This window comes from Vitis vinifera, chromosome 6, assembly GCF_030704535.1.
Source record: "Vitis vinifera cultivar Pinot Noir 40024 chromosome 6, ASM3070453v1".
NCBI classification, from domain to species: Eukaryota; Viridiplantae; Streptophyta; class Magnoliopsida; order Vitales; family Vitaceae; genus Vitis; species Vitis vinifera.
The window spans coordinates 3,025,129-3,168,966 of NC_081810.1; the positions used below are offsets into that span (position 1 = coordinate 3,025,129).

The following is a 143,838-nucleotide window of genomic DNA, read 5'->3' on the forward strand; positions in this document are numbered from 1 at the left end:
TCTTTTTTGCCTTTTCCTTTTTGTTCCTTAATACTTTCCTATCCCAAGTGAATACTAAAGATTTTAAGATTTTTTTATGTCTATTTTAATAATTTAGCCATGTAAATTTCGTGCTCATGAATGGCACTTTATGGTTATTCAATTTATTATTGTCAAGACAAATAAAATACAAAGTTAATGGGCATTTAATAAAACTTAATATTAATTATTTAATAATTTAAGTTAACTTTAAGTTAAATTGTTAACTTAAAACTTATTATTTATTTTTTTACTTTAAGTATTAAGATTGTTCAATAAAATTAACTTAAAAAATTATTCTAAATTATCGAATTGACATATTTACCTTCTAATTTTAATTGATATTTCTCATTGATTTTTACTCATATTTATTTTCATTAATTTTAAGACATAAGTTTGTTTATAAAACATTTGCATAAATCTCCTAACTAATGAGGGCTAGTCCAAGATACCAAAAAGTAACTTTTTGATGTTGGGAGATGGTTCAATACCCTATTAGGGATAACATAAGTGAAAGGATGGTTGAACACTTGTAGTTGTAGGGATGGTTGAAAGTTGAACACTTCTAGGAATAGTTTATCATGATGAGTAAAACCATTGTTTTAAATGGGATCAGACCTGTTTTCTAGTTCGATTTGGTGGAATTAACCATTCTAAGCTTGAACCGTCATCAAATCATTCAACCTGGCAGTGAGACTAAACCAGCTCCGCGTGAACCGGTCAACGTATAATTTGACTAAAATTGCTTATATGGCTATTTATAGAGCTCATTTCCCTTGTGCTTTTTTGATGTGGGATGTAGTGGTGAGGATTTGAACAGTAGAGCTGAGGTTGTCAAAACAGAAAGAGAATCATTGTGCTACATGGTTCTTTTGTTAAACATGTTTGTGTATATATATATATATATATATATATATATACACACATCTAAAAAAATAAATATAAATATCTATATTCAGGTTTATTCTTATAATAATTATCAACAATAAATATGAAAATAATATCAATTAATTAACATAATAATTTTTAAAATTTTAAAATAATAAAATACATAAATGCTTAGATAAAATTAAATACTATAATTTTCTTTTCATATTTAAATATTATACATATAGTATTTAATAAAATTTGATATATTAATATATATATATATATATATATATAGCATTTAATTGACATATCAAATATAAAAAAATGAAATGTTGTTAAAAATTTTAATTTTATATATATTTTTAATTTTTAAAAATTATTTTTAATTTAAATAAAATATAAAGTATATATTTATGACATTACTAATTCGACCTGCTTCGACTATTAGTCTTACTAATAAACCATGTATTAGTAACTTTTTCGGTTTAATAACCGATCTAATTATAAAAATATTAAGTAAAACACCGGAATTTCACCCAAGCCAAAATTTTCCACAACAACAACCCAATGATAAAAGCTCAACAAATAATATCCACAACAAAACATTAACAAAATGGATATAAAAAAATATAACATAGAAAAACTTTTAGAGAAAATTTCTTCAATTATCAAATAAATAATGAGAATATAATGGTCTCACCAGGACTTCTATGACATCAAGCTAGCAGAAAACATGATAAAAATTTGACATCTCATTCCAGCAATGCATAAGAGTAATATTCAATTCTTAATACACAGAACTTATCTTAAATCACTAAGATATTGTGAAACCAAGGTTTGGTTAATCTCGATTTTAATGATAATAAAACAAGGTTTAGAACTAATAATTATATTTCAAGTGTAATTAAACAAGACGATTTTCAAAGTGGCAATCATAAAGACAAATTAAGTCAAAGAAAAATCATAAAGAAGAAGACCACATCTAAGAAAAGCGTTTTTCAAGACCCAAGCTTCATAAGATTTCTTTGTAAGGTTGTTGGTGCACTAGAATTTTCATGCATTACATTTTTTACTTATGCACCGAAATCATCCAAGAGTTATTTTGCTTTAAATATTTTTAAAATAAGATGATTTCATGTTTTTAACTAAAACCTTGTGTCAAATGTTTTTCAAACTTGTTTAAAAGGTTTTAAGTTAAAAAAGTTGGTTTTTTGAGCCAAAAACGTCTCAACCGGGTGAACCGGATGAAGAACCGATCAATTGCTAGCTCAACCAATCGAAGTCCGAGTCGACTCCCAGCTTAACCGGTCAATGGTATGAACAGTACCCGGTTGACCCCTAGCTCAACCGATCGAGGGTGCAAAAAAACTTTTTCTTTCTTGCAGAACGGTTGTTCAACCGATCAAGGTTAAACCTCAACCGGTTGAGGTCCAACGGTCACTTGCCAAGCATGAAATACTAATGGCTAATCAACCGGTCGACCCCCAACTCGATCGATCGAACTCCCAACGACTAGTTTGACTTTTTTCTTCTATAAAAAGGCTCCAATCTTTATTGTTTCAGAAGCTTAACCTTCCCAAACCTTTTTTGAATATATTTGAGCATTGGAAGAGTGTTTTTTAGTGCACTATTGTTCTAAAACCTACATATCTTTAGTGCACCTTTCAATCTTAATTTTATTGTATCATTTGAGCTTAAAGTTTTTGTACTAGAATTTTGTGAGATAAATTATTTGTATATTTTTTAGAGGAAGATTCTCAAGTGTGGGGTATCACTTGAGTAATTGTTTAAGAGTAGGGTATCTCTTGAGAAGTGTAAAGGGTGTTTGGATCCAAAAGTTTAAGAGGGTAGATTGAAACCATAATCCAATTGTATTGTTTGAAGGCTTAGTTTGAAAGCCTTAAATTAATGGAACCTCAAGCTTGGGATTGAAGTTAGAGGAGAGTGGATGTAAGTCGGGTTGCGCCGAACCATTATAAAATCTTGTGTTTACATTCTCTTTTCCATACTCTTTTAATTTATATGCAATTGTCTTTATATTGTTTATTATATACTTGTATACAATTAATTGTCTCTTACATTCATATAATTTAAATTTGCAAAAAATAGACCATCACCCTATTCATCCCCCCTTTAGAGTGATTACCATAAGTTGGATTAGCTGAATTTTTCTAACAGATATAATATGCGACAAGATAAGAAATGAAATAAGATAAATTGTAACAATCCACTTTTAATCATGTAGATATTATCCGCTTTAGGTCTAAAGGGACCTTCATTATTTTAAAACACGTCTATAAGCTTAAGAAATACCCGTACTTATTATAAAAAACTTTATCCCTTATCCAATGTAGGATATCACATTTCATTTGGATATATTTTTTGTTTTCAATTTTTAAAAACAAAAATGATTGAAACTTTCATATAAAATGTAGAAAATCTTTAGGACTTTTTATTAAAAACATAATTATTTTTTAAAAATTAAAAAAATTGAAGTATTAATTTTTTTTTAACTATCTCAACTTTTAAAAACAAAATTCAAGGATATAAAATAAGTCCATATCTTTTATATTAATATTATTATATCATATATAAAAAATATTACTATTTTCTATTTAAAAAACCACAAAGTATATAAAAAACACTAAATTAATGATTTCCAATAATAAAACTAAATATTATATTAAATTATCAATTCCACATGAAAGTTAAGATTTTCTACAAGCTAAGATTTTTTATTTTTAAAATAAAAAATAATAAATTTTATATAAAATACAATAACTTTGAAAAGTTTTAAAAAATATTCAAAAAAATCGAGATATAACAAATTTTACTACATTAAATTTAATTTTTTTTAAAAAAAGAATTGAAAATGATTTTTAAAAATCTATACTTTCTATAAATTTACGTTTATATTTTTAAAAATAAAAAATATATCCAAATGTATAATTAGTTAAAACATGAATTTAATATTAGATGAATGTCGCTTTAGACAAGTATATTGCTTGTATAACCTTTTTATTTATACGACGACATTTTGGGTATGACGACAAGAAGACAAATCCAGACCGTTGGAAAATGATTAAGAGGGCGCAAATTTCGAAAATGATCCAGTGGTGGAATGAAATCAAGGAGTTGTCAAACCACCTCGCTATACCCCTCTCTCTTCCCCCTGCTTCGCCCACTCTTCCTCCCCGCCATTTCTTCTTTCCCCCTACTTCGTCAAACCCTAGGGCTTCGTTTGGTTCTTCCAGAAACCATTCTTGCGAGGAATTTTTTTTTTTTTGGAATTCCTTGTCGAGTTATTTTCTGTCATTTTCCTTTCCTTTTCTTTCCATCATTTATTTTCGATTACTAAACAGAGCCTAAAACTCTCCACATTGTCTTAATTCTCAGTTTTCTGATAAAATAATAGTATATTTTTGAAATGTATCAGCTGTTGCGTGAGTCAAAAAGAATCTAAAATTCCAGGATCAACATGAGCAATGCGAATCCCGCTTTGTGTGTTTTTATGATAATTGCAGTTGCATGGAGTATTCCAAAGAGCGTAATTTGCCAAGATGAAAGCGAACTAAGTAATACTCCTGCTGGTGTTAATCTCTTCACCAGTACCATTTTCAACCGATTTTCCAATTTCACAACTGTTTTCAGAGATGAGATTAAAAAGCATTTGAAATTCTGCATCAAGAATGTGTGAGTAAGATGCCATTCAAATTTGTGCTCAAATTTATGGAAACCATAAAATTTGAGAACCATATGTTATATTGGCATGCAGGGATGCTGATTGGGATTCGGCATTTAATTTCACATCAGACACCACGTTTTTGTCCAATTGCATTCGAAAAACAAAAGGTACTATCTGAATCTGCTTCCATATCTTTGATATTATTAGGCCAGGAGAAGATTTAGATTTACTTTAACAGCATAGAAGAAAAAAAAATTGTTATTAGAAGTGTTGGTTGATACCATTAAAAGAAGTCAAGCAATCCATTTTCTCTCAATGTCAAGAATTTCTCGATTCTGATGTTTTTTTTCTTGATAATTCTATTGTTGTTAAGAGATTCTTTTTTAATAATTTTATTATTGTTAATAGATGTTTGATATCACCTGGTTGGTTTGAATCTGGTCAGCCTTAGACAGCTTGCATACAGCCAACATCTCATTTGTTCCTCTTCCCATTTAACAATAATATCTCAAAAATATTTGCATGATTGTCTCTACCCTTCAACTAATATATCCTTCCATTTGAAAGAATAGGAAACATAGGATAGAAATGCCAACTAAAGTTCGGAACAAGGTGGGAATGTGCAAGCTAGCTCTAGGAGATCCTGAGATCTGTTCTGTTTTGAACAAGTGACGGCCTCCCCTATTTTATAAGCATATGAAGGCTCCAAGTATGCAGTTGTTTTTTATTTGGGATTATGAATCCTATTATATTAATATTGTCCTAGAGTATTCTAATGCTTGGTTTTCACACAATTCCAAAATGTTTATACCATTCCAAAGAATTCCAAGCTGATTCAGAGCATTGCAAACTATTCTCGAAACTGTATGCAAAACTCTAGCAAGTGGCATCTTGGCGGTTTTGTGAAAATTTGGGGCAAACCTGATAAAATGCGTTGCAATTCTTGCGGCAAGAAATATTGTCCAAGAAAAGACAAAAGCTAACGGTAACTAAAACAGAAAGTGAAAACAAGAAAGTTTCAATTGTTCTTGGATTTAGAAGTCCTAACCGTCTTCTCATAGATTCTTGGAAGTAGGGTGATAGTGAGCTCATTCTGAAACTAAAAGGTCTTTGATCTCATTCTGTTGGACTAATCAAGTACCTTTCTTTGTTCCTCTCATTATTTGTTTTTTTTTTTTTTTTTTTTGTTCAATTTTGCTGCTTTCTTTCATGTAATTTACAAATTCAGAAGCGAAGTATATATTCTCTCTAATGATGGCATTTGCGGATCAATAGGAGATATCATGCAGCGATTATGTACTGCAGCAGAAATAAAGCTCTATTTCAATAGTTTCTATAGTGGCGAGTCCAGGAGCACAAACTACTTGAAGCTTAACAAGAACTGTAATTTGACCTCATGGGTTTCAGGATGTGAGCCAGGATGGGCTTGCAGTGTTGGTCCAAATAAGAAAGTTGACCTAAAAAATGTGCAGGACTTGCCTGATAGAACCACTGACTGCACGACTTGTTGCGAGGGTTTCTTCTGTCCTCATGGCCTTACCTGCATGATTCGTATGTATTCGAAAATCCATCAGTTAATCATGTTGTGATCAGAACTTGCTTCTTTACATCTGTTTCATTAAAGTCATCATGGACCAATTGCATGCTTTATCACTAAGCTCATGTGTTCATGTGCTGCACTTTCATCACACCTCATGTGTTAATAGAAAAAGAAATAACAAGATTTGGAATACTTTAAGAAGAAACACTACATAGAAGAACTAATTGATACATTTACAAGAGTTACAATTTTAATCAGGAACAACAAATGCATTGCGGTGCATTAGTAACTAAGCACAAGATTACATTTAAAAGGACATTGACTGAAATTAGATACCATAAGGGAAAGAGCAGAGCATAGTGAAGCTACAGCAATAAGATGAACCTATTGAATTGATAACTGAACATAAAAGTCTCCATACTGACAATTGAACTGTTAACAATGTTTATAGCTGATTTGATTCATAGAAAAGTACTGATTTTTGTCTATTCGAAGAGAGCAAAGAACAAAAAGTGACAGTTCTTATGTGACTCCATTTGTTGTATCTTAGAAGTAATATAAATGAATGAACACCAACAAATCTCCTTTGTATTCTTGGGGGACACTGATAGTCTTCACACTTCAATTTCTTCTTGACAATCAAAATAGATAAGTAAATAAATAAACTATTCAACTTAGATGTCCACCTTTAATCCTTTACTAACTCAGGATCTCTTGGATAGTAGGTAGTAAGGTAAATTTTTTATGTGTAGGAATTAGGAATGATGTTTGGTTGAAAGAGGGGATTAGACCTGCTTTCTTTACCTCAAAGGTAACCATATACTTGGTTCAAAGACAGAATAGGATCCTTACCTAGAATTTAGAACTTTTCTTGCTCAACTCAGGTTTAGTAGGTCATGTAGAATTTGAAATTGGCAACCTATTTGACTATCTTTCTAAGAGCAGTTTCCAAATTAACATTTAGACCATTGCAAATTAGGATTTTGGTATCCTAGTCAACTATTTATTTGAAAAAACAAAAATGCTTTATCAATGGGACATTCTGGCTAAGGTTCATAAAATTCTTAAATTCTTTCCACATCCATCTGGGACCTGTCAAATACGATATCAAGGATTTGTCATCCTTATGGATGAATCAATCTTTTGAGAAAAGCTAGTTAAAGAGCTTCATTTTACACTCATGATATTTCTTTTTTCTTTTTCTTTTTCATTTTGTGATTCTTATTCTTCTTATTCCTATTTCAATCCCACTAGAAGTTTTAATCATATGCATCTTTGAAGAAGATCAGAATTTAACTCAGGAAATAAGTTTTGAGATAACTCCTTGTGATGAGCACTCATGAGCTACCTCTCCCTGTCATTACTTTCTGGCATATATTTCAAGGCACATGCCTCTTTATTTTGTGGTGGATAAATGTGGATGCTATCACCTAAGTTCAGCTCCAAACTCATTAAAAGCACTCCATGGCATCCATTCAAAGTTTCTTCTCACTCTTCAAAATTTGTTAGCTAATATTACTTCCTGAACTTTTATTGTCATGTCTGGCCAATTATTAAGAGCTTTTGAGCCCAAATTGTAGCCTGTGGGATTGCTTTTGGTGCTCAATATGATGAGATAGTATGTCTTGGAATTTGCACCAAAAAGGTGCGAATGGAAAAAAGAGAACTTATAGCAATACAATGAGCAACACCCTCTGATAACACTAACTTTTAATTATAGGAATCCATAAGTACTGGTGAAACTTGATATGTTCACAGATAAGCATCACTGTCGATAATGAAAAAAGTTGTGGTTGTCCTATCCCAATGTTCAAATTTGAGAATAGTAATCCATTGTTTTGGGATATTGGAATGTTGAAATTTACTATTCTCTTCCTTGTATTAATTGCAAGACAAAGCAAAAGTGTCATTTTGGGAAATTAAAGAGACCATACCAAGATCCCCACTTCCATTTATACAACAATTTAGCCAAACATGAAGAATGTAAAATCCTCATTACATTTTTCCACAAAATATTATATTTCAACATGACAAAACAACATTTTCTTCTCTCACTTTTTGTAAATATCCTCTGACAGGCACCATAGGTAGCATGTTAGCCATAAAAGATGTTCAATCTGGAATTCTACCTTTTATATTGCTATCCTTGTGAGTGAGAAATTACTCTACAGACTATGAGGGAATGCACTATGGGTGTTCAATAAAAGACAGTATTTGAGACTTAGGAAATGAAGTTTCCATTGAACTATAGTTAAAAGTGAGGCCCAGTAGGCACTGAAGGGGAAGCCTAGAAATGGAACTCAAATAAAAGAATATAGGAGTATATGGGGGTTGAACTAGAAATAAATCTTGCAATATTGACTTTCCTGCTTTCTGTTCATTCTTTTTGAAGGATGCTCTTCTTCTGGTCAATAGAGCACATTGCTTTCACTTCTGTAATAGGCATGCATGCATCATTTCATCTACATAGTAGAACTGATAAAGTTTCAGAATACATGAAAGATCCCTTTTTGACTTTCTCTTTAGCCATATATCTCTTATCACAAGGTCTTCCTCCACTAGCCTGGTTTGTTAAGAGAACTGAATTTTTCTAGTATAGGAGATAGTTTCTCAAGAACGTGTTCTTGTTATATGAAACCACCTAAAGTGAAGAGAAGAATAAGTAGTCTTTGAATACTATGAATGTAATGTAGTTTTCTATTCTAATAGTTATTCAAATAATCCCATATTCAAATATAGTATCATAATTCAGTAAACAAGCTCAAAGAATACATAAATCACAAGAGACGCTAAGCTTAATGTTGGAACCCCCTCAAAAGACATAGCTTTCTTCAGGGTAAAACCAAAGGCTTTATGCCAGAAAGATGATTGACTAATTCATTAAGGGTTACAAAGTTTTACTGGATTTGCAATGCTCAAAATTTTATAGGACTTGCAATGCTCATGCCTTACATGGGACTTACTCCTATACGCATAGATCAGTTCTTCACGTTCTCAGTGCAACAACTCGGTTTCCTTTTAGTGTATTATCACTTTGAAGCATGCGATCCTACAAGCCAATCTTCAACTAATCTCCAATTCATTGGTTTTAGGGTCACTAGTGTACTCAGGATAGTATAAAAGTTCTCTCTAATTTTTTCTTAGTGGTTGGGGTTTTTGTCTTTTTAAATATCCTTTTTGCACCAAAGAAAACTCTAACATGATCAAAAGTCGGAACCTATCATCTTATGCTTTTTAGCTAATAAAAAAAAAAGTCAAAAATTCAATTTCATATACAAAAAATCACAAACCACTCAATCATCCAAGGGGCCAATCGATCAATCATCAATTTGAAAAACCTAAGTTTCTATCTAGTGGATGATTGATTGTCCATAGAGGTGATCAATTATTATGCTACCAACTTTTCCTAAAAGCTTAAGCTGTTAGAATATGAGTTCACAATGTATATCACTGATAAATGGATGGGACAATGGAAAATCAACAACAACAATAGAAAATAAATAGATGGGGATAGTTGTGATAGGAGAGACTCAAACCTATAACCTCTAGCTCTAATACCATCTTAAGCTACCAACTTTTTTAAAGAGCTTAAGCTATTAGAAAAGAAGTTGACAATGTATACTAGGCAACACTAGAACAAAAATGCTTATGATCAATTGTCCCCTAAGGGGTGATCTGAGGGCAATTGATTGGTCCTCTAGTAGTCTTATTTATTTTTGCAATTTTTGAAATGACTTTGACCATACTATGCATATAAATGTCCTCCTGCCGATACATGCCTGATATATCCTATGGAAACGGTGGCTTGACACCTGATTTTGAAATTTTTTTATTCTTGAACAGCTCAGGTACATCCCAAGGTAGATAGTGTTAGGCTTCACCATACACATGATTCCCACCCTGATGATGGTGGGATAAAATTCCAGTTCCTAATGATTTTATAAACAGACTAGCTGGCACCTTTTCAGTCACTTTTTTTTCACTAAATATAATTTCTAGGATTGACATAGAGTTCATACGATGCTCAAATAGATTTGAGCATAATATAATACCAGGAGTTGATAAAAAGATCATATAAATAGTCCTGTTTGCACATTGAATATGAGAACAGTTAGAAAGCCATTTTGTTATGCTAATTCCCCTTTTAACTCTTTTGAAAAGCCTGCTTTCATCTATATGAAAATTTATCACCTTTAAGTGTTTAGGATGTGACATGGCATATTTGCGAGTCCATATTTTTTTTTTTTGAAGAATATGTGGAAATAATTGTCTTATGTTCTTGATGAGGTTGAATGTTCCTAATTTTATTTTATTTTTTTGTTTCCATTTTCTTATCAATGAAGCTTGCCCATTGGGCTCTTACTGCCCACTTGCAAAACTCAATAAAGCAACTGGTATCTGTGAACCGTAAGTTTAGATTCTTGATTGGAATTATTTCTTTTATGTTTAATTTCTTGTGTTTAGCATAATATAATTAACAGAAAATGTATGCAGTTACAATTACCAACTACCTCCAGGGCAGCAAAATAGAAGTTGTGGTGGAGCTGATATTTGGGCTGATATTGGGAGTAGTAGCGAGATATTCTGTTCAGCAGGATCTTACTGTCCATCAACTATCAAAAAAATTCCTTGCAGTAGTGGGTATTTATTATTATCCCATAACTTCTTGTACTTGTCCATTTTTTTTCTTTGAGTTTCTTATTTCATATTCATTTGTGTTTTAATCATAAGAATCTCCGGTATCACTCTCTTCTCTCATAATGCTATTATTTCCTTTTTTTTTTTTTTTCAGATATTACTGCAGGATTGGCTCTACATCTCAAAAGCGTGAGTCTCTTTTTTATTTGTAACTAGTTGTATTTTTCTGTTTCTCCTTAAAGTCCTATTTCATCTCATTATGCACCAGAATTCAACAAAATGGATCAAAGAGACTCTAAGAAACAAGAACACACATATATAAATACTAGATTTCTAACTTTGTGACTGTTGATACCATTCAACCTAAAGGGATGATTTTTTAACATTTTTATGGAGTACAATGTTATCCAAATTGTAAGTGGCAAGTCCAAAAGAAAAAATTAAAAAGTGCAAATAATCATACAACATTTTGTAGGTTACTTTAGTTTTAATTTTCATGTAGTAGTTTCCTGTAAGATGTTAAAGCACGTCTCTCATAAATTCTGCATATGTCATGAGTGTTTCCACTAAGTGCTTATTAGTTTCTGTGTCATTTAAACTTTGAAGTTTGTTTTATTTTCACTATACTGTTCAGAAAGCATATAACCTCTATGGATGATATTACAGGGTGCTTCCGGATGACAACTTGTGATAAAAATTCAGCAAATCAAAATATCACTGCATATGGAGTCTTGCTTTTTGTGAGTAATCTGTTTATTTTCAAAGGACAAGTATGATGATAGGTTTAAACCTTCATCACAATCTGTATCTATGGGATTATGTATTTTGGCCAATTTTGGATGATAGTGTCACGTTGTGTCTTTTGATTATTTCTTCGATGCACTGATCAAAATCCAATTTTTGTAAGTTATCACGAGTTTACTTTGTGAAGGAACAGAGCCAGGGTGTAATAGCAGTATCCATAAGTGAAGTTAAACATGTTTCACCATTTTATTAACCTTTTGGCTTCAGGGTGTTGCCCCAGCCATATCATGTTCAAGGTAGAATGCGTTTTTGTGGTCCTTGACTCCCCACACTGATCACTGGGGGGGTGGGTGGGGATTGTGGGGGTGTTGGGCGGGGATTGTGGTTGTGGCAGTTGATTTGAAGATATCCTTTATGACTTCTTTTTTTCTTGTTTGGTTAAGACACAACAGCTATGCTTGCCCATTTTCATATGCAAATTCTTGTTTATCTTCTAAAAAGTTCTATAAATTTATTGTAACACTTTTCATATGGCCACAGCTCATAGACTATATTTTTGCTAGGAACATCAAATATATTTCATGATTTCATTGTGCAATTATGATTTCTCTTATAGACACCACAATTGGAACTGACCCTTCACTTGTCAATGTAGGTCGGATTATGTATTATACTTATCTGTGTGTATAACTGTTCTGACCAAGTTCTCACCACTAGAGAAAGAAAACAAGCACAATCCAGGGAAGCTGCAGCAAGAAGTGCAAGAGAAACTGCACAAGCACGGGAAAAATGGAAATCTGCAAAGGATGTGGCTAAGAAGCATGCCATTGGATTGCAAGCACAGTTATCACGTACATTTTCTCGTGTAAAATCTTCCAGGCAACCAGATAAGATGAAAATTTCAGGGCCACTACCTGGAACTGATGCTGCCTTACCACCTATGCCACTAGATACTTCAAGTGCATCTGCAGCATCAGAAGGCAAGAAAAAGGGGAAAAGCAATCTAGCAAAGATGGTGCATGCACTTGAGGAGGACCCTGAGAGTCATGAAGGCTTCAATCTGGAGATTGGGGATAAAAATTTAAAAAAGAATATGCCAAAGGCTAAGCAATTGCATACACACAGCCAAATTTTCAAGTATGCGTATGGCCAAATTGAGAAAGAAAAAGCCCTGCAGGAGCAGCAGATGAACTTGACCTTCTCAGGAGTAGTTTCAATGGCTAATGATATTGAAGTCAGACCCAGGCCTATGATTGAGGTCGCTTTCAAAGATTTAACCCTTACTTTGAAGGGGAAACACAAACATCTGATGAGGTGTGTGACTGGGAAAATTATGCCTGGCCGTGTTTCTGCTGTCATGGGCCCATCTGGAGCTGGAAAAACAACGTTTCTTTCTGCTCTGGCTGGAAAACCAACCGGATGCACCATGACTGGTTCAATTTTAATAAATGGCAAGGTTGAATCAATGCACTCGTACAAGAAAATTATTGGTTTTGTGCCACAAGATGATATTGTGCATGGAAACTTGACAGTTCAGGAGAATCTATGGTTCAGTGCAAGGTGCAGGTATGTCACATTTAATTCCATTGGGTAGACCAACTTTAGACTGATTATCTTACTTCAAATTACATCATTCCCAAAAAATAATGACCTAAGAATTTATTAATATGCATTATATAATCATTATATGTTGGTGGCTATTGGTTGCATATTTCACCTTATGTTGCTTCTAGAATTACAGCCCCAATTTCATCGACCATCTACCTTATTGTCTTCATTCAGATGCCATGAAAAAAATACTCTTGGCAATTAATGGATGTATCTTTTTATATTTCAATGTTATTCAACTGTAGAATCTACCTTTTCTATTCTGAATGTCAGTTATTTTAACCAGCCTTATAACTAACAAATTTTTTAAGCTCAGGTTTTCAAAATCTGGCACAATGACTTGAACTAGAGTATGAATTTTGAATTAATCCATGAATGTATTGTTGCTGTGATTTTATTTTTTATTTATTTTTATTTTTTAGTTCAGCTTTTCACCAAATATATCACATCTTTTCTTCTGCTACTAATGATAATTGACTGCCTAAATCTTGTTATGAATCAATTTGCAAAACTTAAAGCGGTATCTTTCTTTTGGTCTGCAAATTTTTTAGGCCCCTACCTTCATGCAATTTCAAATTCTGAAGGATGCCACCAAAGATTCATTTAGATAAAAAGAAATTTGATATTACAGAAATCAATAACATTGTAATTAATTGTTCAAGTGCTACACTGTGTTCTTATGTATGGGCAATTTCTTTAAAGAAATACTCAAGAGATACTTCTCTTTCTGCTTTCTCCTTGTTTTTGGTCCTAGTTCTACCTTCTGTTGTCACATAATCTTTCTTCTGTGTTGACCTGTGCTATATTTATCATTTTCCATGTATTTTTATTATTGTAGATTATCTGCTGGGCTGCCAAAACAAGAGAAGGTTCTGGTTGTCGAAAGAGTCATAGAATCCTTGGGGCTACAGCCAGTGCGGGATTCCCTGGTTGGCACAGTAGAGAAGCGAGGGATCTCTGGAGGCCAAAGGAAGCGAGTAAATGTTGGGTTAGAAATGGTGATGGAACCTTCACTATTGATCTTAGATGAACCCACTTCTGGTTTGGACAGTTCATCTTCTCAGTTACTACTTAGAGCACTTCGTCGGGAAGCTCTTGAAGGAGTAAATGTTTGCATGGTGGTTCACCAACCAAGGTTAGTTAAAGGTTTGAAAATTACAAAAGTACACATTTTTAAGAAGTGTAGTTTCTTTCATCCTCCTTCGTTTATTTTTCTAGGTATAGCTTTTTCGTCCCTCTTTTATTTCTTTTGTATCCCATCTTCAATTGCTGGCATAAGGTTCTTTTGGAGTTTAGCAGAATCCTGGCTATCAAGCCTTCCTTTAGTTCATTGTTATCTCATTACCAGTCTTTTTTATTTGAAGAAATTAGGAGCTGTTATTCTTTTCAGCTTTTTTGCTCAAAAGCATTTCGATAAAAAGTGGCTGAAAATAAAGGAATAGTTAGAGGGCACAAGGGGACACTTTTTCCATCATAGTTGTTAGCGTCCAGGGGAGTACTCCTTTGACTTCTCTTTCCTCTTTTCTTCCTTTTTTGTGCCATTCTAGTATTCTACTACTTTTTCTTTATAAATTCCATTTCCTTCAAAAATAAGTACACTATTTATTTGGTGTGTTAACTTGCTAAAGTAAAAAAGAACATCGTTGAAGTGGTAATAAAAGAACTTATGGATCAGATTAGCAGAAGACAGGGATCTACATAAAGTAGAATGGATCAACTAGTTTGTGTAGCTGGCCCTAGTTGCTTGGATGACAATATCTTGTGTTGAAAGAGTCGGGATTCTGCAACTCCTGAACTGTTGACAAAGCAATTTTAGTTTTATTTATTTTGGGTGCAAAATTGAAGTGTAATATATAAAAGTAAATAAACTAGAGATCTTTTTTTTTTTTTTTGAATAACTAGAGATCTTCTAGTTTCTATATATGTAACTGAACTTCCTTTATGAGCAAAGGGTGATGAGTAATTTTTCTGCTTCAGCTACACCTTGTTCAGGATGTTTGATGATCTGATACTTCTAGCTAAAGGTGGTCTTACAGTGTATCATGGATCAGTGAAAAAAGTAGAAGAGTATTTTGCAGAACTTGGGATCAAGGTTCCTGACCGTGTTAATCCTCCTGACCATTTTATTGATATTCTAGAGGGCATAGTAAAACCAAGCTCAAGCACAGCAGTGGATCAAAAACAACTTCCTGTTAGATGGATGCTCCATAACGGGTACCCAGTACCCCTGGATATGCAACAGGCAGCTGGATTGACAGCATTCACAAATGCTGGAAGCTCAGATGTTGCTCATTCTGAGAAGCAATCTTTTGTTGGAGAAATTTGGCAGGATGTGGTGTCTGATGTCGCCTTGAAGAAGGATTATATACAAAATAACTTTTTCAAGTCAAAGGACTTATCAAACCGAGTAACTGCTGGTGTACTCCAGCAATACAAATACTTCCTTGGAAGGTGAATTAATGGTTCTCCTTTTCTTTTCTTTTTTTCATATTTTTAGCTGCATGAAACATTCTAGTTTTGTTGAGTATCAATTTGTTCAATTGCTTTTTATATGATATTATCTTTCAAACACATCATTTGATACACAAGTCCAAAGTTCATTCTTAGACAAATAAGTATTTAAAGTTGAACTCAGTAAGAAATATGGGGTGTCATAATTTTAGAATGCACAGTTCTGTCTGCATAATTCTTGTATGATCTCATTATTTCTTTCTGTAATTTCCCCCCTGTTGAAGGGTTATCTCTGTTACATGTATGAATATTATGAGGAAAAAATTCCAAATTCTGAAGAAAATATTAGAATGTTGAGAAGATAATTTTATAAAAGCTTAAGCTATTAGGATTTATGTATATCACATTCTATAGCCCTCTCTCATATGAAGTGACAGAAGTCAAATATTTGTGAGCAGTGATGATGGTTGAGAGCACTTGAACTTGAGAACCAGAGCTCTGATACCATATTGAGTTATCAATTTTCCCAAAACTTATTAGAATTTATACACACAATGTATATGATGCTCACATGGATATATTTATCAGCCATATCATAAACCATTGACATGAGTTTGTCTCAACAAGCATAGTGTGTTCATGTAAAAGTGTTAGTGAAGAAAAAATGGCAATGAAGGAATGACTAATTTCTCACTTTTGATTCTCAAAAAGGATGAGTACAACTTGTAATACAAGGTTGACTAAGCTGTATCTAATTTAAGACTAAATAAAGGAACCTAATTACAAGCAGATTTCTAGCGAAGAAATAAAATATATAACCATACAAATCAATTAAAATATTTATAAACAAATTATAGTCATTCAAATCTACATAATTTGTCAAATCTTCCAACAGTTAGGAGGAAGAAAGAAAAAATAGTAAGTTAATTTAGGAGATTCTAATGTAACATTCTCCAGAAGAAACAAGATGGTTTTATCCATTTGGCTACTCGGTTTAATCAAGTTTGTTGTCTTTTTAATGATTGATACTCGGTTTTTATGTTCCTATGGCTTCTTTAGGGTTGGTAAGCAACGGCTACGGGAAGCCAGGATACTAGCTGTTGATTATTTGATTTTATTGCTAGCTGGAATCTGCTTAGGAACACTTGCGAAAGTGAGCGATGCAACTTTTGGGGCACTTGGTTATAATTACACCGTCATAGCAGTTTGTAAGTAAAATGACTTATTGTGTTCTTACTGATGTATGGCTCCCTTAAATTTAACTTGCTTGCTTGACCATGGACTTATCATATTCCAAATTGGGTTGTCATGACATAGTTTGGCCTGCTTGAGGCATTACATAGCTTTGAGTGCCACTTGGTCACCTCCCATGTACAGCATGACATGCCCTTGGGAGAAAAAATTATCTGCAATATCATTTTACAATTAGCTATTCATTTGGAACCTGTTTTAGGATTGATTTTACAGATTTCTTATGGAGTCTTCTTCCACACCATGAGTTATTTCTCATCCATCCAAATTTTGGCTGCTAACTTTCAGCTCTCCTCTGCAAGATTGGGGCATTGAGATCATTTTCTCTGGATAAATTACACTACTGGAGAGAGAGGGCTTCGGGAATGAGCAGCTTGGCATACTTTCTCTCGAAGGATACAGTTGACCATTTAAATACAATCATCAAGCCTTTGGTTTATCTCTCCATGTTCTATTTCTTCAACAACCCCAGATCTTCCTTCCCTGATAATTACTTTATTTTGCTCTGCCTGGTGTACTGCGTGACTGGTATAGCTTATTTATTTGCCATCGTTTTTGAACCCGGTCCTGCCCAACTGGTGCGCAACTTGAACTTCAAGAGTCCACCTTGCTAAATTCCTTTGTTTATCAACAATAATATGCATTCCCTCCCAGTTTAATGCTACTTCTGTTCCGTGCAGTGGTCAGTTCTTCTTCCAGTTGTTTTGACTCTCATTGCAACCCAACAAAACCAAAGTGGATTTATCAAAAAATTATCTGACCTGTGCTACACCAAGTGGGCTTTGGAGGCATTTGTCATAGCAAATACTAAAAGGTTGGACATTAGCTCTCTCCATCAATAGCATTCTTTTCTGTCTGTATATTTTGGTTATGCTCTGCATTCCTTTCCTTTCTTGAATTTGTTTCAGGTATTCTGGTGTATGGCTGATTACACGGTGCGGATCACTTATGAAGAGTGGCTACGATCTGAACAACTGGGCTCTTTGTTTATCAAATCTCATCATTGCTGGTATAATCAGTCGTGTCTTAGCCTTCTTTCTTATGGTCTTGTTCCATAAAAAGTGAATTCATTCCACCAATTTTTCTTCAGTCCATTCTGTTCCCCACAATTTGTACAAATGCAAAGTTTCAATGCTAAGACACTTCCATTATAGTAACTCACATAGCCCCTAGAAGGAGTTAGGTTCTCTTGAAAACTATCATATGCTGAACTTTCAATGACAGCCTGTGATCTATGCCACATGTTTGTAAATGATAGAGAAAGCCTTTCCTACGAGAGTTTTGTTCTTCTTATATATACTTGTGGTTGAGAAAATTTACAAATAAATAAATAAAAGAAAAAAGGGTCTATTAAGGTTTAAGGATTAGTACTGCTGTAATCAGCATGAAGAAAAATGGATTTGGATATTGGGAAGAAAGTCCAGAAGAAATAGAGGAAACATGAATGTTAGGGTTCAAACATTGTGCCTATTATGCATTTAATCCATTTTGGATTGTCATGTTCACCTAAAACAGATGGCCAACATCTTCCAATTTCAGTTATCAAATTTGTGGTATTGTGTTTGATTTCTGCTTTTTTCCTTTCCCCTTTCATTTATCTTATCTGGCATACAAAATTTCAGCTGCACAGTTTAGATTTTTCTGGATCCTTCTTGGGGTACTGAGGTATGAAAATTTTAACAGAAGCTTAATTATTTTTGTGCTTTGTAGGATATATTTGTCCTCGCTCAAACATCATATATGTTTGCTAGTTCCACAACTTTCATAGTTGCTACTAGTAGTTTGGCGTTAGGGAGCAAAACATAAGGATCAGTAACTTACAAGATAAATCCAGTAATCCTCACTAATGAAGCGAAGCCACTATACTGAATTTTTGCATCCTCCACACCCAATCATGTTTGTCCCACAGTATTTAATCACTTGAATGAAATTAAATAAACCGACATCATTATCACAGTAGTAATGTCTCATGACGCTATTGCCATGGGATCTAATTTCCATTTAAAGCACACTCCATTTAATTGTTGGAGAAAAATGAAGAACAGGAAAGAAAAATTCCAAAAAGGGATTCAGAAATGAAGCCAAGTCTAAGCTAGTTCAAATAATTCGTACATGTGTAACAGCAACTTCATTCATATGCCCTACCTTAAGTTCTTCAGGTTTTCTCATATTCTGCAACCCACATAATTCATTCCTCAGTTTCACCAGCTTGAACGACTCATTTTAATGTTACAATTCCAAACTCAACAAAAAGCTCCACTGCACCAGGGCATGGGAGCAAATCATACAAAACTGGCAACTACACTCCTGGAATTCACACAGTGAAAAGCAAAAAGGTGAGTTCCATTCTCATGGATTTGTGGTCGTCAAGCAAACTATTGCATTCTGCAAACAGTACCCAAGGGGGGGACCCGTAAATCCCTTTTTTCATAATTTTAAAATGTGTATTCATTTCCTCTTCTTACTAGGCCCTCCATTTGTAAATAGTTAAGCGGAAATTTCATTAGCAAAACATGACTTGAGGAGTTCACAGAGAGAATCATGGTTTTGTCAGAGAAGATTGGTTACCTAATTATGCTGTCTCCAGAAATTGAAGCTTCATCTCCAAACCATATCCCCCATGAATTTAAGAGCTGGGACACCCCTGATCTCTACATCAACTAGGGGTGCCTGGATTAATCTCAAACGGGAAAGTTCTGGATCGTTCTGGATCATATTTAGACCCCGCATCTGATCCTGTGATATTCAGACATACCATTAAATCTGTTAAACATTTTGAGTTTGAAGAAAAATGGCAAGTTTCTTCTTCCTAGCATGTTTTGTTTTAACAAGATTTGAGAAGTGAGAAGTATCTCATAGCATGGTTGAGCAACTTCTATGTCACAATATTACTACCTTTCCAATCAAAGTAGTAAATGCAGTTTCTTATTATTATAATTATTAGTTTTTGAGAGAGTGCCCTTTTCCCCTAAGCAAAATTCACAACACAACTTCCATCCAATATATTAAAAGACTAAAGGTAGTCTTGAGGCATTTTAGCCAAATGAGGCAAAACAAGGAATAAGCCTCGAGACAGAACAAGGCGTAAGCCTCAAGGCAAAATGAGATGTAAGCTTTAACTTAAACAAATGAATAATAAAAAAATAAAAAATACATATCAAAAATTAAAAAAAAAAAACAAAAACCATAAAGTCACAAGAAAATTGAATAATAAAAAAAAACATAAATTTCATAATGATAAAATTAATTATTTGTCATTGTTAATAGCTTCTAATTTAGTTCCTTTTTCTCTCTTCTAACAATTAACCCTCTCATAGTTTCATCAAATAATTTTCAACATTACTATCACTATCACTAGTTGGATCCTCCAAAGGATACAATCATATCTAATTGTTATATTATCCTCCCTATAAGTGTTAATTTCCACCCAGTTTTCTTCTTCGTTATTTTTTCTTATCTATCGATAATAAACTAATAAATCTACACATATATAAGATCAGCCACTAGGACAGTTAATAATTCTGCCATTCTGTTTATCTACTCTTTCTTCTCAAACTCTCTCTCCCTTCCATTTAAAAGGTTAATTGGAAGTCAACTAAGTCCTTATTTTGTAAAAGGTTTAACCAAATTGAAAACCAATACAAAACTCATGAAATCTATATATCACAAGCCCACAAAATCATAGATGATAATAAAACCTATTAAAACTCATTGAATATTGAGGCATAAGCCTCTTATAAATATAATCAAAAGCCCACAAAGACCAAAAACCCTTTGGATATTTGAGGCTTAGGTCTTAATAGCCTTGAGGCTTAGGCCTCAATAGTCTCAAGGCTGTAAGCCTCGACAGGGTGAGGCTTAAAACTCAATTACCTTAACTGAGGCTATAGCCTTAAGGCTAATTCACAAAGCCTCACCTTGAGGCAAACCTCAAAGCATAAGCCTAAATAGCCTTTAAAAACACTACTTCCATTCATCGACACAATATCATCTATAATTGTTTGAACAGTCATTGTGAATCTTATTTTTCCTTAATAAAGAATTAGTATGATCTATAAGAGGATTAGGCTGAATTCCAACAGAGGTCCCTCCAACGACAAAATTTAAGCCCCACGCCCATCACATGGAAGAAGAAATGATATCTCATCTCTCCATGCTACATGGACCAATATCTAAGCACCACATACACCAGCATGACAGTCAGGTCTAAAACACCAAAAAACCATTGTACCACAGATTATTTAGCTCTATGGCCTTGAGGACACCAAAATGATAATACATCTCTCTAGCTTCATTGGTAGAGGGTGGTACCATATAGCCTAAATGCCCACCCATTGGATGGAAGCTTGAGATGTTTACTTTCTGGATGGAAGCTTGAGATCTTCTCACCTGCCAAAAAATGTGGATGCCAGACCTGGATGGGCTCCAAGGAAAAGATCTGTCTACTTTCTGGATGGAATAGACTGATTATGTGACACACTCCTACGGCGTCAAAGTAGAAGGAGATCCTCCCCTTAGATACCCTCTATTGGTGAGACAATAAAGTAAAGTGAGGCTTATTTCTCATCTACCAATGCCCCAAATTAGAAGAGTTGGTTTTATCTCCATGGATTATCTTTGAATGTGATCAATATCCAACTGGCTGTATCTCCATGCATCATCCTCAAAAATTATCTCAGCACAGCACCTTGATATTGACATGCCTACATGAACCAGAAGCACAGCTTGGGCATGTTATACGAACTTGTTATACCTCTTTGGTGACCAAGCTTTCAACTCAAGTAGATGGAAACTGAGTACTTGGAATTGGTTGGAGGATCTTGTTTTGGGGGCTTGAAACTGAGGTCTGTCAAAGCAGGAATAAATTATGCATAAGTTAAAATTATCCTGGCTTATTGAGCGGAAAGGCGGACCCAACAGTGTCAAAGGGACACATGTTAACACCAGCAGATTTATTCCCCAGGAAGGGATTCTGTTCATTATTCTATTTACTACTGTCATTTAAAGAAATCATTAGAGAGAATTTCAAACTCCTAGCAAAATTCTGTTTAGCATCACCTATAAAAAATATATAAAAAAATAAAAAATACGATTCCCCTTAGGATTGTTAAGATACCAATTAACCTAAAAACTTAAGTTCTAAGGCAATTGGCGAACTATGCTTATCATGACAGCTTACACTGGAGCTAATACTTCACCTCACAGGCAGTCTTTTGTAAAATTTGCTGATAAACTCAATAAAGAGGGGGAAATAAATATTGGTGATGTTTGATTACATGACCTCCCATAAACCAAGGTTTTGATATCATATTAAGTTACCAATTAGCCAAAAGCTTAGGTTGGTTAGCTAATATGCCAATTACATATATCATGCCAACTTACCCTTGGGTAAAGTCCTAAAAAGGATCATCACTATATTCTCCAACCCCATCTCTCCTTTCAAGTTGCCCCACTCTCCCTAGGAGTCAAATGTATCCTCATGATTCACATAATTGATCTCTCCTACTTAAAACCGTACCATCAACAAAGAAGAAAACCCGTGTGCCATGCATCATGAAAACCATTGATCCCAAGAGCTTTTCCATCTAATGCAATGCAGCACTACCTTCCAAAGGCCAGCAACCCACAGAGTGTCATAAAGCATGTCAGTGCACACGATAAAAGCCTACCCAGGTTTGGAATGAAGTTGACGGAACTTTGGATGATTTCAGGTGTTGATACAATTTCCTAACCCCATTGTCTAATCTGAATCCGGAGATGCCAACAGTAACATGAGTCAAAATCTTGTTATGCATGATGAAAGTCATAGGATTCAGGCAATCCAAATTCTAGTAACCGTGTATAAAAAAGAAAGATATGTTCTAACTCATGCTCTCAAGAGCTTTTGTTCTCATTACAGTTAAAGAAAAGAGAAGTTTGCGACGGTACCTTCCTTTTCATTTCACAAAACTTGCACTCTGATGCAGATGGAGGTAGAACCTGATTAACAACAAGTCTCTGAACTGGAACATGTTCCTTCTTCAAGGATGCAAGCAACCTCGTTGACTCACTAACCGCCATGACCTTAAAATAAAATCAAATAGCCAAAAAGTGATACTTGAAGCAATTATGCAGACACCCAATTGAAGCCCAAGAACTTAAAAAACCATATTTGCAGAATAAAGTTGCTCAATAACACGCACTGGTGATTATAAAGTTACTTCCAGTTAATAAGACTGTATGTGGGAATTCTTTTTCAAATAGCTTTAGCTGAAATAAAGGAAAACCAAGTACTTTGGAGAATCTTGCAAATAATAACATGAAAAATGTGAAAGAAGCTTCCCCTTTGAGAAACCCATCTAAAATTACAAATCCCAAGTCAATAAATGACTGCCAACATAATGTCTTGCTATAATTATTGCAGCTCCAGTTATTCTAAGAAAATATTTTCGTTCCAAGATGAGGGAAATAGTCAGCAAATGAAGAAATTCTGAATGTTTATTGACTGGAAGCAGTGGTTGTATCTCAACTAATCACTTCCTAAATCCACACAAGCCTGCAGACAGTGGCTCTGACATGGAGACTGATGACACACAGAAAACTGCCAACCTCCAAACAAAATGAATTGTATCATTGTCTCAATGACATAAATAGTGCTCCTATGCATGTGTGTGTTTGACATAGTAAAGAATGCTAAATAGGAGCTCCAAGTGCCCTTGTTACACAAGAATAGGGTTTCAATCATTCACAAGAGATTCTAAAAAGTTTCAATAATTCATTCATAATTTGTCATCTGAAAGGTTAATCATTTTGACCTTTTTCCATACTAAGTATCTAGTAATAAAGCTGAAACTTCAAAATAAATTCGGAGTTTTAGAAATCAAATTCCAGTTCCAAATGGAAATGGCGTTGAAAACCAGCTGATAACTTATGCGGAAGGAACTTGAGCTAAAGAAGTTCATTAGACCAAAACAATTGGGATCACTTTAAAAGAACACAATACAACAAAATGCACATAAACTTTCAATACTGACACTTGCTTATAATTGATGGCTTGACTTATAGCAGTGAATACTTACATTTCATTTATTACTTCCACTTATATAGTCAATAATAAGAGTAGGGTCATTACCGTTGGAATTGTTACTATAACAAACTCTGTCGTGTTTGAGTTATGGAAAAGATCTCGCACTTTTGCCATCCTCTCCCTTAGTTGCTCCAGTTTGTCAGACTAAGAAAACAAACACAAAATGCTTAGTATTCAAATGATGCAGGAATCCCATTACAAAAAGGTTCCATGCTTACAGCATCTTGCCGTGTCTCTTCCTTTCCAAAGACTGATTTGATTGCTGATGTTGCTGAAGCTAGCTTCTTCTTTAACTGAATTGGATGATCAATAGAAAAATAAAATCATCCATAAACATGAAAAAAAAAATTATAAATATCTAAATACTACCCACAAAGCTACAAGAAGATGAGAAAGGAAAACGGTTCATCAGTCCCATAATCAATCGTAGTTTTCAAAACCAGGTTGAAAATATGGAGTTTCTAACAGCAAAGAATGATAGAATAACAAGCCATTGAGTAAAAAATTCATAAAATCAGATGCTTATGTTTAGAGCCTAATGCAACTCTGCCATATTCTTCATTGATCCAGCAAATTGATTTAAACAATATGCTCAGATAGTCACAACTCACAAGCTCAAATTCAAATTTCAGATTCTCACCTTCATCATCTTGCCTATTGATGCATCCAAGAAGTCTGGCAGGGACAAAAGCCTGAGTGTATGACCCTATGAAACCGATTCACAAATGAATATTTTACCAACCAAAAGTAACTTATAAATCACATTTTTTCTTTTTTACTTACTGTTGGTGCAGTATCAAAAACTATCCGAGTAAACATACTATATTCAGGTGACTCAACAAATTGCATTACCTGGAAAGCAACTGCATAGTTAGGAAGAGCACTGAAAGGATGATACCACTAACTACAATTTAATTAAATAAATTCAGAAATTATAGGAAGCCATACATGCCTTGGAAATTGCAATAGCTTCGTCCATACCAGGCGGAGGAGTGTCCAACAACTCTCCTAACTTTAGTTCTCCTAACTATAACAACGGGGAAAATATTCAATATAAGGGAGCATAAATAAAAGTCCAACCAAAATCTATAAATTAGAATATTTTCATGGAGTGAACAGGTACTAGGCACTAGAACTCGAATTCAGACAAAAATGAAGTCAGAGGAGCTCTGAATTTAAAATCTTGGTTCTTAGAAGCTTTGGTTCTCATAGTGATGATAATCAATACCTTTAATTAGGCTTCCTGTCAAAAGGGGCTAAACTAGAAAGCAAAGAATCAGGACTATAATCTCATGGTCCAGAATTGCTCTGTGACAGAATACGACTTCTTTCATCAACTATTCAACCTAAGCCACAGTTAACAGTTTGGGAAGAGGGTATGGGAGACAGCATGGGAGATGGACATGGGAAAAGTAACCTTAAAATTCTGGGAAAAGCAATGAGATAATTAGAAACATGTGCAATTTCACTTCATTGTTGTGCAAACATTGGGAAACCCAATCAATGTTGCATGTGCACAAAGGCAGAGGAGAATTTGGTTTGCCTAGACTAAAGCATCCCTGTTTTAGCAATTTTGGCTGCTGGACGACTGCTGCTGGTGGCAGCATGACTGTCTCTTTGAAAATTTAATTAGATAATACCATGTTGCTAAGGGGTCTCTTTTTTTGTTCTCTTTATCTTTGCAGAGAAGCCTTGTATATTCCATGTGTACTTGGATTGCATCCCATTTTTTGGCACTCCTATAGGATCTGTTCACTTAGAAATTTTCTCCCACCAGTTGTATTCAGACCCAGAGGACAAACAATGTAGCTTATGAGTTGGTTTCAAGTAGTTAGATGAGGAGAATAGTAGGGTACAGAAAGTGAAGAGGAGGCTTTCAAGGCACTCATAGACTTAGGAGGGACAAAGCCCTTGGCCCATATGGTTTCACACTGTCTTTTTGGTAATATTGCTTGGCTGTAGTAAGAAATGAGGTGATGAGATTTTTTTCATAGACTGCATAGTTCCAGTTTGTTCCAGAAAAACCTTAATATCACTTTCTTGCTCTTGGTCCAAAAATGAGGGGTGGAGTATATAAAGGACTCAGTTTATTAGTGGGGCATACAAGCTTCTGGTTAAGTCTTTTTTTTTCTTTTAGGTTAAGCTTCTGGCTAAGTCTTGACAATAGGTTGAAAAGATTATTGGCAAGATTGCATCTGAGTCCCAAAATGTCTGTGTTGAGGATGGGCTGACATTATATATAGTATTGATTGCTAATGAGCTCATTAATTGCAGAATCAAAAGCTTGCAAGGAGTGGCTTGCAAATTGACTATAGAAAGGGCTTTTATGATAATGAGAATAGAGCTTCCTATATTCGGTGATGAATAGTATGTGTTTTTGCCTAACATGGATTGATTGGATAAAACTCTGCAACTCTATAGTTTGCTTTTCAGTTTTAGTAAATGGGACACCAACTGGATTCCTCCATGTTCACGAGGCTTGAAGCAAAACGATCCCATCTCCCTGGTTATTCATTTCGGTGATGGAGGCCTTCAGTTGTATCATGGACTAAGCAGTTGATGGAGGTTTCATTAATGGCTTCAGGATAGGAGGAAAGGAAGGGGCATGGTTTTGATCTCACATTTTCTTTTTGCAGATGACTTTCTTCCTTTTTTATAAAGCTAATAATGAACAATTGTCATACTTGACATGGGTATTATTGTGTTTTGAAGTTCTCTCAAGCTTAAAAAAATAGAACTGAAAATGAGTGAGCTTATTCTGGTAGGATTAGTAGAGAGGGTTGAGCAGTTGGCCTCAAGTTTTAGGTGTAGACTGGATCAGCTTCCCACTAAATATTTAGTTTTGCTCTTACAAGTCTCTTTAAATGAGTTGTAATTTGGTACATAGTAGAGGAGAGATTTAAAATAAAATAAAAAATTAAATAGATTGGCCTGTTGGAACAAGATATATCTCTCAAAAGGCGGCAGACTCACTTTGTTGAAAAGCACTCTTTCTAACCTCCAAATTTATTTTGTGTCTACCCTAGTGATTCCAAAGAAAGTGTAACTCAGATTGGAGAAAATTTAAAGGAAGTTCATGAGGGAGCAAGCTTTCCAATGGTAAGATCCATCTAGTTAGGTAGGGTCTGACATGTTTAAAGAAAAGTAAAGGAGAGCTAGCAATTAGAAGACTTTCGTTATTGAATGTGATGTTGCTTGGGAAATGGTTATAGAGATTTTACTGTGGACAAGATTGTGTTTGGAGGAGAGTCATTGTTAGGAAGGATGGAAAGATGGTAGGGGGTTGGTGCTCCAGGAGTTGAAGGGAGTCTGACGCCTGCAGCCTCTAGAAAGTTATAAGTAGAGATAGGGAAGATTTTCAAGCAAGAACCAGATCTCTATTGATGATTGTCAAACAACAAAATTTTTGACACATGCAAGTTGTAGGGAGATGAAGTTAAAGAATCATTTTTTTTTCAACTTTTTTTGCTTTACTGGTTCATAAGGATGCTTAGGTGGTGAATTATTAGGAAACAGGAGCAGGGATAATGACCTGTTGGAATCCAAGGTTTAGAAGAAGCTTCTTTGATTGTAAGTTGGAGATGGTGGAAGAATTTTTGCACCTTTAGAGCTTGGTGTACATTCAGGTCACTCTACTCATGAGCTAGTCTGGAAAGAATCTAGAAAAGGAATTTTATCAATTAAGTCATACTTTCATGGTCATGTGTTCTGCAGTTGCTTTGTCTTTCCCAGCTACATAGATTTAGGCTTCTAAGTTGTCCTCCACGATTAGCCTTTTTGCTTGGAAGGCAACTTGGGGAAAATTTCTCAAAAGTCATCATTTAATGAAAAGAGGTTCAAATTTGTAGGTTGAAGAAGAAAATTGTATGGAAGATGACTTTTCTGCCTTTTTTGGACTAGTTGGAAATAAAGGAATAGAACAACATTTCAAGGTTCTACAAACTATTTTGGTGGTTAAAGACACTTTTTAAAATCTATATTTGCTTGATCAAATTGCTTTGAAGCATAAATCAACTATTCTTAAATGGAGTATCCATAAATGGTGTCATTGGTTTTATCCTTTTTGATCCTTGCGCACCTTGTATACCTCTTATGTACTAAAGTTGTGCCCTCTTTTTTCTTGAGAGGCACCTTTTAATACATATCCTATTTGCCTATCAAGAAAAAGAAAAAGGAATTGAGAAAAATGTCTAAATGAATAGAAGTTTTGGAAAATAGGGGAAGGGGGAGGAACCATATTTCTCCAGTCAAGACAAATCCATTATTAGGACTTGGAAAGTGTTGAAGCATTTCTTATGAGATTGCAAGAGAAATCAATAAATAGGAATAGAGAGGATAGTGTGGTTTGAATGGATTTGAAGAATGGAAACTTTACCAAAACCTACTATTATTGGTTGGCACCTGGGAGATTACAGACTTTTCCTAAGGAAATAATTTGGAATTCTTAGATTTCAACAAAAATGAGGTTTTTCAGATGGGAAACAACTTAGAGGAGGATCTTTAGATCGGTTAAAGAAGAGAGGATGGGTGTTGGCAAGTGGATGTTAGCTATGCAAAGGCGAAGAAAAATCAGTTAATCACATCATCCTTTATTGTGCAAAAGCAAGGATCTTATGGCAACTAGTCTTCCCCTTATTTGGTATACTATTGTCATAGCCTTCTTCAGTAAGAGTCCCTTTTATGTTGGTGTGGGTCCTTTGTGGAGAAGAAGCAGAGAAAAAGTGGAATATGTGATTTGAGGATGTGGAATATGTGGACCAAATGGCCAAATCTTCATTTTTGTGTACTCATTTGGATTGGATTAAATTAGAAAGTTCTTTGTTGGGGTGTCAATGTCTATGTAGATTTAGTTGATTGGTTGGGTACTAGGAAAGAGGAGGGAATTGTTTTTTATTCTGTTCTTTTCTTTGCTTTTTGGCACCTTTTGTATATGGCTTGTGTACTTTGGTGCACCCTTTTTCTGGGCACTATTAATAATATTTTTGCTTGCCTATTTGAAAGAGGGTAAATATATTGCATTTCACTTCTCTCCTATGTAGCCTATTGAAGCAGGTGTTCCAATCATTTTATAAGAGGTTTTCATCAGTTTCAGAAGCAAGAAATTTGGAAGGGAGAATTGATATAGAGAATAGCATTTGAAAGCTTTCAACCTGAATGAATATAAGCTTGATCGAGGAAATAAACTTCATTATTAATACTAGTGCATGAAAAGGGCTCTAAAACAGAATGGAGTAGGAGGACTTGAAAAACATGCTGAATGACAAGTACAGTACAGGTTAGCATCAATGCTGAGTCATTCATATCAATAAGACAATAACTAATGATAAAGGCAGTGTTCACCTGATCCGCAAGCATTCCAAGGCCCATACTATCCATAAAATCTTTAACACCACTGCCACCACTTTTTTGACTTGCAGTGCGGAATTCTTCCCTAGATATCTCAGGATTTATCTGTCACAGTACTAACAATTAAAAACATAGTGAAGTATGTGGCAGCAGAACCATCATAAGTATCATTATTTATCATTACTTAGGAACACACTGCTCACCCTCCAAGTACCTCAAGAGCAAATAGTGGAGAATCTAGTCCTTCAACTGGAACAAGTGTCCCTCCACTTAAATCCTAGAGAAAATGTATAAAATGCAGTGAGTTACCATTTGACTAGATATAATTAATTCGAAAACTTAAAACATAAATAGCATTTTTAGCTCAAAAACCAACATGGTATACAGTTAGATACCTGAGCAAAAGAATCACTTAGGGAGTGAGCAGGGTCAGTTGAGACCACTATAGTGGGGTGCCCATGGTTTGCAAATTTTACAGCAAGGGATGCAGCACAACTTGTTTTCCCAACACCTCCTTTCCCACCAAGCATGTAATACTTACGCTGGGTACTGGAAACCATCTCATCAAAACCAGCAGCAGCTTCAGAGAGAGCAGCTAGTGACCTCACTGCGAGAAAAACATGCATCCAAATATCATTATAACTACTCTATAAGTGGTAAAAAATATTTCCCTGCATTGATGGATGTAGAATCATAACTTGCAAGTGATTTCCAAATAATCTGCTGGAAACCAGGGTAGCTAACAATGATCTTGTGACATTCATGTCCAAGAATCTAGCGTTTCAGGTTCACAAATCATATCCTTTACTGCTATCAATCATTTTTGGCTGTCAATAATATCAGGTATACAATGCTTTAGAAGTGCTAAGGTTTGCTTTATGTACTCCCCTATAGGACTTCATGGTAGTTAGAGTCCCAATACTTACTAGAAATTCTTATATCTGCTTGAGGTCGTCACATAAGCAATTTTCCACAATAGCAGACAGGAAAGTTAGGTGCAAATTGTAAGTTCATTTTTTTATGATAAAGGAGAAACCACAGTAAGATCTTAGCTAAATATTGTGATTCATGGCCAAGCATATGCAAATTATTCGATTTTTGTTTTTCTCTCTTTGTCATTTAGATTGCATTAGTTCTACTCTGATTCATTTTGGGTACAAAGACCCAGCAACATGAAGATTCTTCTTTTATTTCATTCACATTTTAACTTTCCTCTTATCTCTGTGGTTTTTATGTGTAAATTATGGTTTTCCATATATGCCCATCTTTCTTATTTTTAAAGTTCCATATTTTTTTCCTTATAGAAGAAGAATTGGATTAACAACTTCTCAAATTCCCAACAGGATCTACTTTGCATTTTCATATAAAGGGAAATGATGATCCAAAACCAACTAAAAATATTAGAGAAATAATGAAGAAAAAACATGAAGCCGTCCAGTGTGCTGTGTTTCTTCAAGCCTCTAACTACTGTGTCAGTTTCCAATCACAATAGGCACACAAATGCCAACTTATTGAAACTAACCTCCGTTTGCCTGCTGAGAAAATGTACCAAAACACAAGAAACCAAAATTTCCCATCATTTATATCCAAGAAAACGAAGAACCACGAAGAGAAATAGATTATTACCTTGAATTGGGTTTTTGAACGGTTTTGTATTGATTGGACAAGATATAGAGTTGAAGCGTCTATTAGTGATTGTACAGAGGGAGGTGCAGTTTTGTCCTTTTGATATGCGATGGAACACCGCCGCCATTGCCATGGAACTGTTAGTCGCAGAGAGCCTGCGAATGGAGACCAGCGAAACGGAGGAAAAACAGCGATATGCCATTTCCTTTTCTGTTTGGCTAGTCGGAAAACAAAAAGCACGGGACAACGATCGAGCAAACTAAAAAATGTACGGGAGAATTATTTTTGGGGTAATACTCCTAAATTAAAAAAGGTTTATATAACTCTTCAAATTGAATTGAAGGATATGAAATAATAACGGATAAATATATCCTTTAAGAACACATATAAAATATTTTATAAAATTAAGTTAAATAATTTTTTTTCAATAATTTTTTTTTCAAAAATACTAAATTAAATAAAAGTAGTTTTCAAAAATATTAAATTAAATAATTTTTTTTAAAAAATATTAAATTAAATTAAAGTATTTTAAAAAAATATTAAATTAAATATTTTTTTAAATATTAAATAAAATAAATTTATTTTAAAAAATATTAAATTACATAAAAGTATTTTTTAAAAATATTAAATTAAATAAAAATATTTTTCAAGTCTTGGGTTCAATTTGAATAATTACATGAACCTTTTGTTAATTTGGGGGTTAATCTACCCCAAAACATAATTCTCCCAAAATGTATTAACTTTCGCTGGGACCTGGAGGAATTCTCATACGAGAATTAGGCGCCTCTGACTGCGAAAAAATTAAAGTTGTTTTGGTAGGAAAACTTGGAATTTTTCAACCTCTTATTTATTTTTAAAAAATATTCTTCCTTTAGAAAATTGTTTCTAAAAATAAATGCATTTTTTTAATGTATTATTTATACTTTTGTTTCTAAGACAATTAATAATAATTTTAATTCCCATTCACCCTTTCCATTGACTCTATATGATAAAAGCTTTTAAGTTATGTTTGATTTATTGGAAAATACTAAAAAAATGTAAGTAAAAAAATGTTATGTATTTTAAAATTATTTAATTTTTATATTAATAAGTTAAAATGAGTTTGAAATAGTAAATAAAAATAATTTATTGATTTTTAATTTTTTTTTTCACTTTTTCTTGTTTTCTACTTTTTCTTTGTTTTTTTTTTTTTTTTACATTTTTCCTCAAATTTTTTAGAAATCAAACATAGCATTAGAGTACGAAAAATAAGTGAATGTTTCGATTTCATTCATATATGAATCTATAATAATATAGAATATAAGTGTTTTTAATTTTACGAAATTATGGTATATAGTTCAAATTTAATTTAAAAAAATGATTAAAGTAAATAAACTTTTCATTTAGATATGTATACGTGACATTCTCAATTTATAAGTTACAATATCGATTTTGGATTGCTTTTGTTTAAAATTGTTCAATTAACTATAGTTGGTTGAAAATTATTTTTAAGTAATTAAATGTATTTATCAACATCAAGATTTTAAATAATAATTTATTGAAGCTAAATGAATCTTTTTTTATTCACAAATCATCTAAACTTAGAAATACATAGTTTTGAACCAAGGGATGCAAGGTTTTTCTCTTCATGAGGTCCACCTATATCTTCAACTCATCCTATTGCACCTTTAAGAGTCCTTTATCCTTATCGAACCCATTCACTCATTGCAAGTAGACTTGTCTTCTTCACATAAGAAGGGAAACCCTCTTAAAATGATCTCACCAATGCGGGTGGTGCACCCATGGTCATTAGAGAAGGTGAATTGTGTGAGTGTAGTTGTAACTACAACTCATCATCATCCTGAACAAGCTTTTCATTACGATGATTAAGAAAAAAAATATTATTTGCTCAAATTGCTCTTGTTATTATTGTCATTGATCTCTTATATATTACTAAAATTTGGAAAGAAAAGTTAAAGATGTTGGATATGTAGAAGTACAAGGAGGATATTTTGGTTATGAATGACAAAATGGTGAGTTTTTCTTGAATACTTAAGAAATAAAATAAAATAAAATAAAAAGAAGTTAAAGAAGTTCGATATAGAAAAATATAAGGAGGGTATTTTGATTAAGGACGATAAAAGAGTTAGTTTTCTCAAATATTTATGTTAATCATAAAATTTGTCCTAAATTTATTTTTACATTGTTTTTTAGCTAAATTTTAACCTTTGATTTTAAATTTAATATATTTACTTTTATTTTTTACCCGCTTATGCCATTTAAATTTTTTTCATTATTTTATATTTATTTTGTATTTTGTTATTTTATTTTTTATTATTTTTTCTTCTCATTCCCCCACCTCACATCATTTTTCTCCCCCATCTACTCTACCCACTCTCTCTTATGCCCATGCCCACCACGTATGAGACCCATATAAATTATCAACCCACACCAACCTCCTTATTTTATCTCTTCATGGCTTGACCTGTCACTAACCCCTGACATTGCATCATACTTCAAAAATTAGTGAGATACTTGGGTTTTAGAAAACAAAAAAAGAAAAAAAAAAGAAGGAAAAAAAAGGAAAGAAATGCATGTAGTTTCATTCCTATAATGTCAAAAGACAATTATTAGAGTTTGAAAAAATAAAATTGAAAGGAAGAATATGGATATATGAAATCGCAAGAAGGCATTTTGGACACTTCAAAAATTAAGAAGAGAAGGGGAGATGATCCAATCGTGGAACCACAATAGTCTACGATTGATCAAGATAAGTAATTTCCATTTTCGGTTCTAAGTTGAGTTGGGTCGAGTTGGGCCGAGTTTGAGCTAAGAGTAATACTGTAGTCCAGCCCACAACTTCCATAAGACCGAGTTGAAGGCAATGGAACCTACCCTTTCGGCCTTCTCCGGGTCAGCCCGACCCCGCTCGTTTAAGCGCCGGCGCCAATGACTAGATTTTCAGCCACGTAAATGTACCATCTACACTTGTTGTTAAAAAGGCATGGCCATAGTCCATGTGGCATCACATGTAAATGCCACGTGCCCAAGTTATTCCAGCATTTAAGACTAAATCGTGGCATGCGATTTTTTTACTATAAAAGGTTATGATTTTGTCATATACAATCCCAAAAGTTTCTTCCAAGATAATCTTAACTACGATATTGTGTAACATGAATTTTTATTTATTAAAATAATAGTAATTTATTTAGGCTAGGATTGGTTTGAAAAATATAAGAGAAAGAAAATAAAATTTTTCTAAAATTTAAAATTAATAAGAGGAACATTTTGTCCTTTTTTTTTCTCATATTGTTCATAAGTTAAATATAACCTAAAATTAATAATGTATTATAAATGCATTGCTCAAAAAAGTCAATATCATTCCTAAAACATTTGTATTTGGTGTCATAATTATTATAGTAAAAAGAAAATAGAAAATATGCAATAATACAAGAAAAATGGTCTAGTCCCATGGCATATTTGGTATAAACAATTATAATGGTTTGTTATTATATTGTGTATCTATATAAAAAAAAATATCATTAATTAAATGATATCGTATGTATAACTTAATTTTTATTATTTTATATGGAAGTTCCATTCGTTTGTACCATATAGGGATATGATTATTTTGCATATTGATTCCATTCCATTTTATCTTAATCTCATTCATTTTATACCTTTTTATTATTCTTTTATATTTTGATATTATTTATTTGTACTTTAATCTTCTTTATTTGTAATCTAATTTCGTATATTTATCTGGATTTAAAGTTTTGTTAAGATCAAAGATTTAACATCTCATTTAAAAATCAATTGATTGTTTCGTATATTTATCTGGATTCAAAGTTTTGTTAAGATCAAAGATTTAACATCTCATCTGAAAATCAATTGATTGTGAATAGAGTTAGATGTTTACATGGTTTGAAGTTACATGCATTCACACTTGTCTTGAGGTTGACCATAAGGTACACAATGGATCTTGACTCTCCCACACAACACTCTCATATTGGCATCTCAATGCTTTGACTTATCATTTGAAAATCAATTTGTTGTCAATGAGATTATATCTTTATATGGTTTGATGTTACACTCATTTATACTCGTCTTGGGGCTTAGCCATTTGAGGTACACAATGAATCTTTGACCCTCTCACACAACACATTTCTTGGAGCTTTTGACTTATCCTAAGACTTATTACTGTGCTAAACATCTCCGGTTTTACACACTCATCCAAGGTCATTTTTCACGGGAGCAGGATTATTGCATACCTGGTATATATAACAATTGGGTAGCTCTAGTGTTTTACTGATCAGCGATTAAAAAAAAGCATGTTTAAAAAACAAATTTTGTGAAGATATATCACTGTTTACTTTTGCTTGAGGTTATTGAATCGAATACGATATGATGAAAATCTTACTTGGTACGGGGTGAGTGGCCTTTTTCAGTCATTTTCCATAAAGAAATGGAACTTAAGTAGGCGGAGAAGGGTGTGGTAAAGCCATAGAAAAAGGGAAAAGAATGCAAGTGCAAGCTACGCCAAGTCAAGCCCGACCACTAAGCAAGTATGCAAAGCGAAACGTCCTACGCACACATCCACTTCAAGGGACGGTTGGGTGAAATGAAGAGGAGATTAGGGGATGATGGTCAGTCTGCTGAAAGCTCCATCTCATCTTCTGAATATGAGGATCTAACTCTATTTCCTTCAAGTCGAATGTCAACAACAACAACTACTTCTACAACTACTACTACTCCCTCTTCCTTTCCCTCTACGCTTCACTCTCTCTCTCTCCGTCAGTTTGATCCTCAAAACAACGTCGCCGTCCCGGGTTTCTCCAAGCTTTCTTCTAAGCGCTGGGGCTGGCTGACCTTCAAGTTGTCTCCCTCGTCACTCATGGCCACCCCCGACTACGATCTCTCCCTTTACCAGCCTACGGAGATGGTGAGCATTCATTCCTTCTTCTGGACAAGAGTGGTTTTCTTGCGTTGTTTCTAATTGTTTGTTTGTGGTTACAGACCAAAAAGAAGCCTACTGGGAAGCAGAAGAGAAAGGAGCTTGAAATGGAGGTATGTCTGGGCCTGTAGTTACTGTAGCAGTTGTTATTCTATGTATTGATTGATTTCTTTGTTATCTTAGTTTTTGAAGGAAACAAGAATAAGTGAAAACATCTGAAGAACATGAAAAATGAAATTTTTTATTAATTAATATGTAAAATTTTTATAAAATTAAGGAGATTGATCTTCATACATGCTGAACTTCTCTACCGTATTATGAGATCATTGGAGAAATACTCATAACAGATAGAAGGTAGGTTGCTGTCCCAAAGTATATAAACCAACTTTGTTTTGGGATTTTCTTTTGATCATTTTTAGCCCCTAACGCCCAACTTTTCTTTTTTTAAGAGCATTACAGTGATTTCAAACTTAATTTCTCAATCATCTTGTGAGAAAAAATGGTACACTACTCTACTCCATCAGCCCCCTAGTATGGGAAGTACTTGAAGGCTCATCATTTCCATTTCCCACCCATAAAAGGGAAGAAAACAGTAAAGGAAGGCCATACCTCTGCTACCAAAACATTAGAAAACTTTGCATAAAATTGCTTTTCTCCTTAAGAGATGTTTCCTCTAAAACACTATCATTCTTGCAAGGAAAATGCCACTTTCCCCCTTTAGAGTGTCTGAATGTTTCCTCCAAAAGATACAATTGCATGTGCTATTAATTATTATGATCTTTCTTGGGTAGAATTAAGTACGGTCTTGTATATGGTGCTTTGTTAGAGAACTTAGTGGGAGAATCTAGTTGAAGAGAGCAGCATTGAAGCTAGTAGTTATATGCATGTATTTATTGACAGAGCTTCATTGATGCAGGTTTCTACTCTTCAAAAACTGTTGCGTAATGAAAGAAAGGTACATGAGATTTTGGAGAATGTACATAATCGAAAAGATGGTTCCCCAATTTACATACCTAACTTCCTTCCTCCTAAGGTAATTGATCTCTCTTTTTTTTCCCTTCTCCTCCTTTTAATTATACAGAAATTTTCTTGTTCTTAAAGACTCTTCCATGAATTGTGTAGATGAAGGAGCTTTTAGCTGAAATAGCCATGGTTGAGGGGGAGATAGCTCGCCTACAAAGCCAAATAAGAGAACTTCAAAATAGTTTGGATAAAGAAAAGGAAGTCACTAGAAAATCCAAAAACAAACAAGGGCAGTTTGAGACGAGCATAAGCGGTCCGTATTGCCTTTTACCGAGTCCACCAATCGCAATCCCCCCCAAGAAAGGAACTAGTACTCCTGAAAGATTGTCATTTGAGACAAAGGCATTGCATTTCATTACTAAAGCTATAAAAGGGGACTATAATCTCAATAATTTCAGTATAAATAACAAAATGGGAAGCACAAGAGAATTATCTGAACATAAGGAAAATCGTTTCCGTGAAGAGGTTGGATTTCTAGAGAAGGTTCCAAGAAAAAGTGGGCTATTGAAGCCACCCTCGCCCCTGCGAGACCCACGGCATCCAACCCCAAGGGTAAGCTCAATGTCCATTTTAATTTTATCCTCAGCTGTCATTCTGTTCTAAGCATTCTGAAAACAATAGTTCATCCTAAAACAGATCCTCAGGTCTTTGGTCTTTGGTTCCCTAATATAGAAGTCCCATCTTAATACATTATGGCATGATTTACAATGATGCATATAGAATTATAGCCAGATATTGATTGCTATTCTAAGTTTCGAATGACTTTTTTTCAGCCAAGAGAACGTAGCTCAGAGCTCTTCTCTGACCTCCCACTAAAACCTGTGTCTCAATCAATCCAGCCAGAGGAGATCAGCCAGAAGTGGCAGCCCAACAAGCTATCCGAGAGTATCATGAAGTGTTTGCTCTTCATATTTGTGAGACTGATCAGAACCTCTAGAACAATGGAACTGGAGAAATCAGGCCCTATTTCCAGGTCAATCCAGTTCTCTTTAAGCTCAGTAAGCTTTAGGGTCGATCCCAGCTTAAACCCAAAGGCGAGCCCCCTGCCACAGAAGGATTCAAGACAACAAGATCCATATGGTATCTTTGATATCGAAGAATCTATTCCAAGGGACATTGGCCCCTACAAGAATCTGGTTAGATTCACATCAAGCTCCTTGGACCCCAAATGCATCTCAAATTCGAGTTCCATTCCTTTGCTACAAAAGTTAAGGTACTTCAAGAGACCTTCAACAATAATTTTTTTATTTATAAATTGCTATAGATAGCACATAATTTGCCCTCATGATTTGATTTACATTTTCCTTTTGTCCTTGTGGACTAACAGGATCTTAATGAACAATCTCCAGAAGGTGGACTCAAGAAGCTTGACTTATGAACAGAAACTAGCATTCTGGATCAACATGTACAATGCTTGTATCATGCATGTATATTATTGGAAAAGCCGATTTATTTTTTTTCTTTTCTCGTTCTGTTTTAAACTAATCTTACTAAGATAGGGTCTACCCAATGCCTTTAGAGCTACAGCTCTGCTGTACTGAGTATGCTTACTAGTGTATCAGGATAGCCTCAGAAATCTTATCTTATTGGTCTCTTTTGTTTGAAGTGCTTACGCTGTGTTTTCTTGCATTTCCATTAATGCAGGGATTTCTCCAATATGGGGTGCCTTCTAGTCCGGAAAAGCTGATTACATTGATGAACAAGGTAAACTGTTTTATCAACATCTTAGAACTGCAGCCCAGAAATTTATCTGTGTCTCACACAGATGTCTGGTTACTATATTTGAATCAACTGATCGGTCTATCAGCTAAATTCAACAAACCTTTGGGGGCTGTTTAGTTGTGGTGATCATAGTGATGACTCTTGATGGTTTCCCTTCAGGCAACCCTCAATATAGGAGGCAACATAGTAAATGCTCAAGCTATAGAGCATTTTATTTTGAGGAAACAAGCAACTTCTGTGATAAGAGGGGTATGGTTTAACTTATACTTTGCAAGGATCATCTGTCCTTCCATTGTCGATAAGATTGTATCCTAAAACATGTTCTGTTGGTAGGCTTACTGGAAGGGAGAAAAGGACGATAAAGAAGCCATCATTCGCGAGCTTTATGGGGTCCAACCATTCAATCCTAATGTCACATTTGCTCTGTGTTGTGGAACCCGTTCTTCTCCAGCCGTAAGTTGAAAAATCAAATTCAATTTTTCTTTCAACCCTTTCAATGCTGAAAATCTAAAGTGAATGTGCAGGTGAAAATATACACAGCTGAAGGTGTGGTGGCTGAGTTGGAGAGGTCGAAACTAGAATACCTGCAAGCTTCAATTGTGGTAGCCAGCACAAAAAGGATTGCAGTCCCAGAGCTGCTGTTTCGAAACATGCTTGATTTTGCACAAGACGCGGACTCATTGGTCAAGTGGGTTGCAAACCAGTTGCCTACATCCGGGTCATTAAGGAAGTCGATGGTGGATTTATACAGAAGCCATACCATTGGAAAGCTACCTAACAGCATTGACAACATTCCGTATGAGTATGAGTTTCAGTATCTGTTGTCCGTGTAAACTTCCCCATCATCTTCAAGCATATGCCTAATATGTTATATTTTGCTAAGTGACAAAAGAAAAGAGGAGGAATTGTTTCCCTCATTTGTTAGTTGTTTGAGTATGATATTTGCTCGAGTTTCTTTGCATATTATAGCCTGGAACTACCAATTGTTTTAAAAGACTACAACAAATATGCTTTTTGTCACGATTTTTTTTTTTTTGTTGTCATAAACTAGATTTTATGGCAAAATGTCACTTTTAGCCACAAATTTCCTTGTTATTGCTAAACATATGACCCGAATAATTCTTACCAAAATATATGACATTTTATGATGAATTCATCTTTTTGCCACAAAATTATTTGTGGTAAAATATTCCTTGTTGCTATGAAATTGCTTTTTATTGCTAAAAATACAATTGGAATAATTCAACTTTTTGCCTCAAAATTATTTATAAAAAAATATTACTTTTAACCATAAATTTACATTTTGTCTTTAAAATTATGATAAAAACAATTTTCATGAAGTATGTGACATTCTGCTACGAACTTTACTTTTTAATATGAAATTATTTATGAAATTTCTTAGATAACTCAAATGGCTTAAATAAAGGTTATTTTAATTAAAGTTGTCTTAATATGTTCTTAATTTTAGATAATTTCTTCTACTCTATTAAAACTAAGAAATATGTTGACATAATTATTTTGTTTTATGATTTTCTTAATATTTGTTGCATTAGAAGTTCTTTGATCGCGGTCTTAGTTTTAAAAGATGATGTTCTTACTATTGTTCCATCATTATTGTTATCTATCTTAATTTCGATAGGTTAGATGGATTGGATGATGACATTAGCACTAGTCTTGTACTATTTAATATTTCTTAAGCTATCATTGATATCCTTGAATGGATAACTAGAAAGTTAATCTTTCTTAATGGTATGTTTGGATGGTTAAATATAACATGAGATGGGATAAGAAATGGATAACATATCGCATCCTATGTTTTGGTAGTGGGATAATTAAGATAGGAATGTAATATAATTTTTATCTTAAACATTGAAAAAATAATATATATATATATATAATTTAAATTTTTTATTTTATTTACAAATTAAATATAAGTATGACATAATATATCTCATTAGATATATTACCTTAAAATATCAAGTATGTTCGATTTAATATCCAAGGTGATTATATTTCATTGGATATCATATCCTATAATATATATACATTTTCTATCCAATGGGATATGAGATTCTATCCATATTGAATATGATATCTTATAATATACATGTTATACTTTATCGTATCCGGTCAACCACATGTAGCCTAAAGGGTTTGAACCATTTCCAATATGTAACATAAGTTTGGCATTTTCTTAGGTAATAAAATTATTCTTGATATATAGTTCTAAAATGACACATTATTGAAGCACCATAATTTTTTTTTTCTCAAAGAAGAAATCTTGTCTTAATAAATTCCTTATTAATCACAAATTCTTGACTTATCCAACTCATTTGGGAATATATAGGTGACATATCAAGTGATTCTTGTGTCTTTTTATTTTATGAATAAAAGGGTTGTGTTATATTTGTGTAGACTTAATATTCTTAGGTTTTGATGACATGGATCCTTTTTCCATCTTAGTGATCCTAATAGGAATGAATGAGCATGATCCTTTAGAGGGTTCATATTTTGAAATTTTAGGAATCAAATGTCTAAATGAATTAGAGAAGATCATATCCCCTTTTCCATAAGGATATTAAACTATTTGTTAAATTTTTTCTGTTATTTGTTTTGTAGATGGAACAACATTAAGAAAATGCCATGACTCTAAGAAATTAACTTCATTCCACACAACTTTCTTAGGGATGATAAAGTTAGGCTTGTTATCAAATCTTATTAGAAGGGAATTGTCTCTCCTTTAGGACTGGTGCATAAAGCTCTTGATCCTACACTAATAGTTATGCTTTTATAAGCAAATATGATAATTGTGGAAACTAGACTATTTCTTTCCTTAAACTTAAAACCTATGAATAACAACTCAATCTAAGATATTAACACCTCTTAATCTTATTATTTAAAATAAAGTCAATGAGATAACTTCAAACAAAAGCTAAAGGGTTCACATGGAGATTCTTCAAACAAAAGTTAAGGCATCTTAAGCTGAAAAGTTAATATGCCTACAGTAAAATTGGTGTTCACATAACTATAATAAGATTTTTCAACTAATGGCTAGAAGATTGGTGCTCACATGACTATAATAAAATTCTTTGGACAAAAGTTGAAGATTCCACATGGATTTCAATGGTCTTATAGGATCCTTAAGTTCTTTATTAAAAGCTCTTGCAAGGGTAACAGAAGAAAGTTTCTTTTTTCCTCATCATTTCCACCTCTCTCATTTCTTTATCTTTTTTTTTTTTTTTTTTTTCTTTTGATGTAAAGTAAAGGAAGTTTTAGAGTTTTCATTATAGGTTGTTTCTCCTTATAAGTTTTAAATTTAATAGATATTAAGATGTTTTCATGTGCAAATATTTTCATGTTCTAGTATTGAATTTTGCTTTCACATTTTCAGTTAAGTTATTTTGATTTAAAATATTAGTTTAAACCAAACAAGAATTCTTACAAAAGTAGAATTGAGGTTGAAAATTTGGATGATAATACTTTTAATGGAATGAAGTTTTTACTATGAACAATGAAGAAGAGTTATACTTTTAGAGTTGCACAAAAAAACAATGTGTAGGCAAGATTTGTAGTTTAATTAGCTATTGATAATCTATATGCTTATATAATATTTTATTTTTATAAAATTAAAATTTTTATTTATGTTGTATTTTGATTTTATAAAATAAAATGTTTTCTTATTATTTAATGAAAGGGCATAAATATTATTTTTAATGACTAATTTCCTTGTTAGATAAAATATGTTTTACTATTTTTATATTCAAATACTAAAAAATTAATCATATTTTTTCAAATATTTTTGTTTTGTTATATGTTATCCTAATTTTCCTAAACATAAATGTTTAGTTTGAGTATATTTTTGTTTTCCATTTTTAAAATATTGGAACTCTTGTAGACTTATCTTTGAAATATAATGATTTTTTAAAACGGTTTAAAAAAATTAAGCTACTAATAATTTTTTTCTATTTTTAAAAGTTATTTTTAAAAAATGAGGTAAATTCATACATTTTGTGTTGTAGGTCTTAAATTTTAAATTTGTATATAAGAGTTATTACTATTTTTTATTTTAAAAAATTAAAAATAGGAAATACATGCAATGACCAGTTTGATGAAATGGACCTCTTGGGAGTTGGACCATCGACGAACCATTCGGACTAATGGTCCAATCGTCGATGGGGACTCGAGCCTTGGATCTGTGCTTAACAAAATGAACATCTAACCACTAAGTTACTTAAGCACTTTGTTAAATAGTGCAGTAAGCTATATATTAATCTTCTTTATTAATATTTATCATATAAAACATTTAAGCAAATATAAATATTTACATTTAATTTTATTTTTATTATAATTATTAAGGAGAAGTATGAAAATATTATAAATTCATTAATTTAATAATTTTATAAATTCTAAAATAATAAATTACATAGATATATAGATAGAATTAAATATTATAATTCTTTTCATCTTAGATATGTCTTCAAATTTGAATGTTATATAGATTCTATTTAATAAAATCTAAAATATTAATACATTTATATTTATCTTCATCATTTAATTTGACATATCAATTACATAAAATAAAATATTATTTAAAAATTGAATTATATCTATATATTTTTTTATTTCTTAATTTTTTTTATTTTAATAAAATATAAATTATATATTTATGAAGTCACCGATTCGATAATTGATTCGACCATTAAACTATGAATCGATAGCTTTTCTGATTTAATGATCAGTTAGATTTTTAAAACATTGAAAATGACACCTTAAAAATCAATTTTCTATTCACATACTTGAAAACATATTAAATTTTAAGTTTTAAAAATAAAATAAATAATATCTAAATGATACCAAAAATTTTAAAATTATAAGGTTTATTTAATAATTGTTTTCGAGAACAAGTTTTTGTTCTTTAGAACATAACCATGAAAACATGTTTGATAACCAAAAACTGTTTTTTGTTTTTTAAGAATAGAAAATAAAGTATTTTCAGATAATATTTATTAATTATTTTCTATTATTTTTATTTATTTTTTAAGAGCTATTTTAAAAAATAATTATACATACATATATAATGATTAAAAATAAAACACTAGATATAAAAATTATTTTTAAAACATATTTAAAAATATTAAAAATAAGTTAAAAACATTATAAGTTTTCAAACAAACTTTTATTTTATAAAATATAACCGTTTTAAAAAAACCATTCCAAAAAACTATTTTTCAGAACCGCTTTCAAAAACAATTACCAAACAAACCTATAATATCTCAAAATACATTTTAGAGATTTTTTTTTTTTAATTTCAATTCAAGCTCATGCCCATTATTTAGGGAATTTGATAAGAGGGTTTTTTTTTTTTTTTATGTTCTCAGACATATAAAAAATGGTGACACGACAAATGCTAGTCTAAATCATCTGTATTTTGGGAATGATTCACTTGCTTTATATTTAGCTTTATATCTAAGTTATAATTCTTATATTTTAATCCTAATTTTGAGTTGGATGTGAAAGTTTTTTAGTAAAGAAGTCCTAGGTGAGGTCTCATCATTGAAGGGGAATCAAATTGGAATGAAAAAATGACAAAAGGGAAAGGGAAGAAGCCCAAGTTGGCCCATGGAATGGAACCAAAACATTAGGGCACGTTTGATTCCAAGAAAAATTTAAGGTTATGTGTGGTTGGGAAAGTGGGGAAAAAAAATGAGGAAAAATAATTATCTCAAATTTGATTATATTACAAATAAATATAAAATAATAAAATATAATTAAGGTTGTATATTTTTAAATAATTTAGTTTTTACATATAAGAGTTAAAATAAGTACATATAAAAATTAAATTTAAATTATGTTTTTTTTATTTAAAAAATTCCTTCTTTTTCTCTTTATTTTCTATTTCTTGCAGTTTTCCTCACATTTTTTGAGAATCAAACCTAGAGTAGCAGTACATTTGGTCCCCACAAATTTGAGAAAAAAATGTCAAAAAAATAAACAAATAGAAAAAGTATAAAAAAATTATATTAATTTAAAAATATATAAGTTTTTAATTGATTTTAATTATATTTGATTTTTTCTCATATTTTTCTTAATAAAACCATCTCTAATTGTTGTTTTGTTTTATTATTATGGATCTTTATTGAGTTTTTTTTTTTTTTTTTCCTAGTCATGACATAAATCATATTGCTTGAAAGAAATAAAAAATATCTTAACTTGTCCTGATTAAGGAACAAAGTGGTCGAAGATCAGGTTGCTCGTAGATTTAATAGTCTATCATTAGCTCGGATCGATCTATTATTGCCACCTTACTTGCTTCTTCAAAAACAATAATATAAAAAAAATCAGTTCCCTTAAAATTTTGTTTTCTTTTTTAACTACTTAAAAAAAATTAAACATAATATTTAAAAATTAAGTATGACCTTAATATCGAACTGGTATCAATTTAAAAGTAGGATAAATCATAATACATTACACGTATAGTTTGAAGTCATTATTTTATATATGCATTTGTATCTTAATCCTATTTTTTCATACTTTAATTCTAGAATCTCAAGACTACATTTTCTCATATATGTTCAATTATTTCATCATCATATATTTTCAAATTACCATATTCCAGACATTTATTCATTCAACGAACAATTCCCTGATACACAGTGGACTACTGGAGGAGTCACATGCCCACTGTGGCTTTCTAGTCATGGGGACCTCTTGTCACTTCCATCATTACTTTCTCTTCTTTGACTATCCCCTCTTGCTCGTGACTCCATACCACTCTCCCACAAACTCCACCATCTGATATGACCGCCCCTCTTTTTGGCTTGTCCATTTTCATTTTCCTCTTGTGAGTTTTCACATATAAAATAAGTCTGCTATCGTATTCCTTGTTTCATAGATCTGGTTGTTGGGTAATAGCTACGTTCAATCATACACAATTTATTTATTTATTTATTTTTTATCAAAATTTATAATTTTTGAGCTAAATATCTTTAATGTCCTTTTTGGATTTAAAGTTTTAAAACATGGGGTAAAACAAACCTTAATACAAACACCCATGTTGACATCAAGATGAGGATCGATTCTAATAACATATATAACGATTTATACCTAATTATATAAATATTATTCATTTTAAATTCAAAAGATTCATCATAACTTTTAAATGTTTTTATAAAAATAAAGAAGTTTATATTTATATAATATCAAGAATTTTATTTTATATCCAACGATGAAATTTCATAAGCTACCTCAACTCTCATTATTCTTTCATATATTTTTTTAATTTATGATCTTTAATAATTTATTTGCTTGATATAGTTTTATTTTTTAGCTTTATATAAAAGTTTTAGTCAATGCCATAATAAATACAAATATATATAAAAAAGGGATAATATATTTTGTAAATTAAAATAATAATTTAAAAAAAATTTGAAATATAAATATAAGAGTTTGTCGGTAATTGTATTTAAAAGAAGTTTTGAAATTTTTTTAAAATTTTTTTTAATGTTTTATAAAATAAAAACTTGTTTTAAAATTTAAAATATTTATAATTTATTTTTAATATTTTTAAAAATAATTTTTATGTTTAATGTTTTATTTTTAATTATTTTATATGTTTGATTAATTAATTTTTAAAATAGTATTTAAAAAAATAAGTGAAAATAATATAAAATAACTAAAAAATGTTTTTTTAAAAAAATATATATGTTTTATGGTAAAACGTAGTTTCCTTCATTTTCATTCTCAAAAACAGAAAATATACCTTTTTTTTTTTTTTGAAACTCGGATCCGACCCATTTTCACCACTCCAAGAGAAAAATGGATTGTCTTCCATACAAGAGTGAGAAGGAAGCGCGTGGGAGACCAAATCACATTTTCCAAGATCACGCCGTCCCTGACCGACTGACCATCTCCACTACAAATCGTACTAACGCCGTCATTTGCATGGACGGCGGGTGAGCAACGGTCAGACTCAGGTGCCCACGTGTCGAGAAGCGGACTCCAAACCACCTCTTGGTTCCCACTCTATTAACCATTTCACGTCCGTCCCATAACATAAAAAAGGTAAAGAGGTTCTCTCTCTTTCATTCTCTCTCTACTTTCCTTGTTCCTTGTTCCTTGTTCTAGCCTCTCTCTCTCTAAATTCATAGTCGGTTTCAGCTTTTCGGTTCCAGAAATTCTCTCCGCTTTCTCTGACACTATAATGTGGTGTTTTCTCAGTCGATTTTCTCTGTAAATTCCAGTGTTTTGGGTCTCTGAATCGTTTCATGAGGTAGTCTTCTAAACTTCTTTTGTGCGTTTACTTTTGAATACTCTAATCTGCATTTCTGGTTTTCTTTTGTACTGTTTGGTTAGCATGGCTTTGTGGAAGTGACTTTTTTCGCTTTTGAAGCAAAAGCAAGCTAATATTTCTCAGTTCCTGCTTTAAAATGCAGGAAAAATACTTGTAAACTACCGAAAGAAGATGCTTTCGTTTTCGAATTTCCTTTTTGTTTTCTTTCCGGTTTTGTTGTTCATGTTTGTATTTACGGTGCGTTGATTTTGTGATTTTCTTTCTTTTTGGATTTATTTGCGGGAATGTAACGGAGGGGGGCAGAGGCATTCTCTTAAGCTGCCTTGGGTTCTGAGAAAATGTAGGAGACAAAATAAGAATTTTGAACCTTATATCAGTGATTAAGAACGTAGGAGACTCAAGAACCTGAATGAACTAAGCCTCATACGAGTGTAAAACTATTTGGCCTAAGTGAGTTGAGTTATTTATAGTACGTGTAAGCATAACAGAAGGAATGATATTAACTATTAAAAAAATTGTAGGGGAAAAGTTTAAGACTTAAAAGTTTTATTTTTATTTTTAATTACCTTTTCCTCCATTTTCTCAGCAACCGAATTTGGTTGTCCATGGGAATTGAACGGTTTTGTTGTTTCTTACCTGGTACTTGAAGGTGGAAACTAGTTATTATGTTCGCAACCTTATCTGGCGATGGTGAAAAGTTGGAAGACTCAATAGTGAGGAATCTAAAGTGAGGTTATAATATCATTGGGTCAATAATTGATGTCCGATGCCTGGAAATTTGAGACTGTTAGCTGTTCCAGTGCTGTTGACAACTAAAGAAGATCGATCTTGCTTATGCATATTGATACCCAGGATATTATGAATATGAAATTTTAGATAATGGTTTTGCATCCTTGTATAAATGGTACTTTCCACATGCTAATAGTTCCAAATTTGAGAGTTGGACTAGTTATTGGTGCTCTGTTTTGCTTGCTTGTGTGGTTTTACAATATTAAGGGATAAGGCTTCCTGTAGGTTCTGGTGGCTTGTACCAGAAGGAACACCCACATTTAGGTGGGTTGCCTTTGTCAGATATTTATGAATATTTTTCTTTCAATCAGATACTGAAGATTTCCTTTGTTATAGCGATTTCTGGCTGCAACCTTCTTCATTTGAGTGGTTTCTAGTGTAATTTAGGATTAATTTAATGCTGGTGAGCTGAAACAATGCACATACCATATTGCATGAATATTTTATTCCACTGTTGTATGAACATTGAAATTATCAAATCTAGTTGGTAGACGTGTATGAACACTGGTGGAATACAGCAGTGATGATAATTTTAGAAGAATTGGTAGTGATGGGCAATACAATGGTGGTACTGGACACTGTTATGGTGGGGGTGTGGTGCTAATGGCTGGGGTTGTATGAGCTATAGTAGCATGATTCCGAGGAATCATAGTGGTGGCAGCAATGACAGAAGATTGTGCTCTGGTGATTCAGTGAATATGGGTTAGGTTTGTCTTAGCATCTGATGATCAATGATCATTCATTAGAAAATAAATTATAACTTTTAGTCTGGGGGTCTACTGGAAAAGAGTTTGAGTTAGCAGCAATGGTGCTGAGTTACAAGTGGGGGTTGACTTTACTGTGGTGGTGGTGACAGCGGAGGTTGATGACAGTGGTAGTGATTATTTATATTTATTTTATAAATCAGTTATTGCTAATTTTGCTACTGTGTCCATCCATTTTCTAATTAAGAAATAATGGTACCTTTCGGAGATTCACTTTAGTGGAAAAAGAATTTGACCATTTTGCAAGCTCTTATAGTAGTGTATATGAAGAAAAAGGACTCATTTTTATTAATCAAGAAGGTTGTAAATGGATATGTCTGTGGTTTATGCATGATATATGTTACTGTATTAAAAAATTGTTCAAAGCATTAAATTAGTCCAAGTAATAGATACAAGACAAAGCTGACCTTAATTCAAAAAAAGTTGTAATCCCAAGGCTCAATGAATCCTTTTGAAAAACAATTGGAAGATATAGGAATATGAATCAAGATAATTGAATTACTTAACTATATAGTAAGCTTTAAAATGAAATTCAAATATTTAACTAAAATAATGTTCCTGTAGGTATTGAGAAGGAAAATCACAGTTGTTGAAGGATCTTTTTTATTTTTATTTTTTTGGTTAATCGGGAATGTCTTACATTCTTTAACTTTAAACTTATATCCATGTTCCATATGTAATTATGCATGAATAACTTTGTTATATTTTTGGCAGACATTTTATTTATTAACAATAAATATACCATTGTGTTGGAAATTGTTAACAATTTTTAGATATACTTTTGTTAAGTTTTAAATGCAGTGATTTTGCATGGTGTGATGTATTTCTTGTCCTTGATTTTATGCCTGGCATTTTGAAGAAAATGTTAAGACATGGGCATGAAGAGCAGAAACTAGACACACCAAAGAATACCTCAAGTACTTTGGATGAGGGTGCAAACATGTTCACATATAAACTTATTGAGGTATGGTCATTTCTCGTACAAGTTGATGAAAATTTTTTTTTCTGCCTTTTCTTATGCACACCTGATTCAATTCTGGAATTGTGGCTTGCGGTGGAAGTTACTTTGCTCTCTTAGTTTGGGTGAAACATTTTCTTCCAGTCAATATTGTTCTAATGGTATTAGACACCGATTTGATTTGTAAGGCACTTCAAAAGGCAGTTTCTGTCTGTTGCTCCAGATGGGGAGCATTTTAGATTTTTAAATTAAAGTTGTTCACCTATAGTTTCTGAGCTATATTTGAAAACATGGTGTTATAGAGTGGAAACAGGACCCCATTTCTTATGAAGATGGAGGTATATGTTGAAAAGGGCACATGTGCAAGGCAACCACTGGGGGAGGACTCATGTCCAATGGATTATTTCCTTTAGAGCAATATATTCCCATGATGTCATCTGCTCTGTCCTTCTAACTTGGTCTTACTTGGCTGGGGACTAGCACCAAGGTAGGGCCAAGTCCATTAGTATAACTTGGTCTTAGCTGGGGACTAGCACCAAGATAGGCTAAGTCCATTAGTAATAGCCTCTGTACACATGTCCAGGCTCTCTTATAATGGTGCATTTTCCATTGACTTAGCCCCTAGCTAGCTTCTTCTCTTGACCCAACAAAGCCTAGCTTCCCTTCATAATGTGGCCCTTAAGTAGCCTCTAATACATGTTATTTATCAAAAAAAAAAAGTAGCCTCTAATACATGTTAAGGTTCTTACTGAGAATTTAAGTAGTTTATAAGTGAAAAGTTACATCTTTTTCTTTACCATTTTCTTGTAAATGATAAAGGTGTGGATTTTGGAGAACACTTCAGAAACTCTCTTTCTCCCTCTCTCTCTCCCGCCCTCCCTTCCTTTCTTCTCCTTTTTTATTCATTTTTTTGTTTTTCAGTTGTATCAAACAACTTGATATCAAAGCCTTGGTTTCTAGAGTGATTGAGTTCAAAGATCTCTTTTTGTTTATTCCCTTGTTTGTTTGCCTTCCAGGTCATTTTTATGACCCATTAATCTGTTGTTTACCTCTTCAAGTGTGGATTGGGGCTGCCAGTGGGGAAGGGTGTTAGCTTTATATACATTGTTGGCTCGTTATCCAACGGTTAAATCTTTAGAGTTAAAGTTGTGGAAGCCAAAAGGAGGAATATGAACACAATGTATACAGCCAAACACTTTGGATGAAGGGATTAAGGAAATAGGGGGCGATTTGGACACAAAAAGGACACAGGTGTGCCTGGAATTGTAAAATATGATATGAAAACTGATTGATGAGAAAAATAGCACATAAAAGGTTTGAAAATGAAAAGGAATAGTCATGGTAAAGGAAAGAAACAGTATACTGTATACCCTCAAGGAGATGACAGATGCTCCATTCAGAAACTCCATTTTGTTCAGGAGTTTTTACATGAATTTTTTGATAAATTATCCCATGATTGGAGAAATAAAAACCTAAACCTTGATCAGTGCATTCACTGCAATGATTTGTACGAATGGCACCAATTTTACATTGAATTGAACATCAAGCATGTTATTAAATATTTGAAGGCATCATATACATAAGTTTTATGTTTGAAAAGACAAGCCTAAGTGACTTGAGAGTAACTATCTAATAATATCAGAAAATAAGGATTCATAGATAGGGGCTCACAGGAGAAGGCCCCCAATCATCAGTTTAAACAAGATCAGAAAAAGCATTGTTGACTCATTATCTAATAACTTGACTTTTAGGAATTGAACCAGATCAGAAAAAGTATTGTTGACTCATTATCTAATAATTTGACTTTTTGGAGCTAAAAGATAGCTTAACAGCTCTTTTGATGGCGCATTTCTCGTGGATTTTGTCTCTAGCTAGCTTCACTTCTTGACCCAACAAACTGAAACCTCCTTAAAGCTCCCTATATGCAATAAACCATGACAAAATTTGGCACATTATTTTTTCCACTACACCGCACATCAGCCACTTGAATACCAACATAAACAAGTTGTTTGACCTTAATTTGGGGCATAATGTTGTTTTTTTAAAAATGAAGTTATTCTTAACTATTTTTTAGAGTACAAATGTAATGATCGGGTGTGGTTAGCATTTTTAGTTTGAAAAGTCTTATTTTGTGTGATGGTTGAAAAGTAAAAAAGAAAAGTGTTTGGAGAACACGTGTCAATTTCAGATTGGTGAATTTCGTTTTGTTGTGTTGGTCAATTAAACGAGTTGAAATTTTATGCCATGTCAGCCTTAGGGTAGAAAATTTCTTAGGATTTTAGAAATTGAAATTTTTCGGAAACGAAAAAAAAAAAAAGAATTAATTAAAAAAAAATTAATTAGAATTAATTAAGAGAAATTAAATTAAATTGATGAATAATAAAATTGAGAAAAATTAGTTTTAGATTGGTGTTAATAAATAAATTGTGTGTTAAAAAAAATGAGAAAAAAAAATGAATTGGAAATCAAATAAAACAATTAGAATAAACAAAAGAAATAAAATAAAAATATTATATTTGATTTCCAATTCATTTTTTTTTCCTCATTTTTTTTAACACACAATTTATTTATTAACACCAATCTAAAACTAATTTTTCTCAATTTTATTATTCATCAATTTAATTTAATTTCTCTTAATTAATTCTAATTAATTTTTTTTTTATTAATTCATTTTTTTTTTTCGTTTCCGGAAAATTTCAATTTCTAAAATCCTAAGAAATTTTCTACCCTAAGGCTGACATGGCATAAAATTTCAACTCGTTTAATTGACCGACACAATAAAACGAAATTCACCAATCCGAAATTGACACGTGTTCTCCAAACACTTTTCTTTTTTACTTTTCAACCATCACACAAAATAAGACTTTTCAAACTAAAAATGCTAACGTGGCATAAAATATCCGGTCATTACATCCTACCCCCCTAAAAGAAATTTCGTTCCGAAATTTAAACTAGCTTACCTTAAAATTCGTAGAAGAGTTGCGGATAGTGTCGTCTCATTTCTTCCTCAGGTTCCCAAGTGGCTTCTTCTATCCCATGGTGTTGCCACCACACTTTGACCGCAGGAATCACCTTGTTCCTGAACCTATGCTCTCCAACTTCCAGAATTCGTAAAGGTTCCTCCACATAAGAAGTATTTTCACTAATCTGAACATCTTGCAAGTCCACTACCCAAGTTGGATCTGGAGCACACTTCCTTAGCATTGATACATGGAAAACATCATGCACAAGGGACAACTGTTGAGGCAAAATTAACTTGTATGCCACTGGGCCAACTCTCTTATTAATCTGAAATGGTCCCACAATCCTAGGGGTTAACTTCCCCTTTTTCCCAAATCGAAATATGTCTCTTCGAGGGGACACTTTTACAAACACCCAATCCCCTTCCTCAAACTCCAAGGGCCTTCTCCTTTTGTCTGCATAACTTTTTTGTCTATCTTGGGCAATCTTAAGTTTTTCCTTGATGAGTTGTATCTTCTCTGTAGTCTCTTAGACAATCTCAGGTCCCAACAAACGACTCTCACCCATCTCTATCCAACACAAAGGCGATCTACAAGGTCTCCCATAGAGTGCTTCATAAGGTGCCATGTCAATACTAGATTGGTAACTGTTGTTATAAGCAAACTCTGCCAAAGGTAAGTAATCTGCCCAATTTCCTCCAAAATCCAAAACACAAGCCCTTAACATGTCTTCTAAGATCTGGATCACTCTCTCTGATTGACCATCTGTCTGAGGGTGAAAAGCGGTGCTAAAATTCAATTGGGTGTCCAAAGCCCTTTGTAAACTCTGCCAAAACTGAGAAGTAAACTTAGGGTCCCTGTCAGACACTATAGATACAGGTATCCCATGCAATCTCATAATCTCCTGTGTATACAACTTAGCCAAAGAGTTCATGGAATCAGTAGTTTTCATGGCTAGAAAATGAGCTGACATAGTAAGACGGCCCACAATCACCCAAACTCCATTTTTCTTGCTTCTAGTTCTTGGCAACCCTATCACAAAGTCCATAGTGATATTATCCCACTTCCACTTAGGTATAGGTAAAGGTTGCAACAACCCTGCAGGCCTCTGGTGTTCAGCCTTCACTTGCTGACAAATCTGACAATTAGCTACAAACTGAGCAATATCTCTCTTCATCCCACTCCACCAAAACTGTCTCTTTAAGTCTTGATACATCTTGGTATTCCCAGGGTGGATGGTATACTTCGCCCTATGAGCATCTACTAGAAGTTCATTTCTCAACTCCACATCTTTTGGCACACACAATCTCCCTTTGAACCTCACACTCCCATCTTCATACATAGACCAATTTTCATCTATTTCACCTGCTACCAACTGGGCTTTAACCTTTTCTAAAAACTCATCATGAACTTGGGCCTCCACTATTCTCTGGATAACCATTGGTCTAGCTAATATACTTTACAAGCATGGACCATGCCTTTCCAAACCAAGACATAATTCAAAATCCTCAATAACTGCATGCATCTCAAACTCTCTCAACTCCAAGCTAGACAGTTGGCCAACACTCTTCCTACTCAAGGCATCTGCTACAACATTCGTCTTTCCTGGATGATAATGAAGAGCAAAATCATAATCTTCCAATGTCTCCATCCATCTCCTTTGCCTAGAGTTCAGATCCTTTTGAGTGAAAATATATTTCAAACTCTTGTGATCAGAGTACACCTCAAACTTCTCTCCATACAAATAGTGTCTCCAAGTCTTAAGGGCAAACACCACTGCTGCAAGCTCCAAATCATGTGTTGGATAATTCCGCTCATGCTGCTTGAACTGTCTTGAGGCATAAGCTACCACCTTGCCTTGCTGCATTAGCACACACCCTAGCCCCACTGTGGAAGCATCACAATAAATTGTAAACAACTCTCCACTAATAGGAGCAGTTAACACTGGAGCAGTGGTCAATTTCTGCTTCAACTCCTGGAAAGCATTCTCACACTCCTCATTCCAATCAAACTTCACCCCTTTTCTAGTCAACCGAGTCATTGGTGCTGCAATTCTAGAGAAGTCTTCCACAAACCTCCTATAATATCCAGCCAACCCCAAGAAACTTCTAACCTCAAATACATTAATAGGCCTTTGCCACTCCTGTACAGCTTCCACCTTGGAATGGTCTACTGCTATTCCTGCCTCAGAAACCACATGGCCTAAGAAATTCACTTCAATAAGCCAAAACTCACTTTTGTCCAACTTCCCATACAATTGATGCTTTCTCAAAGTTTTAAGGGTGGTCACCAAATGTTGCTTATGCTCCTCCAAACTCCTGGAGTAGATCAAGATGTCATCCACAAAGACAATCACAAATTGATCCAAGTAAGCACGAAATACTCTGTTCATTAAATCCATGAAAGCAGCAGGGGCATTAGTTAACCCAAAAGGCATGACTAAGAACTCATAATGCCCATATCTCGTTCTAAAAGCGGTTTTAGAAACATCTTCTTCCCTAACCCTCAATTGATGATACCCAGTTCTCAAGTCAATCTTACTAAAATACTTTGCACCCTTCAACTGATCAAACAAGTCATCTATCCTTGGAAGAGGATACTTGTTCTTCACAGTAACTCTATTCAACTTCCTATAGTCAATACATAACCTTAGTGTGCCATCCTTTTTCTTCACAAACAACACTGGGGCTCCCCATGGCGATGTACTTGGACGAATAAAACCCTTACCCAACAATTCATCTAACTGAGTTTTCAATTCTCTCAACTCAAGAGGGGCCATCCTATAAGGGGATACTGAAATAGGATCAGTTCCTGGGTATACTTCAATAGAGAAATCAAACTCTCTATGAGGTGGTAAACCTGGTAACTCATCTGGGAATACATCCTGAAACTTCCTCACCACTGGAATTTCTGTAATGTCCTTCTGGGCTTTCTCCTTACCACAAAGGCAAGCTAGGAAATTTATTGATCCCTTCCTCAACACATACTGATAGCACGGATCGGACTGCGAAAAAGGCAAACTAACACACTTCCCTCCAACAAAGCAAACCTCAAATCCCTCTGGCAGACAAAATATTATCCTACGGCGATGACAATCAATAACCACTCTATACACTGTCAACCAATCCATTCCCAAGATAACATCATACCTAGTCATATCCAAAATCCTCAAGTCCACATTTAGTGCTCTATCTGCCAAGGTAATAACATACCCCTTACATATTCTATCAACTCTAGAATTCGTACCCATAGGGGACTCAATAAGTAACAAATTTTCTACCCTTTCTGTTTTCAACCCCAATGCATTAGCACAAGATGCAGAAATGAAAGAATGAGTTGCACCAGTATCAAACAAAACACGCATCCAAGTACTATATACCAAAATCATACCTTCCACCAAAAGGGCGTCCTCCTCTGGCTCTGTTGGGGTCAAGGCAAAAACTCTTCCTGCTGCCTGCCTTCCCCTACCTCTAGCATTCGACCCTTGAGAAGAACGGGTCTGACTACTCATAGTAGCTCTCTTGGTTCCCTGCGCTGCTGGGGGTAATTGTGGCATCTGGTAGTAAGGCAATTGAAATTGAGGGGGTTGGAAAGACACTATTGGTTGCTGCTGAGAACTTCCCTGAGACTGAGGTTGAGCCTGCTGTATACCCCGCAATGGGCAAGCCCTCCATAAGTGGTCTCTCGCTCCACAACCATAACATACTCTATTAGTAGCCACCCTCTGAGCACTCTGCTCACCTCCTGCATAGAATGAGGAATGCCTCTCAGACTGCTGAGTCCTCTGCCTCTGCTGCGGACCTTGAGATCTCCCCTGGGAACTTTCCCCCATTCTTTGTTTCCCTTTTCTATCCCCTCTTTGCTCGCGAATTTGGTTGGTCTCCTCAATATTCTGCTCCACCAACAAAGCCCTCTTAACCAACTCAGAATAATCCCTTATAGTCAGTGAGACTAATCTGTTCCTAATAGCAGGCCTCAATCCCTGCTGGAACCTCCTAGCCTTTTCTCCTTCCTCACTGATCATCCCCAAAGCAAAACGAGACAACTCTGAGAAACGTGACTCATACTCTAGCACCGACATGGTTCCTTGGATGAGGTGCTCAAACTCCATCCTCTTGGCATGCTTAGCCACCTCCCCAAAATACTTGCCTAGGAAGATTCTCTCAAATTCCTCCCAGGTCATAACCTCAATGTCATACACCCTTTTCATTGATTCCCACCAGAAATCCGCTTTATCAACAAGCATATATGTTCAGCTGCTTCAGTACTAGGCTCTCCATTAAAAGATGGAGGCTGCATCACCATGAACCTCTTCATTGCTTCCATTTGGCTCATTACTGGCCTCTCAGTGCGGCTCCTCCTATGTGAGTGGCCTGAATCCTCATGGCCTTGGGTACCTCCTGATCTCCTAGAACCCTGGCCTCTCATCAATTCAACAGTTTCTCTCAACTCTCTTCTTACTTCTCGGAGTTCTTCTCTTACTGTCTCCAACTCCTCATTCCTCTCTGATCTTCCTCCTCTGGTCCTTCCCGCCATTTCAAATTTAACAATCCCTAATTCCATCACATTACCAAGGTGAGCAAAAAGAAATTTCACATGTACACACTTAGCAATTTCAACAATTATAAAAAATTTGACTTTCATACAATCACAATACATAATTCAATTAATCATCCACTCGTTAATTAACACATACAAAAATCATAACATTGCAACACTCATAAACACCCACAAACATTGACCCCAAGGTATTATTGCAACCTTGGCTCTGATACCACGCTGTCACGACCCAAATTCCGGGCGACCCAAAATTTTGCCCGTGACCCTAGGTCAAAGGTTTGACCCTAAGGGTTTCTCCTATTCCACGTTGGCAGTCAACTAAAACACTCTGAATTTTTTTTTTTTTTCACATATAAGTCCCACTAGGTTCTCACCAACTAACAATATTTCAAACCTTACTCAAACACATTAAGATTTAATAAACATCATTGCATTCCAAAATAAAATTTCATAAAAATCCCCTTAATCAAATTAAGGTCTTATTACATTATCCATAATTCACTTATTACAAGGTCTCAATACCACAAACACAATAAAAAAAATAAAGCACATCCCACCAAACCGCTTCAGGGGCATCCTGAAGTCCTCCCTGTCCTACTTGTGGATCCTCAGGAGTGATATCTGCATCTAAAAATATATTAAAAAGAAGGGGTGAGCATTTCCACATTGCTCAGTAGGGTGCCTAACACCCAAAGGGTTAATGGGGGATTACTATATTTTGAGAACCCAAACGCAACAGTTCACCAATATAAATCAAGTCACACAATTTAACATATAACATTAAACTCAATTCCACAACATCCAATCATTAAATGAATGCATATAAACGTATGACACACAATCATACAATGCACTATCGTTTTCGGGCTTTCACCAAAGGATACGCGTCCGCACCCAAATATACTCCTCATTCGGAGTCTTCCCGGGGTAAACTTTTGGGTCTTTCACCCTAGTGATCTCTCTCCCTTCTTAGTTCACCTCACACGGGTTTTCACTTTTCATCACTATTTTATTTTTTTCCATTTCATACACTTTTCACAATTTTTTTTTTCTTCATACAACCATGATGCAAATGAATGCCAAACTCCAAAATTCCTTAATAATTTCAACAATTTCAACAACCCAATAAAATAAAATTTTGACATTAAAATTCCCGAAAATATACCAACGAATTTTCGGAAATTCACACATCAATATACTTGAATTTATATCACAATTTCAGAATTTTTCAATAATTCTAATAATTCCTAATATTTGAAAATAACTAATTTTTCACAATAAAATTACCGTAAATATTCCAATCAATTTTCAAAAATTCATAAATCACTAGATTTGAAATCTTGCCCTAATTTCGGAATTTTCCTACATTTTTAACAATTTTTAACAACCTAAAATAATTATTTATCAATTACAAAGAATTCCGAAAATTATAAAAAAATCCAGAAAAAATCTCAAATCATTCCAAAAAAATTCACACAACATCACAATTACCTACTTAACTCATAATTATCAGATTTATAATTTTTTCCAATGAAAAATACATTAAATTTGAGTTTTAGGGTTAGTTTTCCCCTACCACAAATCTGAGAATTTGGCCGTTAAAAACGAAATCAGCCACCGTAGACTTGTTCCTCTAGTCGAATAGAGTATTTCCTCCGAATTTGGGCCGAAACGGAGATCGTTTGGTCGTCCAAATGGCCGGTCAAAGATCCGGCGAGTGCCCTAATTCAACAGCCGCTGCTCCTTTCTTCTCCCCGCGTTCTCTCCTTTTCAAAAACTCCTCCTTTTCTTTTTTCTTTTTTTTAACAACAAAGGCTTCCTACCACCAACCCATATCTAAGCCCAATCCATATCTAAGCTCAATCCATATCTAAGCCCAATCCATTTCATAATGGGTTGTAAAAGAAAAAAAGATATGAAATGGATTGAGCTTAGATATGGGCTGGTGGTAGGAAGCCTTTGTTGTTAAAAAAAAAAAAAAAAAAGGAAAAGGAGGAGTTTTTGAAAAGGGCAGAACGCGGGGAGAAGAAAGGAGCAGCGGCTGTGGAATTAGGGCACTCGCCGGATCTTTGACCGGCCGTTTGGACGACTAAACGATCTTCATTTCGGCCCAAATTCGGAGGAAATACTCTATTCGACTAGAGAAACAAGTCTACGGTGGTTGATTTCGTTTTTAACGGCCAAATTCTCGGATTTGTGGTAGGGGAAAACTAACCCTAAAACTCAAATTTAATGTATTTTTCATTGGAAAAAATTATAAATCTGATAATTATGAGTTAAGTAGGTAATTGTGATGTTGTGTGAATTTTTTTGGAATGATTTGAGATTTTTTTGTAATTTCCGGAATTCTTTGTAATTGATAAATAATTATTTTAGGTTGTTAAAAATTGTTAGAAATGTAGGAAAATTCCGGAATTAGGGCAAGATTTCAAATCTAGTGATTTATGAATTTTTGAAAATTGATTGGAATATTTGCGGTAATTTTATTGTGAAAAATTAGTTATTTTCAAATATTAGGAATTATTAGAATTATTGAAAAATTCTGAAATTGTGATATAAATTCAAGTATATTGATGTGTAAATTTCCGAAAATTCGTTGGTATATTTTCGGGAATTTTAATGTGAAAATTTTATTTTATTGGGTTATTGAAAATGTTGGAATTGTTGAAATTAATGAAAAGTGAAAACCCGTGTGAGGCGAACTAAGAAGGGAGAGATCCCTAGGGTGAAAGACCTAAAAGTTTACACCGGGAAGACTCCGAATGGGGAGTATATTTGGGTGCGGACGCGTATCCTTCGGTGAAAGCCCGAGAATGATAGTGCATTGTATGATTGTGTGTCATACGTTTATATGCATTCATTTAATGATTGGATGTTGTGGAATTGAGTTTAATGTTATATGTTAAATTGTGTGACTTGATTTATATTGGTGAACTGTTGCGTTTGGGTTCTCAAAATATAGTAATCCCCCATTAACCCTTTGGGTGTTAGGCACCCTACTGAGCAATGTGGAAATGCTCACCCCTTCTTTTTTATATATTTTTAGATGCAGATATCATTCCTGAGGATCCACAGGGAGGACTTCAGGATGCCCCTGAAGCGGTTTAGTGGGATGTACTTTATTTTTTTTATTGTGTTTGTGGTATTGAGACCTTGTAATAACAGGGAGGACTTCAGGATGCCTCTGAAGCGGTTTAGTGGGATGTGCTTTTTTTTTTTTATTGTGTTTGTGGTATTGAGACATTGTAATAAGTGAATTATGGATAATGTAATAAGACCTTAATTTGATTAAGGGGATTTTTATGAAATTTTATTTTGGAATGCAATGATGTTTATTAAATCTTAATGTGTTTGAGTAAGGTTTGAAATATTGTTAGTTGGTGAGAATCTAGTGGGACTTATATGTGAAAAAAAAAAAAAAATTCGGAGTGTTTTAGTTGACTGCCAACGTGGAATAGGAGAAACCCTTAGGGTCAAACCTTTGACCTGGGGTCACAGGCCAAATTTTGGGTCGCCCGGAATTTGGGCCGTGACAACAAAGGTCCTTATTTTTTCATTGGGCTTTTAAATCTAGAGTCAATGTTTAACATTTGGAGATTTGGTTGGTGATAAAATAAGATTAGGTTTTATTTATGCTGTTCTGACAAAGGGTTTCAAAGGTGGGGAAGTAAATTCTATTGGGGGCAATTTGAGGGTTTTGGGCTAAATTAATGGAAATGGGATTGAATGCTTTGAATTTGATGATTTTAATACCTAGAGAATTTAGATTGAGTTATCTTTTCTGACTATTACTTTATTTCTAACTTGAGGGTGTTTACAGTGCATGTTGTTTGTGGGTTTTGACTGTGGAAATATGGGTAACATCACTATTGGGGGTTTTTTTGCTTACATTTTAGTTTGTAGCTTATCTACTTCACCTTTAGTGTAGCTTTGAAGCCCTTCTGGATCCCACATTTAAATTTGCTGTTGTCCTGTGAATAGGTGATAGGTTTGGAGGCAAAAAAAAACAAAAAAAAAAATTTGCTGTTGCCATGTGAATAGGTGATAAAATTGGAGCAAACAACAGATATAGTGTAGATGTTCTGTGGTGGTAATAGAACCTCAGTATTCTAATTAATATGATTTGAGACATTCTATGGATAAATGTTTAAGGTGTTTTTAGTAATTTTGCTTTCTTTTCTTGGCTCACTCTCTCTTTCTCTCTGGCTCTCTGTCTCTTGACATTCTCTCTTCTTTTTGTCTAGGCTGAGGGCAATGGATCCTTGTTTACTTACCCAGAGGATGAAGGCATTGGAGTGGAGTATTTACTAGCGGAACCTAAGTGTAACAATTTGGTTGATGATGTTTTAGGTTTTGAGACATTGAATCCTCAGAAATTCTTCAGTGTTGGAGATTTTTCACACGCTGTTGAGAATGACCAAAGAAAAATTGATGGTGGTAATAGTCTATTCAAGTTGTAATTGTATGTTTAGCTAACTTCTTGTCTTTCTCTCTTCTGGTCAATAGTTACCATAATATGTACAATGCAGAAATTGTTAGGATAACTGCTGCTAGCTGTGGATCAACTTTCTTGTTGGCCAATGTTGGAAATAACATGTCTTTCCTGTGCAAGTGCTATTAAAAGTATTAGGTCTGAAAGAGAACATCTAGGGTTCTGTTGTAAGATTGGAGAGCCTATTTGAATCTCATACTGCACAATGGAAACGTAGGTTTGGTTCTTTGCTGCCAATGTAGAGTCAATCAACATATCTGTGGATAATATGCAAATGAAACATTGCTCGGGGTCTAATTTGCTGCTGATGTAGAATCACTCACTACATTTTTGGTCTGTTTAGGTGCTACATCCTTTTCTTAGGCCTTGGGAAATGTCCATTCAGAGGAAAACACCAATGATAGTGTCACTCACTGTAAAGGTTCTCCTTTTCCATGATATGAGTTCTGGAGAGTAGCTATTGAAATTGCCTACAGTTTTTGAAATTCTCGAGTTGAATATGGGTTTTCTGTAAGTTCTTAATTTTTAAGATATAATTTGCACATTGGTCTAATTTTTAAAAGCAAATTAAAAGGTGTTAGCGAAAGAGTGGGATTAAAAATCATTTGTACTTGAGCCAGTCAAATGATTGAAGTGCTTTTGTTGTATATGCTGCCTTAGAATGCATGTTTTTTCCCCAAGTTTTAGATTTGTCTTGGAAACTCAATTCTATTTGGCTTTCAAAATCACCATGTTTCCCTACACTTTCTTGAAAAAAATTCACTTGTAGATGTGCTTCGGTTAGTCCTGCCAGTTGGGAGCTCTTGTATCTGAAGATTAGAGACATCATTACATGTTGATTTTTCTATTTCACTTGTCAAGGTCATAAATCAGCTTGCAGAAATGTTTAGTAGTTCATTCTGGCTTAGCCCATTAATTGGCCCACTGATATCTGGCTTAAGAAGGGTGCTGCATGTGTCATTACTATGGACTATGGGGTGGTTTTATGATACATTTTATCTGAGCTATTCATGTAAAAAATCACTTTGTATACAACATGAGGTTATACAAGTAACATGAATGCCTTGTCTTGTTCTCTCTTAAAGATTAAAAAACTAGTTGGCTTGTGAGAATAACACACATTGATGTCTGCACATATTGATGCATGCAAAATAGTTGTCAACATTCTTGATTGTTAGATTATAGTTTGCATGTTCACATTTATGTGCATCTATTTATGGAGATTTTTAATGTATTTAATTTATTATAAATAGAATTTGGTCTGCCCCTGTAAAGAAAATGGAATTTGGTTTGTTCTTTGACATATGCCTACTGAATTGATGGATCTTCATGTTTCCAACACATGGTTTCTATGATTTCTTTTTCTACCTACAACATTTGGTTCTGATGTTCTAAAGCTTCCTAGAAGCTGAAACTTTTGTAGGGGCAATAGTACCTAGTTTGTAGAGTGTTATTGAGATAGTCTTAGTGAGGCAAACAAATGCAAAATGGTTTGCTTGTTCTTCAGTTTTGACATTTGGAGCTTCTTACAGAAGTCAGGGCTATTTTAATGGTTCAATGCTAACACATTCCTTTGTAAACTATGTTTTAACTAGTAATTCAACAGAGAAACACAATGGATGTCTTGTTCTGTTGATTTGAAGATTGGGGGTGTTACTAGCACTTGATGAGAGTTGGTGTTTTTTGTTGAGCAATTTGGGTATCTCTTTTTTGTTTATAGTTGGTTTAGCTTTTTCTATTTGTTTAGTTATTTGCTTTTCTAATAATGCTTTCATATGTGATTTGTAACTCAGATGCACAGGATTCTAATTTCACTCGAGAAGAAGAGCATGCAAGCCTAGAAGTATGATCATATTCTATATTTGGCTGTTCTTTGGTTTTTCAGCATATCTTTATGAGGATATGTCTAGATGTTATCTTTTTCTTCCATAATTAGATCTGTTTGCTATATATATTAGTATGTATTATTGCCAAAAGCTCTTGTTGGTAGTGGTTGCATTGTGTCATATTATCCCACTACTTTTTACGCCTTTAGTTCCACTTGTTCTGCTCTTGAACTATTCTTTTTGTGCACAATTATGGAAGAATTCTGTATATTTCTCACTGATAATTTGATAGAATACAGGCTGTAGAAGAAAAAGGAAATGAACAAATCCCATAAAATCAGGAAACTAACTATCCTGAGATTATGCACACTAAATCCTGTACACATATCCAGACTGATCATTCAATTATTTTTCAAATCTATCATCTTTCCCATACTCCCCTGCAAGCTGGTTTGAATAGTCAATCATTCTTAGCTTGCTTGTAAAATCATCAAATAACTGTCTAGGAAGCCCTTTGGTGGTGCATCAGCCAGCTCTCAGTTAGTAGAGACATGATATGCATATTACTTCTTTTTCCTGTTTCTCCTTGATAAAAGTGTCAATGTACCTCACCATGCTTGGTGCGACCATGTTGTACTGAAATATGAGCAATATTGATAGCAGCTTTATTGTCACAATATAATTTCCTAGGAGTCACAAGAAAATTTCAATTCCTAAAGTAGCATCTTCAACCATAGCAACTCACAGATACCTTGTACAACAGCTCTGAATTAAGTCTCTGCACTACACTTTACAACAAATGAATGTTTTTTACTCCTTCAAGGTACTAAGTTACCTCCGACAAATGTACAATACCCAGAAGTAGATCTCATTTGATTTACTAAACCAGCCCAATTTGCATCATAAAATGCATCAACATGCACTCGTTCTCCTTTCTCAAAGAGTGCGGAAAAGCGCTTACTGTGACTCTCATCCACCCATCTGTTCCACCAGAATTTAGTGTACATACCATTTCTAAATCTGAATAGCTGTCCCAATCTTAAAATCATCCCATACTCTTCTAATGATCTTCCTTAAGTTCACTCCAAAAGACACTCACCTCTAGGGTGCTCCATCCCTCATCCATTTCCTTATATTTGGCTTGAATGAACTTTCTCCATGTACTGTCATTGTCATTGGCAAACCTTAATAACCATTTACCTAGTAAGGTCGGTTTAAAACCTTCAACCTCCTGATCCCTAAACCATCATACTTCTTATCCTTACAAACAATTACCCATCTCACTAGATGCATTTTCCTTCCTTCTAGGTGATCAGACCTTTGGAAATCTTTTTGAATTTTTTCTGATCTAATCCTTACCCCTGTGGGGGCACGAAGTAAAATTTTGAGCTATCCCTTTGAAGCTCAAAAAATGAGAAGATTTTTCGTTAAAAAGTGCCGAGTAGGAAGTCTTATTAACTGCATCAAAAAAAAAAAATTCTCTAGTGGCCCTTAGAAGCATAAAAAATTGGAGAGAATTAATTTTCTTAACTTTCAAATTTAGTAAAATGCTAATGTACACCATATGCTCTCCCTGCACAAAATTTAACGTCTGAAGATGCATTTAGATTTTATTTCTAGGAATGAATGTTTTCTGAAATGTGTGTATCTATTAAATTGAATTGGTTTGTCATCTTCTTGCTTACTGCTGGATTCAGACTGCCCATGTTTGGTAAAGCTATGCCCCTCAAACATGTTTTTTTGCTTCATTTAATAATGTTCTGCTTCAGGCAACAGTTTTTATCTGTGAGGAAATGTATAGATAAATTAGTTAGTTAAAAAGTGTTTAGTGCTATCATGAGGAGGCTCTTCATTTGTAGTTTCTTGATGGAATGCTGGAAGGAACTGAAGGAGTTCTTCAAGGGATGAATAAAGTACCATGTTCTTGTGAAGATTTTCTTTTGGGTAAATCCTTCTGTGATATACATTCTTATTATTATTATTATTATTTTTATGTCGATTGCTGCTTTATTTTGGCATCCTAATTTTTTTCCTTCTCTCTCTCTCTCTCTGTTGTCTTTTTTGGATTTTCTTTTCTACATTTTTTTGTAGATACCAAACTTGCTGATCCAGTTCCAAATTTGGAGCATGGTCCATGTGGAGGCTCCTCTTTTGGAAACTTGGGTTTGGAGAGCCCCTCTTCAAGTTTCAATGGAAGAGATTCTGGTGTTAAATATACTTATAATCAGAATTCTTCTTTGCATGACAACATGACAATTCATGGATTACATGAGGACTTTAAGAACATATTTGGAGGAGGAACATCAATTAAGGACAAGCAGTGGCTAAAACTCCATATTTCATTTGGTTTGCAGAACCTTGTAGAGTTGGACAACGGTTTGAACCTCTTGAAACAGGGTGTAACTTTCAATGAGAATGAAGCCAAATCAAACTTCTCATCTAGGAATGAGTTCTGCAGCAGTGCATTCATCTCCTTCTCAAGTGTGGTCAATGATAAAACAGTGTCAGGACGCCAACAAGTGAAAAATGATTCTTTGCAGACATTATCTTCTGATGATAACAGAGTTGGATTTTGTATTCTAGATTCAGGAGAAAAAGATTTGCTTGTTACACAAAAAAGATTGCGTAAGCCCACTCGGAGGTACATTGAAGAACCTTCAGAGCAGAAAGGAAAATATCATAGTAGAAAATGTGGAATTTCTTATAAAAGGTCGAGGGATAAATTTCCACATGTTGGATCTCATGAGCAGCATCGCCAAGCTGGATTTGGAGCATCATCATTGGATTGTCAACAGGAATTCTTTGAAGGAGCCTGTATCCAAGTACCATTTGGTCTTCCTGTACAGGAAGGGTGCTCAAAGAGAAATACATCAATTTTGGTAAGCATGTTCTTGTTGAATGGATTGCACGAAAGTTTGTTATATGTTTTACCTTTTCACAGGTGTTTTAAAGCCTGAATTTGGCTGTTGATTCAGCTGAGAAGATGGGTTGTTCCAACTTGGTTGAGAACATGGGTTGTTCTTCTTCTTGAGAGTTTCGTTGTGGTATAAAAGTTTCATTTCCATGGGATGGACTAAGGTGGTTCTTTTCTCAAAGATGACACTTTTCTTCCACATCTTATTCCTTCAGCAGCCAGATAGGTCTTCCCAATATTCTCAAATCAATGTTGACATCACATTATTCTCCTTGCTCAATATTGTATATGGTTTATAGATGTATCCATTCTCATTTCCCTAGAGCTATTTTAATTGTTATTCACACATATATGCATGTTTGGCTAAATACATGTGATTCTTGAGTAAAATTTCTTGACATAAAATTTCATAGATGTCATTTTTGTGCAGGGGTGCCAGGAATCCGAGGATTGCAAGGACAGTGGAAGCTTGGTTCCAAATGAAATTTCTGAAATGGAGCCTTTTCCAGCTGAATCTCAAGATGATATGTCTGAAGACGATTGTATCACGATTATAAATACTCAAAAAGGTAGAAGTCGTAGAAAACACCATATGTTGTGGACACTTTCTGAGGTGATGAAGTTGATTGAAGGTGTTTCTCAGTATGGTGTTGGAAGGTGGACTGAAATAAAGCGGCTACTTTTTTCATCATCTACTCATCGCACATCTGTAGATCTTAAGGTATTGGCACTTTTCAGTTTTTGTATGATAAATTCGATATTTGTTATTCTTCAAGATCTGATATTTGGTATCCAACCTGGGATTTCAGGACAAATGGCGTAATCTTCTAAGAGCTAGCTGCACAAGGTTGCATAATAAGAGAGAGGTTGGACTAAAACTGGTATCTTTTTGTTGTTTCATAATTTTTTTCTTTTTTTGTTGCCCTTTTAAACTATATAATAGACATTATTATAATGAAATCGTAACTTAGGCTGATCAAATTATTGGTTTATTCTATTTGGACTGATCTTTGGTGTATTCTAAATCTCATGGATGCTACATGATTCTTTCAATTGTCAAAATCTTGGTATTCCTAGGTATCTGAGGTTGTCTAGATACAAGAAATGTCATATGCATGCAATAGGTAGAAAGATGCACCAGACTGATGATGGCAAAGCGGAAACTTGTCACTTCCATATTTTGTAAAATTTCAAACTATAAGTTAGTCATGTTCCATAATGATTCCTTCAATTACATCACAATAATGTAATGATTTTTGGCGGCTTGCAGATGCCTATTTATATTGTATACTAATTTTCTTTGTTTCTTGTTGACCACTCTTGCCTTTGCTCTGAAGAAGGGTGAGCATTGATCTGTTCTCTAACTTTTGCAGTGTGTTGCCCAGGAGAGAGGGCTATACTTTCTCATACTTTAATTCTTGGAAATTGCATTTTTATCATAAAAGCTGAGATCTCTTTGACAACATGGTTGATGCAGGTCGAGCAAGGACGCAAGCATGCATCCCACCAAATTCCGCAGTCTGTTCTGGGCCGTGTGAGAGAGCTGGCCCTCATTTATCCATACCCAAGAGGACGCAAGTCCAAGGATACGTGTACCCCTGTTGTGTCTCCCATCCCTTCCTCCACGGGTAAACTGGTTCCCATGTCGACTGCTGTAAAAGGGTAATATAGTCTTATAGAGCAAAAAAGTTACTTTGAAATGTGAACTGAACCACTTACAGACTCGAAATGTTTTACTCGGAAAAACGAACAGTTGAAAATGAAGGTTCACCCCCATCAAATACCGATCAGTTTTCTTCTCTACTTGGCATGTACAGGCATGGTGGTTTTATGTCTAAATCCTTTTAGAGTGGGATGGATGGCTGAACGTGTTGCTTGTACAAGCATCTTCAATCTTTGAATCCAATTGCTTGTAACTGGTTGTTGACACTTTTGATTGACATGTCGTTCTCCTGCAGATACGTAAAAACAAAACCACTGCTAAATGGGACCAACTTCATATGGACTAAAAAAACAAAGATGACAGATGTCATTTTTTTACGCGCTTTCCCATATACCTCTCATGTTTGTTATTATTTGGGTATGATATGGGTTGCTTGACTACTTCATGCGCGCACGCGTTGTTTCTGATCGCATGTACACGGTGCTCCAGTGATTAGGGGGTGAGCCGTGCGCCCACTTTGCTACAATTACATTCTAAGGTCCCCTGGGTGCGTTAGCGGTTAGCCAAACAAGGGCGTCATGGCGGCGTGGGTCATCATCACTCTAAAAATGACCACTTTTAGGGTCAACCATGTTTAGTTAATGTTTTAGTTAAGAGCAATGGATTGGAACCAAGATACTGAGTCTTTTCTGGAGACTTTCTAGCATGTGGATCAATCTAGTTTCTGAGTCTCAGGGCACCATTTATTGAAATCTCGAAATCATAATTAAACCCCAAAAAAGGGTTGAAAATTGGCCGCAACATATATAATGCCCACCAGTTGCGTCACAATCAAAACGACGCCGCCCAACAATTGATGAAAGGATTTAAAATAAAAAAGGGGGAAACTCAACGAGGAGCCAACGAGACCGAGATATCAGTAGGAACCTTCAACTTATCCAACCAATTCTTTGACTGTATGAGAAGCTTGGAAATCTTTCCAGAAACGTGGCTCATGTCGGGCCGTTGATCAGGGTCCACGTGTACGCAGTCCAGTGCTAAACGTGTCACCTTCTCCGCAACCTCAACCGGAAAGGAGTCCTTCAGCCTCTTGTCCACCCACCTCCTCAATCTCCCATCTTTACCATCGGTATCGTCGATTGCTGCTCTTGCAGTGTCGATCACCGACGTTCGTCTGAATTCGCCGGTCGTTTTATCGAACTTGTATTTCAATGGCTCTTCGCCAGACAAGAGTTCCAGGATCACAACTCCGAACGCGTACACATCTGATTGCTGCGTCGCCACTCCGGTGGATTGGAATTCCGGCGACATGTATCCTCTGACACCTTCGAATTGCATCGCTCTGCTATTCGTTCGCTTCAACTCCGGAGATTTCGTTGACGAAAAGGACTCTTCTTCCACGATTTCGCCTTCATATTTAGAAACCTGGGGCTGCAGCTGATTCTCGTCGGTTTCGCCGCACAATTGGGCCGTTCCAAAATGGCATATCTTGGCGTTGTGCAAAGTCTCCGCAATGGATGTACGGTTACTCTTTATAGGCTCCGTAATGACAATGCTGTTACTTTTTATACGGTTATGCACAAAGCTTATGCTCAATCCAGTATTGTTGTGGATGTAATCGAGACCATCAGCGAGATCCGCGGCGATCTGCATTCTCGAAATCCAAGTCGACAACACAGTGAAGTCAGGGTTCCTCTGGTTTCTCAGGATATTCGCTAGGTTTGCTCCCTTAACAAAGTCATAAACTAGGTATAAGTGTTCACCAGAAATCGACGCTCCGAGAAGCCTGGTTATGCTCTTGTGATGACTTCTACAGATCACAGACAATCGTTGTTTGAGTTGCGCCATCTCCAGCCTCCGCCAGAACTTGCGCTGGAACACTATCACATCCTTGCCGCGGAGCGTGCACCGCCAGCACGCGGTGGAAGAAGACGACGGTGAGTACCGTTTGGCAAGGAAATTATTGGTGGCGGAGCTTATCTCAGAGAAATCGTAAATGTGAGGGTTCTCCGGCAACGAGTCGCGGAGGCTGGACAATGAAGTACGGCTGGAAATCGATGTTGCTGATGAGCCTATGTAGCTCGAGCCTGTGGCGTAAGGAACACTGCTCACGTTGCTTGTGGAGGCCTCTGATGTTGAAGCTGTTCCTGTTGATGGCCTTGGTCTTGTGATTTGTTGAATTCGCGGCGTTCCCTGCTTTGTTGAGGTCTCTGAGGTTGAAGACGTTGCCGTGGATGACCTCGATTTTGTGGTACTTGTTCGCTGCTTCCCACTGGATTGGACCACATCGGTCGCCATTTTGGATCTACACATGAAAAGATTTGGAGATCAGAACCAGAATAATCTTGGAAAAAGTAAAGATTAGGGTTAGGGTTATGGCTTTAAGAATCGGATGAGAATTCAAAATTTGGGGGTGTGACAGAAAAAGGGCAGAAAAGTCGGGCGGCCCAGTATGAACCGGGACCTACTAATGAGCGCATGTATTAGAAGCTGGCTACGGATAAAAGAGATTGAACGTCGGCGCTTAATTTGGCCGGAACAGCTGGAGTAGAGGCAGATCGCAGAGGGAAAAGCAGAAGCTGAGGGTGGTCCCCGTCGAATTGATCGCCAGCGGGGCGCAGCGAGGTATGTCTGATATAATTTTTTTTTATTGTCATTTTGCAAAAAGTGCAGGGTCTGTTTGATCTTTCCGTTCGTTCACTTTTTATCACCTGCTGACCAATGGATCTTAGTCTTGTGCAACTTTGCTTCTTCTAGCTTTTAGTCTGGGCTATGAATCTCAGCCAAATTATTAAGAAATGAATAATTAAAAAATGCCCACACGAGTGAAATTTATTTTACTAGGTCTAAATTCTCAAATCTTTAGTTATATTTTTCTTAGGGCCAACTCAGCCTTTAAATAAGCAGAAGCGTTTAAATGACTCAATTATCCATAGTATTCATGATGCCAGCAACAAACACAATTTAAGAACCCTATGTTGAAATGCAAATTTTGTTATTAGGACAAAAGAAAGGTGGTGTTTGTTTTTTGGTTGAATAGAAAAAGTCAAAATATTTGACTTTTTTTATTAAATTAAAATTAACTTATTGACATCAATCAATATAATTAAATTAAGCTTATTAATAATAAACTCACTTTAGTTATATTGGTTAATATTAAAAAGATATTTTTATTTTAATAAAAAAGATCAAATATTTTGATATTTTTTATTTGGCCAAAAAACAAACACCATAGAAGTTAAAGCCTATTCTCCTCTTTTTTGTTTTTTTCCTCAGGAGAATTATGATCCGTGTATGAGGTGATAATGGTCCTACAAAAGTCTACAAAATTTGTGAAATTTGCCCAAATGTCAACAAAATCATGCACTTAAAACAAAAGAACATGATTTTGTCGTAATTTGGAAAATACCTTGTAGGCTGAGATGCAAAACTACATCCACTTAAGAGCTAATTTTATTCATGTGTTTGGCTTTTTCTTTAACTATTTCTTTGTAAAATATGTATTTAAAAAGTACATATTTTAAAAATATATATTTTTTAAAATGTTTTTTTTTTCAAAATCCCCATAAGTATAATTATTTTTTAAATTTATCTCATTAATCCTATTTTAAAAAATTGTTATCACTTCACTTTAATTTTTTATATATATTTATCCTTATAATTTTAAAATATTAAAAAATATAAATTTATTCAAAAATTACTAAAATATAAAAAATTAGTGAAGTTCTAATAATTTATAAATTAAAATTAATTTGATAAAATAAATTATTAAATATTTAAATAAATTAATGTTAATAACAAAATATTGTCAAAATTTTAGAAATTAAATCTCAAACAAAATATTTTGTGTAAATCAATTTAATTTTTATTTAAAATATAATAAAACATGTTTTAATAAAAATAGTTTTTGATTTTTAAAATAAATGAATATAAATATATTAAAGGAATTTAAGTTAATTTTTTTTAAAAAAAAAATTGATAAACATTATATTTGACCATACCTATATCAATTGCATTTAAAAAATAATTGTTATATATGTATTTTTATTTATCTTATCATTTTTATGCATTTTCATTAATTTTTAATAGTTTTCGTCAACATTTTTATTAAAATATTTATCAATATTTCATATTTGGAACCTTTCATAACTCTCGTGGCAGGCTGATTTCATTAGATTATATTGTCAGAATTTGCTCATGAAAATGTGCAGATTTGCTAAGCATAGGTCTATAATCTACTATTCTGGGTCAAGGAATTTACAAAAAAATATGGAATGCCGGCTGCACACACTGACATTTATGTTTCATATATATGTATTATAATTTATAACCTTATCTTAGCCTACCTAGGAAGTCTTTTGTATGACTATATATTTTATATAAAGACACACTTGCATGCTTGGCCAAGTTGATGGTATTGTGAGATGTGCAAATGGATATATTTATCCATATCTATACTATAGTATTTATGTTAGTGTAAATAACTGTTGCTTATTTTCTCTTTTAAAATATCCTACCGTTTGTTCCAGGAATTTGATTTTTTATTTTGATACCCTTTTGAGATTTGAATATCAGTAACGTTTTTGACCCAACAGATGATTGACTCACAAGTTTGGTCAATCTCTGCCTCAAAAAAAATCAAACATAATTAAAAAATAAAAATAAAAATTATAGAAGGCAAGAGAAACCCAAGATTGGAATTGTATTGGTCCTCATTCATCATCAATAGCTATGTGTTGAAATTAAGATTTTCAAGTTTTAAGAGGTTTCGACAAACCAAGTCTTTCCGGAAGGATGTTAGAAGTAGATTATGTGTCATCAAAAGGGTATGATTGGAAACGACTAAAACATCGATTATTCAAACGTTATAACCTGGTAAGTGAGGGTAGAGGTATCATATTAAATGTGATGGAATCGACATTTGATGCAATGGACTATGATATTAATCATTCTTTCTCTTAACCTTGATAATTGTCCTATCTTGTTAACCAAGGATGTAAGTGCTTTTGTTTTTTCTAGGATTTGGTCTCTATATCTTTTGTGCTTAGGATGCACGATCCTTGGCATGGTTGAGTAATGATGATGGGTTAACCACTAGTTCTTCACCCATTTGTTCATATATCAATCTCCTTGGCCCCATTCGTTTTCTGAAACTACCTCTAACGTCCTGGTACGGTTGATTAAGTCAAAGTCCCATTGGGCATGTAAAAAACTAGGTTTTATGAAAAAACCCACCTCGTCCCTCATGGGACAAGTTTCAACTTTAATAAACAGATTTGAGAAAATTTTTAAAATCCAGGATGGATTCGAGTATTGTCTTGTCTTGTCCGGCCCCAATTATATATAAAATTATTATTTTTAATTAATTTAATTTAATTTAATTTTTAAAATTAACTTAATTTAATTTTTAGTTTACTATTTTTAATATATAGATAATAAAAAAATATTTTTAATAAAATATATTATAAAAAATAATATTTTAATTATTTATAAAATATATTTATTTTAATGTAATTAAAATTTTTAAAAGTAATTTGAAAAAATTAAAAATTCAAAAAAAAAGTTAAACGGGGTGGGTATGATAATTTATCATACCCGTCCCGTCTCATCTCGTTTAATTTTTTAAATAGAATAAAGATAAAAACTATTTTAAATAAACGGGACGGGGTTGGGATGAGGGCGACTCATCTCGAACCCGTCTCGTTGTCATCCCTATTATGTCTAAGTGAATTTGTTGGTTTGATACGTAAGCATGCCAAAGCAATTTAATGGTAAAAAATGATGGTCCAATTAGAGGAGTTACTCATCGTTGCTAAATATTCGAATTCTTCCGGTTATGTTAGAAAATGCTCCTATATGCTTCTTCCTTGGGTGATTGTGTGCATGTTAAGGCCTTTTGCATGCATTAGGTCCATTTTTATGCCTAATATCAAGACTTTTATCCTACCTAATCTGTACTAACACCAAAATTAGCGGGAGATAAAAAGTATTCATAAGAAAAATGATTGTTGGAAAGCCAGTTCCCGAGGGCTTCTAGGTCTCACTTTGTGTAAATTGAACTTTTAGAGACTAATAATTTAATAAAAGATTTTTTATCAAATTAAGTGAGAGAAAAATACATTATAGATTATTGACCATACCAAACTATGACAGTGTCCATATGAAGTTTCTCAAAGGCAATGTGTTATATACTATTTTTATAGCACTCTACCTACAATCTTCTAAGTATACAACTGATTAGTTTGCACTTGATGGCTAGAGAGGGTATGACAGTAAGGTTGGTTTACTTACTACTCTTTATCAATGTATGCTTTAGATACTGTGATATCAGTCAACATCTTATTATTAAATTTATGTGCAATTGTAAGAAAATTCTCTATGAATTATTTAAAATATCATGATTTAGGGCAACCCTAAATCTTAATTGGACCTTTTCAAGCTTAGTTCATCGTTTAGAACATTTATATAATAGAATCAATTAATCTCCTTTAACTTGTTAACATAAGAATTGGTCAAATAATCCACATAATGATACATTTTGTATAAGCATGTATTTTTAATCATGTTGAAATTGTTTGCTCGTTAATAGATTCTCATATTATATTTAAAAGGAATCTATACATATATAATATCAATTTCATTTTATTTTTTATATGATATTAGATATCATAATCCACTTCTAACCATATAAATATTTTTCTTATATATCAAAGATAAAAATACTAATTTTTTATGATATTTGTCAAAATATCGAGTGTTAGACGATGCGATAAGAGGAAAAAAGATCTCAATTGTATATTATTGGAAAGTTTTTCATTATAATAAAAGGCGAAAATGCCAATTTTTTCAACGGTGATTTTCAAGATATAATTACGTAGTGTTGGGAAACTTTTTCACCATAATCAAGGGTGAAATTGTCATTTTCTTCAGCAATATTCGTTGCAATATCGGGCCCATATTTGGGCCGAAAGGACTCCTTCTGCCTGACCCAATAAAACCAGCCCACCCTAAGCCCCACAATCTTTCGGCTTGTGCCACTTGGAAAGTTACATGAGTTTTAAATACTTCATTTGCATCTCACAGCTTCCAATGTGGAATGTCTTTCTTAGAAAGAAATTTTTTTAAAAAAAGGAAAAAGAAATTATTATATATCATAGCTGTGAAATTGGAAGAGCGTGCTTGCATTCAACCAAATCTTCCTTTGTGTTAAATATGCACATGTAATTATATATCTTTTATATATTATATTATAAATTAATTAAAATAAAATTATTATAAATATTTAATTATGTATTTTCTATACTAGTTAAATCCAAGAGAATTATCAATATTTTTAAATAAAAAAATACTTATTTACATGTAATTGTTTCTTTTATTAGCTTCAATATATTCAAAGAATTTTGTTTCTTCCATGCAAATTTCATTTGCAGATTCTAATAAGGCGTTTTATGGACTAATTAACTGTTCGTATAAGCAAATCTCGATTTTTTATTTTTAAAATACAAATTTTTTTATCTAAAAGTAAATCATTTTGTATAAAAAGTATAAATTTATTTTATAACCAAGTGGAGCAGTTGATTGTCCAATAGAATTTATTCATCTCTCTCATGTCATTATAAAACCAAGTGGCCATTGGAAATGAAATAAGCCAACCAATTCCAAGCAGGTGGGCACCATGTAACAAATGGTGAATTTGGTGAAACTTCTTTGTCAGATTAAATGAGAGTTTATAAATGGGTCACTAACCTCAAATTTAATCCTCTAATATAGGTGAAGTCAATTACTACTAGTACTAATTTTTTTTTTTAACCAAATTCCTAGAGGTTCATGTTTAAAACAATTATATTCCTCACTAACAAATGTAAATGTCAAATTATAACCCGTTAATATGACCAAAAAGGTTAATAGTTATAATTTTTTGAGTAGGATAAAAAATATCAACAATTATAGTATGTTGATTAGGTCCAAACAAATTAAAGTCAAACATTTTGTTTAAACTTATTAAAATATAATATCTCCATATTTTTCTGCTATAAACGAAAGAAAATTTTCTCATATGTTTTTTTATACAAAATAACAATTTAGATAATTTCAAATGGGTAAGACATGGATCCCACAAGGGGGTGTCTGTCTATTTGTCCTTGTAATTTTATGGGACACAATAAGAATGTTGTATCTATATAAGCGGTGGATAGAAAAAAAAGTTTTTGATGCTTTTTTTTTTTTTTTTCTTTCTCTAATATGGATAAAAAAAAAGGTTTTAAATGCTCTCTCTTTCTCTCTCTCTTTCTATATATATACACCTTTTAAAGTCACAAGAGCCCTTAGGGCTTAAAACAAATTGTTAGGGCTTGGTGACTCGATTTCATTTTTTGGTCAAACCTGAAAAGTTCGCAATGCGATATATATGGTGAAAAAAATAATAATGGATTTTTCCTACTTTATTTATTTTTTTCTCTCATATATATTTTTGAGATGACGTATAGGTTTTCAAAGATTTAATAGTAGCCACTTGATATTCTCCCTTTTTGTACCAATTTTTGATATAGTAGATTTTTTTTCTTATACTCTGCTTGTGGTTTTTCCTGTATAAGGTTTTCCATGTAAATATGTTTGTATTCTTATTTTTTCTTGTTGTCTATTCTTGTTTCGTTTTTTCATAACAAACTAGTATCAAAGCGAGGTTTGATTAAAGAGAGGTTTGATCTTCTCGACAATGGCAATAAAGAAATATGATATTTTGCTTTTGGATCACAACACCAGATTTTTGCTATGATAGGTTAAGATGCGAGCTGTGCTCGCGCAAATGGATTTGGATGATGCACTATTAAGGTTTGATAAGATGCCCTCGTCATTGACACAAGAGGAAAAACAATGTAAGGATCGAAATACCTTATCTCAAATTCATCTTCATATGTCAAAGCAAATTCTACAAGATGTTCTAAAAGAGAAAACCGTCGTTGCATTATGGTTAAAGTTGGAGAAATTGTGTATGATGAAAAGTCTAACTAGCAAGTTACATTTGAAACAACGATTGTATTCTCATTGTATGACAAAAGATGTCTTTGGAAGATCACTTAACCGTCTTTAAGAAAATTGTTTCTGATCTAGAGGCCGTAGAGGTTAAGTACAATGAATAAGATTTAGGGTTGATTTTATTGTGTTCGTTGCCCTCTTCATATGCGACTTTTAGAGATACTATATTGTATAGTCTTGACATTCTTACCTTGGAAGAAGTTTTTGATGCTTTATTTTCTAAGGAGAAGATGAAACAACTTCTAGTGGATCTAAGGCTCAAGTAGAGGGCCTTGTTATTCAAGGGAGGACACATGAAAAATCAAAATCCAACAATAAAGACAAAATCTACAAGTACTGTAAGAAAAAAAGGCACATTAAATCTGAATGTTATAAGTTGCAGAATAAGAATAAGAAAGTTGTTACAAATCAAAAGGAAAAACAACCAGAAAAATTTGGTGAAACTAGTGTTGCATAAGATGAGTACATTGATGGAGAACTCCTAATTGTTTATGATGGCGACTCCAAATCTTGCGAGGATTGGATTCTTGATTCAAGTTGCACATTTCATATGTGTCCTAATAGGGATTGGGTTTCAACATATGAAATAGTGTCCAAAGGTGTTGTGGTGATGGGAAATAATGCATCTTGTAAGATAGTTGGTATTGGAATGGTTAGAATCAAAATGTTTGATGGGGTTGTCAGGACACTTGGTGATGTGAGACACATTCCAGATCTAAAAAGGAACCTTATCTCGTTGAGTACTCTTGATTCAAAATGGTACAAGTACACTAGTGAATGTGGAGTCCTGAAGGTTAGCAAAGATGTTCTTGTTGTGATGAAAAGGCAAAAATGGTTTGCCAAATTATATGTCTTGTAGGGATCCACAATTACAAGTGATGCAACTATTGCTACTCCTTTCTTATCAAATGGTGATATTACTAGACTTTGGCATATGCATCTTGGGCATATGAGTGAGAATGAGATAGATGACTAAATTGAGCAGAAGAGGACTTCTTAATGGTCAGAGTATTAGTAAACTAAAGTTCTGTGAGCACTGCGTTTTTGGGAAGCAGAAGAGAGTCAAATTCACAAAAGGCATTCACAACACAAAGGGAACACTCGATTATATACATTATGATCTATGGGGACCATCTAGGGTGCCTTCTAAGGGAGGTGCTAGTTATATGTTCACTATTATTGATGATTTTTTCATAAAAGTTTGGGTGTTCTTCTTGAAGCAAAAGAGTGATGTGCTAGCTACATTCAAGGAAGGGAAGATTATGATTGAGAATCAAACAAGGAAGTAGGTAAAACATCTTCGCATTGATAATGACTTGGAGTTTTGTTATGATGAGTTTAATGTTCTATGTAAGTCAAAAGGAATTGTGAGACATCATACAATTCGTCATACTCCATAGCAAAATGGTATGGCGAAGTGAATGAATATAACTCTGATGGAGAAAGTATGTTGTATGCTCTTTAATGCTGGTTTACCTAAGGTTTTCTGGGTTGAAGTTGTCTCTACAACTTGTTTTCTCATTAATCACTCTCCTTCAATTGCTATTAACAAAAAAACTCCATAAGAGGTATGGTCTAGTATTCCTACTAGTTACTTTGATTTGAAGATATTTGGATGTCTGCCTATGCTCATGTTGATAATGGAAAACTGGAACCTTGATCTATAAAGTGTGTTTTCCTTGGCTATAAGTCTGGTGTTAAATGATATAAGTTATGGTGTCCAAAAACCAAGAAAGTCATATTCTGTAGAGATGTTATTTTTTATGAAACTGTCATGCTTCATGACTTATCTTCTAAAGATTCTTATGATAAAGAGCAACAGAAATCAAGCACACGGGTGGAGTTTGAGATTGGGTCAGAATCCATATTAGAGTCTACATTTCAGTTTAGTTCAAAGATAAAGAGTGGTGTTGTTGCTCCCTCATCACCACCAGCACCACCATAATATCCTATTGCAATAGACAAGTCTAGAAGAGATATTAAACCTCCACAGAGGTATGTTGAGGCTAATTTGGTTGCTTATACCTTAAATGTGGCTAAAGGTACTCATTCCAGTGCAAAACCTTCTACCTACTTAAAGGTAGTTAATTGTAATGATTCTAGGAAATGAATGATTGCCACTTCATAAGAATGACACATGGGACTTTAGTGAGACTACCTATAGGAAAAAAAAATAAAAATTGTTTGTTGCAAATGGATGTTCAAGAGGAATGAAGGAATACTAGGAGTTGAAGAAGCCGGGTATAAGACAAGACTAGTTGCAAAGGGCTACAATCAGATTCCAAGTATAGACTTCACTGATGTGTTTTCTCCACTTGTAAAGCATAGTTCGATTCGAGCTTTGCTTGGTATTGTGCCTATGCATGATTTTGAGCTTGAGTAGTTGGATGTGAAGACAACATTCTTACATGGAGAACTTGAAGAGGATATCTACATGCAACAACCTGAGGGTTTTATAGTTTCAGAAAAGAAATACTATGTGTGTTTGCTGAAAAAATCTCTACATGGCCTAAAACAGTCACCTAGATAATGGTATAAGAGGTTTGATTCGTTTATGACCACTCATGATTTCAAAAGAAGCAGTTATGATAGTTGTGTCTACTTTAAGAAGAGTGATGATGGGTCATTTATATATCTACTCTTATATGTTGATGATATGTTAATAGCAGCCAAGGATAAGGAAGAGATAAGAAAGGTAAAAGTCCAGATCGATAAGGAGTTTGAGATGAAAGACGTAGGAGCCACAAAAAAGATACTCAGAATGGAGATTCTGAGAGATAGAAAGGTAGGTAAATTATACCTAAGTCAAAAAAGGTACATTGAGAAAGTTCTTTACAAGTTCAATATGTAGAATGTCAAACCTATTAGTACTCCATTAGCAGCTCATTTCAAACTTTCATCTGCTTTATCTCCACAATCAGATGATGATGTTGATTATATGTCACGAGTTCCATATTCTAGTACAGTGGGATCTTTCATCTATGCTATGGTTTGTTCATATCTAGATTTATCATATGCAGTCAGTAGATATATGAAAATCTTGTAAAAGAACATTGGAAAGCAGTTTAGTGGATTGTCAGATACTTGTGTGATTTTATTGATGTTTATTTGTATTTTGGGAAAACTAGAGATGTAGTTGTTGGGTATGTCGATTCTGATTTTGTTGGTGATCTTAATAAAAGAAGATCACTTACAGGATATGTTTTTATTGTTGGTAGTTGTGCTATTAGTTGGAAAGCTACTTTGCAGACTATAGTTGCTTTGTCTACTATTGAGGCTAAGTACATGGCTATTACAAAGGCTTGTAAGGAAGCTATTTGGTTAAAAGGACTATTTGGTGAACTTAGTGACAACTTGCAGATTACCATGGTTTTTTGTGTTAGTCAGAGTGCTATTTTTCTCACAAAAGATCATATGTTTCGTTAGAAGACAGAGCACATTGATGTGCGATATCATTTTGTGCATGATATCATTGCTCGTGATGATATTGTTGAGGCCAAAGTTAGCACCCATGATATATATGGTGAAGAAAAAAAATTATGGATTTTTCCTACTTTATTTATTTATTTCTCTCTCATATATATTTTTGAGATGACATATAGGTTTTCGGGGATTTATATAGTAGCCGCTTGATACTCTTCCTTTTTATACCAATTTTTGACATAGTGGATTTTTTTTCTTCTCATTTGCTCGTGGTTTTTCTCGTCTAGGGTTTTATACATAAATATGTGTATGTTCTTATTTTTTCTTGTTGTCTATTCTCGTTTCATTTTTTTCATAACACGGACAATATCTACATAGTTGGGAATGAGTCGTTGCAAATGTATTAGAATCGATCATCGACCTCAATGTAAGCCTCTATTTGTTTGACCTTCCAAGGAGTGTCAATTTGTTTAGTCCTGTAATCACATATAATATAACAAGAATGTTGTATCTATATAAAAGAGTGTTTATAATATCTCACATCAGATAGAAGAGAAAGTTCCTAATGTCATATATGTATGAGCTTATCTTAATTAAGTAAACGTTTAAAGTTGTGAGGGTTTTCTTGGAATCAATGCAGATAATATCTACACAATAAGGAGTGAGTCATTATACACCAGGATTAATTTCATTGACCCCTCATGAGGTTTTAATTAAATACGCCTAACATTTATTGGTTTGAAATTTCATTATATGTTTTCCTTATCATTTTCATTTGATATTTTCACTTACCTACCCTCTAATTCAAAATAAGAAAAGTATTCAATGAATTTTCAAATCAATAAGAATTAGTCATATTTAGTTAAAACCTCATATTTATTGGTTTGAAATTTCATTATATGTTTTCCTTATTATTTTCATTTGATATTTTCACTTACCTACCCTCTAATTCAAAATAAGAAAAATATTCGATGAATTTTTAAATCAATAAGAATTAGTCGTATTTAGTTAAAACCTCAAAAGAGGTGAATGAAATTTTCCTCCTTTGCATCTACATATATTGCTACAATTTTAAGAGCTTTTATTATGAGATTTTTATTCTTTATTCTTCAACAATATCAAAAGGTGGTTTGTCGTGGCAGTTGAGTGTGTTTTCTCCTTTTCAACCTTCAGTTTTTTCATTTATTTTCAAATAGGAGTCTCAAGTGCTACACCTACTGATCCAGCACATACAATTGTGTACTAGTTTTTATTTTTGACTTGCAAATAAATTGCAAGCTTGGGGACAACACGATCTTTATTACTGTTATAATGTCATATTGGTGTTGCCATGACATCGGTAAAAAGAGGACTTTTCTCAATAGTACGGTAATTTTAAAAAATTATTCTTAAATTATTATTGTAGAAAAAGTTATTACAAATATATGGTAATTTTTACCACTTAGGAGAGATGGTGAACAGATAAATTTTTTTTTTAAAACCAAAATCGTATTTTCAAAAGACGATTTTATTTCCATTTTAAAAGGGAAATCATCTCTTCAAGAGACGAGTTCCCTTGAGGATTTTGTTTATTTATTTATTTATAATTTGAGATTTAAAAAAAATATATTAATTTCAATAGACGAGTTCCCTTGAGGATTTTTTTTTTAATTTGAGATTTTTTTTAAAAAAATATTAATATTTTTTCATGGGAACTCATCTCTTCAAGAGACGAGTTCCCTTGAGGATTTTTATTATTATTATTTTTTTAATTTGAGATTTTTTTTTTCATGGGAACTCGTCTTTAGAAAAGAAGAGTTCCCTTGAGGAATTTTTATTATTTATAATTTGGGAATTTAAAATTTTTTTTTTCATGGGAACTCGTCTCTTCAAGAGACGAGTTCCCTTGAGGATTTTTTTTCTTTTTTTTTTTAATTTTATAATTTGGGATTTTTTTTAAAAAAAATATTAATTTTTTTTCATGGGAATTCATCTCTTGAAGAGGCGAGTTCCCTTGAGGATTTTTTTTTTTTTTAATTTGGGATTTTTTTTTAAATATATATATTTTTTCACGGGAACTCGTCTCTTGAAGAGACGAATTCCCTTGAGGATTTTTTTAAAAAAAAATATTGATTTTTTGAAAAAAAAAATATTAAGAGACGAGTTCCCTTGAGAAATTTTTTTTATTTTTATAATTTGGGAATTTTTTTTAATATATATATATTTTATGAGAACTCGTTTCTTGAAGAGACGAGTTTCCTTGAGGAATTTTTTTATTTATAATTTGGGATTTTTTTTAAAAAAAATATTAATTTTTTTTCATGGGAATTCCCTTGAGGATTTTTTTATATTTTTTTTCATGAGAAATGTTTTTTGAAGAGACGATTTCCATGAGTTTTTTATTTTATTTTATAATTTATAATAAATATTAAAAATATTAATTTTCTTTAATGGAAATCGTCTCTTCCTTTTGAATTTTTTTTATTTTTAAATGGAAATAAAATCATCTTTTGAAAAGACGATTTTGATTAAAAAAAAAATTATTCGTTCATCCTTTTTCCTAAATAGCAAAAACTATCATATATTTATAATAATTTATTTTACTATAATAATTTAAGAATAACTTTTTTAAAGTAGCGTAGAAAAGTCCGAAAGCTGGAAAAACTTTATGATCGTGGAAGTTGTGTCAAGGCCAACACTTTGAATGCAGCGACTTTGACTGCTGCGTTATCAATACGCTAGAAAACTGCAGATGAACTGTACACACACGCTCCCTTTAGTGGACTGAGAGTGTCGGACCCACTTGAAGGCTAAGAAGTCTAAGTAGAGGAAATAAATTAAGGAACTTCTAGCTCCTTTTCGTATTTGCCCCAACTCACAAACCATTAGGCTTTTCTCACCTTTTGCTGGCTCCAATGGCGAATATGCCACTGCTATTGTCTCTTTGCCTTATCTATACTATCTCCTTCTTTCCATTCCTTGCATTTGCCATATCCTCTTGCAATGGTCCTTGCCGAACATTTAACGACTGCGACGGTGAGCTCATATGCATCAATGGTAAGTGTAACGACGACCCTGAACTTGGGACTCACGTATGTGAAGGGGTTCCTTCCCCTCCACCTCCCTCCGGCTACTGTCATTCCTCTGGGTCCCTTCGGTGCAAGGGCCAATATTATCCTACCTACACCTGCTCCCCTCAGATCACATCCTCCACAAGTGCCATTCTTACTAACAATGATTTTAGTGAGGGTGGGGATGGCGGAGGGCCATCGGAATGTGATGGAAAATACCATAACAATTCTGACCCCATCGTGGCATTGTCGACTGGGTGGTACAATGGTGGATTCCGGTGTGGGAAGATGATCAAGATAACGGCTGACAACGGGAGGAGTGTGCTGGCCAAGGTGGTGGATGAGTGTGACTCACTGCGGGGCTGTGACGAAGAGCATTCAGATCAGCCACCATGTAAGAACAACATCGTTAACGGATCTGATGCTGTGTGGAGTGCTCTGGGGCTGGATACGAACTTAGGTGAAGTGGATGTTACTTGGAGCGAAGTAACTGATGTTCCATGTGATTCAAACAATTATATAGTTCATATTATGTAATTATTAAATTACTTAGTTCTACAAATTATATATCATGAAACCTTATTCTACAAATTGCAATGAACTAAAATATTTTTCATATACCAATCGAGGATTTGAGACATTTTTCAACAATAATATGCAAGAAATAAAACTTCGCACTAGTAAAACTGCATGGTGATCAAACCCCAATAACTGGCTTGATTAAAGAGTAACGTGTCCTTCCAGGATTTTCCGACGACCATACTAAACCAGAGGGACCCGAAGACTGAGAATTTTCTGAGTCATCCATCCTAGGTTCCCACTAGAGTCATTAAGAGATGCTGTGCTGACTGGTCCTCGAGTGGGATCAACTTTTCTCCACCGCCTTAGGATTTCCAAAATCACAGCCATAACGACTATACTCTTAAGGAGACTCAATTTTTTTAGTCATTGTCCTATACTATGATTAAGAAGGTGTTAATTGGAGAATGGATTTAATGACTTAATATAAATTAATAATTTAATTTAAATCATCAAATAGATTAAATTTATTTGATAAAACAATTTAATATTATAATTTGAAATTAAAAATAATTTTAAGTATTAATTCAAAATAGTTAATTTATTTTGTCTCATTTATCGATATTTAATGAGAGCATATTTTACAACCGTAATTCCACGTTTATGACTCATTTTTATAATAAATGTTTTATAATTATCCCATGTATTTACAATACTCTAAATATAAATGTTTTACAAACAAGTTTTTATTTAAGATTGATAAAAAAAATTATTAATTAAAATTAATGATAATAAATATTACTTAAAACCAATGAAGGTAACTATGTCAATTTATTGATTTAAAATAAATTTTAAATTAACTTTATCAAACAACTTTAATTACTTAAAGTAAAAGTCAAATAATAAAGTTTAAATCTAATTTAAAGTCCACTTAAATGTAATAAGTATTAAATTTTACTAATCATCTTCTAAGTCCTGGCATGAAACATGTTTGATGGCTCATAAATTGGGATGGACAAGTCTTTGGTTTTAGTTATATGGGAGTTTATTATAACTAATCTTGTTATTAACCCAAATCAAGTCAATTCAATTTATTTTATTTGATCCAAAAATGGGCTACTACATTTCTTTTTTTTTTTTTTCAGAAAAATGATGACTAAATTATGCTTTTCACATTAAATAATTGTAGATTCAATTCCTTTAGATTTTGTGGGGTTTATCAGTTTTGTCAGTTTTTGGGCTTGCCTCTACTCTGAAGTTGGGGATGACTAATGAATGACTCGGTCAACTGGAACTCTGGATGTTGCTTGGTCGTGGATTATGGTCATAAGTTAGGCTGAGTTTCTGTGGCTGTCCTGAATATGGCGTCATGTACTCAGGTTATATGGCTATCTACCAGCTGTATTAACACATCAATATGGAGAAAATAAACAGGGCAGACGCTGTATTGCAATGACTAGCTTGACTAGCCACGAGAGTAACTCTGACCTAGCTAAATCATCGGCAACATTGTTGTTAGCCTCCACAGATTAATTAGACTAGAAAACTCAAACTCATGACATTCAACTGCATTCGGTAATGAGATTGCTAACTACACATGCTGTGTGGCCCTATGTTTCATTTATGACCTTGTCCCCAGCCTTCCTTAGCTAGAAATTCTTTCGTGTGTTCCCCTATGTAACCCAATTCTTTATATAATGATATGCACACATAACCATACTGTCTATAGAGATTTTTGTGTGTACTGTCTCAGTTTCTCAGATATTGAGGGAGTTGTCATGTAACATACTGTTATAAGATTAGGAACGCTTCTACTCTCTGTCTATTTGTGGAAGCAATTAGTCTAATGAGATAGCACTCTGGCATGTAAATTTCATTGCATTTGCTTGAGTGATCATTTTCAACCACCAGAAGGCTCACTGACCCTAACGATACGGCAACCGGAAGAAGAAATGTCATGGCAAACTTCATGACTTGAAGACTCGGTAGACTTTCATGAAGTCCAGAGAGGCATTAAAGCGTGATTAATTTGAGTATATATTTAAATGTATGCAAGAGCTCTCCCTCACCCAAACTCCTAAAACCATTAGGCCTTTCTCCCTTGGGTACTTCTCCAATGGCAAATCAAGTTCTATTCCTGCAATCCCTTTACCTTCTCTTCAGTATCTTCTCCCTTCCATTTCTTCCACTGGTTATGTCCTCTTGTAATGATCCATGTCAAACACTTGACGACTGTGAAGGTCAGCTCATATGCATCAACGGTCAGTGCAACGACGATCCCGATCTTGGGACTCACATATGCGGAGGAAGTCCAGGGACTTCTTCCCCTTCAACTGATGACTGTCAGCCCTCTGGCAGTCTTGAGTGTAACGGGCAATCCTATCCTACCTACACATGCTCCCCTCAGGTTACATCCTCCACCAGCGCTGTTCTTACTAAGAACGATTTTAGTGAGGGAGGGGATGGTGGAGGCCCATCCAAGTGTGATGACAAATACCATGAAAATTCAGACCCTATCATTGCCTTGTCAACTGGTTGGTATAATGGTGGATCCCTGTGCGGCAAGATGATCAGGATCACGGCTCAAAATGGGATGAGCGTGCTGGCCAAGGTGGTGGATGAGTGTGACTCCATGCACGGCTGTGACCAAGAGCATGCAGGTCAGCGCCCCTGTGATAACAACATAGTTGATGGATCTAATGCTGTGTGGGATGCTTTGGGCCTGGATATCAATATTGGTCGTGTGGACGTTACTTGGTCCATGGCTTAGATATATGGTTATGACTTATGATCAGTTGGTTGGTTACTTGGTTTTTGTGTGTGCGTACGTACTTTCCTCTTTGTGTTCCCTCTCTCCTTTGATTTGTATGGCTCCGCCAAGCACTATTTGTATGTAATTTTGCAGCAATATATGCATGCGCTGAAATAAAACTGGAAGGCACTAGCCCAGTGCCACCAGAACCCCATTAACTGGGGTTTGATTAATAATGAGTGATTTGCATCACGATCTAGTTGAACCATCACATTGATTATTAATGCATCGCCTAAACTACATCAACTTCCAATGAGTATTTTGTATTAATTTAGCATTGAGATTCACCTTATATATAGCAATGCTGATCTTGGGAAAATACATATTTTAAATTTAAAAAGTTGTAAAATCAAAAGAAACTTACAAAGTCAAAAGAAAGAAAAGAAAAGAAAAGAATATAGAAGGTGTTGTCTAATGGGTGGTACTTGATCACTTTGATGAGGTCACAGTGAGGAAATTAACAAGAAGCCAGGAAAGAGAAGCTGTAGAAAAATTGTCACATACCAATAACAAATATCATCCTGGCACCCAAATATAAAAGGCCCCATTGAGTTATTGACGGGTACATGTGTCACTTTTTCACCACAATATATATATATATATATATATATATATATATATATATATATATATATATATATATATATAAAATTAAGAATTCTTAGTCTTGATCAGTGGTCATATGAAGTTTTTCTATTATAATCTATCATAATACAAATCTAACTAGTAAAAGCCTAAATGTCTTATACCTAAACTATTTATTTATTAAGTAATTCATAATGAAACAAAATAATAAAAATTAGAATACGAATCATTGAGATATGGAACCTAAATTGATTTTGTTAGAGCATGCATTTTGATTAATTAAATTTTATTCCTTTGTTGAGCTTAAAGTCTAAACCCAAAGTTGGGTTGTGGAACATTCAAGTTGATTTTGTTAAACCATGCCCTAAAACTAATTAAATTCTATACCTTTGTTTTGCTTAAAGGTCTATGTTCAAAGTTGGGTTGTAGAAACCTCAATCTTAATTAGTTGAATTAAAAATAAGTAATTATTTTATAATTTAAATACATTTATTTTTTAAAAAATCTTTATTTATATTTATTCTTATTTATTTAAATTAGATTTTATTATCTTTACTCTTTAGTAAATAATTAATCTTTTTAATCTAAAAATAATTAAACACAAGTTAATCCTAGAAGATGATAATCCAAAATAATACAAAGTCATGATAACCTTATATCCCTACTATATTTTTTTAGTCATAGTCTATTTGAATAACTCAATAAAGCAACGAGTACCTATTAGTTGTAAGTTCAAATTCTTGATTTGAATTAATTTTTTTTTTTATCTTAAATTTCTTGTGTTTATCATAATATAACTAGCAAAAAATGTTTGCAAATACATTTACAAATTCTATAGAACGAAAATAATATATCTTATTTTCCCATTTATTTTTCTCTTTATAGATTCTATATATATTTAAAATCAAATATTATTTTTAATTTAAAGTTATATCGGATACATATTTTTATATTAGATTAATTCCTTTCATTATATTGATTATAAATATATTTAAACTTTTTTTACACTATTTTAAAATTAAAATTACAATAAAGAAATGAAAATATATGAATAAATGCACTTTTATTATTTTTATTTGATTAAAAAATAGACACCAAATGAATCAAATTTTATCAATGTTTATTTTTCAAAACTTATTTAAAAAAAATCGAGTATAATAAAATTATTTTATTTTTTAAAAAGAAAAGTAAATTTTAAAAAATACATAAACCACACCTAATTACTAATGCTACGATCAAAAGCAATTACTTGGAAAAGCTGTACACAATTGAATATCGAGAAGGTTACAAAGTCCTAATTAGAGAAACAATGATTTTCATTAATTATGTTTGGTTCCCGGAAAATATTAAGGAAAGAAAAAAAATGCAAAGGAAAATGACTTTTTCATGTTTGGTTGTCCTATGAAAAATATCAAAGAAAATCAAATATAATTAAAACTAATTAGAAACTTATGTTTTTTTAAATTATTTAATTTTTATATTGATGAGTTAAAATAAATAAAATAAGTTTGAAGTAACAAAAAAAATAATTTATTAATTTCAATTTATTCTTTTATTTTCCTTCACTTTTTCTTTTCTTCTACTTTTCATTTATATTTTCTTTCCCTTGCATTTTCCTTCAAATTTTTTGAGAACCAAACATAACCTAAAGGAAAAAACAATATTTTTCAAATTATTTCTCGGGTGACAGATACGCAAGCAAAACATTGATATTCCATAATAATAAAAACTATTTATTTATAATGTTTCTTTTTCACGTTATTTTTCGGAGTAACTATAAATTAAATATTTTTACGTGTCCATGGTGCATATTCGTGGGACTCATTAGTCACAACGAAGGCGTAGTCCTGTGGATGAGAGGAAAGCAAAAGTAGGAGGTGACCATCCTCACTTTGTAATTCAGAAATAAATCTATTAAATGTCTCACATCAAATTATCACACGCCACGTAAGAATAGGATAAGAAAGAACCCAAAATATAATGACACGTGGTTTTCAAATTTTGCGACGGGTCGAGTGTGGGGGAATATCGTCATAAAAGCGAGGCCACAGCCAGAGAGAAGGCCCACCGGCCTACCGGCACCGAAATTACGTTGTGGACCGAAAGACTTGAAGTGCAGCCATCTAGGGGGACGCATTCATTGCAAAGGAAACTCTAAAAAAGAAAGAAAAACGTGTGGCTGCTTAATTTCTTGATAAGGTGGAGCCGCATGAGGGCATGAGTTCAGTATATAAGTGGATGCAAGCTTCATCCCTTGACCATTAGGCCTCTTTGGGTTACTGAATACTAAGAGCAGCTCCAAATTGCAATGGCGAATTCAGCAGTAGTGTGGTTAGCATCCGTATGGCTTGTGTCCAATATCTTGTCCCTTCCATTCCTGGCATTGGGCATATCTTCTTGTGGTGGCTCATGTCAAACACTTGATGACTGTGACGGTCAGCTCATATGCATCAACGGTAAATGTAAAGACGACCCCGAAGTCGGGACTCACATATGCGGGGGAAGTTCAAGTACCCCTTCCCCTCCGGTCTCCTCCTCCACGCCTGCCATTCTAACTAACAACAATTTTGAAAAATGAGGGGACGGTGGAGGCCCATCGGAGTGCGACGGCAAATACCATGACAATTCAGAGCGCATCGTAGCATTGCCAACTCGGTGGTATGATGGGGGATCCCGGTGTGGGAAGATGATTAGGATAACGGCTCCAAGTGGGAGGAGCGTGTTGGCCAAAGTGGTGGATGAGTGTGATTCAGCGGACGGCTGTGCGAATAACATAGTTGATGGATCTGATGGTGTGTGGGCTGCTCTGGGGCTGGATATCAATCTTGGTGAAGTGCACGTTACTTGGTCCATGGCTTAGATATCCGTATGGTTAATGAGTTGGGTTGGTTTTTTGTGTTCCCCTCTACTTTGGTTATGATGTAATTTTGCAGCAATATGCACTGAAATAAAATAGCTGGAAGGCGCTAGCCCAGTGCCACCAGAACCCCATTGACTGGTTTGATTAATAAAGAGTGATTATCGGCAGAATGAACTACTTCAAGTCTTCAACCATCACATCGATTAATTAATAAAGAATCCCATCAACTGTTGTTATCCTCCTTATACACATTGATTAATTAGGCTTTATAAACACCTACGAAACTTAAAGATTGTTTTCCCTGATGATCAGTACTTCACAGTTACTTTGTTCACCACAACATACATCGTCTGAACATTGGGCAGCAGCCGATTATTGTCTCTGTACCATTAATTATCGATCCTAATCAACTCATTTTTATCCAATCGTACTGGGCAGTACTTACAAGACAAGTCTTTATTATTATTTTTTCAACATTACAGCTATCAAGAAATCATTTAAGCTTATTATTTTAATTTGTTGAACAAGTTAACTTCATTGCATAGTTATTAAACCACCTATTAATAAATAATTTTTATTTTTAATAAATTAATATATAAAATTAAATAAACCCAATCCAGTTATTAAAATATCGTTGAGCTAAAAAAATGAGCTTATTTCTCAAATAAGCTGGAGGGGCTCGAACCCTCACAAAATATTTAAGGAGTGTCCAATATACCACTAAATTAATTATAATTATTTTATAATTAAATAAAAAAATTTCATTTAGTAGATTAAAAAAAATATAAAAATTATCAAGATAATTTTCTTTATAGTGTTTTTAATATTAAAAAATTATACATTTATCATCATTTACTTTATATCATTTAATACAGTTGAATTAAATGTATCATAATTTTAATATTAAATATATTTAAAAATTAGACATATTACAATCAAATATCACAATATTATTATCGAATAATATTTTATGTAATTTAATAATCAATGTACACTTTTATTTATGTAATTTAATAATCAATGTACACTTTTATATATATATATATATATATATATATATCAATTTCTTCAACAAAACAATTTTAAAAAGTCTATTATACTTCTAATTTCAGTTTTAAGAGTTTTTTTTTATATATTTTCATAAATTTTGATCAAATTTAAATTAATCGATATTTTTTATCAAAATATCTGTCTATATATCCATAAAATCAAAATATCGATATATTCGTGATTACTGATAATTTTATCCTTGACCCAATCATTAGTAAAAATAAATATTACACCCAATAAATTATTTATATATAATATTATAATCTAAACTAAATTATGTATAAATAAATTTGTTCAAAGAAAGTACATGTCAAACAAATTTTCATTTAATTCCTAGTAATTTGTTTTAAACATATTAAAGTAGTTGAAATACAAATGTTCAATCAAAGTTTTATTTAATTTTTAATCTATCAAATGAGAATATCATCAAACTTCCTATAAGAAAACATTGCTTTCCACATAAAAGAATCAACTCCAAATTAAATTTGCACTATCACCAATATCTGCTTCAAAAATTACACAAAAACCTAAAGTTTAGTAGTACAAATTAAGTTTTCAATATCATATACTATTTTTGAAGAATTCTCTTGTCACTATAAACAAATACTTGTCTTTATGATAAAATTAATTTGAGTAAGGATCTAAGGTATAACTTACTTGCCCTAAGAAAATTTTAACTTCAACCATTTCAAATATAAGATCGCGTTATACCTCAAATAATAGAGTATAATAGTATTAAGAATTCAATAAACTACTACTACTTCTTCTTCTTCTTCTTCTTTATTTTAAGCAAAATAATATATATTTCATCATAAACCATACTATTTTAACTTCAACCATTTCAAATATAAGATAGAGGTATACCTCAAATAATAGAGTATAATAGTATTAAGAATTCAATAAACTACTACTTCTTCTTCTTCTTCTTTATTTTAAGCAAAATAATATATATTTCATCATAAACCATACTATTTTAACTTCAACCATTTCAAATATAAGATAGAGTTATACCTTAAATAATAGAGTATAATAGTATTAAGAATTCAATAAACTACTACTTCTTCTTCTTTATTTTAAGCAAAATAATATATATTTCATCATAAACCATACTATTTTAACTTCAACCATTTCAAATATAAGATAGAGTTATACCTTAAATAATAGAGTATAATAGTATTAAGAATTCAATAAACTACTACTTCTTCTTCTTTATTTTAAGCAAAATAATATATATTTCATCATAAGCCATACTATTTTAACTTCAACCATTTCAAATATAAGATAGAGTTATACCTCAAATAATAAAGTATAATAGTATTAAGAATTCAATAGACTACTTCTTCTTCTTCTTCTTCTTCTTCTTCTTCTTCTTCTTCTTCTTCTTTATTTAAGCAAAATCATATATTATTCATCATAAACCATACTATTTATCATTATCCTAATAATACTAAACTCAAGGTTACGTATAATAAAATGAAATATCTAAAAGTATTTTTTTGAATTCTATATATGTTAAAAACTAGTATTAAATTAAGAAAAATAAAATAAAGAAAAAGAGTATTAATGCATGTTTACAGCTAAATAATGCAAAGATTGAGTGTCATTTTGATAAAAAGGCCACGAAGTACGTGATACATAGGATTTGGTTATCTCAATGTATTAAAACCAATGCTAAAACCTGCTTGAAGAAAAAAAACTAGAATACTCATACCCTAATTAAGTACCACAATAAATTAATATCATAAAACATTATAATAAATTTACCTTTGATTAGAATTTGTATTCATCTCAAGTAACCAAACAAATTACCTCTAAATTATTTTAAAATTTTGCATAGTTTAGTTCACATCATTGAAAATAAAAAGGTTTTTCAAATGTCATGATCACTATATATTTTCTATCAATGCATAATTTCAATAATTATGTAATCTTGCTTTTACATTGATACATGGAAGCCACTCGCTTCTTATTTCACAACTCGTCATTTGAACACTTAACCAATAAATGTTTTTTTTTTTTCCGTTTTTTCTTAATTTTAAATTTTTTATTTATCTTTTCATTTAAATATAGAAAGATCTTTATTACAAATGTATTTAAAATAAAAAATATTTAGAGCTATTAAAAATCTATTTAAATTGAATTTATTTATATCTAAAAGATTTTTATTCTTTTTAAGTTTTTAAAATGTACTATAAACTAGTGTATCTGTTAGCCAACGATTCTCCAGATCGTGTTTTGATGATAAAAAAGCATAGTTAAGTTGTTAATTTTTTTTGAATTATAAAGAATTTCAAGTGTTAGTTTGAAAATCCATTAAAGAACCCAATGGATGTAAGATAAAGACAATTGGAAAATTTTACTCATAGAAAACATATATAAGATGAATGCATGGATGCATTTAGGTTTTTCATATCTTTTCATGCATCTTTAAAAACTCAGTTTATGCTTTAAAGTTACATTTACATCAAAACTTAAGTTTTATTAAATGAACTTTAGGCAAATCATTTCAAAATTGGCATAATAATTTACCTAAAAACCTTACCTAAGTGTTAGAAGAAAAAAAAACATAAAAAAAAAAAGTTTTTGGGCCAAAAATTGTAAACCAGTCGAGGCACTGGCCAACTAGCTCAATTGACTAGGGTGCCGATCAACCGATTACACCTTCTCGATCGAGGTCCGATTGAGAGATGCAAAAAATCTTCTCTCTCTTCCAATAGCCTTGCATTCTTGATCGAGGAATATGTCTTCCCGATCGAGGCCTAACGGTCACCTAACAAGCATTTATTGCCCAATAGTTAGTTAACCAGTCGACCTCCAGCTCGACCAATCAAGGTTATTTTTTTTTTTGGTCTTTTTGGCTCTCAAGGCTATAAACTTATAAATTGAGAACTCGACTTCATTTATGAGTAAGAGAACACCTACATTTATTTGTCTACCTACTTGTTCTTGCCTCAAAAACTTTAATTCTTTCATTAGTTCATTAAATTTTCATTTGCATATTCCTTAATGCACCCTTATGATTCATCCTAGCATTTGAGTTGTATTTAAGCCCTTGTTGAGCTAGGTTGAAAGATTTGATTTTGTTATTCGATTGTTAGAACCTTTAAGTGAGTAAAGACTTGAAAATATTGTATAAGAGCTCATTTGAGCTAAAATCCAAGTGTAAATGTGTCAGAAGCTTGGTTGAAACTTCAAATATAGTAGAACCCTCACTCGGTTAGGAGCTTGAGAAGAGTGGACGTAGGCAAGGGGTGTCGAATCACTATAAAATCTGAATTTGCTTCTTCGAACCTTATCTCTTATGTATGTGCTTCCTTTACTTGAATTTGTTGTGGTTGAAAACAAAAATTAAAACCCAATTCACCCACCCCTCTCTCTATCTCTCTCTCTCTCTCTTTACCTCTTGGGTGTTTTCTCTATTAAGATTAGTCTTTATTTTCTCAGTATCTAAGAACATAAATATGTGTTTTCACTCTTAATAGCCCAAAATAGATTCTTTTTAATCCAATTAATTCATTTGAGAATATATGGAAGAATAAAAACCAATCAAGACACAAGACAAAAGATTATTTACATGGATTTCCATACAACATGTGGAAATAAAAAAACTAAAAAAAATACCATAGAGTCAAAGACCTCAAATTTATAATCCACTTATGAGAGTACAACAAAGTTTTACCTAACAGACATTATCCCTAAGACTTACTCTTCAATACTCATACTGCATTTTACATCCGCGATACAACACCTTGTGTGCTCCCAATGGATCTCACCTTAGTATTTGAAGGGATGTAGATCTCTTTCACAATCTAACAAAAGCAAACATGAACACTTCTTTGAGAGTTTTGGAAAGAATAAGACAAATTAGATTTTCTAATTCAGAAGCACTAAGCCAAAAACCTTTTTAAGCAAGGCATATGTAGGCCTAGAGACCTAGTGGATCGATACTTAGAAAATCCTTGATTTAAATCCATTAAAAAATGGAAAGAGTGAACTCCAAAATTTTGGAGGATTCTATCTCATGTGCTTATGCGCCCTTATAGCCCTTGAGTGCTCTTCAAGCATTGAATTTAGTGCTCTTTCTCTTTTCTTTTTGGGAGAATTATGTTTTAGAGGTAGATAAGCCCCCAAATTAACAAAATGTTCATATAACTCTTCAAATTGAGTTGAAGGATATGAAATAGTAACGGACAAATATACCCTTTAAGAACACATAAAATATTTTATAAAATTAAGTTAAATAAAAAAATTTTAATAATTTTTTTTTCAAAAATACTAAATTAAATAAAAGTGGTTTTCAAAAATATTAAATTAAATTTTTTTTTCAAAAATATTAAATTAAATAATTTTTTTAAATATTAAATTAAATAAAAGTATTTTTAAAAAATATTAAATTACATAAAAGTATTTTTAAAAAATATTAAATTAAATCAAAAATATTTTTAAAAAATATTAAATTAAATAAAAGTATTTTAAAAAATATTAAATTACATAAAAGTATTTTTTAAAAATATTAAATTAAATCAAAAATATTTTTTAAAAATATTAAATTAAATAAAAGTATTTTTCAAAAATATTAATTTTTTTCTCAAAATCAACAAAGGACATTTTTGGAAATACTGAAGGATAATATCCTTCAACTCAATTTTCATACTTTCATTGAGTCTTGGGATCAATTTGAAGAGTTACACGGACCTTTTGTTAATTTGGGGGCCCATCTACCCCTAAAACATAATTCTCCCTTTCTTTTTTTCTTCTCTCTCTCTATATATATATATATATAATAAAAGGTTAATTAATTTTATTATATTTTACAAATAGATTTATACTTTTTCTTGCATTATTTTAAAATAAAATTAGAGTAAAGAAAATGAAAAATATATGAACAAATTTAATTTTAGTATTTTTATTTTTAAAAACGAATTTTCATTTTGCTCAACCCAAAGCTGTTTGGAAGTGATCATTTTCAAAAGTATGGGAAACCAAAGGCAGCTAGAGATTTAGTTATAGTGTGTAGCATGTGCAAAGACTTTGAACTCAAACCACCAAGGTGTACAACCTCTCTCTCCCTTAATTGCATTCGTTCACGATCCCTTTAGATACTTCTTCCCTTTTGGGTCATGTAAAGTAGTGGCAAGACAAATCCGAATTGATTCCTTACTATATATATATACTTCTTCCCTAATATCTCGTGATCACGATCCCCTTTAGATACTTCTTCCCTTTGTGGCAAGAAAAATCCGAATTGATTTCTTACCATATATATATACATATGATATGATGTTCCATAATACGGTCAAATATATTTACTTTTAAAGTTTCTTTCTCCACATTATTTTTCTTATATAGTAGATTTAAAATATTCTTTATCTACCCATTTGCCGATGCATGTTTGTAATTGTGGGAGTCATTAGCATTAATTATTGAAGGCATGTGTCTAACCTAAAAAGAAGTTAGCATTATCGAAGGCCTAGTCTTATGGATGTGACTAAAGGAAGGAGAGGCCATCATACTCATCCTAGTGCCAATTAACTCAAAATGACTGAGGATAATTCTTTGATGGGGTAATTTTTGAACAAGATGATATTATATGATAAGAAAAAGGTCTATGTGATATTTGAATATAATTTGATATTTACTTTGCTTAAAAAAAAAACTTTAAAATATTAAAATGAGAGTCCATAAAAATTGAAGAATGATTTTTATAATTTAAAAATAAATATAGTAAATGCGTCACATCAAATTATGGCACGCCACCTAAGAATAGGATAAGGAACCTAAAGTACAAAGATCCGTCATTTTCAAATTGTGTGGCGGGTTGAGTGTGGGGAATATCATCCTAAGAGTGAGACTTTTCTCAATAGTACAGTAATTTTAAAAAGTTATGCTTAAATTATTATAGTAGAAGAAGTTATTATAAATATATGGTAGTTTTTGCCACCTAAGAGAGAGGAGAGAGAGTGAACCGATAAATTTTTTTTAAAACCAAAATTGTCTTTTCAAAAGACGATTTTAAAAAAATTTCAAAAGGTAAATCGTCTCTTCAAGAGATGAGTTCCATGGAAAAAAATATATATTTTTTTAAAAAAAAATTCCTTAAGGGAACTCGTCTCTTCAATAAACGAGTTCCACAAAAAATATATATATAAATTCCCAAAAAAAAAAAACACAATTCCTCAATGGAGCTCGTCTCTTCAAGAGATGAGTTCCATGAATATATATTTTTAAAAAAATTCTCAAATTATAAAAAAAAAAAAAAAAAAAAGGAAAATTCCTCAAGGGAACTCGTCTCTTCAAGAGACGAGTTCCCATGAAATTTTTTTTTTTTAAAAAAAAATATATTCCCAAATTAAAAAAAAAAAAAATATTCCTCAAGGGAACTCGTCTTTTTTTTTTTTTTTTTTTTTTTTTATAATTTGGGAATTTTTTTAAAATATATATATATATATATATTCATGGAACTCGTCTCTTGAAGAGACGAGTTCCCTTGAGGAATTTTCTTTTTTATTTTTTTTTTATTTCGGGAATTTTTTTCGTTCCCTTGAGGAATTGTTTTTTTTTTTTTTAATAATTTGGGAATTTTTTAATATATATATATATATATATTTTCATGGAACTCGTCTCTTGAAGAGACAAGTTCCCTTGAGGAATTTTCTTTTTTTTCTTTTTATTTTTTTAATTTGGGAATTTTTTTTCCATGGGAACTCGTCTCTTGAAGAGACAAGTTCTCTTGAGGAATTGTTTTTTTTTTATATATATAATTTGGGAATTTTTTTATATATATATTTTCATAGAACTCGTCTCTTGAAGAGAGGATTTCCCTTTTGAAATTTTTTTTAAATCATCTTTTGAAATTTTTTTTAAATCATCTTTTGAAAAAACTATTTGAAATTTGAAATGATGATTTTGGTTTTAAAAAAAAATTATCTACTCACCCTCTCTCCTCTCTCCTAAGTGGTAAAAACTACCGTATATTTGTAATAACTTCTTCTACTATAATAATTTAAGCATAACTTTTTTAAATTACCGTATGAGAAAAGTCTCCTAAGAGTGAAGCCGCGAGCTGAGAGAAGTCCCACTGGCACTAAAATTAGAGAAGGCTTCAGTTACGTCATGAACCGAAAGATTGAAGTGAAGCCATCTAGAGGAGCCTTGCAAAAAAAAATATATATGGTGGAGCCGCATTAGGGCATGGGGTGAGTACATAAGTGGATGCAAGCTTCATCCGTTGTCCATTAAGCCTCTTTGGGTTACTGAATACTGAGAGTAGCTCCAAATTGCAATGGCAAATTCACCTGTAGTGTGGTTAGCATCGGTGTGCCTTGTGTTCAATATCTTGTCCCTTCCATTCCTAGCATTGGGCTTATCTTCTTGTGGTGGCTCATGTCAAACACTTAATGACTGTGAAGGTCAGCTCATTTGCATCAATGGTAAATGTAACGACGATCCCGAGGTCGGGACTCACATATGTGGAGGAAACTCGAGTACCCCTTCCCCTCCATCCCCCAGTACCTGCCAGCCCTCGGGAACTCTTGCGTGCAAGGGCGGAAAACCCAAAAATACCTACACATGCTCTCCTCCGGTCACCTCCTCCACGCCTGCCGTTCTAACTAACAATAATTTTGAAAAAGGAGGAGACGGTGGAGGCCCATCCGCTTGCGACAACAAATACCATGACAATTCAGAGCGCATCGTAGCATTGTCAACTGGGTGGTATAATGGGGGATCCCGGTGTGGAAAGATGATCAGGATAACGGCTCAAAATGGGAGGAGCGTGTTGGCCAAAGTGGTGGATGAGTGTGACTCCATGCACGGCTGTGACAAAGAGCATGCAGGTCAGCCCCCCTGTGATAATAACATAGTTGATGGATCTAATGCTGTGTGGAATGCTTTGGGGCTGGATATCAATATTGGTGAAGTGGACGTTACTTGGTCCATGGCTTAGGTATATGGTTGGTTGGTTACTCGGTTTTTGTGTGTACGTACGTACCCTCCTCTTTGTGTTCCCCTCTCTATTTTGGTTTGTATGGCTCCGCCAAGCACTATTTTTATGTAATTTTGCAGCAATATATGCATGCACTGAAATAAAACTGGAAGGCACTAGCCCAGTGCCACCAGAACCCCATTAAGTGGTTTGATTAATGAAGAGTGATTTGCGTCACGATCTACTTGAACCATCACATTGATTATTAATGCAACGCCTAAACTACATCAACTTCCAATGAGTATTTTATATTAATTTGACATTGAGATTCACCTTATATATAGCAATACTGATCTTGGGAAAATACATATTTTAAAATTAAAAAGTTGTAAAATCGAAAGAAACTTAAAAAGTAAAAAGAAAGAAAAGAAAAGAACATAGAAGGTCTTATCTAATGGGTGGTACTAGATCACTTTGATGAGGTCGCAGTGAAGAAATTAACAAGATCCCCAGGAAAGAGATGCTGTGCAATAAGAAATATCATCCTGGAACCCAAATATAAAAAGCCCCATGGAGTTATTGACGGGTACATCAGTCATATATATACATATATAATACTTTGTCTTGATCTATACTTTTCAACAGTTTTTCTATTATTGTCTATCCTAATACAAGATAATTTAACTGATAAAAGCCTAAGTGCCTTATACCTAAACCAGATTTCATATCTATTTATCTATTAAATAATTTAAAATAAAATAAAATAATTAAAGTTAGAACACAAATTAACTCTGAGATATGGAACTTAAATGTTGATTTTGTCACTTACTAGTCCATATTCAAAGTTGGGTTGTAGAAACCCAATCTTGATTAGTTGAATTAAAAATCAATAATTAGGGAAGATAAAAAAAAACCAATCAACACACAAAATAAAATATTTTTAACATGGAAAACTTTCATGCAATATGAAGAAATAAAAAGTCAGAAGTCATAAACTTCAAATCTACATCTATTATATGAGAATACAATACACACTTTTATCTAGCAGATTGCATTTGAATCTCATCTTAGCGCTTAAAATGATGCAAATCTCCTTCACAATCCAACAAAGACAAACATGAACACTTCCTTGAAAGCTTTAAGAATAAGAAGACAAATTACATTTTCCAGCTAGAAAAACTAAGCCAAAAACCTTTTTGAGTAAGGTATATGTACGCCCACAGACTTAGTGGACCAATTCTCAAAAAATCCTCATGCAATTTAAATCCTTTAAAATTGGAAAGAGAAAACTTTAGAATTCTAGAGGATTCTATGTCGAGTGCTCAAGCACCCTCATATAGGGATGACAACGGGGTGGGTTCGGGACAGGTCGCCCCCATCCCAACCCCACCCCGTTTATTCGAAATAATTCTCATTCCCATCCCATTTAAAAAATTAAACGGGATGGGACGGGCCGAGGCGAGTATGATAAATTTTCATACTTGTCCTGTTTAACTTTTTTTTTTTTTTAATTTTTTTTAAAAAAATTACTTTTAAATTTTTAATTATATTAAAATAAATATATTTTATAAATAATTAAATTATTATATTTTTTATAACTTATTTTATTAAAAATATTTTATTATTATCTATATATTAAAAATAATAAAATAAAAATTAAATTAAATTAATTTTAAATTATAAATTAAATTAAATTTAAAAATTAATTTTATATATAATCGGAGCAGGGCTGGGTGGAGTGGGGCAATACCCGAACCAGTCCCGAGTTTTTAAAAAAATTCTCAAACTCATCACAAACCTATTTATTAAAATTAAACTCCGTCCCATTAGAGACGGGACGAGGCGGGTACCCGAATAAACCCGCCCCATTGCCATCCCTACCCTCAGAGCATTTGAGTGCTTCTCAAGCATTGAATCCAGGCTTCAAGGTTCATGTAGTTTTTAAACCCTAAAAAAAAATTCATTTTGATCAATTTTAAAAACTCGATGGATGTCATGCTACACCAACTACTAATTTGTCTTTCTAAGACATTTCTATACTTACCAAACTCAATCGATGCCATGTTATACCAAAATATGTATATATAAACCATTTTAACAAGATTTTATTGATTTTAGTTTTTAAAAATAGTTTTTTATTAACCATATTTTAGTAAAGGGAAAAAGAGAAATTCTTATTAGTAAATGTTTTCTAAAACAAATGGAACCCAAAACTCTAAATGTGCTTTAGAAATTTTTTGGAAAACCAAAACCTGTTTTCTAAAAGGTTGAAAGAAAGATAATAAACAAAATCTTGTGAGATCCTTCTATATGAATATCATAAATATAAATGAAAATGAAAATGAATAAAATTACACAATATAGCATGACTTATCTGTATATATTTGAAATATAATATTCTTTTATAAGTGTTATTACAATTTAAAGTTATATCAAGTATATATATTTTTTCATATTAGGTTAATTCATTTTATTATATTTTATAAATAGATTTAAACTTTTTCTTGCATTATTTTAAAATAAAATTAGAGTAAAGGAAATGTAAAATATATGAACAAATTTAATTTTAGTGTTTTTATTTGATTAAGAAATAAACAAGAAATAAAATTTTATACTTTTTATTTTTAAAAACGAATTTTCATTTTGCTCAACCGAAAGCCTTTTCAAAGTGATCATTGTCAAGAGTATGGGCAACCAAAGGCAGCTAGAGGTTTAGTTGTAGTGTGTAGCATGTGCAAAGACTTTGAATTCAAGCCATAAACGTGCACTACCTCTCTCTCCCTTAGTTGCATTTGTCATGTTCTCTTGTGATGATCTCCTTTAGATGCTTAGACCCTTTGGGTCACGTGAACTAGTGGCAAGAAAAATGAATTGATTTCATGATGGAGAGTGTAGGGACCCCTCCCCTTGGGAAACACGTGGCACGCGGCTCATGGTGACGCGTGGCACGTGCTGTCAGCCGGACCATCATCATCCGGATTCCCCTACAGATACGTATGGTGCGACTATCCTATCCGGAACCCCCCAAGGAAAGACAAACAACGTTTCAGCTTCTCCTATCCAAGGAAGAGCAAACGACGCTGGCAGAACGTAGACACCCGGATAGTCTCCACAAACACATCCGGATATTCAGCATGATCCATCCGGATATAAATCGTCTGGATGGTCAATTAAAGTAAAGCGAGTCTTACACGCAATCACAACAAGCAGCCATGGCCCACATCCCATCACCTGCAGAATGAGAAGACAAGAGGAAGTGACAGCAAGTCACTTCCCACGATCATTCTGCATAATCGCTTCCCACGATCTCTGACAGCCGCATCACCTACCATGGTCTCTGACAGCCATTCGTAGGATGATAGTGCTCCTACTAACACCTATTGTCATCATCACAACAGAAAATATCTCCCCACCATTAATGAGAGGAACAGTACCCCTGAAGCTGTATATATATGACTTCACACGAAGAAGAAAGGGATGATCTCCCGGTAACCTCTTGACACCTAGTAAAAGGCCAACTGCCTCATATATCTTATTCTCTTATCATGGCTAACAACATCATCGGAGGGTGCATCCGGACACCTTGTCCGGATGCCTTTTTACAGGTACAACCACTGAATCAAGAACCCCTTGTGTGTTGAGAATCGCGTGTCCATCCATCTAGCAGCAACGCGGCCCACCTGATACGCGAGGTGACAACATTGGCGCCGTCTGTGGGAACCTTTTACTTTTTATTTTGATTCAGTCACTAGCAAAGATGGCCACACCTTCCCAAAGTCGATCATCTGGTAGAGAGGAAGAAGATAATCACGAATGGCGTCAAGCCATCGAAAAAAGACAGTTGGCGAGCGAAAAACAGCTAAGAGCTCTCCTCCAGGAGACGGAGAGGTTAAGGGAAGAAAACGCTGTGTTACGCATTCAAGCCTCAACATCAAGACCTCCTCGTCGTCAGCGCTCAAAAGGTCAAGTGGCGAACTCAAGGCCAGAGCCAGAATCAATATATCCTGGGTCAACAGGAGCTGTCCCAGGAACATACAACGCAAGGCCCCATGAGCCACGCACACCCATGCCTCGAGCTCCCCGTGAGGAAAGCTCAGATTCCACTCATTTCTCAGCAAAAAGACAACGTGATAGAAAATCACAGTTGTCAAGTTCTATGCGCGCAAGACTAGACCCACAGGAGCCTGGGAGATCAAGGCCACCAGTAGCCACAACTCGGGCGCCACGCCCCGATCCTATGATTGCTCCCATGGTGCAGAACGTACCTCCGCATCGTGACCCCATGGTCACCCCAGCGATGCGGAACGTTCACTCACACCTAGCGGAACGATCACTCACACCTAGCGGAACGACCAGCTGGGAGAAACCTCCCAAACGAGCCACCCATTGGCTCCATCAGCAAAAGGCTGGATGACATGCTCTCCACGCCCTTTTGCTCTCATATCACCCATTACGAGCCCCCAAGAGGATTTCTCGTACCAAAGTTTTCCACATACGATGGGACCAACGATCCCTTCGATCACATCATGCACTATCGACAGCTTATGACGCTCGATATTGGCAACGATGCATTATTATGCAAAGTATTCCTTGCCAGCCTTCAAGGGCAGGCCCTTTCATGGTTTCATCGCCTACCTCCTAACTCTGTTGACAATTTTAGGGACCTCTCTGAAGCATTCGTGGGACAGTACTTATGCTCTGCTCGACACAAGCAGAATATCAGCACCCTCCAGAACATAAAAATGAAAGACAACGAATCCTTGAGGGAATTTGTGAAACGATTTGGCCAAGCCGTACTCCAAATAGAGGTTTGCAGCATGGACGCTGTCCTACAGATCTTCAAAAGAAGCATCTGTCCAGGCACCCCATTTTTCGAATCGCTGGCAAAAAAACCTCCTACAACGATGGACGATTTGTTCAGACGCGCTAACAAATATTCAATGCTCGAAGATGACGTACGTGCAGCCACTCAGCAAGTTTTGGTTGCCGGACGGGCTTCTAGAGATAACGTGGACAGACATGCCAAACCTCCGGACCGGCCAAAACCAATTGACCGGAGGCAGGACGGGCCGAGTCGTCCGGATAGGCCGTCCATCACACCCCTATCCATATCATACGAAAAACTTCTCCCAATGATCCAAGGGTTGTCCGACTTCAGGTGGCCTAGACCCCTCGAAACGGACCCATCTATAAGAGACCGCAGCAAGAAATGCGCCTTCCACAAAGACCATGGTCATACAACAAAGACATGTCGGTCCCTCCAGTATCTAGTTGAGAGGCTCATCAAAGCAAGACATTTAAAACAGTACCTCCCCTCAGATACTGGAGGAAGGGACGCATCACAGCATCATAACTCTGGGGCCCCGAGGGCCCCAGTCGCCCCCAAGGCTGTCATAAACTATATCAACGGGGGCCCATCTGACGAGGAATACGATTCCAGGCGGAAAAGACAGAAATTGCTGCGAGCCGCGTCAATACGCGAACGCATTAATTCCATCCGGCCGGGTCTTACTGGGGAGGGCCCTCGCCCCATTGATGGGACAATCATTTTCCCACCAGTAGATCCCACCCGAACGCTACAGCCACATCGCGACGCCCTCATCCTCTCTCTAGAAATAGGAGATTTTGATGTAAGACGTATCTTGGTTGATCCAGGCAGTTCAGCCGATCTAGTACAAGCATCAGTCATTGGCCATATGGGACATAGTCCCGCGGGTCTCGAAAACCCCGGACGAATCTTATCCGGATTCAACGGATCATCAACAACATCCTTAGGAGACATTATACTGCCGATTCGAGCTGGACCAGTCACTCTCAACGTGCAATTCTCGGTGGTACAAGAGTTGTCACCCTTCAATGTCATCTTGGGACGCACATGGCTTCACTACATGAAAGCCATCCCTTCCACATATCATCAAATGGTGAGTTTCCTCACCAACGAAGGGCAAACTGACTTGTATGGCAGCCAGTTAGCCGCTCGCCAGTGCTACCAAATAGCACGTGAAGCAGTCGCTAACCAGGAGGATGCATCTCCCCCTGAACCTAGCATTGCGCACGACCAATAGCAATTATTGGGTCCGGTGGACAAGGATCCCCCGGTAGCAGATCCCTTACAAACAATCCAAATCTCAGAAGAGAATGATCACCTCACAAACGTCAGTTCCCTCATGACACAAGAAGAAACCCAGAGCATACAAAATATCCTTCGAAGCAACCATGACATCTTCGCATGGACACATTCGGATATGAAGGGAATTCATCCCTCTATCGCCTCTCACAAGCTTAACGTCCTTCCAGCAGCCAGACCCATTCGACAGAAGATTAGACGCTTTCACCCGGATAGACAAAGAGTTATCCAAGATGAAATTAACAAATTGTTGGAAGCAGGATTCATCAGAGAGGTATCTTATCCGGATTGGTTGGCAAATGTAGTAGTGGTACCAAAGAAAGAGGGCAAATGGCGAGTCTGTGTTGATTACACCAATCTCAATAATGCATGCCCAAAAGACAGTTTTCCCTTACCACGGATAGATCAAATTGTGGATTCCACTTCCGGGCAAGGGATGCTCTCTTTCTTGGATGCCTTCTCCGGATATCACCAAATTCCCATGTCTCCGGATGACGAAGAAAAAACAGCATTCATAACGCCACACGGCCTCTATTGCTACAAAGTCATGCCATTCGGACTCAAAAACGCTGGCGCCACGTATCAAAGATTGATGACTAAAATCTTCAAACCTCTGATAGGCCGCTCGGTCGAGGTATACATTGACGATATCGTGGTTAAAAGCAAAACTCGAGAGCAGCATATCCTCCATCTACAAGAAGTATTTTACCTCTTGCGAAAGTACGACATGAAGCTAAATCCTTCCAAATGTGCCTTTGGCGTGAGTGCTGGCAAGTTTCTGGGATTTATGGTCAGCCAAAGAGGCATAGAAGTCAGCCCGGATCAAGTCAAAGCAGTCATGGAGACACCTCCCCCCAGGAACAAAAAGGAGTTACAACGCCTCACAGGCAAGCTCGTTGCGTTAGGACGTTTTATAGCCCGCTTCACTGATGAGTTGCGACCCTTCTTCTTAGCGATACGAAAAGCTGGAACCCAGGGATGGACGGACAATTGCCAAAACGCGTTGGAAAGAATTAAACATTGTCTTATGCATCCACCCATCTTGAGCAGCCCCATCCCAAAGGAAAAGCTATATATGTATTTAGCTGTCTCAGAATGGGCAATCAGCACCGCTCTATTCCGCTGCCCTTCACCAAAGGAGCAGAAACCTGTCTACTATGTCAGCAGGGCATTGGCAGATGTAGAAACCAGGTATTCAAAAATGGAGCTAACAGCCTTAGCTCTTCGAAGTGCTGCCCAAAAGCTCCGCCCCTATTTTCAAGCCCACCCAGTGATTGTACTGACCGATCAACCCCTTCGCAGCATTCTACACAAACCAGATTTAACTGGGCGAATGCTACAATGGGCCATCGAATTGAGCGAATTTGGAATCGAATTCCAACCCAGATTATCCAAAAAAGGCCAAGTAATGGCCGACTTTGTGCTCGAATATTCACGAAGACCCAACCAGCACCACGAATCAAGTGAACAGGAGTGGTGGACACTACGAGTTGACGGAGCCTCGCGCTCATCAGGCTCTGGAGTTGGGCTCGTATTACAGTCCCCAACTAGGGAACATCTGGAGCAAACCATCCGGTTGGGATTCTCCGCGTCTAACAATGAGGCAGAATACGAGGCCATCCTGTCCGGATTGGACCTCGCCCTTGCTCTATCTGTCTCCAAACTCCGGATCTACAGCGACTCGCAACTAGTGGTAAGGCACATCCAGAAAGAATATGAGGCTAAGGACTCACGCATGGCGCGATACTTGGCCAAAGTAAGAAGCACCTTACAGCAATTCACCGAGTGGACAATCGAAAAAATTAAGCGAGCTGACAATAGGCACGCTGACGCTTTGGCCGGCATAGCTGCCTCTCTACCTATCAAAGAAGCCATTCTATTGCCCATATATGTGCAAGCCAATCCCTCTGTCGCAGAAAATTCCACTTGCAACACCATTGAGGCAACCCAAACGGATAATCAAGAATGGACGCAGGATATTGCAGAATATATCCGGACAGGCACTTTACCCAAAGATCTTAAACAAGCACACAAAATCCGGGTGCAGGCTGCCCGCTTCACCCTGATCGGGGGACACCTGTACAAGCGATCTTTCACAGGGCCTTATCTTCGCTGTCTTGGGCATACAGAGGCCCAGTATGTGCTAGCTGAATTACATGAAGGAATATGCGGAAATCATACGGGAGGACGATCCCTAGCACATAGAGCTCATTCACAAGGATACTATTGGCCAACAATGAAGAAAGACGCGGCAGCATATGTCCAAAAGTGTGATAAATGTCAAAGATACGCCCCCATTCCACATGTGCCATCAGCAGCATTGAAATCGGTCTCAAGCCCATGGCCTTTCGCGCAGTGGGGCATGGACATAGTGGGACCCCTCCCAGCAGCACCTGCCCAAAAGAAATTCCTTCTTGTCGCCACTGATTACTTCAGTAAATGGGTAGAAGCTGAAGCATATGCAAGCATCAAAGATAAAGATGTCACCAAATTCGTATGGAAGAACATTGTTTGCCGCTTTGGAATTCCCCAAATCATCATAGCTGACAATGGTCCACAATTTGACAGCATTGCATTCAGGAATTTCTGTTCGGAATTGAATATCCGGAATTCATACTCCACGCCACGTTATCCTCAAAGCAATGGCCAGACGGAAGCCACAAACAAAACTTTAATCAATGCCTTAAAGAAAAGGCTGGAGCAAGCCAAAGGAAAGTGGGTGGAGGAGCTACCCGGCGTCCTATGGGCCTATCGAACTACACCCGGACGACCAACAGGAAATACCCCTTTTGCCCTCACATATGGAATAGATGCGGTCATTCCCACTGAAATAGGTCTCCCTACTATCCGGACTGATGCAGCAAAGCAAAAAGACGCCAACACGGAACTAGGAAGAAATTTGGACTGGGCAGACGAAGTCAGAGAAAGCGCATCCATCCGGATGGCAGATTATCAACAAAGAGCATCAGCGCATTACAATCGAAAAGTCAGGCCCAGAAACTTCAAAAATGGTACGCTAGTACTTAGAAAAGTTTTTGAAAATACTGCTGAAGTAGGCGCAGGAAAATTCCAAGCCAATTGGGAAGGACCCTACATAGTGTCTAAGGCAAATGAAAATGGAGCCTATCATTTACAAAAGCTAGATGGCACTCCGTTACTCAGACCATGGAATGTGTTCAATTTAAAGCAGTATTATCAGTAGAAAGTGTACACGAGTGCAAATGAGAAAGAAGTAAGTTTTATTGATATGAGTAAATGTAATTACAAAGAGACATCCGGACCACAAAAATATACAGAAGGAAAAATTACAGCAGAAAAATTGCAAAAAGAGATAAACTATCAGGGAGCAAGTTTCTCATGGAGCTTCTTTTCTTCACTTGGAGGAATTGAAGGAGTATCTCGCTTTATACCGTTCTTCTTCATGCAGCAGCGATACCCAAAGATAAATGTATCATCCACTTGTTTCTGGTAATCCGCTGCAAGTTCCTCTCTTTCCACAGCAAACTCCCGTTCAAGTTCCTCTTTTTGCACATCCAGACGCAGCTGCAAGTCTTCCTTCTGTTTCTTTTCATTCAAAACTTCTGTCCGGAGTCGACTCAATTCATCCCTTAGCCGGGCTGCCTCACCCTCCGCCTCATGAAGGCGGCCCGCAGTTGATTCTTCTCGACCCTTTGCCTCAGCCAACTCCACCCGGAGGGCTTCATTTTCCTCTCGCAGGTTGGATAGACTGGCCTCAGCCTCCTCCGTTCTCAGACGCAGTTGATTTTCAATCTCTTGGTGCCGAGAGGAGAAGGTCCTCATATAGTCTGCAGTCTGCAGCAGCTGAGTAAAAAGATCGTGTTGTTGAGACATGCTGCGGAGGCCCCTCACCAGCTGACACACAAACAAGAAAAGCAAAGACATAAATCACACTACAATAAACACATCAGTGCAACAAAAAATCAAAAAGCAAAAACACAAGACAACGATATACCGTTTCTATCATATCAAACATCTGAGCAGAGGGCTTGATGGCTTTCCAGTCAGGAGTAATCTGCTTTAACTTAACTTCCAACTCCGCGTAGCTGAAAGGGCTAGCAGGAGCGGCATCGTCAGCAGATTCCTCCTCAGGTGAGGAAGTAGAGGGTAACTCTTGTCCCGGAATCGGAGCCCCCATATTTTCGTCCGGACACATAGGTCCGGATGCATCCTCAGCCGGAATTATTGCCGGGGCGGCTGAGGTCTCAGTAGCCATCTCCACCTCGCCTCCATCCGGATGAGCGTCATGGGCAGAAGCGCAGCTAATTTCAATCTCTTGCTGCCGCTCAAAGAGTCCGGACTGTAGATCGCGCGTCAAACGCGGCTTCTTGAGGGGAGGCCCTTTCACCAGGACTATAGCCAGGCGATCCGGGTCGTCGGAAGGCTGACTTTGGCTTTCTGCTCCCGCTTCCTCCAACGGGGCCGTTTCAGCTGCATCAGCATCCGGATTAAGGTTGCCCGGACGGTTGATAGATGCAGCTTCCTCAGCCACGTTAGCCAGACGCGCAGCCGCGACCAAGGAAGGACCTGAGTGATTCAACCCCGACATGCGTCCGGGGCCGCTTGAGATAGAGTGCGGAGCAGCATTTACTGGCTCCTCTATCATTACTTCCCCCTCATAGGTAGTTTGGGGAGGAGGAAACTGCTTGGGAGGAGTGGGTTCCTTCATGTCCTTCCCATGCTTCTTCACCAGCTTCCCCCTTTTTCCTGAAGTTTTCTTTGGAGGAGAGTCCGGACCCCGCTTCTGTCCGGGAGCCTTCCGGATAGTGCCTTCAGTTTTTTTCTGATCTCTATCCTCCAGGAGCTTTCGCCGCCTTTCAGCGTCAGCCTCTTTGGCTTCCTGACAGAGGGGGAGCTCCTTCACAGTATAATGCTCCCCAGGCACTATCTCATCCTTTGCCAATTTCCTAGGAAGAATATTGATAACATATTCCTGGGGCTCCCGGACGACCTCCGTCAAATTCCGCGCGGAAAGCAATGTTTTGTAGGCCCTCTCCTTGGGGTCTATTTCAAATAATTTGCAGACGCAGGCAAAGGACGCCTTTTCCACCCAATCCACAAGGTGGCCCCTCAATTCCAAACCTGCATTGTCAGCAACAAAGGGTGAGAATTCTGTCCGGAAAAATCAGAAAAAATCAGCAAAGCAAAATCCGAATAAAAAATCGCAAAACAAGATTACCCGGGATTTGTAAGGTATAATTCGGAGAAAAAGGCCTCGACGGATGCTGCGATAGCCCCGCCCATCCACCCCAGACTGCCACCAGCCCCTTCGCCCCTCCCTTTGTCGAATCTGGCAGTTCTGTCACCATTTGAAGGGAGGGCAGGTGAGCGGACACACTGAAGATATCATTCTTTGCTTTCTTCAGGGAATAGACAAAGAACAATTCCAGTAGCGTAAGGTCGAGGCTGTACAGCATGTTGATAATGCTGCATCCCATCAGCACCCGGACAAGGTTGGGATGAATGAAGATGGGTGGAATCTGAGAGAAGTGGAGGAATTCCTTGAACAAGGCTGGCAGAGGGAACCGGAGCCCCGCGTTGAATTGTTCCTTTGTGAAGAGGATAGCGTTTTTTCCACCTTTCTCAGTAGGAATAGCCGCCTCCTCGTTCACCAGGTCTATCAATACGTCATGGGGGATGCGGAATCGCTCCCGGAACTCCTTCGCATTTAGTTTATCTATCGCCTTTTCGCCAGCCTCGCTGACCCGGACAGACGAAACAGTCTTTTTTGGAGTCATTTCTTACCACAAAGCCAAAGCAAAATCTACACGCAAAAACAATGCAAACGGTCCAGACCAAGCAATCAGAAAATACACAAACTCAAAGCAGTCAGAAAAACCCCTCAAAAACCCCTCCAAACAAACAACAAAGTACCAACATTAAACAAACAATTGCAAGCGACTTGTTCAAAACAAAGCCAGGAACCAAGTTTAAAGAACCGGCAAACGCAACCAAAGGAATGACAATAGCAAAGAGGTACGTACCAAATAGAGCTCTGGAGAAGAAAAACGGTTACTCTCTCGGTATAAAATCACCGGCAACAAACAAACGAGGTCGTTCGAAGTTTTTCTCAGAAAAGCAAAGGACGCAGAAAAAGTAAGAAGAAGGAAGGCTCTCAAGAGAATGCAGTAGAAAAAATACAAAAAGAGGTACAGTGCCCTATTTATAGCAGGACAGCCCCTCGGAAAGCCAAACCAACAGCCGTGTTATCATTGAAACGACATATTGCCTGGGGATACACAGGGTCGGCGGCTCGCCATAAATGCCTTTTTTGGCTTTCGCACCCCCACTCGCCACGTGGCTAAGTTAGACGAATGGACTTTTTCAATTTTCAAAAACCCAGTTATTTTTAACCCGCCCATTTTTTGGCAAAATAAGCAAGTTAAAAAGGGGGGCAATGTAGGGACCCCTCCCCTTGGGAAACACGTGGCACGCGGCTCATGGTGACGCGTGGCACGTGCTGTCAGCCGGACCATCATCATCCGGATTCCCCTACAGATACGTATGGTGCGACTATCCTATCCGGAACCCCCCAAGGAAAGACAAACAACGTTTCAGCTTCTCCTATCCAAGGAAGAGCAAACGACGCTGGCAGAACGTAGACACCCGGATAGTCTCCACAAACACATCCGGATATTCAGCATGATCCATCCGGATATAAATCGTCTGGATGGTCAATTAAAGTAAAGCGAGTCTTACACGCAATCACAACAAACAGCCATGGCCCACATCCCATCACCTGCAGAATGAGAAGACAAGAGGAAGTGACAGCAAGTCACTTCCCACGATCATTCTGCATAATCGCTTCCCACGATCTCTGACAGCCGCATCACCTACCATGGTCTCTGACAGCCATTCGTAGGATGATAGTGCTCCTACTAACACCTATTGTCATCATCACAACAGAAAATATCTCCCCACCATTAATGAGAGGAACAGTACCCCTGAAGCTGTATATATATGACTTCACACGAAGAAGAAAGGGATGATCTCCCGGTAACCTCTTGACACCTAGTAAAAGGCCAACTGCCTCATATATCTTATTCTCTTACCATGGCTAACAACATCATCGGAGGGTGCATCCGGACACCCTGTCCGGATGCCTTTTTGCAGGTACAACCACTGAATCAAGAACCCCTTGTGTGTTGAGAATCGCGTGTCCATCCATCTAGCAGCAACGCGGCCCACCTGATACGCGAGGTGACAACAGAGAGGTCATCATGCTCATCCTAGTGCCAATTAACTCAAAACAACTAAGGATAATTCTATGATGGGGTAATTATCGAACAAGGTGATATTACATGATAAGAAAAAGGTTTATTTGATATCTCAATATAATTTGATATTTAGGTTGCTTAAAAAGATTAAAATGAGATTGAAGAATGATCCGTCATTTTCGAATTGTGTGGCGGGTCGAGTGTGGGGAACATCATCCTAAGAGTAAAGCCACGCCAGAGAGAAGTCCCACTGGCACTGAAATCAAGGCAACTAGAAGAAAAGGCTTCAGTTACGTCGTCAACCGAAAGAGTTGAAGTGAAGCCATCCAGATGAGGCATTAACTGCAAAGAAAAAACAAAACATGTGGCTGCTTAATTTCTTGATATGGTGGAGCCGCATGAGGGCATGAGTTGAGTATATAAGTGGATGCAAGCTTCATTCCTTGACCATTAAGCCTCTTTGGGTTACTGAATACTGAGAGTAGAACCAAATTGCAATGGCAAATTCACCTGTAGTGTGGTTAGCATCCGTGTGGCTTGTGTCCAATATATTGTCCCTTCCATTCCTGGAATTGGGTATATCTTCTTGTGGTGGCTCATGTCAAACACTTAATGACTGTGAAGGTCAGCTCATGCATCGATGGTAAATGTAACGACGATCCCGAGGTCGGGACTCACATAAATGGAGGAAGTTCAATTACCCCTCCACCTCCACCTCCCGGTACCTGCCAGCCCTCCGGAACTCTTGCGTGCAATGGTGGAAAACCCAAAAATACCTACACATGCTCTCCTCCGGTCACCTCCTCCACGCCTGCCGTTCTAACTAACAATAATTTTGAAAAAGGAGGGGACGGTGGAGGCCCATCCACTTGCGACAACAAATACCATGACAATTCAGAGCGCATCGTAGCATTGTCAACTGGGTGGTATAATGGGGGATCCCAGTGTGGAAAGATGATTAGGATAACGACTCAAAATGGGAGGAGCGTGTCACAGTGGTGGATGAGTGTGACTCCAAATCTTTATGATTAATGTTTTCCGTGATGCCCCAATTACTAATACATGCAGTTACTTCGTCAACGCAACATATATCATGTGAACATTACTATACTATCTGCCTACAAGATACTGTTGGCAGTACGTACGTACCAACCAATTAGTATCTCTAGGATTCTCATAGTATTAATTATCTATTCCAATCTACTCATTTTCATCGAAATAACTATAATTAAAATATCTGCAAACATTTTAGGAAAATAGATATGCATACCTATGGGTCTTTTGGACTTAAAACTTACCACAGTACAGATATATCAAAGCTTTGTCAAGTGTTGTGGTAGTAGAACATATAACTGTAAACCAAAGACTTTATACGACTACTCGGATACATTTGTACATGTCTATGAATTCACACACTTATTGCCCTATGGATATCCCAACTATCATGAGAATTAATTGTAGAGTACGTAGGTCTCAATCTCTTAGGATGGCCCCAGTTCCACACTCATTCAGGTAATTATCAAAAATTTTCCTGCCAACCATCCTAACTTTATAGCTTATAGACTAATTAAGACTTTCCACTCCGGCTCTATAGCACTACATGAAAGTCGTAATGTAAAGACATCCCAGATGAAGTGTGGCACAAATAATGAGGAGGAAGAAAAATCGTAATGAACAGAAAGCCCAATAACTAGCAGGGAAAGCCAATGACTCCCAAGCACCACGTGTATTATGCGCACAAGCGGAAATAATTTGGAGAAAATTTAGATTTGCACGTGTATCATGTGTTGAAAGTCAAAATTATGTTTGGGTAAAGGACCAATATGACCCAAAATCTAGATTTGCACCCTTGACACTTTTAAAATAGAACCCTACATTTCAAACCTATTATATATATACCATTTGGAAATAAAATACCTAAATAAAAGGGATCCGATGATCAAATGGCCCCTTTGTAAATCAATGAGAGATGAAGATGCTCAAAAATCTTCATAAATAATTGAAATTTTTTGTTCCATCATTTCTAGATACAAAAATGGGTTTATGGATTTAAAGAGTGTTTTTCAAGGGGAAAGCCCCTTGACCTTATTGCCTATGGCCTCTTTTATAAGCATTCTTCCCATGCAGATGTATTGTAAATCTTGTGAAGGAGCAGACTTTTTCTATAAGCTTTAACTTTTGGGTGAATGAGGATAAGAGCAGTTGAATTTGTCTTTTCAAGCACAAGTTGGTCAATCATGTCAACTTGTAAGAAGATCTTCCCTTTTTATGATCTTTATTTTGGGGTAAGGTAAATTTGTATCTTTTCAAATAAGTGTTGTATGACTGCAAATGAGACTTTTTAAAAACTATAAGTTTTAGAGTAAACTTGTGTTGTTCATTTGGAATTAGGTTCTTTAATCAAATTGGGTGAATGGTGCTACCTCTTTACTCGAGATGGCCTCAGGGTTGGGTGGCTGAAGATTAGTATTTCAAGATGGCTTGTTTATTGTTCACTTCAAGAGACAAGAAAGAACTCATTCCTACAAGGTTGCTTCGCCCTACCAAAGAATTGTTGCTTCTTCAATAAATATTCCTTCTCTGCGGGAAGGCTCCACTTTTATAGTTCTTAATTCATGCATCATTATTACAAAAGTTGCAGCCGAGGGATTGTGTACATAAACTATGGTCTATGAAGACAGCCATATCAATGCCTTGATAGTGTGAAATTTAGCTTTCTTTCGAGTAATTTATTTCCCCCCCTTTTATAGGTAGAGGGTGGAGCAAGATAGGCGGATGATCAAAAATCGACTAGTGCAAATTGAATTGAAAGGAGTCCAATTGGGGTTGGCCCAGCAATTTGATTGTGTGGAACTCTACCAAGAAATAGCACATGATATAACGTCACAAAAGAGGAGAACGATTAGTTCTGGATTGAGTTATCATAATTTCGTGCAGAGCCAAGTTTCATCCACCCATCACGCATGCCCGGAAAAAAAACAAAAAATCTGAGGAGCTACACTAAATGCCTCCTCAATAGAGCAGGTTGACCCGTAGCCAATGCCCACAAGTTAATGGCCAAGTTGAAGAAATTAAAGGTGCCCCGCTATGTGGACCAATTGCATTTAGCACTCATTACTTCCTGAGCCAGACAACAGCTTGGAGTGGATTCAGTATCAATATAAGCAGCCTCTTCCTTAGGCCTCATCCAAAACATTCCAAACCGCTGGGCCAATTTACCTTATTGAAGGTGGCTCCAATGGCAAATTTAGCACTGTTGCTAGCATCTCTGTGTCTTCTCTCCAACATTTTCTCCCTCCCATTCCTTGCATTTGCTATATCCTCCTGTGGTGGCCCATGTCAAACCCTTAACGACTGTGAGGGTCAGCTCATATGCGTCAGTGGTAAATGTAATGATGATCCAGACGTCGGGACTCACATTTGTCAAACCCCATCACCATCCCCTCCAAGCGGCTCTAACTGTCAAGCCTCCGGCACTCTTACGTGCGGGGGAATATCCTATCCCACCTACAGATGCTCCCCTCGGGTTACATCCTCCACACCTGCCAAACTCACAAACAATGACTTTAGCGAAGGCGGGGACGGTGGAGGCGCGTCGGAGTGTGATGAGCAGTACCATAGCAACTCGGAGCGTATTGTCGCCCTGTCAACCGGGTGGTACAATGGCGGATCGCGATGTGGAAAGATGATCAGGATTACGGCACAAAATGGGAGGAGTGTGGTGGCCAAGGTGGTGGATGAGTGTGACTCCATGAGGGGGTGTGACCAAGAGCATGCATACCAGCCTCCTTGTAAGAATAACATAGTTGATGGATCTGATGCTGTGTGGAGTGCTCTGGGGCTGGATAAGGACATAGGTGTAGTGGATGTTACCTGGACCATGGCTTAGGTACGTTAGCTTTAGTGCTTGTAGCCACCTAATAAACGGCGTTACGTACCGAGCTTCAATGCCTAATTACTGGCTGTGTTGTATCGACACATTAATATGAAGTAAATAAATGGTCAAGATTTTAAAAAGTATTTTTAGTATTTTTAAAACTTAAATAATAAAAAAAATTAATAAAAATATTAAAAGTCATTTAAACGGACTCTAATTTTATGTTGTGAGATCACTTCCTTGACTAGCTTTATTAAATTAGTAGGCAACTTGACCTACCTAGCTAACTTATATTCGACATCATCGTTGTTAGCCTCTTTAATGACACAATTAATTAGACTAGAAAATCAAAATTGATAATAATTCACTGAAAAACCATTAAGGAAATTGGAGTCGATTTTTAGAAAATTATCCTTGTGATATACCTTTATGAATGACTCTCATAAGATACTCCCTCTAATAGGAATCAACAAATGTTTTTAGAAAGATTAGTAATTCAACAAAAATGACCTATATGGTAACAATGGAAAAGTCCCACCACGTTCCTATAGTTGGTTTGGCAATATCATCCTTTTAATTACTACAGCCCCATTTGGATTGTAGCTACCTCAATTCAATTCCATTCACGGTTGCTTTTGAATTGAATAAGAAGATCAAAATTCTTTACTTATCTCACTTGATTGCTCTAAAGTTTGGATTAAGATTTTTTAGTAAAGTTAATTTAAAATTTATTCTAAATTATAAAATTTTAATATATTTACCTTCATTAATTTTAACTAATACTTTTCTCATTAATTTTAACTCATATTTATTTTCATTAATTTTAAATAATAAATTTATTTGTAAAACATCTAGATTTAAAGTACAAATGAATAACATAACTATAAAATATTTATTGTAAAAAATAAGTTATGGATGTTTAAAGTATGGAACTATCATTCTAAAATACACTCATTGTTTTAAAAAAATTGAGATTAAAAATAAATTAATCATTTTAACTCAATACTTAAAGTAAAAAATAATTTTAAATTATAATATTAAGTTATTCTACCCGACATACTTAATGATTTAAATTAAGTTATTAAGTCATTAAATTGATTTAATAACACCCTTTTAAGAGTAGAGAGAAAATGTTGACTTCCTTTTACTAAAATTTTCCATTGCTTCGTCGTAATTCATATTCAAGTTGGCTATGTGAAGAAAAGAGGCGCTTACAATAGGACATTTTCCTAGCTAGATAACAGAATGGACTATCTTGCATTGGGTTGGACAAAGAGCCAATACATAAACCCAAGCCCAAGCCCAATTAACGTTGGATTGGGTTGGAAACCTACTGAACTAGCTATTGGGCTTAATATGAATGTGGCCTGGGCCCCGATTTAGGCATCTATAATATGAAATACAAATAATTGCCTTTATGCATGTCACTTCAGATAAAAGAAAATAAGTTCCTAGGAAGCATGGAAATATTTGCTTGCACACCGGTCTGATTTCTAAAAATTGCCGGAAAAAGATAAAATGCAATGTGAAAATGAAAGAATAAAGTAGAAATAAGTAAATTTTTTAAGTTTGATTTTTTTCCCTTTATTCACTTTTATTAATTTTTTAAATACAAATTATAAAAATACACAAAATAAAATCAAATATAGTTGAAAACTTGAAATTAGTTAAAATTTTAAAATAATAAACTATAAAATAATTTTCAATTATTTTCAACATTAAGACTATTTGAGAATTCAAATATCGGAATCTCAATAAAAATAGTAACTACTTATAAATAATTAGTAGTTTCAATTATGGTTCTAAATATTATATAAAAAGTAATTAAAAATACTTAAAATTTAATACTAAAAATAAATTTCTTTTTTATTAAAAGGTTTTTGAGTTAAAAAAAATTATTAAGAAAATAGAAAACTGTTTTTTGAAAACAATTTTCGAACAGGGAATTTTTTTTCTGCTGTCTTTTAGAATTTTTGAGACTCCGAGGTCGTCCAATGACTAGTAAATTTTCTTGCTCTCACAAAGGGAAGTAAAAGAAGTAGCCCATCAAGGAGGAAAAAAAAAACACGAAAATGGGGGCAGGTGTAATAATGATATAGAAATGCAAGCATTAAATGTGTCTACCCAAAGTCCAAAGACGTCGAGAGAAGATTTTGTAAGTAGTAATAATTACAAGAGCAGACTTGAGCAGTGGCGAACAATGATTTCAGAAGTGGGAGTGCATATATGGCATATTATTAGGATTTGTAAGTGAAATTTTTTTCTATTTTTGTTGTTTGACCTTTCTGAGTGGTGGTGGATGTCTATGTCTGCCCACTCCTCAGTTCTGAATTTGGGTTTGTAATTGTCCCTCATCACCCAATTATGGCTTCCACATTCACAATACCCAACATGCTTATTAAGCTTTCAACTCGGGTATTCTTACTTGTTTCAACTTTTTTGCTTAAGGCAATTTCCTTTTGGATTTCGGATTATTTATTATTTTATCATTATTTTAAAAAAATTATTGAATAAAAAATATTACAATAATTTTTTTGATATTAAAAATAACATATTAAATTTTTTTATTGTTTAATACTTAATATTGTTTAGTTATAGTTAAGTTAAAAAAAAAAAAAAAAACTCCACCTTATAGAAAATTAGAACACATTTAAATTACTGTTTTTTTATTATTGTTGTGAAAATTGTTGAGCTAAGTTTGTTCAATCTATCACTATGTATTAAGCTATTTTATATTTTGGTATTCTCTACGCTTAAATATATAATATATATGTGTATATATAGTATTAAGTTTTTTTTATCACGTGAGAAATGTGATTGAAAAAATGAAATAAAATTAGGTTTTTTTTTAATATTGTTTTAGAGCTCAAGGGCGAAATTAATGTTCATTTATAGACCTTTTTGTGAAATCTTATGCGATATGTTTTATCTCTATTTCTTTTTTATCAATGTTCGTGATAAATTTTCACATCAAATATCAAGATATTTATATAAATTTTCAAGTTGAAAAAAATTTAATTATTATATTCTCATTTTATTGAAGTAGAAAAAAAAATTTCGTGGGTTTTTATATTTTGAGGGTTTTTTCATGTTATATTTTGTGTCCAATTTTTGGTTAAATGTTATTGTCATTCTTGATTATTTTTTAGATTGTTATAATTATTGAGTAGAATATAATATCAATTCACATTTGGTAGATGTGTGTTGGTATTCTATATTAGATGATAAATAACTTATAACATGTAGTGTAATAATAATTAGGGCAAATTGAATCTTATTTGGTCTAATATGATTAACTTTTCGGATTGACATATTTATAATTTAATGAACTTATTTTCTTAAAATATAATTTTAAATGAATAAAATATTAGTTAAATATATTATTATTATAATCAAGTTAATTCATGTTAAACACATCCATTCAAGTTAGTTTTTTTTTCTTATTTATTAAAGTTTTAAAATTATTTTTTAGTATAAAAAACTTTATTAATATAAAAATTAAATCATATTTTTATTAATATTTTGATTTCTCTCTATTTATTGTATTTTCATTTCTATTTGTGGCCCGCCAAAATAGAGATAAGGAAAAAACTAAAAAGGGGTGGTGAAAGAATATTATGATATGAGGCGGTGTAGAGTAGACCATCCCGAGGTAATTGAGTTGTGTGGATACGAAAGAAGGGGCGTGTGAGAGAACAGAGACATAAATATTCCGATTTTGCGCAAGGGGCCCCACTTGTAATAGATGCCTTCTTCATATCATATCATATGATGAGGGGAAGGTCAAGTGTATGAACGGTCAATGTGATGGGGTCAAGCATTTGTGAAATTTTCAATCCTCTATAAAGTATAAACTACACCACCAATCACACCCTCTTATTCTCAACACATCCACAACCAAACACACCCTCACCGTCATCATCATCATCATCATCATCATATTACTTACCATTTTACTACATCACCATGCTACATGCACCCACTTCCTTTTCACCTTGGGTTCTTTTTTACCCATGGCAACATTGATTTACATGTGAAAAAGTAACCATTTTCTTTGAGAGAGAGAGGACTTTAGCTAAATATGGCCATTAGAATCAATTGGATGGGAGGAAGAGGACTTTTGGTAAATGTGACCATTGGAATCCATCTCCAACTAGAAACACCACCCACCCCCTCATCAGCTACCAAAGTTGGTCCGTTGAATAAAATCTTTTGTGAAGAATCCATGGGTGATCGGGTCATTTCAACCGTATTTTTCTTCTCATGAGTCATAATTAACACAACCTGACCGATCACTGTTTTTCACTTGTAACAGATGTGTCACGCAGCCAAGAAAAGGGTGCCATTATTAATTTATGAACGTAAGATAGCTTCATTTTCTCTGCGACCAAACAGTGTGAAATGACAGTTTTCGTTATTTATTTTATTTTGAAGAAAAAAGAGGCGGTGAGCCGTGAGTGGCACAGAGGTTATTACCTGGAAAATCAAGTGCGGAAATAAAAGCGAAAAGACCACCGTAAATGACCTAACGAAGAAAAGAAAAATAAAGTACTTAGAAGCAGAGCGGTAGAGGGGGAGGGGAGCGAGTTGATAGAGTTCCTAGGGCTTCTGTATTGAGGTGATGTGATGACGTCATCACACCATGTTCAAGGCCCTGTGTTGAAGTGATGTGATGACGTCATCACACCATGGCCGTCGTCAGGGCTGGATTGTTCCTTTTGCTGTCTTTTATTTTTTCAAATTTTAAATTTCTTTTTTCTTAATTGTTTATTGCCTTTTGAGAGGGGCTCTTCAGGCTGTCATATTGTTAAGGTCACCATCCGTGACGTCGACGTCCCTCAGGGCTCCTGTAATGCCCTTTTGCTTTGCCATTTATTACACAGATTGCCATAGGTATCCCTGGATTAGGGAGTTATTGCATATCTGGATCATTAAATACATGGATCTCCTTGCACTTAGCCGAGGGAACCGACAAAATTTGTCAGATTTCGACTGTTTTTTATCATCTCGTTTTTTGTTAAGGAAAAAGCTATTTACTACTTACTAAAAAAATACAAATTGGAATAAAACATTATGTAAATTTAAAGAATAAAAATATAAAAATAATAATAAAAATATTTCTAATAAAATATTTTAAAGAATAAAAAATATTTTATTTTTAATTTCAATATTAATAAAATATTAAGAATAAAAATAAAAAAGAAAAATCTAAGAGAAGAAAGAATGAAAGAAAATAAAAAATAGATTTAAATTTAATAAATTATTTTTATATATTTATTTAAATTTATTTATTATTAAATAATTTTAAAATATATAAATTTTAAATTAATTTTAATTATATTTGTTTTTTTTATATTTTTTTATAATAAAATCAAATATAAAAAAAATATTTTTTTTTTCCTTTTTTTAGATAACCAAGCTTAAGCTAGACGAAGTGACTACTCTCTTTAAATATATGATTGGATTGTTATTAAAGAGAAGCAAATTTTGCAACGGTCCTCATATTGAGATCAGATGATGATTAGTCATGTATCAACATGCGACATGGGAGAATATTTTTATAAGCAAAAAAAAAAAAGAAAAAAGGAAAAAAAAGAGTGGGAAGCTGGCAAATGCCACCTCATCCATAAACCCATGGATGGTAGTATCGAAATTAATGATAATAATTAAGGCCCTTTGTTTAACGGAGGAATGTGGTGGCTTTTTATTGGAAAGAAAAGCGAGCGATTTTTCATTCACGAGCTTGACATTTTTGGACGTTAAATCTAACGTCGACGTCAAGTTAGAGTCTTAAAAAAGCTAAGCTCGGTTAGCCGTTAAAGCTAACGGCAATTATCTTCCATTCGCAATTATTGGTCTCGTCCTTTGCTCGTTTTTCTGCTCTCAAGCTTTCGTCGGATTATCGCCGGAACTCCACCGGAATCTTACTGGGAGAGCTACTGCCACGAGCTGTAATAGGTTGTTTTCAAGATTAGGATCTGATCCATGTCAGTACTCAGAGGTAATGAACTACGCGAACTTGGTCACAGAAACTACAAAATTTTCTCGCTCTTTTTTCTTGAAGTGATATGCAGGAAATGATTTTTCATGGAATATTTGTTTTTCGTTTGGTTTGTTTGTTGGTTTTTGCTCTGAATTATGAAACTTTTGAATTAAACTCTTGTTCTTTATGGCTTTATTCAAAACTTTCTGTAAAAAAATCATAGCTCTAGAGCAGGTATGTGGATATGGGTTTTATCTGTTGTTGGGATTTTTTCACCTGGATCTGTTTTGAAGTTTTAAGATTCTATATGATGAATTGAGGGGCGGAGGTTTGATGCTGTTTATAATTGAAATTAGGGTTTCAGTGGGTGAAGTGAAGTAAGTTATTGTAGATGTTTTTCTATGCCGGGTCGTAGTTGATTGGCTTGTTGCCTTTTATTTACGTTTAGTTTTGATGTGGAGGTTTCCTTTTCGGTTTATGGTGAATGCTGGGTTTGGTCGATATTGGAGGTTACCAACAGTGGAAAATTTCAGATGGTGAATACTGAGTTTGGTCGATATTGGAGCTTGCCAACCGCGGAAATTTTCAGATGGAGTGTCTGAAAATGATGTTACTTGGTTGGTAGCGTTCTAGACTTTGGAAATAACATCACCAGTGAACTGAAGGAAGAGAAGAAAGTGAACTCTCTCTACAGTGTGTGTCTCTGCGTGGGTTGTGGTGAAGGTAGACTTTGGAAATAACATCACCAGTGAACTGAAGGAAGAGAAGAAAGTGAACTCTCTCTACAGTGTGTGTCTCTGCGTGGGTTGTGGTGAAGGTGGTGAATCTGGTGATGTTACTTTGAGAAGATTTTTCGTCCACGTTGTGTTGTCTTCGTTTTGTCTATCAAGGTCCATGTGACCTCCCACAACTATCACTCTCTGGTGAATTTTTCCCACATGGATTCCTGTTCATTTCATTCATTTCTTATCATGTTTTTCTGCTATCCTACGTTACTATTTGCTCTCTCTCTCTCTCTCTCTCTCTCTCTCTCCCCTTTTCTTTCCCTTTCTCTCCCTCTATTTCTATCTCTCTTGTGCGTTTGTGGATGTGCGTCTGAACGATTATATTTAATGTTTCGTTATGTTTCTGTCTATAGACGGGTACTTATTCGTCTGTGATTATCTCATTCATTGCAAGCTTCATATTTGGCTTTTAAGTTTTTAACTTCGACTGAACAGCAGGAAATGCATAGGATGATATATCTAGTTGATGGGTTGTGATAGAGTTCTCTCCTCAAACCATGTGCTGGGTGAGTTTTAGTGGTGGCAGGTTGCAGTAAGGCCTTCAGTTGTGAACCCAAGAAACGCTAGCTAAGATCTTTTTTGGATGGAGATGAGGAACTTTAGACCTGAATCGCATGTAGCACAGCAAAGCCGGCGTGATAAGCTTAGAGTTCAACATCAAAGTTCAACCCCAGCTCACCATTTGGAGGAGTTCCCTAACAGTTTGGAACAATTATCGGTCCATCCAGAACTAAACCCAGATCTTATTCAAGTTCGGAATGTTAGGAACGGCAATGTGCTTTATGATCCTATTGTGCTCTCCTCGGAAATGCTCAATTTTTCATCGAATTCTCATGTGTTTTTGGGTAGCAAGGATGCAATGGTGGGGCAAGATTCGAATGCAGTCTCTCAGGATGCTTCATTCCCCAATTTGTCTCACCCAATTTCATCTAAAGCAGCTGGTGACCCACAAAACTGTGACAATTGGAAAGGCCTTGGTACACAGCAAAGCTGTGATTGGATTGTGAATTATGCTAATGGAACGGTGGCTAGTGAAAGCAATCAAAACCCTATGTATGTCGGGGAAGTCTTGTCAGCCAGCTCTATGAAGGTAAACAACATTTCTGCATCTTCACTCGATTTGAAGCCTAATTACAGTGGATATCAGGATGTGCAGTCATCGATAACCAATCCATCCAGTGAAATTTCTAGTCAAGATAGCCAGAAGCATTATGGTGAAATCCATTTCAATTCTCCTCAACTCTACCGAAACACGCTCCAAGAGGTTGTTACTTCAGCTGCAGTTGGAACCCAGGGGCTAGAAATGGCATCCTTTGCGCATCAGAACATTAGGGACACTGGCCGTGATTCATGGGAAGATGGTGGGAATGAACTTGTTCTTCTTCCAAACTTTGGAAATCAGTCTAGTGCTCTCCGTCTTGATTCTTCTGTTGCTTGGATGACTAGGCCAGTAGAGGGTTGCCATCAGTGGAGTGGTGGTGATTTGGGTGTTCTTGCAAACAAGAGTCTTGGAGACTTGAGTACCATTGCAAGTGATTCTAACGCACAAGGTCTGTCACTTTCCCTTTCATCACATCCTTCATCCAAAATACAGGTAGCTCAGTTTGGGGAGAGATATGAGTCGAAGGATCTACGTTCTGGAACTGCAGCTTTCAGTTGCCCACAAGATTTGAAAGTTATGAGCTCTGGTTATTTATGTTCGGATTCAAAGCCACCTGTTAGTGGTAAAGGGTATGGAAATTCCCTTCACGACATAGTGGGGACTTCTACTTACACTCATAGGAGTGCTGGCCCTCTTGGGCCATTCACTGGGTATGCAACAATTTTAAAGAGTTCAAAATTTTTGAAGCCAGCACAACAGGTCCTGGATGAATTTTGTAAAGCAGCAAGTCCCAAACTGGTGAAAACATGTGAGGTAACTCGGAGGACATCTGGAGATGTTAGTGTTTCAGTTCCTGATGCGGTTAACACATCTGACACTGAGGTTGGAGCTGCCAAGGGTGGCAATTCAGCTGTCTCGTCCTCCACATTTTATGATTCAAATGAAATTAGTGAAGGGGGAGTTAAGAGCAGCTCCTGTGAATCGTATAGGCCTGACTACCAACAAAAGAAGGCAAAGCTCTTGTTTATGCAGGAGGAGGTATGTTTTGTCCATTTCTCATGCCTTGTGCTTCCATAATTTAGGTAAAGTGCTTGAGTACACAATGAACTTATATCAATGTGTTATAACAAGTAATAAGACATGGAAATTATTTGTTGTGTTCGTTGAAATTAGATTTCAAAAACCTACCACTTGTGTGTTATAGCACATTTACACTTTTTTTTTCTTAAATAGAGGGAAACCAGCCTCTCAGTGACCAGCTTAAACAACTAATCAGTGGAAATTTTTTAGAACTTTAGCAATGGTTGTTTTGGATGGTGGATCAAACCAATATATGCTTATCTTCAGTTTAGAGGTGGTTCAAGCTATGTGAGGATTCTGTTTATTTTTGCCTATTCCACTACAAAAACTTGTAGCCTCGTGTTTCTGCAAGGATTGGTAAAAATGCTTCTTTGCTGGATGATCATTGTTTGTGTGGGGCCCCATTAGCAAGGACCATCCAAACAGTCAATACATGTTCAGAAAATATTCCAACACTGTTGAAATTGATTGTAGGAGGAGGTATTTCAATGCAAGTCCCAAAACATGTAGGGTCAATTCAAAACAAAATTCAAGGAAATTAAATGATTCACGTTTTATGCAATTTAATGCAATGACATTGGAAAGGGGTTGAAATAGTAGAGAAGATATTAGTGGCATATTATTGAAGTGAAGCAATCATCTAAAGATTTGGTGCAGTGATGAAAGTGAATTGGGTGGCAATGCCATTTGATAAAGGGATAAGGCTAGGCAGAAATATTTCCAAGAGATCAAGTTCAGAATTGTTTAATTATTTCTTGTGGCTTAGAGCAATGTAACAAAGATGCGCAGAGCATCCAAAAATGTGGTAGGGCCTTCAATAATGATGTCCCCAAGATTTACATAGTGAAATTTTTTAGAATGTTGGGGAGTTCAGCACCTTTCTAATAAAATGACATGCTGATGGATTTTGAGGTAGTGTAATGGCAAGATAAGGAACCACATATATGGTTAGAAACAAGTAATATTTATGAGATATTAGTGTAGATTGATCTAGCTGTTAGGGGCAAGATGATATAAAATAGCTTGAGATTGTTAATACATATGCAATGAAGATCACTAACGCCAAAATTATTAGGCAACTAATAAAATAGCTTGAGATTGTCAATTTATTTGGGACAAGATGATGAAAAAATAGGTTAAGATGGTTAATGCATAAGTGACTAAGATGAGGAACTCTGAAATGACATTCTTTAGATGATCCTCTTAGGGCAAGGGGACGGCCCCAAAATGAACATGAATCAAGGTAGTGAGAAAAGACATGTTGGTTTATGGTCTAACCAATAGTATGGCTTTATTAGATAGAATAGAATTTCAAAATAGGAGTTGCATAGCCAAATCCTAAGTAGATGGGAAAACACCTATGTTGAAGTGAGTTTAGTTCCTGGGTTGCATGAGTTTGTGAGCAGATGTCAGCTGTAAATTAGCACCTTGAAGTCACATTCGTCCTATTTCCATGTCTTCTTCTAGTTTGCCAACCTAGAGTGTGTTTGGCAATGTTTCTACTCGAAGTGTTGTTAGTGGAAGGAAGTGTTTTCTACAAGAATCACTTATTAAGTGTTTCTCCAAAAACTAATATAAGTGATTTTTCAACACTATAAGTTATTTTTTAGATTTTTAGAAGTATTTATAAGTGATTTTTTAGATTTTTAGAAGTATTTCCTAAATTTTTTCAAATAGCAATTTTTTTTTTTCAAAAACACTTTTAGACTGAAAGCATTTTCTATAATCACTGCCGAACGGACTCTTAGTATCAGTACATGCCATTTAATTGATCTTATACCAGTGCGATTTACAAGTGCTATGGATTAAATATGTATCCGAACATATGTAGGGAAGACTGCATTCATGATCAGCATGTTACAAGTATGTGTTCCTTGCCATAGTACACTTGATTTATTTGGGTCCTCAAGTATTTACATTCATAATCTAAATGTCTAAAATGCCCCTTTGGCCTAATGTAACTCTCATTTCTAGGCTCTAGACATTTCTTGATCAGCATTTTGGAATTCTTAGATTGATTATATTAATATTAGGCTTGATGTCAAGAATTTGGCATAAAATATGAATTTCAAGCCCATGTCATTTGATCTTGGGTTCTTGGAAAATGCATGATACTGAGATTCCTTGGTGTGTTAATTATGAAATTGTTTCTTTAGGTTGCGTTTTCCAATTAGATGTACTGATCATGGATGAGGCGTGAAACTAGGCACTGCAATAGAAAATGTAACAAGTGAACTCAAATAGCTGTGATTTCAATGTCTGCAGTTTGATTGCTTTTCCTGTGACATAGCCCTGGGCCCTTTTTAACTCTTGCATTCATTCTTTATTGTTTCTTTATTTTTTTGGAGTCAAATCTCATGTTGGACTTGTTTGTCAGGTCTCATGTAGGTACCACCACCACACAAGGTTGTAAATAGCTCACTTGTCTTGTCAGTACCAAAGGGGGAATTGAATCATATCAGAATTAAATCAAAACCAAGCAAATGCAACTGACTTAATTGCCATGGAGTTCGCCTCTGGCATGGCCTCTAGTGCAAATTTTCTTCATGGCTACTTAAGCATGGAAACAAATTTGCAACACAATTTTCAACTTGATAACTCCATAGGTTGTATGTACTAAAATATCTAGAGCTCCATAGGTTTAACCTTTTCCTTTTACAAAAGAAAAATATGACGCAAATCATTATTGGTTGCAATGTGGTATTTAGGACTATGGTCTAGCTGGTTTCTAAATTTTTCACGTCTTGTCATAGATTAGACTTGTGATGGGGGGGTTTTAAATTTGGCTCTTATTCAATTAGATCATTTCAGAAACATATCCTTTCTATCTGAAACTGAATTTGCAATATGTCTGCCATATGTGAAAATGAACTTGTCTATTGTACTTAGTGATGCGCCTGGATATATTCCAACCAATTTGAGAATTTGAATTCCCTAAGTAATCTAGACACTTTCTTTCTAGTCTGGATTTTTTTTTTCTGCACTTTGTTGCACTGGAACTGATTTTACTCTCCAAGAAACGAGTCATCTGTTTAATATTTCATCATGGGTTGAAGGGGAGCTTCTTATTCCATTCTAGCGTCTTAGTGTTGTTAATGATAATGTAGGTCTTGATCGTAACAAAGTTCAAGAAAATTACATGGTTGATCTGTAAGCTAGGTTTGAACAAATTAATGATGCATGTGATAAATACCTTACTAGTTAGATTATATTCACAGCAGCGGACGGATCCTTTCATGATCTCATTTTTCTTTGATCTTGGAAATGTTCCTACTCCAAGATGATTCTAAAATTCTAGTTTGTTAACAATAGAAAGCAGAAGCCTTCTAGTGCCTTGTTTATTTCCATACACTTTTTTTTTTTTCACTCAGTTGACTAGCTTTATTTGATCAAAGAAAAAGAGGAATAGAACCTTGCAATCCTAGATGATTATTGGAGCTTTAAGCTTTGTGCTTTAGTTTGCTTTCCAGTTGGCTTTGGAATTCAATGGACGTTTTAAACGTTCCCAGGTATCATAAGTTTCTAGGTTGAAGATTTAAAGGTCTGATTATGTCTTGAATTCTTTTTATGAGATTTTTACTTTTTTTAATTCTTTCTATGTTCACTACTGGTAGATTAGATTTCCAGGTATTGAATTTCCAGGTTATGTTGACTTTCCAAGGTAACTGTTGATTCAATGTTATATCTCAAAGGGCACATTCCAAATGACCATTTTTCTATGTGGTAATCCTGATGAGATTTTGATGCCACAAAAACTTCTGGTTTAGAATATACTGAAGTAATTATAACCTCTATTTTGTTTCATCTTTGGTAAGAGAGAACATACTGATTTTTGAAGAGACTTCATGCTTTTTCCAGGTCTTAATCATCATTAGTTGATTTGAAAGGCAAATAAATAACTGGCTATGGAGTTGGAGCTAAATTCCATGTAGCAATAAAACATAACTGTAGATGCCCCACTTTCTCGTCATTCAGATCTTGTTGCTGGAATCAGAGATTATATGTGCAATGTTGTGCCCCTTGCCCAATCAATTATTAATGGAAAAATGTCAAGTAGATTATCCCAGTCTCTATAGCACCACCATGGCAATTAGATATTCTCAAATAACAGTGCACCCTTCTTTTTTAATCACTTTAGCAAAGCAAAGTCCCAAGCCCAATAAATTGTCTTCTTGCAATATGTGAAGGCCCCATTACAGGTTTAAAAGAAGAGCCTCTGTGGTTGTAGAGTTGCCAACAACACTTCAAAAATTCTCAACCTTCCAGCTTGTTACTATTGATTTTTGGCATAAGTTGGGACCGGTCAATGATTATAGAGTAGTGTAGTTCAACAAGTATCACTCATCTATAATTGTTTTTTTTTTATTATTTTGCATTATTGTCGTAACAATGGGATGCAACTGGCGCGTTTGCTATGATTGGTTGATCTTGAATCCATTGTTGAGAAATATCTGCTTCCAGGATTTTATCTTTAATGCATTAGTAATTTGTCATTCATGGTGTTTGGTCATGAATTTTGTTATTGGAAAATCACATTTTGGTGACACTGCTTCATTGTGCTATTGAAAGGTTTGCAGAAGGTACAAGCAATATCATCAACAGATGCAAATGGTGGTTTCATCCTTTGAAACTGTAGCAGGCCTCAGTGCTGCGACCCCCTACATTGCCCTGGCTCTGAAAACAGTCTCGAGGCACTTTCGGTTCCTGAAGAATGCCATATCAGACCAGCTTAGGCACATAAGGAAAGCCTTGGGGGAGGATTTGTCATCCCCCAGCACTGGTGCCTGCACTAGTGCAGGGGATGCAAGTTCACCAAGGTTAAAGTTCATGAACCAAAGCTTTCCGAAACACAAACCTGGTGGGGCTAACCTGGGTTTCCTTGAACCCCAACAACACGTCTGGAGGCCCCAACGAGGCCTACCAGAAAGGGCGGTGGCTATTCTTAGAGCTTGGCTGTTTGAGCATTTCCTTCACCCGTTAGTCTCTCTCTCTCTCTCTATTCTTCTCTCCCATTTGATTTTTGTACATTGTTTTGTTACATCAACTTTTTGGTTTTTGTTAGGTATCCAACGGACACAGATAAACATATGCTAGCCACTCAAACCGGTCTCTCTCGAAATCAGGTAGGTCCAACACCTCGGTTATCATTTTATTAATATATTTAACTTTCTAACCTTGAGTTTGGTGACTGAAATAGCACTTATGTGACGTTTTCAAATGGGCTGGCATGTGGGTCAGAATCCATAATAACACATCTGCCTTCATTTTATGATTATTGATTGATGCAATTCTACCTAACACCTGTCTAATCTAGCTGGCAAGACAGTCTTCTCATTTTGCCTCACAGAAAATACCCTTTGCCCTGTCATTAATATCAGAAATGGCATGCTAAATTGGGGGAATGTGAGTTTGAAGTATTGTGCCATTATCGCTATATGAAATTAATCTGGTGAAGGTCGCCCAGCTGTCATGCCATGGCATGAGATTATCAGTCTATGGTTCCTGCTTGACAATGTTTTGCAATGAAATGCATGCCCGCATAATGTTTTTTTGTTAGGTGATGATATTCAGTTGATTAATGCAGGTATCAAACTGGTTCATAAATGCCCGAGTTCGGGTATGGAAGCCCATGGTTGAAGAAGTACACATGCTTGAAACCAAAGGTTTAGCAGAAAGGGATCAAAATTCAGGCAAAAAAGATTGGAAGTCCATTGGTGAAGGTGTCAGCCAACGGGATGGCAATCAACCTTCAAACAAGCCTAGTGTCAATGCAATGTCTGATGAGCAATTGGAATGCAGGGGGATGTGTCCCTCAGCAGGCACCGGAGATGAATTGGGTGCTGAGCAGTGGAATCAAGAGAAGCGATCAAGAGTGGAGTGCCAAATTCCTGGAAGCATGGACGGGTCATTGATGGGTTTTGTTCCGTACCAGCGGAGCGGTGTCGAGATTGGGGGACTTGGAGCAGTGTCACTTACATTGGGTCTCAGGCATAGTGTGGAAACTGCACAGCAACAGCAACATCAACAACAATTACAACAGCAGGAGGATCAACTTAGACGGCAATTTGGAGGTCAGATGATTCATGATTTTGTGGGTTGATTTATATAGCTGTTTTTGATGGAATTAGAATAGAATAAGAGGGAGAATGGATTTGCTCGATCAGCTCCCATTCCACCACTTTGTATCATGCATTGGCAGGGAAAATTTTGTTGACCATGATCTTATCAACATAAGGAGGCATTCATTTCAATACTTACTATTAATTCATGAAAGGTCCTCGATCCATCCCTTGAACTGTCAAATGTCATGTTCATCACATCCTTAATGTCATGGGGTCATACCGAATAGTGAATGGGGCCTGTGGACCATTCCCCATGCACTAGTAGGTGGGGTCTGTTGGAGCTTCTGACCCTTACGAGGAAAAAGAAGAGTATGAATGTGTGATGATGGTGATGTTAGGCCCAGTGGGGTTGAATGTGGGGAATAGGTCAGATGTCTTGCCCCTATCAGTGTGGTAACTCCTTTTGTGTGATTTTGCAAAAAAGAACATAGAATTTGGGAAAAAATGGGAACAGCTGCAGGCAGAACTGAAGCTATGTTAGTTAAAGCATAGGCAAATGAACCCTTGCTTGGGTTCGGGTTCTGGTGGTGGTGGGGCTTAGTTGTAAGGTTGAATAAGGTAGATCGGCCATGGGTCCATGTACATGCCACGGAGTTGGAATTCAGACATGGCTTACATCTTTCTTTAAGTGTAGGATAGCAAAATAACATTGTCACTGGTATATTTCTTGTTGGGTGCTTTAATGAAATTGTGGGTTTCTGGCGTATTAAACGGCCAGAAGACTTCTTGTGATTCCAGACATTCTGTTTCTGTGTTTTCATTTTCCTCCACCTAAGAAATCTACCCACAACCTTAGGTTTCTAGTTGATGTAGCCCATACCCCACCTTTGAGGTCGGGGTCAAAGGGAAAGAAAAATGATTACGTTGGCTTGATTGCTTTATGCTTCAAACAAATCCAAGTAAGATAAAATACGGAGACCTAAGGCCAATTTGGTCTGGGTTAGATCAATTGGAAGAAAACAAGTTTGGGCTTTAAGCCCCAATGAGTTTTTGAAAGTTTGGAGGTTTGGGTTGGAACCCAAAATGCATTTGAAGTTGGATCATAGCTCAACGATGGTGATTAAAATTTGAATCTACCAATATATAAAGAATGCAATAGAGAATCAACTTGGATCACAAGTACTGATAGTGACAAAATCTACATGACATATATGCTTTATCTGCGTATCTGAGTGGTCTGGAGTGCATGAAGAAATGCATGTCCTTGGACCTTGGACCTTTGACCATATGCTACATGCAGGGTGAGCTCTTGAATAAAAGAGCAACACTTATGATAATTCTCCATAATTCTGATGCGTAGATAACAACATCATATGTGTAATAACCTCCGATTACTTAAATTAATCCATCCCAAAAATTAAAATCCTTAATTAAGTACATCATATTTTGAACTTTCAACTGCAGTGCCTTCAACTGGGAAACTTTGAACCTGCAAATACCAAAATAGCATTCAAAATATTAAAACCAACAAGGCCAGAACTAAATAAAATGAAATAAAAACTGGAGGATTAAGTTTATGTTAGGGAAGTTTTTACAAAACCAATTTCAAAATATGGATTTAGAGAACAACTTTTGAAAATTGTTTTCTAAAGTTTTATAGAACAAGAACTAGAAATGTTTTTAACCTATTTTTTTCCTCTCTCTATATATAACATGTTATGTGAAAACAACTTGTATTTTTGTTTTTTGATCATTTTTCCTTTTAACCCGAGAACAAAAAATTGTTTTTAAAAAATAATTAACAAGGAGAGCCTAAGACCTTGTTTGGTAGTAGTTTTCTAAAATAATCTTTAAAAACTATTCACAAACAAATGCTTATTTAAAAACCTAAAAATGTTTTTAATCCATTTTTTATGTTTTTAAAATGATTTTTATATGTAATGATTTAAAAGCGGTTTTATATTTTTTGATTGTCAAAAGTTTTACAAAAAAAACTATTTTCAAACCCTAGAATTTTCCTTAAAAAACTCAAACAGCAACTCAAAATCCGACGTAAAACATAGTTAGAACTCTACTTTCCATTTCTCAATGCAATATCCAAAATTCAAATATATAACTTTAAAATAAATAAAAAATCAAAAGAAACAAGTCGTGCCTTTGCCTTTGCCTTTGCAGTTATACGAACTGGGATTAACCTCATGCAACCACAATCCAGGAGTTAGATTCTACAAAAAAACCAAGACAAAAGGAATTAGCTGCAATTCAAAACCCTAGAAAACATCATATCATCAACTAACAATATAACAAGATTGCCTTACATCTAAAACCTTCTGCACATTCTTTGGTCTCTTGTTTGGCTTTCGAGGGGGTTTGGAACCAGTCATCTTAAGGAAGTCCTCTTCAATCTCCTCCCGAGAAAGTGTGATCGAGAACTTCTTCGGTTTCTCATTTTTCTTTGCATTTTCTGGAATGTTACTCTTAGGATTTGATATTCCTGATCGTCCCCCCACCGCATTGGTTCTTGACCTCAGATTCCATGTCCTCTGCCCTAATTCTTCTCCATCTTGTCCTTCTCTTCCCATTCCTTTTTCCGACGCCGCCGTCAATTTCTTTTCACCATGACGGATCGTTAGCTTCAACTTGGTCGACACCTCGCCCTTACCGTAACACATTCCATTTTCGAGAGTATTAGTTCCCAAATTATTCCTATTCTTCGACTGAGAGTCACCATGACTAGCATCCTTAGGGCTGTTCCTCTCCAATTTCTGGCACGACAACGACAAGGTTGGCAGCGGTTTAGAGTTGGCTGAAGCCATGACTTGGTTGTGGTTCTCACTGGATTTGGCTCCGGGAGCAAGCACCATCGCCAGAGAAACAGAAGCTAAAAGCCCTAGAAATTGAAAAGTTCTTTCAAAAAGAGAATAGAAATTGAAGTTCCATGAGAAACAAACAAATTTGATTTTAGAAGGATGAAGTGTGGAGATACATATACATAGATATGTACATGTTGCTCATTTTTCTTATTTATGTCAAGTTTCTAAAAAAACTATTAAGGTCTAATATTAAGGCTCATCAGTTACCAGATAGAAAAAAAATATATATCAAACATTAATTTCGAAGAAAAAGAAACAAATAATAATGATTGAAGGGAGTTTTTTGGAATGCACAACAATGGATTCCTTGCCTCTACATGCTTTTCTTATTTTGATATATCTAAAAAATTCTAGCTCTCCGCTTAATTCATCTCAAAAGAACCCCAAAAGTCCAAAACCAACGAATTCTCGTAAAATCCCAATGCAAGAAAGAGAAATCAAGAAACAGTAGCAATTTAAATCAAGCCAAGAAACAAGCGGAGAAAATTCAGAAATCTTCCCTGAAATCGGAAGAATAAGATTTACGAAGAGAAGTAGAAAGATGAACGGAATTCAATGATCGGGAAAAGCAATAAAGAGGGAAAAAAGAAAAAAAAAAAAAAAGGTAATGTTATAAGAAAATCTTCGCTCTTATTTTCTAGACAACCAAACAGAGAATAAAAATGAAGAAAAGATAAGAGAACTTACCATAGGTTCGAACTTGGAGTCGACGACAAGGGGTGGAAGTCGTCGACGCCCTCGGCGCCGGTGGAGAATGAAGGTGAGGAAACGAGGGTTGCACGGGAAGATACTAGATCGGTATTGATAATCACCAAGTAGTTTACATCTGAGTGTATTCCTAAGAAGGGCAGTTCTATTCGGATTCAACTTCTCCCTCCAAAATAGATTTAATTATTTTTTGTTTTTATATTTTTCTTATTTTTTTAAAAATTAAGTCTTACATTAAAGATCACACTTTTAAATTGCGTCAAATGTCTTAATTTTATTTATATATAAAAAAAAACTTTTAATATTTTAGAATCATAGTCATGTATACAATTCTTAATTTAGAAGAAAGTGCAACTTAATAGAAGAAACAATATCATATGTTAACTAGGATATAGGATCCTACAAAAAAACCGTTAAAAGATTCACTTTTTACGTGAGAAATACTCTTTTTACGTGAGAAAGACTCGTATGAATAATTTGGATTTTACGTTTGGACAGTTCAAATTCTTTTTATGTGGAAAAGACCCATATTAATAATTCTGATTTTATCCTATGGATAATTCCTCAATATTACAAGAAAACATTTTCTTTGTGCGACATTAAAAAAAACAAAAGAAAAAAAACCATGTTTTTTGGAGAGAGATACTATTTCACCAATCGAATCAAAGTAAAAAGTATCTAATATATTCTTACCTAACGATTTTCCACAAAGTGATGACGCATAACAAATATAAACAAAAATTGTTATATATCATTATCTAATAATAGTAATAATAATAATAATAATAAGTCAAATTATCAAGTTACTAAGAGACAAAAATGTGATCTAGGTGTAAGTAATATAACTAAGCACACAAAATGTGATCAAGAAATTAAGGTATACAAAATATTATTTAATTATGAATGATGTGATCAAATTTCAAAAAATATAATTAAGTTACAAAATATGTGATTAAGGTACAAAAAAAAATGTGATAAGGCATTAATTTGTAAAAAAATATAACCTAGGTATAAATAATATGAGCTAGATTAATAAGGTACAAAAAAGGTGATATTGGTACAAATAGTTTTAACAAAATATGAAATTTTTTATTAAGGTATATTAATATATGAATAAATAAAAAATAAAAAAAAAAACAAAACAAAACAAACAAAGGTATGTGTGACACCCCAAACACAAAGGCTAAATGCACCATGGTCATTTTACATATCAAATTGAAACAAACTAAAATGAAAAAAAATAATAATATTGAATTTAGTCTTACATAAACAATCTTAAAAAAAAAAATTCAAATTTAAAGTAGTTTCTAAAAGAGCTACCCTTCCTATCCCCATATGTCACTTGTACCTCATAGTAGATAATTTGAAGAGGGTGAGTTTGACAATTCAAAAAGAAAAAATGCTTCAATAAGAAGGATTAGATAAAATACACAATTAAATCTTGAGAGATATTATGTTGTTTTTTTTTTTAATTACAAAAATCAATTAGTCGGTAAATTTAATTCAATAATTTAGTTGACTTTTTAAAAAAATTTAACACTTTCAATTTAAAGATAAAACAACATAATACATTTTGTATAATAATTCATATTCAAAAAAATTTTACAAACAAATATTTTACTTTGATCTGCTCATGGTAACACTATACTCAAATAGTGGAACTTACACGTTAGCCTCAAATTATTCCTCTTATCGGTGAATGAAATGGTTTTCCATCAATAATATACCAAAAGCTAATAACACGTTACGATTGTACCACATCACTACCTTCACTATTTATGATATTATCAATCAAATAAAATTATATGATATTTTCAATTTATTTTATAAACCAAGGAACAAAACCGAATATATGTAAGAAAAATAACACTTAATCCACTTTATGGAATGTAATTGATACTTTAATAAACAAATGAAAACAAAAAAGAGGTATAAAATAACTCACAACACCATTATCCCTTATCTCAAAGGAGTCATTGAAAGTCTTGAAAGAATTAATCCATACTTTTAATTTATAAAATGAAGCAAATAATAAAACATTATTATTTCTAACTCTTCTTCCAATCAAAATTCTCAAGGGACTTTTTTTCTTCCATTCTCTATTTTGGCTTTTCAATTTTTGATAACATGGATAAACCGTAACAAGATACAATATAAAAATAGGGGACAAAAATTATCTCACTTATTTTTTGTTAAAAAAATATATAAATATCCAAAATTCAAGGTAAACATGTGACTAAAATATTAAAGGACGAAAAGTATAATTTAAGTACAAAGAATATGATTAGGATATAAAAATATGACCAAATACTAAGAATAAGATTAAGGTACTAAGGTGCCAAAAAAGTGACCTAAGGACGAAGAACGTTATCAAGGGAAAAAAATTATAATTGAGATATGAAAAATAAGATTAAGATATAGAATAAATTTGAAATTTTAATTTAAATACCAAGTGTGTTAAGGGTAAAAAAATTAACAAAAATATAAAAATATAAAGAATATGTATCAATTAAATAAAAAAAAATATTTATTACCATTTAATGTAATAATTTTATTGACCGTATTCACATTTATATAAATTAAAAAAAAAAGAATGTTACTTCAAGACAATGACACCTTCAATTTGGTTATATTTCTTCATTACTTACTAAGTTACAAAAGGTTGGTTTGGGAAAGTTTTTGAAAATTATTTTTAAAAAAACATCTTTTAAGAATCACTTTCAAAAACAATTCTACAATTTTATTTTTTTTTACTTTATTTTGAAAGGTTTTTAACTTATTTTTAATATTTTAAATATTTTTTTTAAAAAAATTCATATATATTATTTTATTTATTCTTTATATTTGTCTTTTTTTTTTTTATTTAAAAAAAGTCATTATAAAACAAGTGAAAATGATTAAAAATAATTAAAATATATTGTAAAAAAAAAAAAAAAAAATTTGTTTTTATATACAAATAAATGATTGTTTGTGATTTAAACATGTTTTTTGTTTTTTTTAAATAAAAAAATATTTTCCAAAACAATTACCAAAGAATCAAAACTCTTCAACCTTTTATTCTCATTCTTATCAAAATAATTCATAACAAAATAATATATTTAATTAATATTCATCTTAATTGGTTATTTTATTTATTAAATTATATGAAAAAATAATAATTGATCCATTAAAAAAGTTGTAAAATTTTTATATTTATTAAATATATGTTATTTAATCTATTTTAAATTTAAAAATTTTTATTTCTTGACATACTCATTAGAACAAATTACTATATAATCCTGTGGTATCAATTTCAATTATTTACTTATTTATTTATTTATTTTGTGTCTTAAGCGCTCAATCATGAAAAATTCCTCAATTATTAAAAAAAAAATCAATTGCAATTAATATAAGTGTTAAATGCAATAATTATTATTCTGTTGCAATTATTTATACATTTATTCACATAATGTCCTAAATTAAAGGGGTTAGAAAGAAAAACACAAATATTATATTGATATAATTATTATAACCAATATGTAAGACATCTATATTTTCTTCCAAAAAAAAGGGTTTTGACTTACTAATACAAAAATATATAGAAAAAGAACCCCCATTTCATTATAAAATTAAGATATTGAATTTTTTAAGAAAAAAAAAAGTTAAGATTAAGCTTTCACAAAATTAAGATAATATATCCATGAAAAAAAGGAAAGAAAGTAAAGATAAAGTAAGTTTCAGCCTTGCGTTTGAAATCCGAAGGTTAGCATAATCCCAACTAATAACTTACCCAACCAACGAAAACATTGAAAACATCAAATTTGAAATTTTACTCAGAAGTCTTTCCACGGCTGAACTGTCTTCCTCCCTCTTGTTCGACTTCAGTACTCCCTCAACAATCCATCAAGTGCTCTTCCAACGGGTCTCAATTTTATTCTCCCATAAAGAACAACAAAATGAAAGAAATTTTTATGAGAAAAAAAGGTATAAAGAATTTTTTGGTTGGAGGAATTTCTTTATTACTATTTTTGGGAGTCACCTTCTGTTAACTTTGAGATTTTGACCTTTCAAATAATCTTCCCCTAGTCTCTTTCAAGTAATTTACCCCTTTTCTAAGCGAAAAGAAGAAAAGTTGAGCAGAGATACGAAGGTCATCCCTTTTGAGGCCGAGCTCTCTTGATCACATATTTGGTTGTCAATAATGAAGCCCATGAACGGGCCAGCCATGGGATATGGAATGGGTTGGGGAGAAGTATGGAATATGACCTCAACCAACAACTTTTCCAAAGCATCTAAACCTATATATACACAGTTGACAGTATTTACTAATACTGACCCAGAATATTTGAAAAACCATGAAGAGAGAGATCTTTAATTCTTTATGGTTGGATATTGCAATGGTTAGAGGAGCCAAACCCCAGCTAGAGAGTTTGATCAGCCTGGAGCTGGAGTAAAGGAAGCAGCATGTTGCTGCTGCTTCATCTGGGTATCTGATTGCCTATAATTTCAACAAAATGGTTTACATTTTGGGCTGGGCCTCATGTTGCAAGCCAAGGTTGTAATGACTGGGGTCTGGAGCATATGAAGAGCATCAAAGTGCATTTCCTCGATCACCCTGTTAATAACATCCCCCCAACTCCTAAAGTGAATAACATTTAATTGCTTAACACAAAGTAAATTCTAACCAGATTTCCACAATTGACTCCCATAGAATTTGAAATTCTTGATAAGTTCATGATACTTTGAGCTTTCCAAACATAGCCATAAACCACAGTACCTTCAGTTATGAGACTTTGAACCTGCAAATAACAAAACAGTATTTGCATCATGTTTCAATATATTAGAACAGAAAACTCTTAAGCAACCACAGCAAATAGATAGCAAGAGTAGAAAGAAAAAGAAAAAGAAAAGGAAATTTGAAAGGCTAAACTTTTGCTTTAACTCTATCAAACAATATTTTGGTTGTTTCGGAAGCCTTAACATAGACCATGGACTCAAAACTCTACTTTTCCTTTCTCATTATGGAGTCATCCAAACAGACTACTTTCCAAAATTGATAATAAAAAATAGAAATAAGAAACAGGTTATACCTTTGCACTCATATGAACTGGGATTAACCTCATGCAACCATAAGCCTGGAGCCAGATTCTGCAAACCACCAAAACAGAAGGCTTTAGCTGCAATTCAAGACCCTGCAAATCTAAATAATAAGAGACGCATCATATCATAAGGACAGGTAATGATGTTACAAGATTGCCTTACATCTATTACATTCTGCACATTCTTGGGTCTCCTCTTTGGCTTTCGAGGGGGTTTGGAACCGGTCATTGCAAGGAAATCTGCTTCAATCTCCTCCCATGTAAGCGTGATCAAGAACTTCTTCGGCTTCTCCTGCTTTTTTGTAGTTTCTAAAATGTTACAAATAGGATTTGATATTCCTGATTGCCCTCTAATTGCATTGAAATGCTTCCTCACTGCTGTTCTTGGCCTGAGATTCCATGTCCTCTGTCCTAATTCTTTTTGATCTTGTCCTTCTCCTCCCATTCCTTGTTCAGATGTCACTGTCAATTTCTTTCACCACGGTGGATGACTATCTTCAATTTTGTGGGTTTCTCATCCAAAACCTCGCCCCAAGTGTAAGACATTCCTTTTTCAACATTATCAGTTCCCAAATTATTCTGATTCTTTGACTCAGAGTCACTGCAATTAGTATCCCTGGGGTTGTTCCTCTCCAGTTTCAAGCACGACAAGGACAAGGTTGGCAGTGGTTGAGACTTGACTGAAGCCATGATGCTAATATTCTATGGTGATTTGGCTTCAGGAGGAAGCACCATCACCCAAGAATTGAAGCTAAAAATCCTAGAAATTGAAAAGAGTTTTTAGAGAGAATCAAAATTGAAGTTGGTGAGATGGAACCAAATTTGATTTTAAAGTGATGATATCAATTTAATTAAAAGTAACCATAAAATGGAAGTCGCTGATTTTTGCTTTCATAAGGAAAAATGTTAATTAATTTTATAATATATGGAATAATAAAAGAAGAAAAAGTGTTCTCTTAAAATTCAAAATTAAAACAATGCCTTTGGTTTATTGGATTAACCGAAATGGAAAAAGAAATGATGGTAGAATTTACTTGAGGAGCAAATGTGTGAAAATGCATCAAATAAGTTCAGAAAGTTTTTAAAGTCAGTGCACCAAATGCAGCAGCAAAAGGTTTCAAGCTGGGTGCCTTAATACATCTCATTGTTGGCACAAATAGTGCTGCAAAATTGTATGCCAGAATGCAGTCAACAATGGGACAGAAACTCTGCCCAGAAAATGCAGCTATCCTGCCTAGAAAAATTGGAATTTTGAAGCTTTCAGAGAGATTTTATCACACTTGAAAGTTGGGACAACAGTTATTATGGCCAAAATTGATGCAATTCTATTCTTACTTATGCAACCACATTTTCAGATCCATGCCCTCAACCAAGGTTGTCATGGCCTCACCAACAGAATATGGACAATGCTTCAAAAGGTATGGGCTCTAAGCACAAAAGTTATCATTCATGGCTTATCTTTCAGTAATTACTGGCAACATAAGGCCTTTGAGCTAATCATTTTGACCCAAAATGGTCTTATCAATTTTCTAAAAGATAGTACAAAACCTCATGCTTCCAAAATTCAATACCCATAAAACAAAAGCAAACGACCAATCAGTATGAAGAACAAAACTGAAAAAGAAGAAGAAAAAAGAATATGTCAATCCAAAAGCCCCACACTCTCCTGCACACACCAATCCTCATCCTCGTGAGCTCAAAATCAATTTCCTCATCACCCCCACCAGCTCAAAATCAAGTACCAGGACTCCTATGAGCCTCAAAAGCCTCCAATGACGCCCAATCCACTTCTCCAGGACTGGGCTTAGGCTCAGCCTCTTCATCAACCATCAAAATTGCAGTCAACAAGAAGAAAGAGAAGAGAGAGGACAGAGGGTCAGTCCAAGGAGCAGGGTAGGAATGAGAGTACCCACTTCTTGCTTGGCTAGGCTTTGTATAACACTCAGCAAGTATCTAGCAGAACCCGAACAAATTTTCCTACGCCTCACATTTTTTACCTTCCAATTTCCTGAATGCTTGTAGTATCAAACAAAATTTTAAAATTCTTGTCTTTGAAATCAAATGGAAGCACAATGTCGATGTCAAGTACAATTATTTCTACATTCAACCATAATAATGCCTTGGCTTAAAAATCTTGGATAATGGATGAGTATAGTTTGGGTGATATGAGGATGTGGTATAGGTAATGTGTTCAGGGTTTTGGAATGACTCTTAAAATGGTAAGCATAAGTGAAACTCTAACACTGATTACTGATTGCAAATACAAGAAGACTAACATCAATCCTCACCACTTGCCAGGCAGAAAAAGGATCAGACATTAATTTCAAAGCAGAAGAGACAAAAAATAGAGGTTAGAGGGAGTTTTAATTGTAATACAATATCAAAATAGAATTCAGGCATGAACGATCAAGTTCTACTTCTGCCTTATATCGATAATTTATGCCAAACCACAGAATGAAGACATAAGAACTTTCCAGAATCCACCAACGTCTAGAGCCTTAGAAAGATAGGAACACCATCACAATGTGAAGCATGTTACCTCTACACGTGTCTTCTTTTTCCTTCTAAATTTGGTATATCTAAAAGTTCTAGCTCTCCACTCTCTTCTTAGCTGCTACTTTCCCAGCAACCAAACAGAACCCAAAAACCCCAAAACACAAGCAAAAAGAAAGAACGCATGAAACAGTAGCAAGAACATCACCAACAATGACAATAAAAAAGAAAATCAAATCACACAAAGAAACAAAGCGAGAAAATTCAGAAATTTTCATGAAAATGAAAGAACAAAATTTACGAAAAAGAAGCGAAGGAGAAGAACGACGAACTCTAATTCAGTGATGGAAGAAAACAATGAATGAGGAAAATAATAATAATATTATAAGAAACTCTATACTGTTATTTTCTAAGCAACCGAACAGAGGACAAAAAGAATAATAGTCTTGCCTCGAGTTCAAACTTGGCGTCGAGGAAGAGGGTGACCGTCGTGGGCGCCAGTGGGCAGCGAAGAAGAGGAAATGAAGGAATCACATCGTCTATTCGCATTTCGCAATGACAATCGTATTCCGTCTCAACTTCACCATCCAAATAGACTTCATTATTTATTTATTTTTTCCTCTGCTCCTTTTTTTTTTTTTAAATTTTTTTTAATTTTTAAAATTATATATATATATATATACCATTGCATTTAGATAATGTTTTTAACAAGGTTTATAAAAAAGGAAACATTATTTGAAATTTTAGTAATATAGTATTCATAATCAATAAGTTAAGAAATTTAAAAATAAATTCATCATGGAGAAAATTAATTTTAGAAAAAACAATCAAAATTTTAAATAAAATGAAATAAAAAAGGGAAAAATAATAGCCTTAAAGATATCGGGTCACTTGAAAAAGAGTGATAGAAGAAAATATGTAGAAAAGAGAATATGTATTTTTTCAAATTTGTTCCCTTAAACAGTTTATTAATTTATATATACATACACTCATTTTGGTCATGGTACTAGGAAATAGAATCATGTCTTATATCTTGGTAAAACGTAAAGATATTCATACTACAAATCTTATTAAAATTGTTTGTCTTTTATCATAACCTTGTTATTTAGGCTCTATTTAGCAAGAAAAAAACTGAAAAACACATTTGATAATCAGAAACTTTTTTTTTTTTTTGAATATGGTGTTTTTAGAGAATTTATTTTAGTTGTTTTCAATTGTTTTTCGAGAGCTTTTTTAAAGAATAATTATACAAAAATATATAATGATTAAAAATAAAGCTATGGACATAAAAACTATTTTTAAAACATATTTAAATTTATTAAAAACAATTTAAAAACAATTTTAGGTTCCTAAACATACTTTTGTTTTATAAAACATCAAAGAACGGTTTTCAAAAATTGTTCTTAAAACTATTTTTTCAAATATGTTTTAAAAAACAG

The 143,838-nt window shown here is 34.5% G+C and overlaps 12 protein-coding genes and 2 pseudogenes across 18 annotated transcripts; 10 read left to right on the forward strand and 4 right to left on the reverse strand.

The window, feature by feature from the left end:
- Window positions 1-3,971: 3,971 nt before the first annotated feature.
- Window positions 3,972-18,166, forward strand: LOC100853718 (ABC transporter G family member 28). Its single transcript, XM_010652907.3, has 14 exons — window positions 3,972-4,581; window positions 4,664-4,740; window positions 5,849-6,124; window positions 10,457-10,520; window positions 10,608-10,754; window positions 10,906-10,940; window positions 11,418-11,491; window positions 12,151-13,061; window positions 13,942-14,238; window positions 15,081-15,554; window positions 16,614-16,762; window positions 17,094-17,383; window positions 17,486-17,619; window positions 17,714-18,166. The coding sequence occupies exons 1-14, from the start codon at window positions 4,367-4,369 to the stop codon at window positions 17,868-17,870; spliced, it is 3,300 nt and encodes a 1,099-aa protein (XP_010651209.1). The 5' UTR covers window positions 3,972-4,366; the 3' UTR covers window positions 17,871-18,166.
- Window positions 18,167-18,730: 564 nt separating this feature from the next.
- Window positions 18,731-31,135, reverse strand: LOC100853682 (ATPase GET3B). 2 transcript variants are annotated; one of them, XM_019220319.2, is made up of 12 exons: window positions 30,844-31,119; window positions 29,613-29,824; window positions 29,432-29,494; window positions 29,212-29,322; window positions 24,824-24,898; window positions 24,655-24,723; window positions 24,512-24,577; window positions 24,090-24,164; window positions 23,917-24,015; window positions 22,734-22,868; window positions 19,374-19,541; window positions 18,731-19,112 (listed from the first exon to the last, which is right to left on the reverse strand). In XM_019220319.2, the coding sequence occupies exons 1-11, from the start codon at window positions 31,043-31,045 to the stop codon at window positions 19,404-19,406; spliced, it is 1,245 nt and encodes a 414-aa protein (XP_019075864.1). In that variant the 5' UTR covers window positions 31,046-31,119; the 3' UTR covers window positions 18,731-19,112; window positions 19,374-19,403. The 2 variants fall into 2 exon arrangements, with proteins under 2 accessions (XP_019075864.1, XP_019075866.1); XM_019220321.2 differs by having other exon boundaries at window positions 18,731-19,541; window positions 30,844-31,135.
- Window positions 31,136-35,417: 4,282 nt separating this feature from the next.
- Window positions 35,418-39,445, forward strand: LOC100853642 (uncharacterized). Its single transcript, XM_010652906.3, has 10 exons — window positions 35,418-35,764; window positions 35,839-35,889; window positions 36,693-36,809; window positions 36,899-37,351; window positions 37,573-38,012; window positions 38,127-38,226; window positions 38,444-38,503; window positions 38,681-38,770; window positions 38,855-38,974; window positions 39,046-39,445. Exons 1-10 carry the CDS (start codon window positions 35,444-35,446, stop codon window positions 39,352-39,354), a joined length of 2,061 nt encoding a protein of 686 aa, XP_010651208.1. The 5' UTR covers window positions 35,418-35,443; the 3' UTR covers window positions 39,355-39,445.
- Window positions 39,446-46,594: 7,149 nt separating this feature from the next.
- On the forward strand, window positions 46,595-68,001 carry LOC100853565 (uncharacterized). Of its 2 annotated transcripts, none has more exons than XM_010652903.3 (9): window positions 46,595-46,790; window positions 49,224-49,328; window positions 61,087-61,279; window positions 63,128-63,177; window positions 65,020-65,104; window positions 65,252-66,039; window positions 66,505-66,795; window positions 66,884-66,940; window positions 67,552-68,001. In XM_010652903.3, exons 2-9 carry the CDS (start codon window positions 49,227-49,229, stop codon window positions 67,738-67,740), a joined length of 1,755 nt encoding a protein of 584 aa, XP_010651205.1. In that variant the 5' UTR covers window positions 46,595-46,790; window positions 49,224-49,226; the 3' UTR covers window positions 67,741-68,001. The 2 variants fall into 2 exon arrangements, with proteins under 2 accessions (XP_010651205.1, XP_059593393.1); XM_059737410.1 differs by having other exon boundaries at window positions 49,235-49,328.
- A 478-nt stretch (window positions 68,002-68,479) lies between these two features.
- On the reverse strand, window positions 68,480-70,528 carry LOC100248439 (lysM domain receptor-like kinase 3). Its single transcript, XM_002285278.5, has 2 exons — window positions 70,206-70,528; window positions 68,480-70,042 (listed from the first exon to the last, which is right to left on the reverse strand). Exon 2 carries the CDS (start codon window positions 70,033-70,035, stop codon window positions 68,626-68,628), a length of 1,410 nt encoding a protein of 469 aa, XP_002285314.3. The 5' UTR covers window positions 70,036-70,042; window positions 70,206-70,528; the 3' UTR covers window positions 68,480-68,625.
- Window positions 70,529-82,851: 12,323 nt separating this feature from the next.
- Window positions 82,852-83,837, forward strand: LOC100251953 (kiwellin-like). The gene has a single exon (XM_002282525.4). The coding sequence runs from the start codon at window positions 83,091-83,093 to the stop codon at window positions 83,781-83,783; it is 693 nt and encodes a 230-aa protein (XP_002282561.1). The 5' UTR covers window positions 82,852-83,090; the 3' UTR covers window positions 83,784-83,837.
- A 2,010-nt stretch (window positions 83,838-85,847) lies between these two features.
- On the forward strand, window positions 85,848-86,735 carry LOC100253551 (ripening-related protein grip22). Its single transcript, XM_002285274.4, has one exon. It carries the CDS (start codon window positions 85,882-85,884, stop codon window positions 86,533-86,535), a length of 654 nt encoding a protein of 217 aa, XP_002285310.1. The 5' UTR covers window positions 85,848-85,881; the 3' UTR covers window positions 86,536-86,735.
- A 2,628-nt stretch (window positions 86,736-89,363) lies between these two features.
- LOC100257080 (ripening-related protein grip22-like) lies at window positions 89,364-90,182 on the forward strand (annotated as a pseudogene).
- Window positions 90,183-98,342: 8,160 nt separating this feature from the next.
- GRIP22 (ripening-related protein-like) lies at window positions 98,343-99,212 on the forward strand. The gene is given in 1 exon segment (NM_001281123.1): window positions 98,343-99,212. A coding segment is annotated over 1 exon segment (663 nt). The 5' UTR covers window positions 98,343-98,354; the 3' UTR covers window positions 99,018-99,212.
- A 13,597-nt stretch (window positions 99,213-112,809) lies between these two features.
- LOC100245047 (ripening-related protein grip22-like) lies at window positions 112,810-113,438 on the forward strand (annotated as a pseudogene).
- Window positions 113,439-115,117: 1,679 nt separating this feature from the next.
- LOC100263849 (kiwellin-like) lies at window positions 115,118-116,356 on the forward strand. Its single transcript, XM_002285260.5, has one exon. It carries the CDS (start codon window positions 115,597-115,599, stop codon window positions 116,245-116,247), a length of 651 nt encoding a protein of 216 aa, XP_002285296.1. The 5' UTR covers window positions 115,118-115,596; the 3' UTR covers window positions 116,248-116,356.
- A 5,612-nt stretch (window positions 116,357-121,968) lies between these two features.
- Window positions 121,969-131,458, forward strand: LOC100255350 (BEL1-like homeodomain protein 9). Of its 5 annotated transcripts, none has more exons than XM_059737413.1 (6): window positions 121,969-122,236; window positions 122,752-123,141; window positions 123,439-125,143; window positions 129,755-130,161; window positions 130,248-130,308; window positions 130,770-131,458. In XM_059737413.1, exons 3-6 carry the CDS (start codon window positions 123,587-123,589, stop codon window positions 131,283-131,285), a joined length of 2,541 nt encoding a protein of 846 aa, XP_059593396.1. In that variant the 5' UTR covers window positions 121,969-122,236; window positions 122,752-123,141; window positions 123,439-123,586; the 3' UTR covers window positions 131,286-131,458. The 5 variants fall into 5 exon arrangements, with proteins under 5 accessions (XP_059593396.1, XP_010651204.1, XP_002282519.2 ...); XM_059737411.1 differs by having other exon boundaries at window positions 121,981-122,236; window positions 122,575-123,141; XM_010652902.3 differs by lacking the exon at window positions 122,752-123,141.
- Window positions 131,459-132,364: 906 nt separating this feature from the next.
- LOC104879578 (uncharacterized) lies at window positions 132,365-134,982 on the reverse strand. Its single transcript, XM_010652897.3, has 4 exons — window positions 134,808-134,982; window positions 133,566-134,137; window positions 133,403-133,472; window positions 132,365-132,736 (listed from the first exon to the last, which is right to left on the reverse strand). The coding sequence occupies exons 2-4, from the start codon at window positions 134,109-134,111 to the stop codon at window positions 132,717-132,719; spliced, it is 636 nt and encodes a 211-aa protein (XP_010651199.1). The 5' UTR covers window positions 134,112-134,137; window positions 134,808-134,982; the 3' UTR covers window positions 132,365-132,716.
- Window positions 134,983-139,363: 4,381 nt separating this feature from the next.
- On the reverse strand, window positions 139,364-140,658 carry LOC104879577 (uncharacterized). Its single transcript, XM_010652896.3, has 3 exons — window positions 140,070-140,658; window positions 139,898-139,955; window positions 139,364-139,606 (listed from the first exon to the last, which is right to left on the reverse strand). Exons 1-3 carry the CDS (start codon window positions 140,349-140,351, stop codon window positions 139,587-139,589), a joined length of 360 nt encoding a protein of 119 aa, XP_010651198.1. The 5' UTR covers window positions 140,352-140,658; the 3' UTR covers window positions 139,364-139,586.
- Window positions 140,659-143,838: the final 3,180 nt, after the last annotated feature.

What these genes read in the sequence shown, in the direction of transcription:
- LOC100853718 (XM_010652907.3), top strand. Translation starts at nt 4,367, where the DNA reads ATGAGCAATGCGAATCCCGCTTTGTGTGTTTTTATGATAATTGCAGTT. An exon ending in TGGTTCAGTGCAAGGTGCAG is followed by an intron (nt 13,062 to 13,941) that starts GTATGTCACATT and finishes TTATTATTGTAG; the next exon opens with ATTATCTGCTGGGCTGCCAA. An exon ending in GTCATAGCAAATACTAAAAG is followed by an intron (nt 17,620 to 17,713) that starts GTTGGACATTAG and finishes AATTTGTTTCAG; the next exon opens with GTATTCTGGTGTATGGCTGA.
- LOC100853682 (XM_019220321.2), bottom strand. Translation starts at nt 31,045, where the DNA reads ATGGCATATCGCTGTTTTTCCTCCGTTTCGCTGGTCTCCATTCGCAGG. An exon ending in TAAGTGATTCTTTTGCTCAG is followed by an intron (nt 29,495 to 29,612) that starts GTATCTAACTGT and finishes CATTTTCTCTAG; the next exon opens with GATTTAAGTGGAGGGACACT. An exon ending in AAGCTATTGCAATTTCCAAG is followed by an intron (nt 24,724 to 24,823) that starts GCATGTATGGCT and finishes GTTGCTTTCCAG; the next exon opens with GTAATGCAATTTGTTGAGTC.
- LOC100853642 (XM_010652906.3), top strand. Translation starts at nt 35,444, where the DNA reads ATGAAGAGGAGATTAGGGGATGATGGTCAGTCTGCTGAAAGCTCCATC. An exon ending in CACGGCATCCAACCCCAAGG is followed by an intron (nt 37,352 to 37,572) that starts GTAAGCTCAATG and finishes ACTTTTTTTCAG; the next exon opens with CCAAGAGAACGTAGCTCAGA. An exon ending in CCTTTGCTACAAAAGTTAAG is followed by an intron (nt 38,013 to 38,126) that starts GTACTTCAAGAG and finishes GTGGACTAACAG; the next exon opens with GATCTTAATGAACAATCTCC.
- LOC100853565 (XM_010652903.3), top strand. Translation starts at nt 49,227, where the DNA reads ATGTTAAGACATGGGCATGAAGAGCAGAAACTAGACACACCAAAGAAT. An exon ending in AAGAGCATGCAAGCCTAGAA is followed by an intron (nt 63,178 to 65,019) that starts GTATGATCATAT and finishes CTTCATTTGTAG; the next exon opens with TTTCTTGATGGAATGCTGGA. An exon ending in GGTTGCATAATAAGAGAGAG is followed by an intron (nt 66,941 to 67,551) that starts GTTGGACTAAAA and finishes TGGTTGATGCAG; the next exon opens with GTCGAGCAAGGACGCAAGCA.
- LOC100248439 (XM_002285278.5), bottom strand. Translation starts at nt 70,035, where the DNA reads ATGGCGACCGATGTGGTCCAATCCAGTGGGAAGCAGCGAACAAGTACC.
- LOC100251953 (XM_002282525.4), top strand. Translation starts at nt 83,091, where the DNA reads ATGGCGAATATGCCACTGCTATTGTCTCTTTGCCTTATCTATACTATC.
- LOC100253551 (XM_002285274.4), top strand. Translation starts at nt 85,882, where the DNA reads ATGGCAAATCAAGTTCTATTCCTGCAATCCCTTTACCTTCTCTTCAGT.
- LOC100263849 (XM_002285260.5), top strand. Translation starts at nt 115,597, where the DNA reads ATGGCAAATTTAGCACTGTTGCTAGCATCTCTGTGTCTTCTCTCCAAC.
- LOC100255350 (XM_059737413.1), top strand. Translation starts at nt 123,587, where the DNA reads ATGGAGATGAGGAACTTTAGACCTGAATCGCATGTAGCACAGCAAAGC. An exon ending in TCTTGTTTATGCAGGAGGAG is followed by an intron (nt 125,144 to 129,754) that starts GTATGTTTTGTC and finishes TGCTATTGAAAG; the next exon opens with GTTTGCAGAAGGTACAAGCA. An exon ending in TTTGAGCATTTCCTTCACCC is followed by an intron (nt 130,162 to 130,247) that starts GTTAGTCTCTCT and finishes GGTTTTTGTTAG; the next exon opens with GTATCCAACGGACACAGATA.
- LOC104879578 (XM_010652897.3), bottom strand. Translation starts at nt 134,111, where the DNA reads ATGGTGCTTGCTCCCGGAGCCAAATCCAGTGAGAACCACAACCAAGTC. An exon ending in ATGTGCAGAAGGTTTTAGAT is followed by an intron (nt 133,473 to 133,565) that starts GTAAGGCAATCT and finishes GTTTTTTTGTAG; the next exon opens with AATCTAACTCCTGGATTGTG. An exon ending in CTGCAAAGGCAAAGGCAAAG is followed by an intron (nt 132,737 to 133,402) that starts GCACGACTTGTT and finishes TGGTATTTGCAG; the next exon opens with GTTCAAAGTTTCCCAGTTGA.
- LOC104879577 (XM_010652896.3), bottom strand. Translation starts at nt 140,351, where the DNA reads ATGGGAGGAGAAGGACAAGATCAAAAAGAATTAGGACAGAGGACATGG. An exon ending in ATGTGCAGAATGTAATAGAT is followed by an intron (nt 139,956 to 140,069) that starts GTAAGGCAATCT and finishes GGTGGTTTGCAG; the next exon opens with AATCTGGCTCCAGGCTTATG. An exon ending in CAGTTCATATGAGTGCAAAG is followed by an intron (nt 139,607 to 139,897) that starts GTATAACCTGTT and finishes TGTTATTTGCAG; the next exon opens with GTTCAAAGTCTCATAACTGA.